Here is a 144179-nt window from a genome sequence, read left to right on the forward strand (position 1 = left end):
GCTCGGTCAGCAGATATATTCGTTCGTGTGGATTGTTTGAAAAGCAACAGGCTTTGAATGTAGTTGTTATAACGAGAACATTGAATATTTTTTTTTTTTGAAGCTTTGTGCTTTTTATCTTCATTTAAACCTCTTGATATAAAGCATGTTTTCAACTAGAATGACAATTGACCACGGCTGTTAAGTCTTATAAAACAATCAGCGAGAATACTTGAAAATCAATGAGAGTAAGGTTAGCTAAAAATAAAGATGACTGTGCATTACAATGTCAAATTTGAGCATTGAGATTTTCATTTTTGTTTTTACAAAAGAAATTCTCACAATAAATTAAGAAATTTATTTTCTTAGGAAAATCTCAAGAAAAATATTTAAATATATAATAATTAAGTGACATCTTTATATGAAACCCAGCCATTTCCCGCTGGCTGCCGGCTGGAAAATGGCTGGCTTGGTACCGCCCCGCTAGTGTGGTACTAGGCGGCCATTTGTCTGACCCTTAACTGGTCAAAAATAGCTGTAAAATATCTTCTTCTTTTTTTTTTTTTGCTTTTTTAATGGCGATCTAGCCATTTTGGGCCAGCTGCCGGACGGTAGCTAGCTGGCAATTTTTTTTAGTTTTTTGTTTCATACCTTTTTCATTTTTTTGCTCTCCTTACTAGTGAGGCCCTGCAAGGACGACACCATCCTGGCCATTTCTCGGCTAGTAGCTGGCCAAAAATGGCTAGAACATTTTTTTTTCTTACTTTTTTCCATTTGTTTTTTGCTGCCCAGCCATTTTGCTAGCTGGGCTGGTGACATCTGGCAAGGGTGGCGCCATCCTGGCCAAAAAATTGCTGACAATTATTTTTTGCTCCCCGACTATTTTCCAGCCAGTCACGGGCCAGAAAATGGTCGGTTAATTAGTGCCCCCGGAAAAGCAACACCATCCAGCCATTTTTTGGCCGAAAATGGTCGATTAATTTACTTTTTCATTTTTGGCTTCTCGACCAGTCACCAGCCAGAAATTGACCAGCACATTTTTTTTTCCTTTTTGTGCTCCATGACCATTTCCCAGCCAGTAACTGGCCTAAAATGGCTGGGCTGGTGCCCTGCCACCTGGCAAGGGCATCACCATCCCAGCCAGTAGATAGCGGGAAAATGCCAGCCTAAATTTTTTTAAAAAAAATTGGGATTCTCCGACTAGTTTTTGTTCACCCTTAGGCCGGGGAAATGGCCAAGGCATCGAGCAATACCATCCCGGCTGTTTCTCGGTCGGTGGCTGGCCGAGAAATGGGCAGCCTTATTTATTCTTTTTAAGTTTTAATAATAAAAAACCTGAATTTCATGTTCTTGTCAGCCAAACAAGTAAAACCACTCCCGTCATCCAAACAGGGGCCTAAGTGACATTCTGGAAATATGATATTTCTTTTGGGATCCAAAATCATGTTTGGATGCTGCTGGAAACGCGCCTCAAAAATCGCTTTCAGTATATATGGGTAGTGTGAGCCTCACATATTTGGAGATGGATATTGGACCCTTATCCGGCCCATTTTTTCAGCCCAGACGCAACTGCCAACAGTAAATGAAGGGGCAGTTTGTTAAACTGGGTGGAGACCTGTACGGATAATAAAGTGGGACCGACTGTTTTATCCAGCTGGTTTGGGAGGATAATGAGCGACAATAGGATATGGATTAATTTGTATTGGATATTTCTTTTCTAAATCTGAGATTGACCCAATAATTTTTCTTTTCTTTTTTTAAGTTTTGGATAATGATCAGAGTCAATTGGATCAAGCTAAATTGGAGTCAATGGGTCAGGTCTCATATCACTCCCACCCAAGGGAAAGACCTTTGATGGGGGGAAGCTGACGAGGAATGAATTGGGGATGGAGGTGAAAATAAAAATTGGTGTGGAGAAGAACTTTAACACTTTTCTCAGCTCGGCTCATCCCATCTCGCATTCCATTAGTAAAATTATTAAAATATTTTTATTATTTAATAAAAATTATATATATTCTTAATACTAAATTTTTGACTTTAAAACATAAAACAGTCCTTTTGGTTTTTTCACTTCTCTTTTTTTCGGTGGCCACAGTTCGGCTTCATCTTAAGGTCCTTTGTGTCGCTTTGCGTGACAACTTGATCCTCTCAATGGCTCGGCCTCTTCTTCTAACGAACGCAGCGGTAACATAAATGTGATGAGATGCATAAACAAAAATGAAAGCTAGAGCGAGGATAAAGATGGGGACGATAAATTTAAGACGGGGTGAGAGTAAAGGTCTAAAGTTCTCCATCATAAAAATGGATCAGGGATGAAAGTTGCTATTTTTAAGATGAGACAAAGGTAGAGACTTTATCACCAGCTCGGGTCCACCGCCATCCCTATACTATTGGATTCTTGATTAACAAAATCATATTTCTTTGATCTAAATAAACAAATAAAACATAAAGTGAAAGCGTACCCGAATTCATTGTTGTACTGGCACTACAAGAAAAACATGGATTAGCGACGGGCGCTATCCGTCGCTAAACAGTTTAGCGACGGATAGCACCCGTCGCATAATTAATCCTGGTCGCTAATTAGTGATAGAATATATCTGTCGCTATTTCCGTCATTAATTTGCAATGGATTAGCGACAGACATGATCTGTCATTAGTCTGTCGCTAAATAAACACTGTTTTGAATTTGCAACAGATTATATTTTGTCGCTAAAATAGCGATGGAATTAGCGACGAAATATAATTCATCGCAAACCATCAAAAATTCATTGCTAAATATTACCGACGGATATTATTCATCGCTAATCCATCGTAAAATTTAAAAAAAAAATAAATAAAAAAAGAGCCACGAGGCGTGTGCCTCATACTCCTTGAGGCACACGCCTCGAGGCGAGGCGTACACGCCTTGAATTTTTTAATCAAATGAGAGTCAAAGTCCTCATTTGACCAAAAATTAGGGTTTTTTACGCAGTTTTAACTAAGCTTCTAGTAAAAAATCGGGTATGATCCATAAGAAACTGGGTCTCAAACATAAGCCCAAGAAAAAAATTGGCTCGAGAGGCGCTGCCCCCGCCAGAGGCAGCCCCCCTTGGACCCCCACCCACTGACTGCGCATCAGGAACCACGCCGAGGGGAACCCCCGAACCCCCCTCATATAAGGAAAAAAACTCTGAATCAGGCTCTATAACTCATCACGTGTTTCCTAATGAGCATAACTTTGACCGAGTCTTATTATTGTTATATATATATATATATATATTTTAAAATTCAGTTGGTTAGCTATAGGTGAAAGAAAAGAAGGAGAACAACCCTCTATCTTCCCTTGGCTCTTCGATGATACTAACCTTGCTTTGGGTAGAGTTATTGGTCGATTCTAAAGTTTGTAGCTCAGCAAGTATCATAAAATCTAGACAATCAATACACCCATGTTGTGCTTTGGAAACTAATAATGCAAACCAAATTTGCTAGATGAACAAAAGTGCTAGTGACCTTCAAATCAGGTTGAGTATTAAAGAGATGAAGCATTGCAAGTTCAGCTGATACAGTTTTTCCACTTCTAGTAGGAGCTCCTAATAAAACATTGTTATCTGTGTGGTACAATATATGAAAAAACTGTAGGTTACAGACCAAAACTTATTAGCAACTTCAGAAATGGTTAGACTTGTATAGATAGCATAACAAGCCTTACAAAACCTGTTGTGAAAGATAAATATAAAGCACTGCAAGCACACCTGTGTTTGGATGGGGTTAAAATGTGAGAATCTGAACAATTCTTCAAAAATCTCATTTCTAACATCAGTTACAGGTAGAGGTTTCAAATCCAGGAGTTTTCTATGTGCAGTGTATGTCTGCAGTAACCATGAAGTACTTTTAGAAAGAATGACTTTAGTTGTCAACTACATCCTGTGATGGTGTAGTTGAAAAAGTCCCTTCTCCATTCCCTCCACCCCATGTTTACTGCAACTGATCACCCACCATTTATGTTGGGCCCCATAGCTGACAAAGAAGGTAGGTGATTAGGTGTTGCAGCACATTGCACCTGATCTCAATTCCTCAAATCCTATTAACTCTATTTGGGGGAGCTCCGCAATGCCCATCACTTGTATATATATAGGAGTTGTTTGCCCCCTTTTGTTCTCAATGCTTTTACTAAGCATTTCACCAATAAAAACCTTATTTTTTATATTTTGTTCTCTTGTATTAGCCCTTGTAGGCTTCTTGTATTGTCCTTAGAGGACTTGCGGTTGTGCACATAGTGATTGTGCTATGTATGCACTTAGTGGCACATGTCTTTTTGTCTTCCACTTGTTTCATTAAATCATAAGAGAGAGAGGTTGTTGTGTCCTACAGTTTCCAAGGCCTTCAAAATGCAACCTATAGAAAATTTGCCCTGAGTAAATACGTTGTAAGCTAACAACAACCAGGTAACAATTGATTGTTCTTTTTTTGAAACTCGCTGAAGTCAAAGAGGAATGGGGTTCACACACACCTAGTTGGCTGAAAGACTTACCAAAAGCCCATCTTTTTAACATGAAATGTTGTCATGAAACTTATTGATCCGCATGTATAACCTTGAAGCAGTAAAACCAATCACTGTAGAGCTTGAAAATTTGTATAGAAACTCCCTTACAAGCAAGCTACATAGTAACAGGATTGATCAAAATAATAAGAATCATAAAGCAAGATAGAAGTTGCATTAGTGCATGTTGAGAACCGATAATGAAGATCCCAAAGCTATGTCAAACTACATCAACACCTCCATTTTTATTAATTTAAATATATATGAGGAGCAACTCCATTTCAGCAATAACCTTGTTGAGTTGATGCTTAAATCAGTTGAACCAGTGAGGATTAAAAGAACTACCTCCATCATGAAGACCATAAAGCTGCAAGAAAGGCTACACAAGCAAGAATGTAGATTCTGCAACAGAGCATAATAATGTAATTGAGATAACTCTAATTGTTATACATGAAACCTATAGAAAACAACAACTAACAAGTTATCTAATGCCAATTTTTTTGTTTTGAGAAGAAGTTATCTGATGCCAAATGAAAGTAGAGTTATATAAAATAAAACGCCATTTTCTAAATCACACCATTTTAATCTTTGAACAAGCTCAAAAAGGATGAGAGAAGTGTGTCAATCCTCCCAAAAAAAAAAAGTAAAACCCCAATATTTAGAAAAAAAAATGGCTCACCCCAAACCGTGAAACAGAGAAATAGAATTTGCATGCTCAAGAGCCAAAAGAACCTTCTTTGATTTGTTTATTTGTGGTTAAGATGCATGGCTCACCCCAGTTTTCTCAGCACCATGCTTAAGAACAAAGTGTATTTTTTAAAATGGAAGGGGGATTTCCCCCATCTCTTTAAGCTTAAGCAAGAAAACACAATTCCAAGGGGGAACAACAAAAGGGATTAGCCTAATCTCATCCGGATCAACAAATTGAATCACAACGGTAAACAAATGAAGATAATTGAGAGAGCGGAAGAGAGAATGAAGGAAGAAAGAAAAAAAGAAAGACAGTACCTCCATTGGCGTGGCAAGGGAAAGAAAGGGGCATTGGCTCGCAAAGACGACGGCGTCGGCGAGCGATTGGGCGGTCGAGCAAACGTTGGGATCGGCTGCAGCCGCGGACGTCGATGATACACCAAAACAGGAAATGACCATGAAACCCACAACGAGGGTGACGTAAGCCATTGACAGACCACAACGCTCGCAAAAATCACGCATCTTTGTCACCATCTTGTCTCACAGACGCATCTGTTTCACTATCATAACGTGTAAACCTTAACCCACCAACACTACGTGAGGGAAGGGAGAAGGTGAATGCCCAGGAATCTGAAGCCTCGCAGAAAAGGGTAATTTGCCTCTTCGTACCTCCGATCAATCACCGACGTCGATGCAGAGAATGTCGACGACGACGTCGTCACCTCCATCCCTTCCCTCGCCCTCTCCACCATCGACCTAACCCTACTGTGAAAGGGGGTGACTGCGTACAGTGAAAGGGGGAAAAGTATGAAGGATGTGAAAAAAGTTTGCACCCTAGATGAGTAATAAATCAAAAATTAGCGACGGAAATAAGTCGTCGCAAATCTGACGCTAATTAGCGACAGAAAAATTATGTCGCTCATCCGTCGTTAAGTTGTGAGAGAGTTTACGATGGATATTTTTCATCGCAAATCCATCGCTAAACTCATAAATTAACGACGGATTCGCGACGGATTTTTTTCCGTCGCTAATTTCGCAAATATTTCGAATGTTAGCGACAGATAGTTTTCTCTCGCAAATCCATCGTAAATTTGTGACAGAAAAAATCCGTCGCAAATTTCTGTCGCTAAGTAGCATTTTTCTGGTAGTGTGGTAGGTCTTTTAAAACCTCTATAGATGACATTTTCTTCTTTTCTAAACCTAATGAGAGAGGGACAATTTTCTTTTTTGATGGAGAGGCAAAAGATAACAACCACTATATATGATTTTGGGGACCATAACCTAATTGTAACCACCCTATAGTTTTTTTCTAATTCAGATCATCATAAAATTGAAAATTGACATATAAGGGCACATAAGGTATCTACACATTATTATAACCATATTTTATAAGATGTCATATGACCCAACCGTATAAGATCACTTTATATGGGCCTTCACCTTAGATAATTTATAATGAATGATTAATTACATATGTAGGCTCATAAAATATCTAACAATCTCCTACTTGGGTCACATATGTTACCATATAATCATGCATTATACAATAACTTTATGAACTAAAAAACACTGTCTTACCAAATGACATCTCCAACAATCTGGTCTGTCGATCATGCCAACATAAAACCAAAGCGATCTTCATTATAATTATCGTAATTAGACCTATCAATGATAACGTATATTGATATAACCAATGACATAGATCAAGTATGGATGTAAATCATGAAAATTACATGTAATGTGATCTGAACATGCCTATTTCCAACTGATTTTGCCTTATTCTTTAGTGAGATCACAATAAATAAGTAAAGAATGAAACTGAAACATGCGCCTTATATTGAAGTAATAAAATGAAACTTTATTTTATCTCAGAACATCTGAATATAAACTTCCACTAAACCAACATATCATTAAATAATATAACACCCATTCGAGTGGTATGCTCATGAAAGACCTTGGGTGGTAAACCTTTGGTAAGCGGATCTGCAATCATGGAGTTTATGCCAATAGATTCAATAGATATTTGACCACTCTGCATTCTTTCTTTAGCAACAAGGAACTTAATGTCTATATGTTTTGACTTTGACGAGTTTCTGTTGTTGTTAAAATATAGTACTGCTGAATTATTATCATAAAACAACTTTAATGGGTTTTTATTGTTGCTTAAAATCCGTAGCCCAATGACAAAATTGTGTAACCATATTCCATGATTGGAAGCCCAATAACAGGCTACGAACTCTGTCACCATAGTGGAAGATGAAATGAGTGTGCTTAGCACTCCTCCAAGAGATAGCTCCTCCGACCAACAGATAAAAATAACCTGACGTTGATCTGTGACTATCTCAGCATCCAACAAAGTCAGAATCAGAATACCCAATGATCTCTAACTTATTTGACTTCTTGTATGTGAGTATATAATCCTTTGTTCTTTGCAAGTACTGCATAACCCGTTTGACTGCTTTTTAATTATCCATACCTAGGTTACTGAGATATCTACCTAACATCTCAACAATGTATGCTATATCTGGATGTGTATACACTTGAGCATACATAAGACTCCCTACATCTAATGCATAAGAATTTTTTTTTCATATCCTTAACTTCAAACTGATGTTTGGGGGCACTAAGCGAGACTAAACTTCTCTTCCTTAACAACAGGAGTGTCACCTGGTTTGCAATCCTTCATGCCAAATCTGTCAAGAATCCTTTCGATATAGCTCTTTTACGATAATCCAAAAATACCTCGAGAACGATCTCGATGTATCTGAATTTTTATTACAAAAGATGTGTAACCAAGATCTTTCATTTAAAATTTTTTTATCAGAAATTTCTTGGTTTCATGCAATAAGCCTATATAATTATTGGCAAGTAGTATGCCATCGACATATAAAACCAGAAAAATGTATTTACCCTCACTGAATTTATAGTATATGCATCCATCAACCATATTCATCTCAAAATCAAATGAGAGGACAACTTGATGAAATTTATGATATCATTGACGGGAAGTCTGCTTAAGTTCATAGGTGGATTTCTTTAATTTGCCAACTATTTTCTTTGCATCGACTGAGATAAAATATTTTGGTTGCACCATATATATTGTCCCTTCAATATCACTATTAAGGAATGCAGTCTTTACATCTATCTAATGTAGATCCAAATCAAAATATGTTGTAAGTGCTATCATTATTCTGAAAGAGTCTTTCATAGAAACTGAAAAGAAAGTCTATGTATAGTCAATGCCTTCCATTTGAGTAAACCCTATCGCAACAAGATGCGCTTATATCTTTGCGCATTACCCTTTGAATCTCTCTTGGTTTTAAATATACATTTGCAACCAATGAGTTTCACGCATTCAGGTAATGTGACAAGATCCCATACGTCATTGTCTTTTATGTATTTAAACTCTTCATGCATGACAACTCTTTATAGCATGATGGAAGTTGATAGGATTATCTTCCTTTAAGCCAATGTTATTCTCATGTTCTTGAAAAAAAATAATGTAATCATCTGATAATGCGCATCTCCTCTCTAATGAATTTTCGTAATGACACTTGTTCTTAAGTTAAGGTATATCTTGAGGTGTTTCTTGAAGTTGTTGAGTTTGTACTCCAAGAGTTAAAACTTGATTTTGGATAGGGAGATCTTGAACATTACCTTGTTCTGGATTTGTTTGAACAATGTCAGAAATTAAAATATGGTGTTTGTTCTTCTGTCGATAATGTCAATGTCAAAAATATGAATTTCTTGAAAACTGAACAATGTCAAAAATATGAATTTCACTTGTCGACAAATATCTGTTTTAAGACATTTGTTCTTCTGTCAACACTTATTTTTCTTATGTTTGTCTGTTTCTCTTTTATGCACTCAACACAAACTCGAAAGTTAATGAAATCAAGAATTTCACTTGCCACAAGACTTTTAATTCTTTGTTTAGAAATGTGATCTAAGCGCTTGTGCCATAATAAAGCAGAATTCTCATTGGCTAATTTTTGTTTTGTACTACGTGAACTTGAATATAAGGTTTCATGATATGAGACAATAATATTAAACAAATATAGGTTATTGACCATAGATAAAAAACTAGTTACAATAAGATTTGAATTAAGAAATAACTTAAACTGACTATTTTCAAATAAACAAGAATAACCAAATTTATCTAGTAGAGAAATAGAAACCAAATTCCTTCTAAATGATAGTATAATGTATGTTTCTTTCAAATCCAAATAACAACCAGTCTTTAATAATAACTTAAAAGTCTCTATTGCCTTAACTTGAACTAATTTGCCATCGCCTACATATAGATAAATTTTTCAACATCAATTGGCGTTCGACAACTTAGACAACCCTGCATAGATACACGTATGTCAGCGGTAGTACTCGAATCTATTCACCAAGTGTGTTTGAGTACAGAAATTAAATTAACCTCAAAACAAATCAAAGTAAGGAGGGTACCTTTTTTTTACGCCAAGCATGATATTTGGCATAATCCTTCTTCATGTGACCCTCTCTCTTGCAAAAGAAATAACTGAACTTTGGATCCTGATGTTTCTTTTGCGATGGAGGGTCCACTGCAAGTTCCTTATCCTTTTTTCTTTTCTTAAATTTGTCTTAATAGGTAACTGCCAAGTAAGCACTTTATGTCTTTTCTTGTTTCATCTATTCTTCTTCTTGTATAAAATATGAATGAGCTTTATTTAGAGTCCATTTATCCTTTTGGTAGTTATAACTGACCTTAAATTGATTGTATTATGCAGGAAGAGTTGTAAGAACTAAATGCATGAGTAAGTCCTCAGACAACTCTAACCTTAGTGCATTTAGTTTTGAAGCAAAATGAGACATTGCCATAATGTACTTTCTTATGTTTTATTTACCTTTATACCTCATCAAAATAAGACTTGAAAGGAGAGTGCTTGTCTCAGCCTTTTTGTTTTTAGCAAAACATTTTTCAATTTTCTCAAAAAACTTTTTGGCATTAACCTCTTCAGATATAGCGCCCTGAAGGTTTCCAGAATTGCATGTTTCATGATCATAAGACTCATGTGATTGGATCGATCTCACTTTTCATAGTTTATTTTATCCTTGGTAAAACTTCTATCTTTGAGAATAGTGGGTTGATCCTCTTGAAGTGCAAGATCCAAATTCATACACCCGAGAACAATCATAACGTTCTCTTTTCAGTTTGAGCAATTCTAAAAAGGGATTGAATTGATATTTGCAGATATTATAGAAGCAGAAGAATTTACTGAATCAAGAATAAAACAAACCACAATAAACTTACAGTTAATATACATATTCACATGTATTGACATTAATTAACATATTTAAATTATGGTGAACCCCGTCACAAGATACCGAGCACAATATTGACATTTAGTCTTTGAACAAAAATGTCAACTTGTAAGTGATACTCTTATTACAGTAATCAAACATAGACAATTAATCATGTCAAACAACAAGTCTTTCTTTGGACCGACTCATTACTCACATAAAAACTTGATAATCATATCATATTTATTACTGAAAGTATATTTGAGCTCGGCCAAATAGTAATCCTCCTTTAGGTCGATCACTATTCGCATGAATTTCAAATATACAAACATCTTAATATTTTAAACAAGTCAATCTTTACAATAAAGGTTATTTTGGTAATATGTTATTTCAATCAACTCATTTTAGAATATTAGACCTTTATTCTGAAAAGAATATTATAGTTCAAATATAATATGTGGTTACATGCATATTAAAAAAAAATAAAGCTATAATCTAAATAGCTAGGGTCAAAAATATATTTGAAATCAACCCTCTAAAGGAACTTGAAATGCATGCTTAATGGCCAAGACACAATAAAAGAAAAAGAAAAATTCTTAAATTTTTTGTATGAGTCCATAGCACATGCAAAGGGGTCTGTCCCATCAGATCGGGTCAAACCAAACCCGACCTGTGGGTTGAATTTGATCCGAGCGTCAGACCACACCTGACTCGAGTTGGTCCCCGCAAACCAGATGAGGACCGAACTAGGCCGACCGCTGAACCCTGGTCACCCGGTGGTGGCTGGGGTGAACCAAAGGCCCTAAACCACCATCGTCGAACGTTGCTCGATATCCATCGAGGGTGACCAGCAGAGGGCCAGCCCCCCCCCCCCCGGTCGTTCCAATCCAAAGGGAAAGGGTCGATTGGCCTCTCCTCAGTTCAGCAACCCCTCCCTGGTCGACTGAATCGAAAGAGAAAGGGTTGATCGGGCTCTCCTCCTTCCGGGCACATCCAAACGACACGAGGAGGGTCGTTTGACCCTCCTCTGCCTGCACCCTAATGCCAAATAGAAAAGGGGGCCAATCCGGCCCTCACCGAAACTGATGAGAGGCTGGGGAGGACCATCTGGTCCAACCCTCCTCCTCGTTTCTTGTGGAGGCACCCGACGGTGCTTGCGCCAAAGACTGAACGACATCCGATAAGCCAACCAATGTCGTTCGGTGGTCTGCGACCACTGAAGGGGCGCGCCACCTCTGTGGTTGGTCGTCGATCCCAGCAAAACCCCAAACTATATTGTCGGTTGCGGTGGAAAATTTTATATATATATATATATATTATTAACGGTCTCTAATGCTGACGTTTCAAGGAAAAAACCGAATTAGATGGAATTTTGACCCAACAAAAAAATAATGGCAAAATCAAATATTTCAACGATTTAATAAAAATAAGAGGCTCTGATACCAATTGTTGGATTCCTTATTAGAGAAATTATGTTTCTTGATTCTTAAATTTATTCATGCTAAATGATTCAAAAGATCATAAATACATAAATAAAACATAAAGCGAAAGAGTACTCGAATCTATTGTTGTATTGGTAGATCTTGATGGGTTAGATCTTTCAAAACTTATATAGGTAGTTTTTTTTTCTTCTCTAAATCTAATGAGAGATACATTTATTTCTTGATGAGAAGGCAAAAGAGAACAATCATTGTATATGATTTTAGATGTTATAATATAATTGTAACAATTCTCCAATCTTTTTTTCAATTCAGCTCATCATAAAATAAAAAATTAACATATAAAAGTATGTATTATTATAACTATACTCAACCATAGAATATCATTTTATACTAGCTTTCATTTTAAACCATTCATAATATATAAGGGATTAATTATATATTTAAGCCCACATAAAAATATCTAAAGTATATAGCTTTTAACGAAAAAAGAATAAATAAATATCATAAAATTAAAACCTTTTGAAGTGCTTTAGCTTTTAGGAAACTCTCCTTGATTTTCCTGTTGCTTTCTTTATGCTTTGTCGCCGTGCTAAGCTGACGTGCTGATGGGGATGCCCATCCCTATCAGCCGTTTTACAGAGAAAGGTGGGGCTCGACCTGAATTACGTCGAGGCTCAAATCCGACAAATTTATCCAAAACCAAAATGACTTTCTTTGCCATCTTCTTCTTCGTTATCCTTACTCTTCTCTCTTCTCTGTATTTTTGTCCTTTGCTTTGTCTGTTTTATTACCAAACTTTTGGTGTGCTCCCAGACCAACCCCCTTCTTACATCAAGAAGAAAAAATTTCATTTAGGGGCCAACACTATCATCTTAATTTCAAAAATAGGCTTTGTGTTTCTGAATTTCTTAATGCTTGCTCTTACTTTTTTATGAAACTCGCTGAACTGATACTTTTATTATCAAGTTAAATCAAAAGTTAAATCATAATAATAACTTTGACAATCAAATGTTTAAAATATTTACCCTTTTATTTTCTTACGAGGATGAATCACTATTCTTAATGGGGCGTTTGAATCCCAGACATAGTGACAAATATCACAAAATTTATGAAATTTTTGCGAGAAATTGCTTGAAAGTTTAAAATGACAATTTCTGGTGAGATTTTCAAAAATATTGCAACCATTAAAATAATTTTTATTAATATTTTCTTATAAAAAATATTTTTCTATTTTTTAATTTATTTTTTATTGTCGATATTTTGCCAAAAAAATGTGAGATTTATGAATTTTTTTAATTTCTCACGAGTATTTGAAAAGCAAGATTTTGTCTGCAGACAGTACAGGACAGGATGTGCTGTCCTGTACAGCATTATCCGCGATTCAAACGCTCCCAACAGAGCACTAATCAGTCAGGTCAGAGGCACCTCTGCCGGCAAAACACAAGGTTTTGGGTTTATTTCTAGCCGTCCATTCTGTATGCTGAATATGGCCTTCGTTTAGAACATAGAAGGCGCTGGAAAAAAAAAAACTGTGGGACCCATTTAAGATACAAAGAACACAGTGATAGTGTTTGAGAGGTAGTTCATCCACAGGATGAACGATATATCATATAATCGGCCTGTATCAACCGAGAAAACGATAATTTTTAATAAATGTAAAAATTATTTAAAATTATTATTTTTATATTATTTTAATGGTTTCTGATTGACACAAAAATATTTTTTAATCCATTCAGAACGATTCACTTGAGAATCACCGGAAGCGTTGGCCAAACTATTCAGGCCGATACGATACTGACAACATTGATCATGGGCACCTCTGATGGGTTAACCGACCTGATCCACTCTCATTTTTAAATATGAAAGGACAATACAGGAAACCAAAAAAGAATAACTTATAATGGATGTTAACCTGAGGTCCCTATTTGACAGTTTTCAGAAAACCTATAATCATTTCAAGAATCTCAGAAAAGTAATGCTCCACTTTGAACTTAGTGGTAAAAGATTAGCCACTAAATGATTTTTTTTTTTTTTTAAACCAAACATAACAGTGTACTTTGCATGAGAACAGCAGGAGCTTTGTTTTCACAAGAATACTTTGATTATTAATTAGGCCATACTTATTAAGGGGCAAGGGTTTTTGCTGTCAGGACGGGCAGGCAGAGCCAGTGCGGCTTGGTTTCTGTTCCTGGGGGTGTTTTCTTCATGTAAATATATATATATAAAAGAGACCATACTTTGGTATAATAGAGCCTTTTACGTGGAAATTCCTCCGGGTGTGCAGGTGAGGTGCCTTTAACCGGTGTGCAAAACGTAAGGTTGTGCTTATACTCTGAATTTTAGCTCTGCCGACATTAATGAAAACCATTGCATTGTCCTGTTAGGATTAAGATACTGAGAATGGAGAGCACCAGGAAGGTCCTTTCCAAAGTGTGACCCACCCTTGTCCATCTTGCTGTGTCAATGTACATCCTCCCGCATCACGTGTGTGGACTAATAACTTTTCCAAGTCTGAGGATTTTGGCTGGTACCAAAGTCAACAATATCATCACTTGTACCAGATTGATGCATGTGTATGAGATATAACTATATATATATATATATATATATAGAGAGAGAGAGAGAGAAAAGTGAATATATTAGGCCATCTTTTTTCGCTCTGCCCGTTGGGCCCCAATAATTTAAAGTGTTTTATGATATATCTGAACCTGAATCATTAGATGTGTTTAACATGCTCGATTTAGTAGGAATAGACTCTTGAATTATATTTTTTTAACAAAAATATGTATTTTTATGAGCTGAGAAAAATTGATGCATTCATAACCATTGATTTTGAATAGCTGAAAAAACCTGTATACATCAGGTGATCCAAAAGTCGGTTCTCACTCAAAGGTTGTTAAATGTGATGAGGCGAAGCGAGGCGTTGAGCCTACGCTTCGCCTCTGAGGCGTACGCCTCAGGTACTGAGGCGTACGCCTCTCACAACTGGTATGGAAGTGAAGCGGTGGAAGGGGAGGCAGGGAGCGGCGGAGGAGCAGTTGGCCAGCACATGGCGGTGGATCCACCGGCACTTGGGGTTAGCACAGCCGGCGAATCGGGCGGAGGAGGAAGACTTGGGGATGAAGGAGGGGATTCTGGAGGTTGATGAGGGGCAATTTGCGCATCACAGCACGCCTCAGTACCTTGAGCGTGTGCCTCGCCTCTGAGGTGTACGCTTCAGGTACTGAGGCGTATGCCTCTCACAACACTGTTCTCACTAAATAAAACTTATAGATCACATCTATGGCTTTAGATGTGAGAAAAAACATACCTAAAATGTCATTTTTTGAAGGAGCCTAACGGTGCATAATGAGAAAACGGGCAGGAATATATATATATATATATATATATATATATATATATATATATATATATATATATATATATATATATATATATATATATATATATAGAGAGAGAGAGAGAGAGAGAGAGAGAGAGAGAGAGAGAGAGCTTACCCAAGTCTGAAGATTTTGGCTGGTACCAAACTCAATAATATCATCACTTATACGAGTGAGACCTGCAATGAATATATGAGAGAGAAAGAGACTGTTTCAAGAAAGACATGATCACCACAAGAAGATTAGAAAACCATGACGACTAAGTAAACAAAAAGGAATCACACACGATTCTAACGTGGTTTGGTGTAAAATCACCTATGCCCATGATACTCTACTCAACACTTTTAAGTGTGGAGTTTTCCATTATTTAAAGATATTACAGGATTGTCGACCACACATAGTCGATCTCATGGTTTTTTCATTTGTTTACATTTGATATTACATTTGGTACTTGTAACTGAATTATCCTCTTGTTTAGTATTATTGATAATCTCTAGATTATCGCTAGTCTTGATCTCTTTCACATTTGCCTCACATGTGTTCCCGTCTACATTGTTCCATTTGACTCTATCGTAATCATTTGCATGAGTCCCAGTATGCTCATCGGTTGCACATTTGTCTCTACCAGAATCTCATGTGAGAGTCCCATTATTGTGAGTCCCATTATCGTGGTTTTGCTTGTAACCACATTTGATCATATCGACACCTCTTATGAGAGTCATGTGCTCGATATTATCTCTATTATTAGCAGGTCGTTGGTGGAGCAGAGAGACCCAATTTGATTCGAAGATCAAGGAAGACAGTGTGCGATAGAGGTTTGGTAAAGAGATCGGCAAGCTGCTTAAATGATGGCACATAACGAGTAATAAGAGTTCCAAGAGAAACTTTCTCCTTGACAAAATGATAATTGATCTCAACATGCTTCATTCGAGAGTGAAAAGTAGGCTTGATGGTGGTCTGAAGGACCAAAATATTATCACAAAAGAGAACAAGCGGGTGACTGAGGAAAATGCCTAGGTCACAAAGAAGAAATGTAAGCCGCATTAGTTCTGCAGTGGTAGAGGCCATCGAGCGATATTCAACCTCAGAGCTCGATCGAGCAATAGTGGCTTGCTTCTTAGCACTCCAGAAAATGCCATTTATTCCAAGAAACGTGCATAATCTAGAGGTGAAGCGGCGAGTGATGAGACAGCTAGCCCAATCTGCGTAAGAAAACACATATAAAGATAATGACAGGTTGGAGAGAAGTTTGATGCTATGATCAATAGTACCATGAACGAACCGGAGGATCCGCTTAACCATTTGAAAATGATTGTTGGTGGGATGCTGCATAAACTGACTAACATAATTAACACTGAAGGAGAGGTCTAGACGAGTCATGGTAAGATATTGAAGGCCTCCAACAAGACTTTGATAAAATATGGCATCCCGAAAAGGTAAATCTCCTTTCGTTGTGCCACCAACATGAGCCACCATGGGAGTCAAAATAGGCTTGACAGCAACCATTTGAGCCCTATCCAAAAGTTCATAGGCATAGCGTGGTTGATTCAAGAAGAGACCCTCGACAGATCGATGTACTTCAATGCCCAAAAAATAATGCAGAAATCCAAGATCCTTTATAGCAAATTCTTGGCTCACTGTGTGGATGAATTTATGAAGAAACTAAGAATCATTGTTAATCAAAATAATGTCATCAACATAAAGGAGAACAATAGTAATCGTAGAGCCATTTTTTATAAATAAATAGTGATGAGTCAACAATGCTAGAAAAGAAGGGAGAGCATAAAGATGTTGAATCGATCATACCACTCCCAAGGGGCCTGCTTGAGGCCATAAAGCACTTTTTAAAGTTTGCAAACAAAATCAGGTTATAGAGAATTTGGAAAATTGGGAGGTTGTTCAAAAAACACTGTTTCATGCAAATGATCATGCAAAAAGGCATTATTAACATCCAACTGACGGATATCCCAACTGTGAGCCAAGGCAAGAGTGAGAACAATGCATATGGTGGCTGACTTAATGACTGGAGAAAAAGTTTTCAAAAAATCAATGTCTGGTAATTGATCAAAACCTTTGGCAACAAGATGAGCCTTGAGACGTTTGACAAATTCGTCACTGTTAAGCTTGGTTTTATAAACCCACTTACACTGGATAATATCCATGTCAGGCTGCTTAGGCACAAGTTCCCATGTGTTATTGAGATGAAGGATACACATTTCTTTAACCATGGCATCACGCCACTCGTCATGAGCAAGGAAAACCTTAAGACTCTTAGGTTCAAATGGCACAGAGAGCAATAAAATATTTGAGATTAGGTTTGACTATACCATCCCGCATACGGGTCACCATAGGATGGATTCGAGAATCCAGAGTGCTATCAAGTGTCGTGGGAGTAGTACCCGGGGGGGGAGGAAGGGTACGAGGAGGAGAGACACACGGCTGAGGATCCATCGTGGGGTGACTTGGCATATGGGTCACAGGGCATAACTAAATCCTCATGGCTAGAGTCACATGTCACATTATGAGGATCAAGAGAGTCAAACAGCATGTGATCTTTATGAGCAGACCACTCGCCCAGACTGGTGAACTCACTGGTTTTGTTGTTAGCGGAAAAACAAGAATCTGAGTTTGGAGTAGGGAACAACACTTTCATCAAAAATAATGTGTCGTGAAGTATAAACTCGCCCGATGGGAGGAAAGAGACATCGATAGCCCTTATGATGATCATTGTATCCCAAAAAAATACATGGTAGCATTTTTGGGTCAAATGTATTAGTTGCATAATCTCGGAGATAGGGAAAACATCGATGTTCAAAGACCCACAAACTCGAATAATCCAGTTTCTCTAGAAAAACTTTTTCATACAGGGTTTCCATAGATAAGGTTGGCGTAGGTAGCCGGTTGATGATCCATCTTGCCGTTAAGAAAGCTTTGACCCAGAATCGGATTGGCAAGTTAGCATGAAAGAGCATGGTTAACCTCAGTTTAGTGATGGACTGATGTTTCTATTCATCCATGTCATTTTGTTCTGAAGTTTTTGGGCAACTTTTATGGTGAACAATCCCGATGAACTTCAAATAAGTCCTAAGTTGATGACTCCCAAACTCACCCCCTTCATCGGTTTGGAATATCTTGACACGTTTTTCAAATTGAGTTTGAATATACTTATGAAATTCAATGAATTTATGGCAGAGTTCAGATTTGTACGGTAGAAAAAATATCCAAGAAAAATGGGAGTATTCGTTAATAAAAATTGCATAAAATCTAAACCCTTGATGAGAAGTAACAGGGGCGGGTCTCTATAAATCATAATAGATTTTTGTCAAATAACTCTATGCAATTCTCATTAAATGAAAGAAAAGGTAGTCTACTTATTTTTCCCATTTGGCAACTGACACATATAGTACATGTAGTTGATTTTGATGTTATTGAAATAAATTTATTTTTATCCAAAAAATCAACCACTTGTACATGCACATGCCCAAGTCTTTGATGCCAGACGTCCCAACTTGAGTGTCTAAAATGAGAGAAAAGGAAGGTCTGTTAATGATGGATCATGTTCATTGAATTGTCAAAGGCATACAGGTATCCCATTGTACTCCTTGTTATCACCTGTATGCTCGTCCTCTTGTCATTAATCACAAAATCATCAGATGAGAACTCAAATGAGCATGACATATTAGAAGTTAACTGACTGGCAAATATCAACTTCTTTTTTATCTCAGGGACAACCAAAACATTATTCAATGAAAGAGAGTGGTTACCACTATCGAGTTGTGTGGTCCCAACATGAGTAATATTTAGACTGGCACCATTGTTGACCATAACTTTTTCGGATCCATAATACTTGGATTAGGTGTTGAGATTTCCTGGGTTGGCAGTGATGTGCGAGGTAGCTCATATGTCAGGAAATCATTCTTGATCTTGGTCATCTGCTAGTTTTATGACAGCAAGAGCCTGTGGAATGTCATCAGCTTGATAGGCATGGTTAAAATGATGCCAATAGTTAATAGCACTATGATTCATTTTGTCGCAGATTTGGCATAACACTCATTTTTTCTTTCTTGGATTGTTTTTAGAATTTGGTGAATTAAAACCAGATTTTGGTTTGTTCTAATTGAATCGGCTACTACTCTGGTCGGCCTGGACAAAGCCTCATCCTTTTGAATTAAATTGTATCTTAGAGTTGAACCGATTTTTCTAATTGGTAAACTTTTGCCCCAAAAAAAAGCAAAGTTTTCATTGACACCTTCTTCATGAACGGTGTGCATAGTTTAGCGCCCTTGAAGCAAACTGACCACATCATCATACGATGGAATAGGCAGTTTTAGCATAGTTGTAATAAAAGCATCATGTTCATGACCCAACCCATTGAGAAGCCAAAAAACCATGTTTTCATCCTCTACGGGCTTGTCAATGCCAGTAAGTTCATCACAATTTTTTTTAAACCCATTGACATATTCATTTACTGAGAGATTTTTCTTCTGATAAGATTGCAGCTTTTGGGTTAAGAGAAATTCTCTTTCTTTAGAAACATGAGTGAAGGCCTTAATGAGAGTATTTCATACCTCACTTGATGTTTGGCGACCAACGATGAGACCCAACACTTTCTCGGAGAGAGTGCTTGTGATCCATCCTCGTAGCCACCTATCTGATTTCCTCCCAGCAACGAAATCTGGATTCGAGACTTCATCAATGGTTTGCGTTAGAATGGGAGTTTCTCCATCAACGAAGCCAATCATGTCTTGGCTCTCAATGAGCCCAAGTAACTGTGTTTTTCAAAAAAGAAAATTCAAGTGGTTGAGTTTGATGGTGACAAAATTTGCCACATTCAGATTGAAGGGATATGAGAACTTAATAGAGCAATCGTTGAATATTGACACCATTAAAAGAAGAATTTCAATAAATCAGGATGCAAGATGCTTTGATACCATAAACAAAAAGGAATCACACACGATTCTAACGTAGTTTGGTGTAAAATCACCTATGTCCATGATACTCCACTCAACACTTTTAAGTGTGGAGTTTTTCACTATTTAAAGATATTACAGGATTGTTGACCACACATAGTTGATCTCTTGTTTTTTTCATTTGTTTACATTTGGTACTTGTAACCGAATTATCCTCTTGTTTAGTATTATCGATTATCTCTAGATTATCGTGATAATCTCTAGATTATAGTTAGTCTTGATCTCTTCCACATTTGCCTTCCACGTGTTTCCTTCTAGAGTGTTTCATTTGACTCTATCGTAATCATCTGCAGGAGTCCTAGTATGCTCATCGGTTGCACATTTGTCCCATTATCGTGGTTTTGCTTGTAGCCACATTTGATCATATTGGCACCTCTTATGAGAGTCTCGTGCCCGATATTATCTCTGTTGCTAAAACCAAGTTCCATTGATTGATGAGGATGTTATTATCTCGACCGTACATCTGTATATTAAAATATACACCCCAAACGCACAAGTTAATTCAGAATGATACTTCTTAGTTATCGAATTAGAAAAGAACCAAATAGAAAACTGCAACTTGATCGTGGTATGGTCATCAAGCAATTTTGATGTCAACATTCATTGACTTGACCTTCCCACCACGTCTTCTTTATCCATTAATTTGGGGTCCCAAATGATGCCCAATATTTTTTGAGCAAACGGTGCGCGAAGCAGGTTATATGTCCCCCCCCCCCCCCCCGAACAGGGGAGTTAGCTACATCTCATGTTCGGGGGTCCCAAAGAGCACCACGTATGTAAGCATGTGCGTCTCGTATCCCCATGTTTGTCAGCATTAATTAGCATTGGAGTTTGATGCGATTGCAAAGACTTAAGTACCCTCTCCTTCATTGGTGCCAAAAAAAATGACGATTCTTGAAAATGAGTGGTTGTAAAGACTTAAGTGCTCCGAAGATGATTATTTAAGACCCAATCTCTGCACTGCAGGATTATCCGAGAAAGAAATCTCCCCTGGAGAAGGCCATGGACATCAACCCTCTCACTCTCTCTCTCTCTCTCCCTTCTCTTTCTGCTTATGTGCACATCCAGCAGAAGATCCTACATTGCTCCATCAAGCACCGACTGACCTGCACATTGACTATTGTGGAGCCTGATTCAGAGTTTTTACCCTTACAGGAGGAGGGTTTTGGGGCTCCTCCCAGCGTGGGTAGCATCATTTAACTAAATGAGTTGTAGATCCTGATTCAGAGTTTTTACCCTTACAGAAGAGGGGTCTGGGGGCTCCTCCCAACGTGGGTAGCATCATTCAACTTGAAGAGTTGTGGAGTCTGATTCAGAGTTTTTACCCTTACAGAAAGGGAGGTCTGAGGGCTCCTCCCAGCGTGGGTAGCATCATTCAACTTGATGAGTTGTGGAGTCTGATTCAGAGTTTTTGCCCTTATAGGAGGAGGGTTTGGGGGCTCCTCCCAGCGTGGATAGCATCGTTCAACTTGATTTTTTGTGAAGCTTGATTTAGAGTTTTTGCCCTTATAGGAGGAGGGTTTGGGGGCTCCTCCCAGCGTGGATAGCATCGTTCAACTTGATTCGTTGTGGAGCCTGATTTAGAGCTTTTGCCCTTACAGGAAGGGGGTCCGGGGGCTCCCCCCGGCACGGGTCCTGGGTGTCATGGTAAAAAAATGCACAGAGTATCGTGGTGAGAAAGACATATTTTTGTTCCAAGCAAGGTTGGAAGAAATCAATGGAAAACCCAACAAGGAGCATGCCAGAATCAAGATGTGGATGTCAAGCGAGAATGGTGTTGTGCAACTCAAATAACACAGAATAATAGGGGTCTGGTTTTTAGTTAAAATAGAGAATGAAATGACAATATAAATCACTGAAAATTTATAGAAATAAACTAGACTCAATAACGAAGACACCACTTTTTACAGATTTGGAATATGACCTCCGGTTAGGAAGATATGGTCCTGACAAGTTTGTCCTAATTCGGGTAGCGATTTACAACGATTTGCTTACTTTATAACACTACAAATCGCTATAGTGATTTGCGGAAGACACTACAAATCGCTATAGCGATTTGCGGAAGACACTACAAATCGCTATAGCGATTTGCGCTATAGCGATTTGTAGTGTCTTTCGCAAATCACTATAGTGATTTGTAGTGTCTTCCGCAAATCGTTATAGTGTTTCATTGGAGACCCGAAAATACTACAAATCGTTGTAGGAAAGCCCAATAATACTACAAATCGTTGTTGGAAAGCCCGGGATCCGCGTCGGGAGGAGCCCCCGGACCCCCCTCCTGTAAGGGCAAAAACTCTAAATCAGTCTCCACAACACATCAAGTTGAATGATGTTACCCACGTTGGGAGGAGCCCCCAAACCTCCTCCTATAAGGGAAAAAACTATGAATTTAGGCTCCACAACTCATCAAGTTGAACGATGATGTGCACAGAAGTAGAGAGAAGGGAGAGAGAGTGAGAGGGTTGATGTTCATGGCCTTCTCCAGGGGAAACTCTTTACCTCCCTTGATTTCTTCTCTAGAGAGAGAGAGAGGGTTTTACAGTGTTTTACGGATAAGGAAGAAGAAGAAGATGACGATGAAATGTTCAAACAGACATTTTTTATGGCTCAGGTTTGTTTGGTCGGATGACCATCGGATCGTCGGCTCACCATCGTTTTGCCGGATTACCATCGGCGAAACGATTAAGGTTTGTTTCGCTGGGTAGACTTTGAAGAGTCAACATCATCCTTGACTTTCTGGATGGAGGACATGTTTGTCCTTTTTTTGAACTGTTTGTTTTTTCTTTTTTGAATGAAAGGCATTTTTGTCATTTTCTCAAACCATCGCTTTATGAGAAGAATAGCAAGAAAGGGTACTTAAGTCTTTGCAACCACACCAGACTCCAATGTTAAGTGATGTCAACATACACGAGAATACGAGCCCCATGTGCTTGTATACGTGGTGCTCATTCAGACCCCCGAACACAGACGTGGGATTCAGTGAATCATCGGGGGCGAACATACACCACCCTCTCGTGCATCTGAACCTGATCACCCTCAATCTTTCAATGTACAGCATGTTAGAGTGGGGCCCAGCAGGTGAAAAATCAGGTGCAATATGATTGTACAAATATGTGTGCATTAAGCACCTGATCACCCTCCATTTTGGGGACAGGGCCTGTCAGGCATGGGACCCAAGACCTAAGAGAGGGCGATGAAGTCGGACTCACCCAACAGCAAATGGATGGTGATAAGGTGCAGTCGGCACACATTTGTTCAATGTGTCTGCAACTCACGCATGCAGTCATAAACGGGGGGGGGGGGGGGGGGGTCAGGTGCAATGTGATTGAACACTTTTAGCATGCTGCTGCAACTGATCACCCAACATCTTTGAGGCAAAGCCTGTCAGCTGTGGGACAGTGTAAAATCACATTGCACCTGATCTTCCCTCGTCACAAACACGCGGGCACATTTTTTTTTTTTTGCAGGTGTAAAGCCAAGTGGATTATATCTTGTAACCAAGGTGAACTTCGATGGTTGAAGAGCACGACCCCGTACGTTGAAACAGTGGTGTAGCTAGGATTCATGTGTGTGTGTGGGGGGGGGGGGGCAAAAAGGGGTGTAGCAAAAAAAAAATATTTGGTGTGATAGTCGGGGGGGGTTCGGGCCCGAATTTTTTTTTTGAGATAAAATAAAAAATGGCTACAATTATTAATAAAAATCTATTTCATATGGACAAATCAAACTATTTGCTGCAGTCAGGGCTGGGCTAGGACTGGACTGGGCTAAAAAAATGGATAAAAATCTATTTCATATGGAATCAGGGCTGGGCTAGGACTGGGCTTTAAAAAAAAAAAAATAACTGTTTGGTGAGGTAGGACTGGGCTACAGCCCAGTCCTGCCCCCCCCCCCAGCTCCGCCTCTGCGTTGAAACCAAACCTGGATCATGAAATTGATTAGAGTTTTATTTATAGGATCTACAAACGTTCCAGTTTCTTGGTTTGGTTTTCATTCACTAGGCTGTGATTGCCTTGCACTGTTGGCCTCATGATATTACGGATAGGGCTGCTGGTAAACGAACCAAACTGCTCATGGCTCACTCAGTTCGGCTTGCATAAAGCTCGTTTGTTACATTGAGCTAGTGGGCTCGATAGGGCTAGCCACAACCAGCTCATTTAGGATAAATGAGCCGAACATGAAAACTGGGTACTCGGTTCCAGCTCGTCTCGTGTGAACCCATGCAGTATATAGTATATACGATTTAACTGTAAAATAAAACAGAACAAAGCTAAAAAAACAAGCAGGACAAGCATGGCTTCAAGATGATTGTGATGATGAAGATGACGACGACCATGACTATTTGCTTCATACTAAACAATGGCTGAGATCAATGAATGTGGTTGCTACCTCTACGTTTCTAAACCAGAATTTTTCCATCCTAATTAGCTAAAAACTCAGAGCGAGAGAGAGAGAGGTGCCAAGAAAAATATTATTGCTTGGAGAACCTGTTTTCATGTATTTTGAAGTTGAACCTTACCAAATGCCCCCCCATTTGCTAACTGAAGTTTGTCTCAACAACAATCTTGGGCTGCTTATTATGTTGGGAAGCCTGTATATTTAACACTGAAATGCCAAACCGAGATATCCCGAGTTCAAGATTTGGGAGCAGCATTTGGATTTGCCAACCCCCTCTACTGTTTGGGAGCTGAAATTTGGCAACGGATCCGAATTCTCATCTTCTTACCATTTACCAGCTCTCAAACGGAAAATGTAAAATAAAAGGGCGTCAAAGGCAGGAAATGACAAAGTGTCTCACATTGAAGTTGCTGACCACAACCAGTAAGCCACATTTGGAAGATGGGAAAGATCTGGGGCTGCAAAAACCGTCCAAAACGCCGAAACAGTGGTGGGTGTTAGGCCCATCAACTACATGCTACCAAATAAGTGTCCAAATAAGTGTGTGCTCATGTGCACGCTCAAGAGCACCCCTGGATGGCAATCAAACAACAACAAGACCAGAAAAGACGGGACAAAAAACATGTAACAGGGATGTCTGTAACAAGTAGTGACATAGCTGCTCCCACAGCCTCCCCATGAAGCGCCGCTACGTGAGTCTAGTTTCACATGGTCATTAGATAGTGTTGAGGACAGACCACCAATACCATCAAATCCCAAACAGAAATCTTCCATTTATTTTGCCCTGAAAACACGAGCATGTAACAGCAATTGCCGCGTCCACTCCCCCTGCACAAGCCATTTCCTCAGAAGAAGCCATCGCCATCTCTCTCTCTCTCTCTCTCGTCATGGTCAAGAAGAAGAGCAAGGGGAAGCTCAAGCTCACCCCATTCCCCCCTTCACCCACCCCGGTCCCTCCACCACCTCTTCTCCCTCAATCTACTGTGGTGGACTCCTCACAGATGCCTCAGAGCTAGAATCTCCTGATCAGAGGTGGCGTGTGGTGGTGCTGATTTGCTGCAGACCCCGCACCAAGATTTGAGCTCTCTCAAATGACTTGATTTTGTTTTTGAATAATGATTTGGATCTGATTTAGACTCACAAATACTTTGTTTTTTTTTGTTGACCACTGATTTGATCTTTGACTAATAATATTGTCATAAAGAGAGAAAAAGGAGATATTTGGAGGGAGACAAATTCGGTTCTTAGATGAGAGAATTTGAGATCCTCTGTTGTCACATTCAATCCCCTTTTTGTGATTAAGGAGAAACCACCTCAGGATCAGAGAGAGTCCTATTACTTGGGGGGTCACTGTCCAGATGTAAACCCACACACCCCTTGCCCCTGAGAAGTCGCCAAGCTCTTAATGCAAACCACAACCCCCCTTCCACTGTGCCTCACATTCAATCATTTGCATCTAAAAACCCGAGGCGTTGAATATCAATCACGTTGAAGACCATTTAAAATCAACAGCATTAGGCAGCCAATTTTGAGTTTATTATTTTGATATAAAATAATAATCAAGTCACTGGTTGGGGGGCAAGTTTCTACTTTTTCCAAAATTGCAATCAAACCACAGGATAAATTCTTCCATATGCCTTTTTCAACGTCAATCTAATGCAAGATAAATTCTTTGTGATAAAAACCTCAAGGAAGTATTTAACATGGAAGAAAAAATTACCGAGGGAAAATTATCTCCAGCAATCAAACACCGATTTTTAAAAACATTGTTGCCACTCAAAGCCCATTAAGCTTCAGGACCGGCTGGCTTCATGTACGGTCAAAGAGAACTCAACATCATCGGCAGAACTGAGCTTAACCCAGTAAGAACCAAGCCGCCAAAAGAAAGGTACAGGTCAGACTAGGCCGATATCCACAGCTAACAATTCCATCAAAATGGTAACTTTTTTACAGAAAAGAAAAGGCGCCTAATGGAAGTTTATATACTTTCCATTGCTTCCTGAAGTTACGCCATGCATATATCTGTCATTAGCATTACAGAATTTCCTTGCGTTTGGCAGGAGCTGTTACTGCACGTCACCTTGTGTTGGGCGTTGCAAGTTCAAAACCCAATGGTACCTTGTATTAACCCCAGCATGCCTATCAAAAAAAAAAAAATCCTTGGCACAATATTACTATTTTATTACTCCAAGAGGATACAAAAACCATCTTTATAGGACAAAAGTGGAGACGTCACCTAATGAATATAGCACCGGTATATTTCTAGCAATATTCAAGCAGATCTCCCTCGAAATGCTACAGGTCAATTAACCACCCTCCAAAGAAAAAAAAACCTACACATGATCGTCCATTACAGAGCAACCATCTAGCCTTGCTCTTATTCCACGTTGGATTTATGGAAAAATGTATGGATTAGACTGACTGATTCGATTTAAAGGCGCCATACATTACCAACTTCCTTCTCGAAATTCAGGGAAAAAGGCTCATGTTTATGGTAATTAATTCCTAAATGAAGTCTTTCACAGACATAAAAAGGTTGAGGCATAGGGTGATGACCTAGTCTCATCCTCCCAAGCAAAAGAAATGAAATAGACAATTTGTTTTCCACTTGAAAACAGGTGCCCTGAAGGCACGATTAGAAGAGAGAAAAACTCTCACACGAAAAAAAAGATTTGCCTATGAGAGTTTCTTATATGAGAAGTTTTCCAAAAGAAAATTTTTCCCTTGTTTGTGTAAAATAAGAAAAACAGACTGAGAAAATGTGAAAAAATGAGAGAGATGAGGAGGGTGGCGATGATGGTGAGATGGATGGTGGCTATGATAAGAAAAAGGAAAAGTATGAAACTTAATATGAATCGTATTACTGTCAGGCTATGTCACATGGGTGCAGGTATGGGTGCGTGGGTGCGAAGCAATTTCAAAAAATTTGGACACAAGAACACGGCTATATATATATATATATAAAGATCGATTTCTTTTATTTTTTATACATCTTTTGTTAAAGTTGACCGAGTCCAAAATGTGAACAGACTCAGCCTCAGTGCATTGACTGAGTCCAACACTTGGTTGACTGTGTCTGCACCCATGTTGGGGCGTGTCAACGTGCCTTATAACCGAGTCCGTGTGACTTAGCTGCAAGGTCACCTGCATCAACAATACATTGTCTTTATTTAAGACCTTAACGGGCATGCACTCCACCTACCATCGTTCTGATAACCTTCTAGACCTCTGTTCTAGAGATTTTCTACATCATGTACAATTCCTATTATGTATTCCTTGTTATGGCTAATAAGAAAAATATTATTGGCAGTAGTTAACCACTTCAGGTACAAAGATTACTAATCTATAATTACAGCAAAAAGATGCATGACTAAAGCAGATACACAAGCAGAAACATGTTTAACTGTACACACTAATCCCAATCGAATGCAATTACAGATGCATTAGGTTCCTCTAGTCTGATAAAAAGCATACGCAGATCCCTTTTTATTTCGATGACTAGTAACACCCCCCCCCCCCAAGGAACAGAGCCCACTGGACCCCTTCTGGATAGTAAACTTTCGGCCACAGCCTAATACACAAACCAGGCAAGTCACAGGAAAATCCCAGTGAGAAACAAACATGCCTGGATACAAAAAGAGGATTGCAAGTCGACCTAAAAACCACATGGGAAATACCCTCCACATGTTATAAATCATCCTTGCAAGTCATATGTGATGGTGGTGCCTAGGCTTTGGCCCTCCTAGAACTAGGCATGACCGGGAGACTTAAAACTGTAATTATTTTAAATATATAAAAATAATAAACATTACAAAAAAATGAAATATTAAATATTTGAAAGGGAAAAATCCATTTAGAGACTTACCTTTCGCCTGATATTCCAAAAAACATCCCATGTTTCCTAAAAGTTTGAACTTTATATTTGTGAATACCTCAAATTTTTCAATATTTTGTAAAATTCCCTTTTTGCCGCTGGCCCCCATTTTCTGAGTAATTGAGTCGATTTTGAGATAAAATTTCAGCTATTTCTCGGATTCACTGGAATCAAAATCTATTTCCTATATCTAACTCGATTTTGGATCTGGATCTAGTGTCAAAACTCGATTCTTAAACTTTGTCCAATTTTCAAATTGAATTTACAAAAATACCAAAAATGATTCCCGAAAGGCTCAGACAGTTCATCCGGTATCCATGTTTTGATCCATTATCCTATATTTCTTTATTCGAGGTCCAAAAACTCGAATATTTCCTCAAAATCCGGATCTAAACCCGTTTTTTAAGAAATTTCTAAAGTTTAGCCCCGAATTCTCAGAAAACCCTTCTTTTGTAAATAATTTTAAATTTCACAAAAATATTTCAAAATCCTTTGTTTTCTCGTAGTTTTAGAGTTTTTATTTCAAAAACAAAAAAAAATACAGAAATTACAAAAAAAAAGAACAAAAAAAATAATAAAAGAAAAGAAAAACAAAAAAATTAGTTTTAGAAATCCCTTTTTGAAAATGGACTTTTTGCTAAAACCCCCTTTTTGAAAAAACCGTTTTGAAAGGAACAACTCTTTTTAAAAAAAATCAAAAATCTTTATACCTGTTCTGTATTTTTCATAACGGCCTCTCGGAGAGAGAGAGAGACCGCAGGGAAGGGAGGGGAGAAGGCTTCATTCGCCTCCACCCTTCGATCCTCCTCCTCCATGGATCACCCGTCCATTCCCAACCGTCTCTTCTCGATGCTTCTTCTCCTCCCTATATGAGCAAGCATCGAGAGGCAAAAGGGGGAGGGGAGCTTCTGCCTATCCATCATTCTCGACATCCATTTTCACGATCGAGATCTCGCATTTTTCGCATCTCTCCTCTCCTCCATTTTTCCTTCCTCTCTGAGGCTTCCTCTGCAACAGCTGAAAGGTGATCTCTCAAGGTGCCTCATCTACCGTCGTTTGAAGGAGATCAAGATCCTCTGCAAATAAGGTAAGAACCTCTCGCTTTTTGTTTTCTGATTTTCTCTCAATTTTCTTGTTTCTCGTTTCTGCCCCATTTGAAGCACCATGGTAGCATTGATTTGCCTATAACAAACTGATCTGCCTCTGTGCAACAGTAAAGGAATGATCTCATTCCAACACATTTTAATCCCTCCTCATTTCCTTCAGTATTTTGTTATTCTATTTCGTATTGCATTCTAGGCTATGGTTTATTTTATGCTAGTTTCCTTCATTAATTTTAATTTCTGATTTATATTTGTTTTTTGTTTTCCTATTGATCATCGGCTTGCATTTCTCTTTCTCCCTTGGTTTTTCAAATTTTTTCTTTTTTTTTTACTTGTCGGCTATCCTTTGATTTTAAGATTTACAGTCTTTCTTTCTGTTTGAGTGTCTGCTAATGCTTCATGCTCCAATGGCTCATGAGCGCACCCCTGCTGAATCCATCATGAACAGGGTCAGATTCATAATAAAATTGGGTTTAAGAAGTTCCATTGGGGATACGGTAAATCATCTAGAAGTCTAATGTTAACATGTGGTCTCTTGAATGATAAGAAGCTAACTGGCACATTGTAAAAGGTAGTTGTGAGCGGGAAGCTCAGAGCACAACCTGCAAAATCAATGAAGTTCAAGAACGGTTACATGATCTCCTCCGGACAACCTACTAACGAACACATTGATTCAGCTGTCAGGCATGTTTTGCTAAAACAGGGTGTGCTTGGAATCAAGGTTAGGATCATGTTAGGTTGAGATCCAAAGGGCAAGCAAGGCCCAACAACTCCACTCCCTGACCTTGCTACCACTCAAGGAGGATGACGAGCTTGCACGGCCTGTGGTGATGGAATTGGAGCTCAATGTTAGGGTATGAATGTCTCTGCCTGCACGATCAAATTTTAGTCATGGTGTTCTGCAGATTTTACTATATATCATGAGGATTGGGATAAATATTTCTGTTATATTTTTCTTTTCCCTTTTTTTCCTTCTTCCTTTTCCTTTTTAGTAATTCTGAATTAATGTTGTATCGTTGCATTTTGTATGCCACGTCGATTTTTACATTTACTTTGGTTGTTCCTCTGCAGCAGCAGCAGCATCATTTTTAAAATTCATAAATCTAAAAACATTTTGATTTTCCATCAGCATTCCTCTTTTCTCGTTCGGATATTACCTTAGATGGTGGGGCTAATCTGGATTATTGTTTGAAAAGTCATGCTCAGAATTGCTATAATGAATTTTGCATATCATGCTCAGCATTTCAATTTTTGGTCATTAAGCAAGTCTGTTGGCAGCAAAATCTGATAAGCCTAGTACATCAATCTTCAGTGATTCTTTAACTAGCATGTCTGCGAAGTAATTAGTTATCAGTCAAGAGGAATTGAACATTTTATTTTGGAATCAGATTTCATATGTCTAAGTCTTATCCCTTCATGACAAGTATTCCAGACAAGCTTATATTCCAGAAATTCACCAGGATATCACCCCAGGTTTATGGTTAATGTTGTATGAGCTCATCAAGAATCAAGTTGTCCAAAAGACATTGGGGTAGAGAGTCCTTAGTAGATCTCCGTAATCTCTATCATCTGCAGGCCCCCCTTGTAAAAATCGTCTCAGGATCCCAAGTTAACTGTAGCATATGTGAGGTGGTGAGCTAAAGTCAGATGCCCCGGTGGAGTCCAAATCAAAACAAGGCTGAGCCAGAAGAACCAGTACTATAGAGATACTGATTTTGATCAGTTACTCTAATTTTTGAAACATCCCTTTGAAGAAATTACAGCCTCATTCCAGTTTTGAGTTTGGTCAAGATTGCATTCTTTGCAGCTAGCCTAGCCTCAATAAGAGAAAGACTGGCTAGCTAATTTCGGCATTGAGATGAGGCCTAAAAGTTTCAATCAGAGCACTCAATTTCCCAGAAAAAATCTGCAAGAATGGAGATGGCAAATTACCTAATGCGGGATCACATCTTTGTTCAGAGTAAGGATGGTGGTTGACAACAAAAATAGAAACTGCATGGCGCGCGGAGATTGGTAGGTCATGTGATGTAACCATTTATTGTACCCCTTCATACCTCTGCAGCAGTGCTTGGCACTGCTGTAGGCACATATATGACTACAGTGCCAGTGCTGGCACTGCTGTTCCAATCCACCACTTCCCATCCTCAACCCCTTTTGACATGCATCTCATGTGCATTTTAGCATTTTAAAACCATCCTCTCTTGATCTCATGTGATATTGCCATCCTCTTTTGTATTTACACTAACTCACCTTTTGCATATATATGAAAAATGTCATTTTTATCTTAGTTTAAGAATTGTAACTTCAATTTTAATTTTAGAGTTGTAATAATTAGATATTAATAAAAAATTTACATTTTTTGTATTAGATTAAAATGTATGTGCATATAGACCTCATAATTGCCTGTTTCATATTATTTTCCTCTTATTTCTCAAAAATCCACCATGGTGAAACACGAATGACACGTGCACCATTCTAATAAAAGGTAATTAAATCCTAAGTTGATTTGCATTTATGGTTATAGTTAAAATGCGGACAAAACTTAGAGTTTTCATCTTTTATGGAATAACATTGTATCCACACTGGATCTCTTTCAAAAATCATTATATTTTTCTAGATATTTTCTTTCTTTATCAGAGTTTAACTTGAAATTAACTCAAAACATATATCAATGACCATAGTCAGGATATATTAAGAGTTAATTGCATTTTAAACTCTATAAAAACACCAAAATGTGTTTTATTCTTCATCTGAATTTAAATATAAATTATTTTATAATACATTTTATGACCATAACCAAAGATGTATTATATTTTCAATTTTATTTCAATTCACTTAAAAAATGAAATATGCTTTTCAATATCCAATTTTCAAAATTATTTAATTCATTCATCATTTAGGATAGAATTACATCATATTTTTTAAATTGTTTCAAATTTTCTTCAAAAATCCAAATGATTTTGAGATAATTCTTCAAATATCTTCTTTATTTCTCAAATCAATCTTCAATTCTTATTCAAATTCATTTGCATATTCTCAATTCTATCTTATTTTTCAAAATTTAATCAATTTCAAAGTTCAATTTAACTTTGAAATTTCAAATTCATCTCTAAAATTTAAAATTCAATTTCCAATTCAAATCAAATTTCAAAGTTCAATTCAACTTTGAAATTCCATATTCATTTTCAAAATTCAATTTCAACTCAATATTCCAGATTGAATTTCAAAGTTCAATTCAACTTTGAAATCCCAGATGTATCACTTGATTTCAAAAATTCAAGTTTTAAATTAAGTTTATTCTTTATTCTTCACTTCAAATTCCCAAATCTCCAAATTCTTTCTGGAATCTTCTCAATTTTAACCTTCAAAATTCAATTTCACTTTGAAATCAAGAATCGAAGTTTTTGAGGTTAGCTCTAAAATCAATTTTTCTCTGAATTCAAGATTAAATTCAAAAATCAAAATCAAGATTTTCTAAATCAAAATCCATCTCTTCAAAATTCCATTTGGATTTCTGAAATCCAACTCTATCTTCAAGTCCCATTTGAATTTTCAAAATCCAATTCCATCTTAGATTCCAGATTTAAAACCCAATTCTATATTGGTGTTCGGATTTCGGATTTCGGATCCAAATTCCATCTTAGATTCTAGATTTCAAATCTCATTCTATCTTGGATTCCAGATCCAATTCCATCTTAGATTCCAGATTTCAAAATCCAAATTTCATCTAGGATTCTAGATTTCGGATCAAATTCTATTTAAGATTCCAGATTTCAAAATCAATTTCATCTAGGATTTCAGATTTCAAATCCAATTTCATCTCGAATTCAGATTTTCAAATCCAATCCCATTTTCCAATTTGATTTCCAATTTCAAACTCAATTCAATTTCCAAATAAAATTCTCATTTCAAGTTCTGAATTCAAAACTCAAAACCAAAGATCCCTTTTTAAAATCGATCCAAATTCAAAGTTCACCTGGACTTTAAATTTTCATTCTTACTTCAAAATTCTAATTTCGAATTTCAATTCTCCTTTTCTCTTCATCCAAGATTTATTTTCCAAACTCTGATTATTCCAAGACTTAAAATTTCAAAATCTCTTCTTGAAGATCCATTATTCAAAGTTTTAAGTTAAATTCAAAATCTAACTTTTTCAAACCAATTTCAACCATTTGAATCATTTCTTCAAGTATCTTCAAATGTATTTCAAAATCACTTAAAAAATCTCAAATCTCTGCATTTGCATTGCACAAACATGATTCTTTGTGCATTCTTAGATTTAGAATAAATTCTTAAATAATATTTAGGCAAAACAAAAAAATGATTTGATTACCCCTAGTAAAGGCATCAAGAATGGTCGAACCTCGTACCGACGAGCCAATCCCGTCTCTCCAATTTTTCTACAAATATTTCAAAACGAAATCAAGTAATTTCAAAACATTTTTCAAAATTTAGGTCAAGTGAAACCTTTGCAAAAATGTTTATCTCTCTTTTTTCTTTTATTCTCCATTCTTTTTCTGTCTTTTATTTCCCCTTCAAAAAAGAAATATAGGCTAGAGGAAAAGAGACACGAGAGGAAAAAATTTGCAATGATCACATTATTCCCGTGGATCTTACCTATGAAATCAACATAAGGTCTACAGGTCTCCATTTGAGGGGTCCTGAAAAGTCTTTCCAAAAAATGAGATCTCATAAAACATGGGACTGTTTTGGAATCAGGCACAAGGTAGCCTCCTTAATAGAATTCTTCCATTTAAAAGATATGCATCTAAAATGTAATAATATTTTGAAAATATGAAAACAAAATATGAATGGCAGGTACCCCAACGCTGCTAGGTGCTAGGCCTGCACCCAGATCAACTAGGTAAGCACCTAGGAGTAATTTCAATTACCTATGCTCATCAAGAAAGAATGAACCACCAACTACAACCACAACATGAAAACTAAACGTTTGGAGACGGCTAATAAGGACATAAGAGATTATCCAATACTTCCGAGCAAACCAGAAAAGAGAAAAAGAATGACAAATAGCAAACTTGTCATTAATTACAAAATCCAAACACAGCATTGAGAATCCAATCAAGAATCACAGTATGTTTGATTGATGGAACGACTAAGGAGTGGGCAACAGCCAGGAGCCTAAAAGTTGGGTACTTTGTGGTGCTGATAAAGCAGTGGCAACCTCCAATGCAGCAGTGGGATTTGATCCTGGGCCTTCAGCTTTACACTGGACCCTGCTGACCACATGGGTATCCACAGCGCGTATTGAGAAAGATGTGGTAATGGTGGTGAAGGAGTTGTAGTGGTAATGATGGAGATAGTTAAGAAATGTGGTGGTAATGGTGAGCAATGGGTGGTGAAAAGGAGGTGGTGGTAACGGTGAAAAATGGGTGGTGAAAAGGAGGTGGTGGTGCTGGTAATGGTAGTGGAAGTGATGGTAATAGCAAAAAAGAATGACACAATGAGAGAAGATAAGTAGAAATAGAAAAAAAAAAATAGGTCCACCTTTTGTTTTAAAAAAAATGCCTGAATTTTTATTTTTACTTGTCCAAATTACCATTAGCTCTAGTGGAAAAGTTGTATTTCTACTTTTCTAGTGATATCTTGCCTGCCAGTGCCAGCTGAAGCTTAGAGTTATTTTTGAGCTGAAGCTTAGAGTTATTTTAGAGAAAGAATTTACATCAAACCAATGTTGTCCGTATCGGTCTAAATTGCCCGATGGGTATCGTATTGCAAGAAAATCGATACGAAAACAGACTTGAATCGGCTAATTTTCAAATAAAACAAAAAAATAGTTTTTTAATATTATCTTATTATTTTTCTCACATGTAAAGTTGGCCGATTTAGATCGACTGAATCGGTATCTACTGATTCACCTGAATCGTTTGGAAAACGATTCATGGCCCAATACGATTCTTACAACATTGCATCGATCCTTTAAGAGCCCATATTTGAGGCAGGTAAAGAGTTGAATCATTGTTTAGAGAGAGAGAGAGAGAGAGTTCTGCTTTTGGTAGGAATAGAATAACATGGGACCAGCTTCTGTGACAAATATCGCGAGAATTATGAAAATCTTGTGATAATATCGCAAGAAATTGCCTGAAAGTTTAAAACAGTAATTTCTAGCAAGATTTTCAAAATATCGCGAGATTTATGAAAAAACATAAATAACACGATTTAAATTGATTTAATCCAAACAGTGATTTTTAGTAAATAAGAAGTGATAAATCCATCTAAAAGTTTAGATTAAGCAAAAAATATCTTTAGCTATGATTTTTTAAAGTATTTTGGATGATTAAGAGATAAAACTGTCTAGGAGCTACTAATTTTCCTTTTTTTCTCTATAATGTACATTATGATATATTAATGCAATTGGATATGGTTGTGCCAAGATTTGAATAGCTTTTTATAATTCCACATACATGTCCATCTCAGCATAGTTTGGAAACTAAATGAGGATTCACACACACACAAAAGCAGTTTTCTGCTTTGGGTGCAAACGGGTTGGGTGCAGGCCAGATTATGGTCGGTTCAAATCAATGTTGTCAGAATTGTGCGAATCGGCGGGTTCGTATATCGTATCCGCAGGAAATCGATTACTAACCTGAATCGGCTATTTTTAATAAATGTAAAAAATGCTTAAAATTTATAATTATAATATTATTTTAATGGTTTTAACATGTGTCAGGTTCTGATTTACACGGAATATTTTTAATTCTTTTTTAGCCAGATTCAGAACGATTCACTTGAGAATTGGTATCGGATAATTCACCTGAATCGTTGGCCAAACGATTCGATACAATTTTGACAACATTGGTTCAAATCCTAATATGCGTTTTAAGCAACAAGTCTAATCTCAAACCTGATCTGAACCAGATTCGGTGCTATAGAATTTATTCTGGGTCTAAAGTTTGTATAGTAATGTTAGATCCAATAAAAAAAACTGAGTTTAAAACATGGGTTTGAAGCAAATGAATTGGATTATATCTGGAGACATAGATCCAACAGAAACCAGTTATCTGAACCCACAAAAAGTCCAAACAGAAATCAGCAATCTGAACCCACAGAAAGTACAATCATATAAGCATGAACCCAGTCCAAATAGACATTCAAATAATATTATAAGATAAAAAATCTGAGTAATGCAACAGATTCAAAGTGGATCCAACCGGGCCTAATCCATTTGTACCACTATTTCCTATGCATTTTTTTTCTCTTGGCTGGCCAAGGGAAAAACCCTTCCTTATCTACAACACATTAGCAAACCTCCGGTTGCTGCAACCCCTAAGGTCCTCCTTGCCCATTAGAGAGTATGCCCATCTTCAACTTTGTGTCAAGGCAATGTTGTCAGTTTCGGAATCGGACCTGTATCGTTTGGCCAACGATTCAGGTGAATCGGCAGATACGATTCAGGCCGATACACACTGATACTGACAACAGTGTCAAGGGATGTCTCCTGTAGGTAGGGGTGTCAACGGGTTGGGTTAAACCGGACCAAAGCCCATAGGGTCCAGGTATGGTGACAAATAAGAAAACCCAATTAAGACCTGGGTCCAGACCCGATGGTCCAATTAATACATGGACCTGGGTATAGTTTGTGAAATTTTATACCAGACCCATGCCGGACCCGAGTTCCTATTAAGGCCCTCAAATTTTCAATGTAAAAATGATACAAAAATATTATTTTACCAGGTATGGTACTGGACTGGTTCATGTAGTTCTTATCGGGTCTGGGTCTGGGTCTGGGTATGGGTATGGTTTATCTTATAGTATATCAGATTAGACCCGATTCTGGTTCAAGTCTGGTTCCACCTAGGTCTGAACGAAACCCTACCTGTAGGTTTCAAACTTCAACCTGGTGATATTCACAAGCCGCTGCTGGCAGATGAGCAGAGCAATTGTGGGCTGTATATTGATTTGAATAAGAAAGGTGGGCCAAGTGACCGACCCATAGGCTACCTGCCCTAATTCCAACCACAACCTTTCAATTTTTCTCAGAGAGGAAAAATGAGGGTTCAGTTTCAGCCACACCAGCCTGATTACTTGGCCAAGCAAGTCAATGGGGATCACAATTCACCCAGACTTATGCCACACCCAATAAGATCCAGGCCTTAAGGTGAGATTCCCCCCAACACCCCTCAACAGGCATAATCGTACGAGGTGTGACGGGATTGTTACTATGTATTGCAATAGGATAGCCTGAATTACCAGATGGGGCAAACTGTTACCATCATGTAGTGTTTTGGAATGTCACCGAAATCAAACCTCAGGTAGCTATTGCAATGCTCAACCGAGTGATAGGACAATGCTTGTTCCAATGTAAGATGATGTACAAGCTCAATCGGACCTTGGTTGAGGATGCTATGCCAGATCCAGATAAGGAGTTCATAACCACTGAACTCATTGCCAAACCAGAAAACAAAAGTGAAGGGGAAGGGCATACGGCTACCAATATCTCAGGAACAGGTTTACTTTTAACAAATATCCCTTGGGCCAACATAAAGAAGGGACCAAATGAAGATTCGGAAATAGTGTAGCTCACAAGCTGACAAGAATCCAGTAACTATATGCAACCCACTACAATTATAACAAAACAGACTCACGCATAAAAATAAATGGCAATCACCAAATAAACACGGCATCACGAAAATTCTATTTGAGAATAATAATCATATCCGAATTAATGTAGAAGCCAAAGTCATAGGAACTACATCAAAATGCCAACTCTAGCCAAAAATGAAAAATCAACAGTTAACAGTATTCCTGTACTCATAAAGACCAACTCGTGAGCACATAAAAGGAATGCACGACTCACGAACACATACAAGCTAAACAAGAGAAGTCATCCCTACACGAACGTGATCACAAAGAGCATAATGGAACCCATCTCACTTCTCTTTCAAACCCCGCATTATCTCAACTCACCGACCGAGTAGACGAAAACAAGACGATGTATTTAAGTCTCAATCACCCTTCTTCCTAAAAGAACAGCCTTCCGTGAGCCTCGCCCGGCCTCCGGTCGGCTGACACAAGACTGTCTGGCAATTGCCGCAGACGACGACCGTCTGCGAGTGGCTGAACACAGTCGTTCTGCAATTACAACCCAAACATCAAAACCCACATCACATGATCACCAAAAGAAGACCACGATCCCAAATCAACCAAGAAAAAACTAACTTACATATTGAAGCATCCTTGACATTTGACATCCTACAACACCCAAAAAAACGGATCTAAATCAATAAAAACCACAAACAAAGACTCTTCTTCCCTTCCGCCTCGTTAAACCCTAAAAATTCTTTAACGTGTTTGGATGCAACCACTTATCCAGATGAACTGGAGAAGGAGGGGTCTTTCTATTATAGATGATAATGCAATTTGCCAGCTTGTCCCGTTTACCTGGATAAGTGGGTGCACCCAAACACCTAAGAACAATCAGAAAAGTCGAACCAAGTCCAAATCGTTACCATGAAGAAGGAGTTCGGGGATTGAACAAGGCGCTTGAGCTTATGCTTCCTCTTCTCCAAATCCGCCGGAGGGTGGAGCAAATCGATATCGTTCGAGAGCACCTAAGGAGCGGGAAAACGTAGTGAGAAGAAACGAGGAAATTAAGTAAAGATCGAGATAACAAATCGAAGAGCGCAAAGAAAGACTGAATCTAGAAATCTAGAGAGAGAAAGAGAGAACAAACCATGTTGGAGGCGATATCGGAGAAACGCTAGTGAAGACTTTCTTCTGCCGCAATTCTCAGGAGGAAGAAGAGATAGAGAAGGACATCAACGAGGGTTTTTTGGGGCTATTTATAGGGAGAAGAGGGATGGCTCTCGTCCGTCCGATGAAGCTCGTTTTGATCTGGGCCGTTCGCTCGCGTCACTCTTCATTAGGGAGCTCGATTGTGTTGTGGCGGTGGTCGTCCATGTATTTTAGGGCTTCCGATGGATCGGGGATGAAATCGGTATCGGACCCGTATTTGGATATTATCCAGATCTGCCGACCGGAGTGAAATTAGGTCCTGGTCTTGACCAAATGAATAGCAAAGAGATTATCTGAGGGCAGTTTAGGGGGCCAAATGGATCCACGACTATACGCAGTGCAATAAGTGCGTTGGTAGTACGGTGACCTTTTAAGGGGCCAAAGCTACACATATTCTTGAATCATTTGAGATCCATATTATTTTAATTTGGATATTTTCTTATTTTGAATCATTGTAATGAATATCGAATCTTTATAATTGATACATATCTCATTTTATTAGTTTAAAAAAATTAAGATTTGATTTCTTGATTAGATGTTTATCTATAGAAAATCTGAGTCACTTGAGATTGTAATATCTCATCTATATATAGATGAAATGAGCTAACATTGAAGATCAAAGTTGAGATTGGTATGAGATAATTTTTTGTTATATCCAGTTATTTCTGATTTCTTAGATAAAACTAGATATTGGTAGTTTTAGGTAGCAGTAGTTGGTAGTTCGATAGATTTTCTTGTAATTTACAATGCTGGAAATTGATCATGCAATGGCTCACACAAATGCTGATCTAAACATGCATATACTCAGTTGCCTTGTTCACTACTTAAACAGACTGCAAAGTACCCATTTGACCCCGATGGAACCAATTTGGACTTGATACGTATTCATTGGATCTAAAAGCATTTACAGTTGAATAGTTTTACTTTGGAATAAATATTTCAAGAATATCCATTTGAAGTTGTTTTGCACCAACCACCATGGAGCAACAAAGTCCAGATACTCTCTTTAATTGGATAATCAACAAAATAGATCATTACACCACCAGCTTCATTAGAGTAATACTTGATAAATCCACACTTGGAGATTGCTTCCCTTTCATCGTGCACAAAAGTCGAACAAAAATGAAAGAAGTAAGAAGAACCAGACTTGAGGCAAATGTTCTCCAACTCAAAAAAAAAATGATGAATGAGCCAAGCCACACATATCAGTGTCAATATTATTAATTGGATTATTTAAGATCCATATTATTTTAGTTTGAATAGTTTCTTATGTTGGGGTCATTGTAATGAATATTGGATCTCAATAATTGATCCACATCTCATTATAGTAGTTTAAGAAAATTAGAATTTGTTTTCTTGGTTAGGTGTCTATGTAGATAAGAAACCAGAGTCACTTGGGATTGTAATATCTCATTTATATATAGATGAGATGACATTGAAGATAAAGTTGAGATTGATTGATATGAGATAATTTCTTGTTACTTATTTCTCCTTTTTTTTAGTTTTTCCTATTTTCTTAGATAAAGCTAGAAATTTGCAGTTTTAGGTAGCAATAGTTGGTAGTTTGATATATTTTCTTGTAAATCGGGCAATCTATTTACATCACTTTCCGTTTGGAAACTGGTAATCCAGGGCAATTTATGCATTTGAAAAGGTAGCAGCTGCCAAATCTTGGATTTGACAACTACCACTTCTAGGAGGTGGTAGTTACTAAATCCATTCATTAGTACAAATATAAAGGAAAGAGAACCTCACTTCCCATCTCAAATGCATAAACTCCCGCCCCAGCTAGTAGTTTCCAAGCAGTACCAAATTGCAACTGCAAATGACCCAGCAAACTACCCAAATATACTCCTAGCATAATTACATCAATCACTAAAATTAATCTCAACTTGTGCAGTCAAACAATTAAGATTTAAAGAACCTCAATAAATAGCCATAAAAAAAAGGAAAAGTAGAGTCCCCATGGTTCAAGTCAAGACGGGCAAGTTAAAATAGGTTGCAGACCAAGTCAATCAAACCGAACCTAAGGCCTAGAGGGGCGAAACATAAGACTCCATGGAACAGACTTTTAAAGCTGCAAACCAAGAGTATAATCCAATCAAATAGAAGTAGAATTCACGCAGTATTCTTGTTGACACACACACACACACACAGAGGTCTTGCTTGCTCAAATACCCACAAAACCAAAAGTGAAACTCTTCTTTTTTGCCTGTCCAAATGCCTAACCCAAAATTGAAACTCCAACATTTGGTGGACTCATTAATGAATAATATTCATACAATAAAACAATGTCATACCCTAAAGCACAAAAAGGAAAAAAGCAACTACCTTAGTCTTGACTCTTGACATACTGGGGTTGTTATGGCTTCATGGGCACAACCCAAGAAATGCTGCAAAGTGAGAAATGAATCTGAACTGGCATAGATTTCACAGTTTACTCTGAACATGCTATTCTACCAACAATTTGTGATGGATGCCCCCCCCCCCCAGTAAATGAGCATTTACCTGATGGTTTGAGCCCATAAAATTGAAGAGGATATTAGGATTTTACAAGTTCAAAGACTGCACTTGTATCATGTCGCAAGATGATAAATAACAACCCCCTTATAGTTTGCTTGCTTGATAGCCTGAACGAAAAGCTGACTACTACTCATGTTTTAAGACATCAAAAGACCTACCCAACCACCACCACCACCATCATCATCATCATGGCAGTAATGTTGTCCTCATCACAAATTCAGTAGTCAGCCGTGGAGATAATCAGTGTTGCCATCTAATTGAAGCATAATCTTAGTCAAGCTCAAGACTCTTCTTCATAGCTTCATAAACAAGGTATGTTATGCTAGCAGAAGGCACCACTTTGAGCAAATTAGGAAAGAGTCCTTTGTAAAACCCTGAAACACCTTCATGCTTTAGGGTCCTCCAGAAAACATCAGACATTCCCTCGTAGCCAGCAGTTGCAGTAGAACGCTGTGCTTGCATTCTGAAAATAAATGCAAACATTACCAAATAAACAATGGCACTTGGGCCTTATTTTGATGTGCAAAAGTTCTTAAGTATGACCCAGTTAACCGGCTAGGAATTTGTCAACATTAAATATGTATTACTGTCCCAGCTGTTTCATGAATATGGTTGACGAGACTATCCTGGAGAAAATGTTGATTCAGACTACAACATAAAGGAAAAACAAGTGTTCCAAAACATACCCTCTATAAATCCCTGATAGTGGCAACAAGTGCTTTTTGTGTGGAAAGAGGTTACAATAGGAGATCATAGTTGGCAAACTCGTGACTCGGGCTCGGATCACCCAACCCTTGACTCGCGAGTCAGCAGGTTCACTCAGTGACTTGGACGAGTTAGGACTATATTTTATAGTGTAAGCACATGAATAAGACATGGAAATAACTAAACTTCAAGCTGTAATATGTCAACAGTTAAGTTACAGAAACATATAACTATACATGATTGTTAACAGTTTTCATTGATCAGTATTAGATTCTTCATAACAAGTGCCTTTGTGTAAGAATTGTGCATTAAAATCATAAAATGCATGATAAAAAGTTTATAATTGGCATTAGGATCAGTAACCTGAATCGATGACCTATTTGGGGTCCGATCCAAGTTGACTCAGGTGATTCCCAAGTTGACTCACCGGGTTTGCCATCTATGTAGGAGTTGAAGAGGAGTGACGGCAGTGGTGGACATGGTAAATAGTTGAGGCTGTACCAGGAGTGAACAAAATGGTGCTAGAAGGGATGCCAGGAGTAGGATAATGGTCATGGCATGCACGCTACCCTTTGTGGAGGAGATAGTAAAAGCAATACGCACCAGAGGTAACAGTGGTCTCAATGGTTGTGAGCATGACAAGTGGGAGGTTACATTAGGGTTGTAGGATAGTAATGGTGATGGAGATAACATGTCCATATATGCAAACAAGCAGGCACAAACCCAAATTTCTATAGCAACTATTTTGATTGAACCGCAAAATACCAGCTTGTAAACCCAAGAAATTCAATGATTCAATTCATCGCAGCATGGGCGAAGTCCAGGGAAGTTGGGGACTCTAGAATTGATCTGACTCAGTTGAACTCATACTTGACTATCCAAATACAAATAATGCAGACCCTAAGAAACAGCACTTCCAGTTCAGCATACCTTGTCCTAATAACCTGCAGGGGATATACACATGTTGCTCCAAGGGATCCTGAAATTGTCCCACATCCAAGTTGTACGAGAGGGCCAGGCTCTACAGAACAAAGATTCAGATAACAATTACTCAAAACACTGTAAAGATAGAAAAAAATCAAAAGCAATCTGCTTTCATGTGCAAAGTGAACGATGAGGGCTAAAAATTTATCATTACTAGTACTACATTTTCCCTCAAACTACACAGATCAGGTAGTGTGTGATTTTGTGCATAATAATCATATGCCTGCTAGCTGAAAGCAAGGCTCATTGAACACATAACAGTTCATCACATCCGACAATCTGTTCTTTGAACTTGTATCACATAATTACTGATTACCAATATAAAGAAATAGCGCTTCCTCAAATGAATAAAGGAATTTTATAGAAAATGATATAAATCTAATAGCACTTACCACTATCATTCAAAATATATGTTTTTGACATATCTTTCAAAGTCTCATATGCAGCCAGATCAATGCCTGCATAAGGAATCATCCCAAGGAGAGATGGAAAGAGACCTCTGTAAAAAGCACGTGGTCCTTCCTGAATCCATATATCTTTCGACAATGCTCTTAACTTTGGAACTTTTCCACCTTCACAAGCATAGGTTTGTAATCGAGTTTTTACAAGATCCATTGGGTATATTGCAGTCTGTGCGATTGCACCAGCTACTCCACCAGCAAAAAGCCGCCCAGAGGTACCTATATCAGCTTTATTCTCCCCTCTTGCATTGACAATGAAATTCTTGAGCATTTCATAAGTATAGAACTTTATGGCACTTTCAGGTGCCACCTTCATCACATTAATGCCATTCCCCCGGAAAAACCCCAAAAAACGACCTTCCTTCCAGATATCTTTTAATGCTGGCATAATCCGGGCACTTGTTGTTTGTACTTGCAACACCACTTTTAGGCGATCCAGAGGAGCAGTCGCAGTCCGAGATGTTGCACCTGCTACTCCGCCTGCTATCAAATATTTGCTTGCATGTACATGTTTACTGATGCCCTCTGGTATGACTGCTTGTTCCCCAATATCCACAAGGCAAACTCTTTCCCAGTAGTGGTAAATGTTTTCAATTGTTGCTTCATGGGGATAAAGAAGAAGGAAATCCCTCCATTCTTCAAAAGTAATTATTCCGTTATTATCCTTATCCACATGCTCTACAAATCGAGCTAGCTCCTCATCATCAATTTCAATTCCTGCAAAATGGAAACTGGGATAGCTTATAATGAATGACATCAAGTGTTGAAATGCACCAGTTGGAAAGATTCAGTCCGAAAAGAGAGCAGAAACACTAGGCATGGTTCAAAAATTATGAGAAAATGAATCAAAATCAAAAGTCAAGATGTGAAAAGGAAGATAAACTTAAGAAGCAAGGCTCTTGATCCTAGCCATCTACACCATAGTTCACACTTCACATAAAGTTGCAAACAAGTGAAATGCTCACCAGATATAAGATGTTCCTTGGAAGTATGTCAAGCATAAAAATAAGCTAAAACACTCTAAAGAATGGCATTGTCACATGTCTATAGACAATATGGAGAAAATTAACATATTGATAAACCAGCATAAACTAAAAGATGAGTTCTCTTGTAAGTTCCTGATTGAAATGCCAGATATCAATCTTCCATTTGTTTTTGAAATCCTAGATCAGTTATGCATGGGGTTTTGCATCCTCCATCAGATTTTTTTCTAGAAGCAATAAAAACAAATTTTATTTAATTTCAAAAAACAAAAAAGTGACGAGAGGTCACCGCTGAACACACACAAAGAGAGTTTTTAAGAAAGAGCTGAATTCTCGATTCCAGTTGAATGAATCCACAATAGCTCGCAGCCAAGATATTTGTCTTAGCACACACTAATATGTCCTTTTGAACCGATTGACGTATAGCTGCATGGTCCCCCAACCATCAACCTTGGTTGCTAATCTCAAACCATACACAAACCTCAAACAAAGAACAGAAATATCAAAATTTCTCGTACACAATGCAAGACACACAACAAAGACAAATAGGATGAGAAGACCTAAAGCTCATAGATGAAAAAACACATATCATTATAGGTAAAAGACTTTATATATCAAATATTCAAACTATACACCATTGAGATGCTAAAAAATATTCCTTTTTAAAAGCTGGTAGGACCTTTCAAATTAATCTATGACTACCAAGCCAACGATTTTTGTTGTGTGTATAATCTATATTAATAGTGCATTAGCTACTTTATGAAACAGCTATCCTTAACGTGTAATCTATATTCCTTATCACATAATCAGAGCATTTTGATGCATATCATCATATAAAATTAACTATCTCAACAGGCATAAAACATTTGTGAACTTGCCTTACTCAACTCTGAACAAAAAGCTGACAGCATTTACATCCAAACTCAAAGTAATTTGTTTCAAAACTATGTAGAAGCATTAGTTTTGTTCCTCTGTCAATAGACACTTTGATAATTAGCATTCAGTAATCCAAAAAAACTTGAAATGCCACAATTTGTTGTCACGTTAGCATTTTCCAAAGTTTCCTAATTTTGTGATAGATCGTGAAACCACCATAGCATAATGTTGCGAAATCCCTTGTTTTTCAGGATCCTAAGCTCAAAAATATTCTTTCAAAATATTTGATTTTGCTTTGATAGTTCATTTTTTGGCAAAATTCTTTAAGTACTGGATTTCTAACCAAGATTTTAGTGAATATTGTTAGAAATACAGGGTGTTTTGAAATCCACAAAATTCTGATTATTTCTCATCATACCTTTTTATAGGCAAGTTTATCGTCTGATCACTTCATGAAGTGGGGAATCTATCTATTAGTTCTTTTAAATTGCCTATAAAAAATGATATGACTCCATCAAAGCCCACTACATGCTTTCAGCCTGGTCCCAATTTTCATTAGAATCATCAAAGCAATGCAGCCCCCTGATACAAATGAAAAGTCACAAACCCATCCGATGGGTCAACCAAATATTGAGCCAAAACCTCCATTAATTGGGCCAATTCCCATTAACAACTAGCATCCATCAGTATATTACATCACCTCTTCCATAAGTTTCAAGCCAACCATCTATTCACAATTACCTATATGCTGTTATATCTAAAGGCTTTAAAAATGATGGCAGTCAACCTCCACATAATGGATAGAGATGTCTTAAGACATCAAATTTTTTTCTAAGAAAATGACAAAAATGGTGAATATTCGCATAAACAGAATTAATTTAGAAGGTGCTCCTTTGTGACAATAAGGCCATTAGATATTTCCCTAGCAAATCTTAAACCAAGGTTGTGATCATGGTTGCCAGTTGAGGAAGCGGGAGCGGGAAGCGATACGGGAAGCGGGAGCGGGAAGCGAGGCACTTTCAAAATTTTAGGAAGCGGGGAAGCGTGGGACTACTTAGGACCGATTCGGGAAGCGTCTCGGAAGCGACCTAGGAAGCATCTCGGAAGCGACCTAGGAAGCGTCTCGGAAGCGACCTAGGAAGCGTCTCGGAAGCGAGGGGGAAGCGAAAAAAATAAAAATAAAAAATAAAAAATACAAAAAATTGAAAAAAAACAAGGGAAGCGAGGGGGAAGCGTGGGGGAAGCGAGGGGGAAGCGTGGGGGAAGCGCGCTTCCCATTAAAGGGAAGTGCGTCCCCCATTAAAGGGAAACGCGTCCCCCATTAAAGGGAAGCGCGCTTCCCAAAAAAGGGGGACGCTTCCCCCCACGCTTCGGAAGCGCGACGTTTCGCGCTTCCGGTAACCCTGGTTGTGATGCATTTCATTTGTTTCTGAAAATCACAAAAAATACATGCTGATTAGAGAAGAAACTCAAGCACCACTCTTTAAAAACACTTCTATTAAGGCACGATTGACTGCAGGGAGAACTTCTCCAGCAGAAGAGTTACCCCACTTTTGAGGTGAGCCCCACAGGCCAATCAAACACAAGAGAAGTTCTCCCGATTTTTAGTAGAACCTCCTCCAAAAGGTGTGTGTGTGTGTGTGTGTGTGTGTGTGTGTGGCCCCCTCCCCATGACCCCCCCCCCTCAGAATTTTACAACCGATTTTTAGGGCTCTCGACCTTAGGTACCCCCTGCCTCATGCAGCCAAATGACTTCACACTACCTGCCTCTCGACTTCACTCTGTCAGATGACTCCACACTGTAAAGCTCAAGTCTCTGGCAACCATCCTCGCTTCCGTCTAGTCACCCTTTGGAAGATCTCTCTCTCTCTCTCTCTCTCTCTCTCTCTCTCTCTCTCTCTCTCTCTCTCTCTCTCTCTCTCTCTCTCTCTCTCTCTCTCTCTCTCTCATGTGATAGGGTTCCAAGGAACCCGAGCATCGTTGGCTCTCACTCGTTCTCTCTCTCTGTTTCTTCCTCTGTAATAGGGTTTGAAACAAGAAGAAATGAGGGAGAGAGGTTTTGTCACTCAATCTTGTAATAAAATAGTGGAAGTGGTAAAAACAATGTCACTAAGGGCTTACACGATTGCAATCACAAAAGTGCACAAGCACAAGGCAATGCCACTAAGGGCTAACAAGATCACACTCACAATGTGAAAAGCACAAGTCCACTAAGGGACAACACAAATAGCCAACAAAGGGCAAACACGAGTAAAAAATATAGGTTTTACTGAGGAAATGCTTGAGTAAAAGGCATAGAAGAATAGGGGGGAACACACACCTATATATACAACATAAAGAAGATGGAGACCATTGGGAGCTCCCAATGACTCGTTAGAAATATGACTCGTTAGAAATATGACTCGTAAGAATCCCAACGACTGAACTCATGGTGACCAAATCCTCTAATTCAAGTCATGAATTAGTCAAAGTGCTTGTATAGATATCAAATTCAATTATTCAAGCAAACCTCTATAGCTCTTTGTAGTTGTTTTTATATTCTTACAGACATTTGGAGACTATGTTTACTCAAAAACATGGTTTCAGACAAATTATATATTGTTTTTCTTTTAAAATCAAAAGTTAACAAAACCCGGTCCGAGTCACCGAGTTGACCCGCCGAGTCACGAGTCAATAAAGAACGAGTCGAGTTCCAAGTCACGAGTTTTAAAACCTTAGTTGAGATTCTATCATTGGGATTTTCTCTCCAATCAACATCAGTATAAACAAATAAATCCATAGAGGAAGAAGAAAAAAGACTTTAGTGATGGTATTCTTGATGTATCTGATAATTCTTAATACAGCACTCATGTGCATGGTGGTTGGAGCATGCTGAAAATGACTGACAGAATGAATTGCATGAGTTATATCTGGTTTGGTGATGGATAAGTAAGTGAGTACCCCCATCAGCTGACGATAGGGTGTAGGATCTTTAAGGAGAGTCTCATCATCAAGCCTTAACTTAACATTGATTACTTTTGGGGTTTCTACTTTCTTGTCATCTAAAATTTCAGACTTAATGCAAATGTTAGTAGCAAGCTCATAACTATAGCATAACATACATCCATGCATCATATTCTCGTGGTTAAGGCAACCCAAGCTAATGCTTCATGTATCGTACCATCACGGTACCAGTATTTTGGTCAAGACACAACTACCACCACGAAAAATGGTATACAACCAAATGAACAATGTACCCTCTAGGTATTGACACCCTAGGCCAAAGCTCATTGTACCCTTTAAGTTGCTAAGCTCCGCACACATTTTTGTTTCGACCCTGATTATCACCATAGGGAAACCACTCTCCTAACAATTATGGGCACCTACGGCCTGCCCAGGGTGTTTAATAATCCATTTGATTGTATATTTTTAACCCTGAAGGACACCATGACACTTGCACCAGAGTTCGAGATCCTTCATCAAGGCCATCCCTCTCCTTGAGACCCAAAGTTTGGGACACCTCGTCCCCTCCCTGTGGTCAACGTAGTGCACTACTAGGCATACTTCAGTAGCTCCACCTATACCTCGAGTATCGAAGTACTTTGTCCTCTAATCCACCGTGATTGGTGACAGTTCATACTTGACCAAACAACGTTAAACGCCCTACCATAGGGTTGGTGCTCGTGCTCGTCCATACTTGACAAGCTAGCTCCAGTGAGCTAAAACAATCATTGGATTTAGCTTGTTCTTTAAATATTAATTCTTTATGCATCATATAGTACCCTCCCGATACCACAGGCCAACGCCCACACAAGCACACTCAGGGTCAACACCCAAAATGTGACATACATGCTTATGTCATATGCAATCCTCTACGTATTGCCAACCTTGCAATACAAAACTCAAAAATTCGTGCTCACATAAGCATCATAGTTACGTATAACCACGCTTGCAATACGAACATTAAACATCAATTCACATACATACTCAAACTATGTAATGTCATACTTGCACTACGAGCATAACAACAAACTTCCATGAATACATATTGCCCCACTTACAATATACAGAAACAATTTGCATCACACACATTCACATCTACGTATTGCCGAATCATCAATACGTTAACTGAAATGAAAGAACATAAACACATCCATATGCATCACACCATACATGCATGCTTGCGTACCACCTGTGCATCTTAACACAGACCGAGTACTTCCTTGGACCACCGAACTCATATTAATGCATCAAACCCAAAAAAACTCAACAATCATAGGTCCCCTAAACTGTTCCACGGTTGATTCCCTTGAATCCTAGGCTTCACATCCCTTACCCGAGCTCAAACCACTAAGAAAACATACTCTAGTAAGACATGAGTCGACCTTCCTGAGCATAGGAGTTGAGTCTCCCCTAACAGGAGTTAGCACGAATCAACTTTCCCTCAGCAGGAGTCGACCCACTCCTAGCAGAAGTCAGCTCTCCCTTAATAGGAGTCGACTCTCGGGTCCAACCAGAACAAAACAATAGCAGGGAGTCGACTCCTGAACTGCAAGAGTCGACTCCTGAACTCCAGGAGTCGACCCCTGAACTCCAGGAGTCGACCCCTGACAACACTGCAGTCGGTTTCCCACCTTTGGAACATTGAAAACTCAGAGTTCTACGCATCTACCTCGAACGAAAATCAACCCCAACTCTCTTAGGGGTGTCTCGAATCGATCTAACACAATTTCCCCAGATTTTCCACAAAGATTAAAATCAACCATCACTTGAAATAAAGTCCCACACATAAGAGATCTAAAAGTCAAATCCAAACACACTGAATAACAAGCATGCTAGCACTAAAAAATCTAAGCATGAACTCTTATGAAACATGCCATATTCTCAAATATCAAAATCATCTAAACATGGTTTAATATGCTAAAATCCCAACTAGGTAGGAATTCACTGATTTCTCATAGTCATGCTAAAATCAAAGAAATAAAGCATGATTTCCTATTCCAAACACACACTTTCCTATGTTCATGTTGCATACTAACAAGCAAAATGTGGAGTACTGGATCATACCTTGATAAATCACCCAAAAACAATGAACAATCTACGCCAATCTGAGGTCCACAAGGTTACAGTTCAAGCATTGTCCAAACAACACCTCAATTCCACCAAAAATGCCAAATCACCAGCCCTATTACTCCAATGTCTGAAATGCCTCCTCCGGTCTAGCTGCACCAATGAGAGAGAAAAGTGGTGAGGAAGGTGAGGGTGAGGGTGTGTGGTTGAGGGAAGAGGAGAGCATACGAGGGGGGGGGGGTTAAAATATCTCAAAAAAGAGATAAAGTGTGTGATAAGCACAACACCACCAATGTGCACAAATGCACAAGAACACTTAGAACAAATGTACACGAAGGTACAATAAAGAAACTCAAATGCACAAAGGCATACAAAATATAAAGAATTTTATTGAGAAGAATGGAGAACAAAAGCTCCAAGAAGTGAGTTTTACAAAGGGGGAACTCCCCTATTTATAAGAGGAAAAGGAGCCTTGGAGGGGCTCCACTAGCTGTTGGAGCCCCTCCAACTGTTAGAATTCTAACCGTTGGAGAGGCTCAACAGCTAGTGTTGAGCCCCCTCCAAGTTGACTTTGAGTCAACAAAAAGAAAGAAATAAAAAATGAAAAGAAAAAAGAAAAAGTAAAAATACAAAAAATATTACAACATATTCATAATTATGAATATGCGCAAAAGGAAGGGAAATGACTAAAATACCCTTGCGGGTTTTACAAGAAAAAAAAGGAAACATATATATTTACATATATATATAAAGATAGATACATATACATATATACATCATGTATATATGTATATGTATCTCTCTTTATATATATGTAAATATTTATATAAGAGAGATACATTTTAACACCCTCCCTCAAACTTAGGGCACAATGACCGAAAGTTTGCTAAGGAGAAAGTTGAATCTTAGAGAGCAAAGCGCCTTGGTGAAGAAATCTGCCAACTGATATTCTGAAGTCACATAAGGAAGATCGATGAGTTTTTGTAGATATGCCTCTCTGACATAATGGCAGTCCATCTCAATATGCTTTGTCCGCTCATGAAAAGTGTGATTCTTAGCAATATAGATTGCACTCTTATTATCACAACACAACTTTGTGGGTTCTTGAATTGGAATTCCCATGTCTTGCAGCAACTGATGAATCCAGACAATCTCCATAGTTGTAGAAACCATGGCTCGATATTCTGCTTCGGTGGACGATAGAGACACCTTCTGTTGTTTCTTACATCTCCATGAGATCAGGGATTCACCTAAAAAAATGCAAAAGCCTGTAGTGGAGTGACGATTATTTGGATCGTCTCCCCAATCAGAGTCAGTATATGCAATTAAATTTAACTCAGAAGATGAGGAAAGGAAAACTCCCTTGTTTAAAGTTCCCTTTATGTATCTGACAACTCGGAGAACGGCACTCATATGAACGGATGTAGGAGCTTGCTGAAATTGGCTTGCAGTATGCACGGCATGAGAGATGTCCGGCCTTGTGATGCTAAGATACATTAGAGATCCCACAAGTTGTCGGTAGGGGGTAGGATCCTCAAAAGGTTTCTCATCATCGATCTTCATTTTTTATCCCACAATTTCAGGGGTCTCACAGATTTTATCATCAGTAATACCTGATCTGTCAAGAATCTCACAAGCAAGTTTAGTTTGAGACAAAAAATAGCCTCTATGAGAGTAGGCTACCTCGATACCAAGAAAGTAAGTCAGATACCCCAAGTCTGACATTTCAAACCTTTCTTTTAAAGTGGTTTTAATGTTTTTGATGCTATTTATGTCACTACCTGTTATCAACATATCATCAACATACAACAGTAAAATCACAATTCCTGCATCAGACTTTTTGACGAACAGAGCAGTGTCAGTGTAGCATGAGGTAAAACCATTTTGAACCATCACATCATTAAATCGATCATACCAAGCCTTAGGGGCTTGTTTTAAACCATAAAGCGCTTTTTGCAAACGAAGGACTTTCCCCTTTGGTACGTTCATACCAGGGAGAGCATCCATGTAGACTTCTTCATTAAGGTCCCCGTTTAGAAAGGCATTTTTAACATCCATTTGGTAAATATTCTATTTTTTAATAGATGCAATGGTGATCAAACACCTTACAGTAATCATTCGTGCAACAGAAGCAAAGGTTTCTTCGTAATCGATGTCGTATTCTTGACTATATCATTTTGCAACAAGACGGGCTTTATATCTTTCGAGAGTGTCATCACTCTTGGTTTTGACTTTAAAAACCCATCTACATCCTATCGTTTTCTTTCCTTTTGGAAAACATTGAAAAACCCACGTTTTGGCTTTGTTGAGGGCTCTAAGTTCGTTGTCCATGGCATTCCTCCACTCTATCATTTCCTTAGCTTCTTTAAAATTTCTAGGTTCTTGATATGAGTGAATGGCACTAAGACATGCCCTATGCTTTGGAGAAAAAGACTCATAGGATATAAATCTAGAAGGATTTTTCCTAGATCTTTCAGTTCTTCGAGAGTGGTTGAAAGATTCACTAAGGTCACTATATTTCTCTATTGCACTTCTAAAAGTGCTTTTATCTCTATGTGTATAGGTAATTGGTTCATTTATCATTTCTTCTTCATCATGAATGGTTTGAGGAATACTTTCACTTATATCCTCATTCTCATTCAATTCATCATCGCTAAAAAAATCTTCATTTCTAGATAATAGTTCAAACAAGAAAGAGTAATCGGCATTATCTTCATGAGTTTTGTGTTCTTCAAAACCACTTATGTTTTCTAAAAAGGTTACATTTCTTGAAACATATAGTTTATCATTTTTAATATCATAACACCTAAAACCTTTTTGTGTTTCCGAATATCCCAAAAACGCACAAGGAATAGCTTTGTGAGATAATTTATCATTCTTATCGGTGAGAACAAAACATTTACAACCAAAAATTCTTAACCTATTGTAATCGGGTTCTTTTTTATACAAGATTTCATATGGAGATATTTGATTCAAGTTTTTGGATGGAAGTCGGTTTATAAGATAAACCGATGCAAGAGCCGCTTCGGCCCAAAATCTTTTTGGAATTTTTTGAGAAATGAGTAAAGTTCTTGTAGTTTCAATTATGTGTCTATGTTTTTGTTCGGCCAACCCATTTTGTTGAGGAGTTTTGGGACAAGACCTTTGATGAACAATCCCATTATTTTCAATATAACTTTTGAAATCATTTGAGAGATATTCTCCCCCGGAATCGGTTCTAAGAATTTGTAATTTACTATTGAATTAATTTTGTATTAACATGTTAAAAACCTTAAAAGTAGAGAAAACCTCATGTTTATGTTTGAGGAAGTATATCCAACTATACCTTGAGAAATCATCCTCATAAATAACATAATACGAAAAACCTCCCTTAGACACAACGGGTGTCGGTCCCCAAACATCCGAATGCACAATTTCAAAAGGCTTAGTTGAAAACATAGTTCTTTGTTCAAAAGGTAAGCTTCTCATTTTACCAAGAATACAATCATTACAATTGAAATTGTCTTTACATAAAGTTTTAGCAAAATGTAAATAAGAAAGCTTGACAATATTTGGATGCCCAAGGTGTTTATGCCAAACATTTATATCTTTATGTTGGGCAACATTACAAAAAAAGGTTTTTGGAATTTGAAGAAATTCCATGAGATAAAGATCTCTCTTCCTAGAGCATTCCCCAATCAACTTCCCGGACCGACGATCCTGTATCCAACATTTATTTGATGAGAATTTGATATCACACCCATGATCCGATAATTGAGAGACGGAAAGTAAATTTAAATTTAGTTTTGGTATAAATCTAACTTTAGGAATAGAAAAACCTTGTTTTTCAAAATCACCAATTCCTTTTATTTCAAGAGAAGCCCCATCCGCGATAGAGAGACAAATTTTTTTAGTATTTAGAAAGTGCAAAAACATTTGGAGTCATATGAAAGGATGCACCCGAGTCTAAGAGCCAAAGAGTCTTACCGGGAGGAGAGAAGGTGGTCATGGCGGCTCCGGAAACGGATCCCTTGAGGAGTGGTTGAAGAGCTTCCATGATTTGATTGAGAGACAAAGTAGCATGGTTGGAAGTTGATGGACCTTCCTCCTTGGTTGATTGGAAAGTAGTAGACATAGCCACCATCTTCTTCCATTTAGGGCATACCGGTTTAATGTGACCCGGTTCTTTGCAAAAATGGCATATGATCTTACTATAATCTCTTCTTCCATAATGCCCACCATTTTCTCTTCCTCCTTGATTTTTGTTAAAATGAGGGGGTTTATAGGTTTTAACATTATTCCCCGGTCTTGAGACGGCATAAGCACCCTCATCCTCATCTTTAGAGGGAACGGCCAACACACTTAGATTGGTTTTATTAATTCCCAATCTAGTTTCTTCTCCACTTAATTTGGTAAGCACATCTTCCAATGGAGGAGAAGAGAAAGAAGACAAGAGAGAGGATCTAGTTTGTTCAAACTCGGGTCTAAGCCCATTTAAAAAGTTAAAGAAATGATCCTCTTCTAATTGTTTGGCCCTCAATTCAATAGCCTCACCACTCCATTTAGGTTCTTGGAGAGCAAGCTCATCCCAAATAGTGGATAACTCGGAGAAATACTCTCTAACGGACATTTCTCCTTGTTGAAGGGTTAAAGCCTTCTTTTGGAGATAGTATTTATGGGACAAATCTCTTGAAGTATACATTCTTTCAAGATATTCCCATACTTGATATGCCTTTTTGAACTTTAGAATGTTGGCATTAATTTTGGTCTCAACCGAAGAGAAGAACCATGAGAGTATTTTGTAATTTTTCAGTTCTCACTCTTCATGCTTCTTATTGTAATCTTCAAAAGCCTTTTCTCTTTCTTCTCCCTCAAGAACCTTGATCTCCCCTCTCTCAAGAATAGTAATTTTAGGTTCGGGTTCGGGAATAGTTCCTTGAACATATCCGCAAAGACCCTTTCCTTTTATATGGGCCTCCATATTCCCGGCCCATACATGATAATTCGTTCCATTTAATTTGAAGCCAAGAGAGAAGTGTGAATCCTTTTCGCCCATTAGAGAGGATACAAAGAGAAATAAATGCGTACCACAATACGAAATGAGTCACTTCTTGATGTAGGAAGCTTCTAAAATATAGAATGAAGGACCAAGTCTTCACTCCAATCACCACAACTTAATGGCATGCTTTACGAGGTACTCCAATGAAGAGAGAAAAAAGCACGATCTTCTTTTCCTTTAAGCCTAGCTCTGATACCATGTGAAAATATCTCAAAAAAAAAGATAAAGTGTGCGATAAGCACAACACCACCAATGTGCACAAATGCACAAGAACACTTAGAACAAATGTACACGAAGGTACAATAAAGAAACTCAAATGCACAAAGGCATACAAAATATAAAGAATTTTATTAAGAAGAATGGAGAACAAAAGCTCCAAGAAGTGAGTTTTACAAAGGGGGAACTCCCCTATTTATAAGAGGAAAAGGAGCCTTGGAGGGGCTCCACTAGCTGTTGGAGCCCCTCCAACGGTTAGAATTCTAACTGTTGGAGAGGCTCAACAGCTAGTGTTGAGCCCCCTCCAAGTTGACTTTGAGTCAACAAAAAGAAAGAAATAAAAAATGAAAAGAAAAAAGAAAAATACAAAAAATATTACAACATATTCATAATTATGAATATGCGCAAAAGGAAGGGAAATGACTAAAATACCCTTGCGGATTTTACAAGAAAAAAAGGAAACATATATATTTACATATATATATAAAGATAGATACATATACATATATACATCATGTATATATGTATATGTATCTCTCTTTATATATATATATATATATATATATATATATATATATATATATATATATATATATGTAAATATTTACATAAGAGAGATACATTTTAACAGGGATGACATGCATTAGTGGGGGAAAAGAGAAAGTTAAGGGGAAATAACCCCATTAAAAACAAGATTGGGAGGGGGTTAACGTGGCTAGGAGTGAGAGAGAGTGTGGGGGGGCACATGGCAGCAACAAAAATAGAGGACTTCACAAACTGCCCCTAAAAACAAACTAAATACCAAACATGCTCCCTCCATACCAAAAATGCCCTTGGGCTGAAACCAAATAACAAGTATGCATCTTCCCTAAAAAACAAGGTCGTTACAAGTATTTAAATTTGTATCCCTAATGCCAAAAGTATTCATGGTCTTTCTCCAAAATACAGGGCATGTCCCTTGCCCAAAAAGCCATCAACATTCTCAAAAAAACTATTATGTCCCTAAATTGCAACGAGTTCAATCCAACCCCAAATTCAACTATTTTAAGATCTAGTTTTCATGATGACCCAATATTCATCAATATTAAACACCAATCTCAATGCAAAGGCTCTTATTTAATTGAATAATCAAATTTATAAAGGGCATTACACTTAGCATAAATATCAGCAACAAGCTTCATTTCAGAAAGGATATGCCCTCTGAGAGAGTAAAAACCTCAATACCTAAGAATATCTTAAAAAACCCAAATCAGACATCAAAATTTTCTTTTAAAACATTTTTAATATCATTAACTCCTTGTTTGTCACTTCCAATTATTATCATGTCATCTACATACAGTAGAAGTATAACAACCTTAGAACATGAAACTTTGACAAAAAAAAGTGTTAGTATAGCAATAATGAAAACCTAGATGAGACATAACATTACTAAACCTATCATACCAGCCCTTAAAAGCATGTTTAAGACCATACAAAGCCTTCTTAAGTCTAAGAATTTTACCTTTTTCAACACCAAATCCTGGCAAAGAATCCATATAAACCTCCTCATTCAATTATCTATTGCGAAACACATTTTAACATCAAGTTGGTATATGGGCCATTTTTTAATAGAGGCAATGACTATGAGAGTCCTAACACTAATCATCCTAGTTATTGGTGTAAAGGTTTTCTCATAGACAATTCTGTATTCTTGGAAATATCCTTTGCCCAGTAACTTAGCTTTATATCTTTCTAGGATCACATCACTCTTGATTTTGACCTTAAAAACTCATCTACAACCTATGAATTAAGGGTAATGAAACTACTTCCCAAGTCATGGCTTTCTTAAGGACATCCAATTCTACATTCATGGCTTCAACCCAATGTGATTTTTTTTTGCTTTATTATAATGTGATGGTTCATAATAGGATTGTAGAGCTATTAAATATGCCCTTCAGTTTGGTGACAAAGTGTCATAAGATACAAACCTACTTGGTGGGGGTAGAGACACAACTTGATCTTCTAAGAGAGGTTTATTTTACAGTAGAATTGTATGTGTATTTTTTTAATGCACTTGGAAGATTTGTTTGATCACGTCGGGTATATATTTGTATAAGTTTATCAACAACATCAACATTACTTAATGGTGATTTGGCATTCTCATCATTAGAATGCTCATTATCATTACCAACTAAGGTTTCTTCAAATATATATATATATATATATATATATATATATATATATATATATATACACAAATATGTACAAATAACAATATACATATATATGTATGTACATATGTATATATATACAAAAAGATATATTAATCTTAACAAAGGTTCCAATACTTTTGATTTGCAAAGATGTACCATCGACGGTAGAAGCACACGATAATTTTGAGTTAGTGCATATATCGGATAGAACATTCTCATGTGGTGTCACATGAAAAGAAGCTCCTGAATCAAGAATCCAAGAGCACATACCTGGAGGAAAGGATGAAGCTATAGCGGCACCTGAAGTTGATGGAGATTTAAGTAATTGTTAAAGTACCTCCGATAGTTGAGAAATAGAGAATGATTCTTTAAAGACTCCTCTTTTAATTGATCCCTCCTTTGGTGTGAATTCTTCAACGGAAGCCACTTTGGACTCAAAAGTACCATTAAGCTTTGGACAATTTGGTATTATATTTCTCGGCTCATACAGTAGTGACAAGTGACTTTTCTACCTCCCTTATAATTATTATTTTCATTATAGTTATTTTACCTCCCAAAGTGTGGAGACCTATAAAACTTCACATGGTTGTTAGGTTTAGATGCCACCAACACTTCATTTCCTCCTTTAATCATACCAAGACGAGTTTCTTCTTGGCATACTTCGACAACCACATCTTCTAAAGAAATAGATTTAGATCTATGAGGAAGAGAAGATCTAACTTGTTCAAACTCGGAGCGAAGCCCATATAAGAATTCGAAAAATTATTTTCTTTCCATTTGTTGGCGATTAAGTTCCACATCTTCAATGGCAACCCACTTAGGCTAAAAAAATATGAATTCATTCCATAAAGGAGATAAAACACTAAAAAATCTTAAACACTCAAGTCTCCTTACTTGGTTGTCCTAATTTTTTTTTTCAAGTAGTATTGTCTTGCAAGATCTTTTTGGGTATGCATACCCTTTATAAAGAGTCATGCCTCGTTAACATTACGAAATTTAGTAATGTTGGCATATATTTTAAGTTCAATATTATTCATAAACTATGCAAGAATTTTTGCATGGATACTCTCTAATCTTATACCCGAGATTGATGATCTTCAATAGCCTTGATTCTAGCATCTCCATCTAGATCCTTCTCTTGACCTCCTAGTTTGGTGAGCTTGAGTTGAGGCTCTGGGATGGTGCCCATCACATATCCCCAAAGCTTATTTCCCTTAAGGTTATTCTCCATAGCGGATGACCACATCATGTAGTTGGAGCCATTTAGTTTGAAGGAGAGATCAATTTTATGATCATGCTCCATTTTAAATGAGAGAAGAGAGAGAGAAGAATGTGGAAAAAGTTTTCTCCAACACTTGATCATAATCACAAAACTTGTTCTCGAAATATTCTTGACAAAGGAATTTCTCGAGAGATTTTCAAAAAATAAGATTTTCTTGAGAAAAAATAAAAAAAATCTCAGCAAGTAAATATATATATATGGATATATTTGAAAGGAGAGAAAGAGTAATTATTTTTGTGTTATAAGAGAGAGAGAGAGAGATTATTTTGGATAAGATGAGAAGGATATAGGTTTTTTTATAAGAAATGCTAGGGGGTGACGCCCCCATCCATATCACTAATAAATAAATGAGATAAAGTACAAAAGATCTTCCTAATCGATTTAAGGGAAGTTTATAGAGTTTGTGGGTGTAGAATAGTCCCACATCAAAGAGAAGAAAGAGGGAAGTCTCCCACACATTATATAAAAAGGATGGTCCTCCCACCATTACATATAAATGTGTTCTACCCAGAGTTACCAGTCGAGGAAGCGGGAGCGGGAAGCGAAGCACTTTCAAAAATTTAGGAAGCGGGGGACCACTTAGAAGAAAATTATGAACCGTCTCGGAAGCGAACCGGAAGCGACCTAGGAAGCGAACCGGAAGCGAGGGGAAGTGAAAAAAATGAAAAAAATGGGGAAGCGTGGAGGAAGTGCGCTTCCCAAAAAAAGGGGATGCTTCCCCACGCATTTTGGAAGTGCGACGTTTCGCGCTTCCGAAGCGCGTATCTAGGAAACGTGCTTCCCCTTACTCCTAGGCGCTTCCGGTAACTCTGGTTCTACCCAAAAGCACATTGGTGGCAGCTTTTTGTAATAAAAAGAGGTAGAAAAAGGGAGACCTGTCACATGTTATAAAAATGTATGCCTCTCCATTCACCTCATATGCCTGCCTCACATCATGTGGGGTAGGCATTTTTTTAATCGCTCATTTGAAAAAAGGATCTAAAAAGTTTCAGTTCCAAGCGTATTTATCACTATTTCTTTTAAAAGTTTGCGACAAATACACAAGATATTCGATTTAAGTGGTATTTTCAACATATCACATTTTTTTCTCATTTTGTGAATATTTCACATTTTTTTCCATGAGATATTAAAAAAATGCCGAGATTTGTGACTACTCACTTGACAAGGTGCTTGTCAAAAGTTTCAATTTTAGAGTTCAAAACAACTGTGTTTAAGGCATCTTTGGCAGTTTTGATGTTGGTATTCTATGTCACATGGGTGCGGGTGCGGGTGCGGGTGCGGGTGCGGGGATTTGGCACTTCCAAAAAACCCGGGTGCGGGGGTGCGGCAGGGGCAAAAATGTAATATATATATATAAGGGGGTCGGGGGGTTCCCCCGACGCGGGTTTTTTCAAATTTCATTTTATATACAGTTGCACGCACCCATCTCGTCAGGAGAACAGTGAATACTAATAGCCAGCAAGGCTACCACTATCATTATCATTTATTATGGAGAGCGAAAATCCTTTACAAAAAAGAAGGATCAGCAAGGCTACCACCATCATTATCATTTATTATGGAGAGAGAAAATCATTTACGAAAAAGAAGGATTAGGAGCAGCAACTGCTGTCAGCAGTTGTCTATCATTTATTATGGAGAGAGAAAATCCTTTACGAAAAAGAAGGATTAGGAGCAGCAGCTGCTGTCAGCAGAATTTTTTTTTTTAAAATTTCGCAGCCCATTTCATAGGGCAAATTTTTTTTCAAAAAAAAAATCAAAAAAAAATGGACCTAAATGATCCTGGGTACGGTCAACGCACCCAGGATCGAGTTGACCGCACCCGCGTCGAGTCGCATCGACGCGGGTGCGGCACCCTACTAGCTGAATCCCCGTGGCATAGTTGGTATTAGTGTCTAGCGTAATAAATTGGACCTATGGAAATATCCAAGCAACTTTAAATCTAAAGCATTTTGTACATATATATATATATATCTTTTTAGAAATCTCAATGTTGTACCCGATAACTGCACCATAACAATGTGAGATAGGTCAATCGTAAAAGGAAATAATTATTGTATGATAAGCGCCACGTAATGCAATATGTGCAAGAATGCTAACAAACGAATTTAGTTTCTTAAGAGAAATGTCTTTGTGGATCTTCTGAATAACTGGCCTTCTGGTGGGTTGGTGAAATGCTAGCTTGATTTTAATTGTTCTAAATCTAATTTCTTTCCTGCCTCTATGGGAGGAAGAGTTAGCAAGAGATGAATGAAGGAAGAAAACAACAAAACATCTTTGTGTCAAATTTGCCTTGAAGCTAACCATTGACAAAGCATATGAGATCATATACTTGAGATTTACAGCATGATGATATCTGTCATGGAAATGCTCTTTCTTTGTTTTCCCTTTTTGACCTGCAGATGTTGACAAGGTAGCGCCAATTAGCAACCAAGCTTTCTTCTTCTTCCAAAGAATAGACATTATTTGGTGCAGCTGATACTAGATCCTCAAAATTAGGAAAAGGATGGGTGTGGCTGAAGAGATTTGCGAGAGAGAATGGGTGAAGATAAAGAATAGGGAGAATTTTCTAGGAGATAGATGGAATTGAGAGAGAAAAGTGGTTAGAGTGGATGGAAGGGAATCTCTGCATTTATATTCTAAGTGTAGGAGCCAATCTCCAGCTAGGAATTTCCCTAACTAGAGCCCAAATCCTCACTAGTAAACTAGAGAGCAGTGTTATCAAAAATGCGCCTTGAGGCGCAAAAGGCACGCCTCGCCTTGAGGCGCGGCCCTCTGTGCCTCAAGGCGCAAAAAAAAAATTACAACAAGATTTTTGTAGGTTAATCTCATATATTTTCCAGTTATTTCAGTTATGTAATCAGTTTCTTAGTATATTACTATATTTTAACTTTTGTTGGTTAATCTCATATATTTTTTAGTTATTTCAGTCATGTAATTAGTTTCTTAATATATTTTAACTTTTGTTGGTTAATCTCATATATCTTTCAATTATGTAATCAGTTTTTTAGTTACTTTTATATGTTAATCTCATATTTTTTAGAATAATCTCATATATTTTAACTTTTGTAGGTTAATCTCATATATTTTTCAGTTATTTCAGTTATGTAATCAGTTTCTTGGTTAATCTCATATATTTTCCAGTTATGTAATCAGTTTTTAGTTACTTTTATATGTTAATCTCATATTTTTTAGAATAATCTCATATATTTTTCAGTTATTTCAGTTATGTAATCAGTTTCTTAGTATATTTTCACTTTTGTTGGTTAATCTCATATATTTTCCAGTTATGTAATCAGTTTTTTAGTTACTTTTATATGTTAATCTCATATTTTTTAGAATAATCTCATATATTTTAACTTTTGTTGGTTAATCTCATATTTTCCAGTTATGTAAACGGTTTCTTAGTATATTTTTTCTTTTATTGGTTAATCTCATATATTTTCCAGGTATGTAATCATTTTTTTAGTTACTTTTATATGTTAATCTCATATTTTTTAGAATAATCTCATATATTTTAACTTTTGTAGGTTAATCTCATATATTTTCCAGTTATTTCAGTTATGTAATCAGTTTCTTAGTATATTTTAACTTTTTTTGGTTAATCTCATATATTTTCCAGTTATATAATCAGTTTTTAGTTACTTTTATATGTTAATCTCATATTTTTAGTACTTATTTGAGATTTTCTATTTCTTATTGGTTGTTATTTCATCAATAAAGCATTTTTAAATTTATTTGTATTTTTAGATATTTTTTATAATTTTTTTAAAGTTTTCAAAAAAAATTGAGCCTTACGCTTTTCGCCTCGCCTCAGTTTTTTGTGGAGCGCCTCGTTACGCCTCAACGCTTTTCACAACACTGCTAGAGAGGCTAAAAACCCAAAGAGAGTTCTATTGTATTAGCCAAAAGATGCTACAATGAGCTAATAAGCTTCTATTTATAGGCTCCATGGGTATACAAAAATGACAATCTTGCCCATGAGTACAAGTATGTACGGCTAACTCAAGTACATAGATCCAATTCAAGTAACAAAAGTAGATTCCCATACTAAGAACACAAAAACTTGAACCCAAAAGAGCATAATTGATCCAATGTAGACTTGTATTAATCCACCACACTTCCCTTGCCCTGTCCTCAAGGCATGAAGTCTGGAAATCAATGGAGCAGCTGGTCTTCAATTCTTTATATAGCTTTTGGGTTATCTTCAAGTGATTATCCTTGTGTGTTCTCGGTTCTTCATACTTGAGTTCCCATTTTATTTTCATAGTAACTAAGCTAGTATTTGTTGCATGTCTAACATTAGGCTGTTCTTCAGGCCCCATTCCATAGTGAAAATCCATGGAAAGAGTGTAAGTGGATTCTTGCTCCCAAGGTGAGAATCCCCGAAAAGTTTTGGAGTAGGCTTGTTTCTTGATATGGGTTGCCTCCTTTTGCATAAGGGCTTCGCATAGTAGTCACTTGTACTACTTGCAACATGTTAAATTCATGTTGATTGGAGCATTTTTCAAGTCGATAGGTTGCTCAGGGTCTATGTCACATGGGTGTGGGTGTGGGTGTGGGGTGTTAAAATATGTACATATAAATATATATCTATACATATACTTATATATATAGATATGTATATATATAAGTATATATATATATATACATATATGTATATATATACGTATTTTCTTTTTTTCTGTACACCCAAAAACCTGATAGGAGTATTTTGGTAAAATCTATGTACTTTTTACTTTTAAGGTTTTTCATTTTTCTTTCTTTTTATCTTTTCTTTTTCCTTTTTTTCTTTTTTATTTTTCATTAATGTAGGACCACAAGGGGCCCCACCCATCTAGTCGTTGGGGCCACAACAGTCATATTTATGACCGTTGGGGCTCCCAATGACTAGAAGGGAGCCCCCTTGTGGTCCCTCTCTCTTGCATTTGTTCCTCTATAAATAGAGGGCTTTCCCTCTTGCAATGTTATGGGTTTTTCAACCCACTTCTCTTCTTTTTCAATAATATTTGCTTTTGCCGTTTAGGCACTTTACCCTTTAGTGGGTTACGTATGCACTTTAAGTGCTTGTGTTCTTGGCTCCTCGTCTAAAGAGTGCTTTGCATTTTTGGGCTTCCGCTAGTTTCATTACATGGTATCAGAGCAAGGTTGGTGATCTTGTCTCCCTTCTAGTAAGTGATTTGGAAAGTGTGTCTCTCTATCCTTTGAAGATACCAAAGGTTATTCTTGGCATCCATAGAGCACGAATCACAAGTGGAGCTCTCTTTTAAGCTCAATGGATCCAATTATCTTATGTGGGCCTCCGCTATGCTAAACCACTTAAGAGGTAAGAAACTTTGGGGTTTTGTTATAGGAACTACTCCCGAACCTTCTCTTGTGCTCACTAAAATTGAAATTGGGGTTGAAAAAGCTTTAGATGGTGATGAGCGCATCAAAGCTATCAATGATCACCAATCCAAAGTAGAGGATTGGGAAAGTAACCATGCCAAGTTTGGCATGGTTCATGAACAATGTTGACCTCAAGAATTGTGCCAACATTGCTAAGTTTAGAAAAGCCAATGAGGCATGGTTCTTTCTTAAGGGTATGTATACCCAAAAAGTTCTAGCTAGACAATTTTTTTGTCAAGAAAAAATTAGGTCTAATAGACAAGCGGATATGAGTGTCCGCGATTACTTTAGTATTATAACCCCTCTTTAGGATGAACTTGCTCTTCTTGAGCCCAAGTGGATGGCTCCGGGAGATATTGAGCTAAGAAGAGAACAAATTGAAAAAGAGCATTTCTTTCAATTTCTTCATGGGCTTCGGCCGGAATTTGAACAAGTTAGGGCATCTCTTCTTCATAGAAGTAAAGCTTTACCTATTGAAGATGCTCTTGCCGAAGTATGTCAAGAGGAAACTCGTCTTGGCATAAGTATTAAGAGTGATGAAATTTTGGCCGTTACTAGGCCCGGATCAAATGTAAAAACATATAGACCTCCCCATTTTTCCAAAAATAATGGGTATAGAAAGGGAGTGATTTGTCACTATTGTAATGAACCGGGACATATTAAGCCGGTTTGTCCAAAGCTCAAAGGAAATGTGGTCGCGGTTGGAGAAAATTCTCCAAAGAATGAAGAAGAAAATGCCAATGGAGGATAAATCAAAGAAACTCTTGGTCATATTTCCAAAATTCTCCAACATCTTCTCAAGACTTCTTCACCATCAACATCAGAGCCGTCATAGCCTATTCTTCATCACCTCCAGGTATGTGGATACTAGACTCCGGTGCTTATTTCATATGATATCTCATAAAAACTCTCTTTCTAATGTTTTTTTCGAACCCATATCTTCTTATATTTCAACGGTCGATGAGACATCTTTAAAATTGAAAGTATTAGAACATTTGATTTAAAATCCTCTCAAAAAATTTTTGTTCCCAAAGTAAGAGTTGTTCCAAAAGTTAACCTAAACCTTTTTTCCGTTTCTAAAATTACCGGTCATGGATGCCAAGTCTTTTTCTCACCTAAAGATTGCATCGTGCAGGATCTCCAGTCAGGGAAGCTGATTGGGCAAGGCCATAGGAGGTGCGATCTTTATTTTATGGATTTTTTTACTCTTCCATCCAACTCATTTTGTAATCTTGTAAATGACAAAAGTATTGAAGTTTAGCATAAGAGACTTGGCCATCCGAATTTTTTAAAGATGTCTCTTTTTCCTTTTTTAGACAATACTTGTAAAGACAAACACATGACTTATAAAGATTGCATTTTGGGGAAATCTAAAGCTATTCCATTTCCTCAAAGAAATTATGTTCTCACTCGATCGTTTGAGCTTGTTCATTCTGATGTATGGGAACCATTCTTTGTTGTATCCAAAGGAGGTTTTTCATATTACATAGTTTTCGTTGACGACTTCACTCGATTCACGTGGATTTACTTCCTAAATCGCAAATCTGAGGTTTTCTCTTTTTCAAAGAATTTCATGCAATAGTTAAAAATAAATTTTTAGTAAACCTATCCATTCTTAGATCCGATTCAGGAGGCGAATATATGTCCAATGACTTTCAAAACTACTTAAAAAAAACGGAATTTGTCATCAACGTTCTTGTCCAAACACTCCGCAACAAAATGGTTTTGCGAAAAGAAAGTATAGACACATAATAGAGACTACAAGAACTTTATTAGTTTCAAAGAATATTCCAAATCTTTTTAGGCCGAAGTGGTTCTAACCTCAGCATATCTAATCAATAGAACCCCTTCATCCTCTTTGAAAAATCTTTCTCTGTTTGAAAAACTTTACAATATGTCTTCCGATTATAAAAGACTAAGAATTTTTTGATGTAAATGTTTTGTCCTATCTCACAAAAACGATAAACTTTCTTCAAAGGCAATTGAATGTATTTTCTTAAGATACGGCGAAAAACAAAAAGGCTACCGATGTTTTGACCTATTCAATAACAAACTTTATATCGCAAAAGATGTCACTTTCTTAGAAGAAGAAAATGGTTTTTCGCATAACCTAAATGAAAATATTGATTATTCCTTTTTGTTTGACTTGTTGCCTCAAGAAAAAATTATAGATTATCATGTTGAAAAATTTGAAGCTAATAAAACTCTCATCGAGGATCATTTTGAACCTCCAGATGATGGGCAACATGACCTACATGAAAACTTAGAAGAAAATATACCAAGTCACACACAAGTTTATTCTAGAAGGAATGAAAGTAATCCTCTTTGTGCACTTGAGAAATTCTCTCAAAACGAGTCAATAGAAGAATCCTCTCAAAGAAGATCAAATCGTATTTCTAAAATACCAAATAGATTTGTATCTTATGATTCTTTTTCTCCAAATTTTTGAGCATGTTTGTTAGCTCTTCACTCTTTCCATGAACCATCTCATTATAGCGATGCTAAACAATATGCTCATTGGAATGAAGCAATGGAACTTGAACTTAATGCACTTAAAAAGGCACAAACTTGAAAAATTATTGATCCTCCTAATGACAAGAAACCTATTTGATGTAGATGGGTTTTCAAAGTAAAAACTAAGAGTGATGGTTCTTTAGAAAGATTTAAGGCTCGATTAGTAGCCAAAGGATATGCCCAATAATATGGGGTGGATTATGATGAGACATTTGCCCATGTTGCTCGAATGACTAGTGTTCGAGCCCTTATTGCAATAGATTCTATTAAAAAATAAATTATTTTTCAACTTGACATTAAGAATGCCTTTTTTAAATGGAAATCTGAGTGAATAAGTTTATATGGAACCACCTCTTAGAATAAATTTAAATGGTAAAATTTTGAAATTAAAAAAGGCGTTATATGGTCTTAAGCAAGACCCTAAGGCTTGGTATGACAAGTTTAGTAATGTATTAATCAATTTTGGATTTATTTCTTATTATACTGACACTGCTCTTTTTGTTAAGAAAACAGACGACTCCATTATTATTCTACTTCTGTATGTTGATGATATGATCATCACTGGAAGTGACAAAAAGAGAGTAAATGATGTTAAGTCCATGTTAAAGAAAACTTTTGATATGTTTGACCTTGGATTTTTGAGATATTTTTTAGGTATTAAAGTGGCATACTCTCCGCGAGGATATATTCTATCTCAAATGAAATTAGCAGCAGACATCTGTACCAAGTCAGGAGTATCTAATGAAAAGAAAGTTGAAACTACTGAAGTTATTAATGCAAAGTTGAGACTTGAGGATGGCGTTCTACTTGAGGATCCCACCTCCTATCGTCAATTGATTGGATCCCTTACTTACTTATCCATCACCCATCCTGATATAGCTCATGTGGTTCATGCTGCAAGCCAGTTTAAGCACGTGCCTACTACAATTCACATGGCGGTCGTGATGCGAATTGTGTGATACATCAAGAATACCATCTCCAAAGGGATTTTCTTATCCTCCTCTTCATCTTTTGAATTAAGTGCTTTTACTAATGCTAACTGGAGAGGAAATCTCAATGATCGAATCTCAACTACTGGGTTTTGCATTTTTCTAGGTGAATCTCTCATTTCGTGGAAATATAAAAAGCAACAAAATGTTTCACTATCATCTACTAAAGCTGAATATCGGGCCATGACAATGACAACTATAGAAATCGTATGGCTTAGAAGTCTCCTCTGTGACATGGGCATTATCATTACATCTTCCACCAAGATGTGTTGTGATAACAAAAGCGTGATCTACATTGCAAGCAATCATACATTTCACGAGCAGACCAAGCATATTGAAATAGATTGTCATTATGTTCGAGACGAATATCTCAGAGGAACTATCACATTACCATATGTTACTTCAAAATATTAGTTGGCTGACTTCTTCACCAAAGCGCTTTCAACTTTGCACTTTTTGTTTCTTTTTAGCAAACTTTCGGTCTTCTCCCCGTAAAGTTTGAGAAGGCATGTTAAAATATGTACATATAAATATATATCTATACATATACTTATATATATACATATGTGTATATATAAGTATATATACATATATGTATATATACACGTATTTTCTTTTTTTCTATACACCCAAAAACCCGATAGGGGTATTTTGGTAAAATTCATGTACTTTTTAATTTTTAGGTTTTTCATTTTTCTTTCTTTTTATCTTTTCTTTTTTTCTTTTTTTCTTTTTTTCTTTTTTATTTTTCATTAATGTAGGACCACAAGGGGCCCCACCCATCTAGTCGTTAGGGCTCCAACGGTCATATTTATGACCGTTGGGGCTCCCAACGACTAGAAGGGTCCCCCCTTGTGGTCCCTCTCTCTTGCATTTGTTCCTCTATAAATAGAGGGATTTCCCTCTTGTAATGTTATGGGTTTTTCAACCCACTTCTCTTCTTCTTCAATAATATTTGCTTTTGCAGTTTAGGCACTTTATCCTTTAGTGGGTTACATATGCACTTTAAGTGCTTGTGTTCTTGGCTCCTCGTCTAAAGAGTGCTTTGCATTGTTGGGCTTCCGCTAGTTTCATTACACGGGGGTGCGGAGGTGCGGCTATTAAAATACATGTAATCAATATATATATATATATTCATCCACATACCCGATAAGGGGTATTTCTGTAAATCAGCCCAATAGGGGCATTGTAGTCTTTTTTTTACTTTTTTTCCTTTTTCTTTTCTTTTTCCTTTTTCTCTTTTTTCTTTTTTTTTCTTTTTTGTTTTTTGTGCATTAAATGCACACTCATTGGGGGTCCCAACAAAGAGTCGTTGGGCCCCCAACGGTCACAATTGTGACCGTTGGGAGCCCAACGACACCCTGTTGGGACTCCCAATGGTGCCTCTCTCTCTCCCTTCTCTAACTCTCTCTCACTCCTCTCTTGCCTATAAATAAGTGGGGTCTCCCCCCTTTGTAAGGGTGGCTTCTTCAAGCCTTCTTGTGCCTTTATAAGATTTTATGCTTTCAAACCATTGTCGGCTTTTGTGTATGTCCTCTTTTGGACTTGTTCTTTGGTTTCTACGTGTGAATGTACATTGTAGGACATATATTTCTTTTTCGCATATTTCCTTACATGGTATCAGAGCCTTGGTTATGCTCTTGATTCTTATAGCTAGTTGACTAGTTATACCTTGTTTTTCTCTCTCTTTTGGTTTGTCCTCCATTCTTGAGTCTATGATGGAAGGAGAACAAAAGATTGATCTCTCATTTAAGCTTAATGGTACCAACTACATGATGTGGGCCGCCGCCATGGAGAACAACCTCAAGGGTAAAAAGCTTTGGGGATATGTTATGGGCACCATTAGGGATCCTCAACTTCAACTTACAAAGATGGATGGTGATCAAGAAAAAGCTCTAGAAGGAAATGCTCGCATGAAGGATATTGAAGATCACCAATCTAAGATCGGAGATTGGAAAAGTAAGCATGCAAAAATTCTTGCATGGTTCATGAACAACGTAGAGCTCAAAATTTGCACCAACATTGTTAAATTCCGCCTAGCAAATGAAGCATGGTTCTTTATGAAAGGTATGTATACTCAAAAGGACCTTGCTCGTCAATTCTTTCTCCAAGAAAAAATCTGTACCATTAAGCAAGGTGAAATGAGTGTAAGAGATTACTATAACACTCTTGGACCTTTATGGGATGAACTATCCCTACTAGAACCAAAATGGGGGTCTAGTGAAGATGTGAAAATGAGAAGAGAACAAATGGAAAAAGAACACTTTTTCCAATTTTTACATGGGCTTAGGGCTGAATATGAACAAGTTAGATCCTTCCTTCTTCATAGATCTAAACCTCTTCCATTGGAAGATGCCATAGCCGAAATATGACAAGAAAAAACGCGTCTTGGCATGATTAAAGGAGGAGATGAAGTTCTAGCCGTGTCTAAACCCGGCAATCATATGAAAGCTTATAAGCCTCCACACTTTGGGAGACAAAATAACTATAATGGCAATTATAGAAAAGTCATTTGCCATCATTGCCAAGAACCGGGTCATATAAGACCTAATTGTCCTAAGATAAATGAACCTCCAAAAGGTAAGGTTGCAATTATTGAAGAAGCCATACAAAAGAAGAAGGAGCCAATGAAAGGGAAGGAGTCCTTTTCCCTTGCTCAACTATCTGAAGCACTTCAAATTCTACTCAAATCGCCATCAACTTCGGGAGCCGCCATTGCCTCTTCTTCTCCTCCAAGTATGTCTTCTTGGATTCTTGATTCTGGAGCATCCTTTCATATGACCCCTATTGAAAATGGACTATCTAATTTATGTAACAACTCCAAAAATTCTTTTGTTTCCACCGCCGATGGTACATCTTTACAAGTTAAAAGTTTTGGAACCTTAGACTTTTCAAAAGATTTCTTTGTGCCAAACGTAAGGGTTGTACCTCAACTTAATTTAAACCTCTTGTCTGTCTCTCAAATATGTGATCATGGATGTGAAATTTCCTTCTCAACAAAGGATTGCTCTATACAGGATCTCGAGTCCGGAAAGCGGATTGGGCAAGGCCATAGGAGGGGAGATCTCTACTACATGAACAACTTGAAACTTCCCACTAACTCATTTTGTAATCATGTCCAAGATAAAAATATTGAAACTTGGCAAAGACTTGGACATCCAAGTTTCTCAAAAATGTATTCCTTTCCCTTTGGAAAGAAATTTTGTAATGAGAAACATTTTGTTTGCAAGAATTGTATTTTTGGAAAAATGAAATCCACTCCTTTTCCAAATAGAACATTTATGTCCAAAAGACCTTTTGAATTAGTCCATTCGGATGTTTGGGGTCCTTCTTCGGTCATATCAAAAGGAAGATACTCCTATTATGTTACTTTCATTGATGACTACACTCGATATGTGTGGATCTATTTTCTCAATCTAAAATCTGAAGTCTTTAATTTCTTCAAAAAATTTCATATGATTGTCAAAAATCAATTTTCAAGTAATATCTCCACTCTTCGATCCGATTCCAGTGGAGAATATCTATCAAATGAATTTCAAGAATACTTGGAAACAAATGGCATTTGTCATCAAAGGTCATGTCCTAGGACTCCTCAACAAAACGGTCTAGCCGAAAGAAAGCATAGACACATTTTGGAAACCACTAGGACTCTTCTCATTTCCAAAGAAATTCCAAAGTGTTATTGGGCCGAAGCCGCCTTAACTTCCACCTATTTGATAAATAGAATGATATCCTCATCCCTACAAAATATATCTCCATATGAAAAACTATTTGAAAGAACACCCGATTTTAATAGATTAAGAATTTTTTGGTGTAAATGTTTTGTCCTTACACATAAAAGAGATAAGTTATTTCCTAAAGCTATTGAACGTGTGTTCTTAGGATACGGAGAAAATCAAAAAGGTTTTAGATGCTTCGACCTAAAAAGCAACAAACTATATGTATCCAAAGACGTTACTTTTTTAGAAAATGAAAACGGCTTTGAGAAAAATAAAGATATTGATGAAAGCGAATATGCTTTCTTATTTGATCTTCTCTCTCAAGAAGATGTGACTCCTCACAAAGAGGAAGATCCTAATGATTTAGAGGATATTCCTCTTAATAATATTGAAAATGAAAGTAATGATTTTGAAAATAGGTCAATTCAAACCTATGTTAGGCGTGGTCAACAAGTTCCCATAAGTGCTCTAGAAAAATATTCTCAAGATTCCAACATAGAAGAAACCTCTTGAAGGAGATCCAGCCGAATCTCCAATCCTCCTAATAGGTTTGTTTCCTATGAGTCCCTAACACCTAAGTATAGGGCATGTCTAACTGCATTACACTCTTATCATGAACCGTCACACTATAATGAAGCCAAAAACATTCCAGCCATGAAACTAGAACTTAGTGCCCTTGAAAAGGCTAAAACTTGGGAAATAACCACATTACCCACTGAAAAGAAATCTATTGGATGTAGATGGGTCTTCAAAATTAAAACTAAAAGTGATGGGACATTAGAACGTTATAAAGCGAGGTTGGTAGCCAAAGGATATGTTCAAGAATACGGTATAGACTATGAAGAAACCTTCGCTCTCGTAGCCAGAATGACTAGTGTTAGGACTCTTATTGCGGTTGCGTCTGTTAAAAACTGGCCTATCTACCAATTAGATGTTAAGAACGCATTTCTTAATGGTGAGTGAAGCGAAATGGTTTATATGGATCCTCCACCAGGAGTATCTATTGGTGAAAATAAAATTCTCAAACTTAAAAAGGCACTGTATGGTTTAAAGCAAGCTCCAAAGGCTTGGCATGACAGATTTAGCAATGTAATGACTAGCTTAAATTTTCGTTCATGTTACGTTGTTTGTGAAAAGTGCAGGGACTTCAGTAGTTATTTTACTACTATATGTTGATGATATGATCATCACTGGAAGTGATGAGCAAGGAATCCATGATATTAAGAAAGTTTTAAAAGAAAATTTTGACATGTCTGACCTTGGTTTCTTAAGATATTTTTTAGGTATTGAAGTAGCATACTTTCCCCGAGGGTATATTCTCTCTCAGATGAAACTTGCTGCTGACATTTGTTCCAAGTCTGGAATTTCGGATGATAAGAAGACAGAAACCCCTGAGGTTATCAATGCAAAGTTAAGGTTGGAAGATGGAACACTTCTCGAGAATCCTACTCCCTACCGTCAACTTGTTGGGTCTCTGACATACTTATCCATCACTCGGCCAGACATAGCTCATGCAGTTCACTCCATCAGTCAGTTTCAACATGCACCTACAATTGTGCACATGAGTGCAGTCTTAAGAATACTCAGATACATTAAAGACACCATAACTAAGGGAGTTTTCCATTCTTCTTCATCATCTCTTGATTTAATTGCTTATACTGATGCTGATTGGTGAGAAAATCCCAATGATAGAGTCTCAACTACTGGTTTTTGTGTTTTCTTAGGTGACTATGATTTCTTAGAAATGCAAGAAGCAGCACAAAGTGTCATTGTCCTCAACAGAAGCGGAGTATCGTGCAATGGCCACCACAACCATGGAGCTTGTATGGCTTAGAAGTCTCCTCAGTGATATGGGCATAATCATCTCTACTCCTTTGAAGATGTGTTGTGATAACAAGAGCGTCATTTATATTGTAAGCAATCACACCTTTCATGAGCGTACTAAACACATAGAGATGGACTGTCACTATGTTCGAGTTGAATACCTAAAAGGAACCATAGCACTGCCCTATGTCACATCCGAGTACCAGTTGGCGAACTTCTTCACTAAAGCCCTTGTTGCTCCTCGTTTCATGTTTCTTCTCTGTTAAAATGTAAAACTGTACATATATGTACATATAATAATATTATATTATTATATATATATATAAATACATTTTTCATTTCTTTCTTTTCTGTAATTTTTTTCCTTTATTTTTATTTTTTGTCTTTATGTCATCTAGTTCAGTTTGAACTAGAATGACTGTTGCTAGTCAAGTCCTGTCCAGACTTGACTAGCAATAGAGTTGTTAGACTGTGCCCAACAGCTCTATTGAGTCCTCTTTCAGCTGTGTATATAAAGGGGTGCAGCCCCTCTTGTATTTTACTCCAATGCTTCTTAAGCAATTGGTTTTTCATATCAATAAAGAATACATTTTTATTTTTATTTTTGTTTCCAGTTATACCCTTTTTAAGGGTTATGCTTTAGTGTCATTCTTGACACTTGCCCTTGTTAATCTAAGCTCGTGTTTCGAAGATCCCCATTTCATTTCATGGTATCAGAGCCGCGGAAGTACTAAATCTTGAGGAAAAGCTGCCTCGGTTTTCGTGCCCGTTTGCAAAAGTGTTCGCCACTTGAAGAGAAGTGTTTTATCACTTCATTGGAGAAGATTTCACATCTTGTTGTATTGTTTTTTTTTCTTTCTTTTTCATTTTCCTTCTTGTTTCTCTTCTATCCCTATTCTTTCTCTCCTTGTAATCGATGGATGACAATGATAAAGTCACCATCATGCCTATGAAACTAAGGCGATACGAACTATGTAACATGGTCTTCAATCATGAAACACCATATATGGGGAAAAGGCTTATGGGGGATTGTGGATGGTTCCGATTCGGAACCTAAGCTATCTTTTACTAAAAAGGAGGGAGATAAAGAGGTCCCTTTATCAGAAGAAGAGAAAATCAAGGTTATTGCCTCATACGAGAAGAAATGGAAAGAATGGAGAATATTTCATGCGAAGATAATGTCATGGCTTATCAATAGCGTTGACATTAAAAAATGATCAAGTCTTGCCAAATTTGATCATGCCGATAAGGCATGGGAATACCTTAAGAATATGTATTCCCTTAAAGATATTGCACACGTGTGCAACCTCCAAGAAAAAGTTCGAATGATGACACAAGGAGACAAAACTATTCGTGAATATTACAATGGGTTGTCCGAACTTTGGGAAGAACTTTCCCTTTTAGAACCAAAGTGGCATTGTGCCGAAGACATCGAGCTTCGTCAGAAACAACTCGATGCTGAACATTTTTACCAGTTTATCACTAGATTAAGGCCGGAATTTGAAACCAGTAAATCGGCCCTACTTCACCGGGGAAAAAATCCTTCTATTGTTGAAACTATTGAAGAGTTAACAATGGAAGAAAATCGTCTCCGGAAAGGTTCTTTAAAAATTGAAGATGATTCCGTTTTAGCCGTGTCTAGACCAGGGAATCATGTTCGATCATATAGGCCTCCTCACTTTAACCGACAAAATGGTGACTATGATAAGAAGAAAGTTATTTGTCATCACTGTCATGAACCGGGACACTACAGGCCACAATGTCCCAAACTTAAGGAGCTAAGAGAAAAAAGAGCTGCAATTGCTGGATCGGAACCTAAAGATCAGGGTGCACCAGTTTCCCTGGCCCAACTAATGGAGATTCTTCAGCCTCTCATCAAAGGTGCCTCTTCCTCATCTGAAGCTTCAACCGGCGCAGCAGCCTCATCTTTTTCTGATCTAGGTAAAATTTCTTGGCTTCTTGACTCTGGTGCATCTTTTCATATGACCCCAAATAATCAAAGTCTCTCCAAATGTGTTAAAAATAAAACAAGTGTGTCAAAGGTCTTTACTCCTGATGGGACTTCTCTTGAAATAGAAGGAATAGGAAATTTTGAAAAAATTTATAAAACAAAAATTTTTTTTATTCCAGAAATTAGACATGTTCCCAAATTAAATTTAAATCTTTTATCTGTATCTCAAATTTCTGATTATGGGTGTAATATTTCTTTTTCTTCTCATGGTTGTTGGGTACAGGATCGCCAGTCAGGCAAGCTGATTGGGGAAGGCCATAGAGAAGGAAGACTCTATTACATGGATTTTTTGGAAATGCCGAAGAAAGCTTTTTGTTATAATATTCAAAAAATAGAGTTGGAACTGTGGCATAAGAGACTTGGTCACCCACATATAGCCAAAATCCAACATTTTCCAAATATAGGGAAATTTTGTAACTCTGAATCATTTGATTGTAAAGATTGTATTCTCGGCAAAATGAAAAGATTACCATTTCAGAACAGAACCTTTTTCTCTTCAAGACCACTTGAATTAATACACTCGGATGTTTGGGGTCATGCACCAGTAATTTCTAAAGGAGGATTTGTTTACTATGTTATTTTTGTCGATGATTTCTCTCGACATACGTGGATGTACTTTCTCAAACATAAGTCTGAAGTATTTTCATACTTTCAAACTTTTCATAATATGGTTAAAAACAAGTTTCAAAATGATATTACTATTTTTCGCACAGATTCAGGGGGAGAGTTTTTATCCACAGATTTTCAAAATTATCTTAAATTGCATGGCATCACACATCAAAGATCTTGTCCTTATACACCTCAACAAAATGGACTGGCAGAACGAAAACATCGCCATATTATAGAAACCACTAGGACTTTATTAATAGCAAATCAAGTCCCAAAAGACTTTTGGGCAGAAGATGCCTTAACTGCCACCTATCTCATTAATAGGAGGCCATCTTCTTCGTTACAAAATATCACTCCCATTGAAAAACTTATGAACATTTCTTCAGACTACTCTAGACTAAGAATATTTGGGTGCAAATGTTTCATATTTACTGACAAAAATGATAAACTTTCCCCTCGTGCGATTCCTTGTGCCTTTTTAGGATATGCTGAAAACCAGAAAGGTTATAGATGTTTTGACTTCAAAAATAATAAACTATATGTGTCTAGAAATGTTTTCTTTCTTGAAAAGGAGAGCTTCTTTGATTTTAGAAAATTAAAAAACGTCACCGAGTACTCCTTTTTGCTAGATCTAACATCAACATCTGATGAATATGACCTTGACTGTAACTTTGATGATGATCAAAGAATTATTGATCTTAATGTTGAAAATGAAGAAGTTCATAGAGATACTAGTATTCAATATTCCAAGCGACAAGAGTCTAATCCTCCATGTGCACTTGAGAAATATTCTAACATTCCAACTAGACAATCATCCCGAATCTCGAGGCCTCCAGGAAAGTTTGTATCATACGAGTCTTTTTCACCCACATATAGGGCAGTTATTGCATTAATTCACTCATATGAAGAACCATCCACATATTTTCAAGCAAAAAATGATATCAAATGGATAGAAGCCATGAAAGTTGAATTAGATGCACTTAAAAAGGCTTCTACATGGAATATTCAAGATCTTCCTCCAGGGAAGAAAACTATAGGATGTCGATGGGTTTATAAAATTAAAACCAAGAGTGATGGTACTCTTGAAAGATATAAAGCCCGTTTAGTAGCCAAAGGTTATGCCCAAGAATATGGGATTGATTATGAAGAAACCTTTGCTCCGGTGGCTCGTATGACTACTGTCTGAACCTTAATTGCCTTAGCTTCTATCAAAAAATGGTCTATTTTTCAAATGGATGTCAAAAATGCTTTTTTAAATGGAAAGCTAGTTGAAGAAGTATATATGGAACCCCCTCCTGGTCTAAGTATTCCTAAGGGTAAAGTCCTTCGCTTAGAAAAAGCTCTTTATGGACTTAAACAAGCACCAAAAGCTTGGTATGATAGGTTTAGTCGTGTTATGATTGATATTGGTTTTCAATTCTGTTTAACTGACACTGCTTTGTTTATTAAGAATTTTGATGCAGAGATCATTGTGCTTCTTCTCTATGTGGATGATATGATCATCACCGGAAGCGATAAACAGGGAGTTGAAACAATCAAAACACTTCTTAAATCTCATTTTGAAATGACTGATTTGGGCTTGTTGAGATATTTTTTAGGCATTGAAGTTGCTTATTCTCCTAGAGGATATTTATTATCTCAGACTAAATTTGCTTTTGATATTGTTTTCAGGTCTGGTATTACTGATGATAAGAAAGTTGACACTCCTGAAGTTGTTAATGTTAAAATGAAGATTGGTGATGGAGAACTTCTTGCAGACCCTACTCCTTACAGACAGCTTGTCGGGGCACTTTCCTATTTATCCATTACCAGACCAGATATAGCACATGTTGTTCATACAACAAGTCAATTTCAACATGCTCCTACTTCTGTTCATATGGGAGCAGTCATGCGTATTATCAGATACATCAATTCCTCTCTTTCACGAGGACTTTTCTTATCTTCCTCCTCTTCTCTTGATTTAATTGCATATACTGATGCTGATTGGGGAGGTGATCTCAATAACAGACACTCAACCACTGGCTTTTGTGTCTTTTTAGGGGAATCATTAATCTCGTGGAGGTGTAAAAAGCAGCAGAAGGTATCTCTCTCATCCACTGAAACTGAATACAGAGCCATGGCAACCACGACCATGGAAGTAGTTTGGCTCCAACGACTGCTTGCTGACATGGGAACTGAAGCAACAAAGGCTTCACAAATGTGTTGTGACAACAAAAGTGCGATCTACATTGCCAGTAACAGAACATTCCACGAGCGCACCAAACACATCGAAATGGATTGTCACTACGTCAGAGAGGAATATCTACACGGGATAATTGATCTGCCATATGTCACTTCAGAATATCAGTTAGCAGACTTCTTTACAAAGCCTCTCGCTGCTCCCCGATTTCACTTTCTCTTAGACAAACTTTCGCTCATTGTACCGTAAGTTTGAGGAGGAGTGTTAAAATGTAAAACTGTACATATATGTATATATAATAATATTATATTATTATATATATATAAATACATTTTTCATTTCTTTCTTTTCTGTAATTTTTTTCCTTTATTTTTATTTTTTGTGTTTATGTCATCTAGTTCAGTTTGAACTAGAATGACTGTTGCTAGTCAAGTCCTGTCCAGACTTGACTAGCAATAAAGCTGTTGGACTGACACAGTCCAACAGCTCTTAATAGAGTTGTTGGACTGACATATTCCAACAGCTCTAAATAGAGCTGTTGGACTGTGCCCAACAACTCTATTGAGTCCTCTTTCAGCTGTGTATATAAAGGGGTGCAGCCCCTCTTGTATTTTACTCCAATGCTTCTTAAGCAATTGGTTTTTCATATCAATAAAGAATACATTTTTATTTTTATTTTTGTTTCCAGTTATGCCCTTTTTAAGGGTTATGCTTTAGTGTCATTCTTGACACTTGCCCTTGTTAATCTAAGCTCGTGTTTCGAAGATCCCCATTTCATTTCATTCTCAACAAGCTTTCGGTTGTATCCCTGTAAACTTGAGGGAGGGTGTTAAAATACATGTAATCAATATATCTATATATATAAGTATATATATATATATATATAAATATTCATCCACATACCCGATAAGGGGTATTTCTGTAAATCAGCTCAATAGGGGCATTGTAGTCTTTTTTTTTTACTTTTTTTACTTTTTCTTTTCTTTTTCCTTTTTCTCTTTTTTCTTTTTTTTTCTTTTTTGTTTTTTGTGCATTAAATGCACACTCATTGGGGGTCCCAACAAAGAGTCGTTGGGCCCCCAACGGTCACAATTGTGACCGTTGGGAGCCCAACGACACCTTGTTGGGACTCCCAATGGTGCCTCTCTCTCTCCCTTCTCTAATTCTCTCTCACTCCTCTCTTGCCTATAAATAAGTGGGGTCTCCCCCCTTTGTAAGGGTGGCTTCTTCAAGCCTTCTTGTGCCTTTATAAGATTTTATGCTTTCAAGCCATTGTTGGCTTTTGTGTATGTCCTCTTTTGGACTTGTTCTTTGGTTTCTATGTGTGAATGTCCATTGTAGGACATATATTTCTTTTCTGCATATTTCCTTACAACGGCATATATATATATATATATATATAAAGTCCAAAAGTTGGACATAAATGACCCTAGGTGTGGTCAACGCACCCAGGGTTAGGTTAACCACACTCGGTGCCGCACACGCACGCGCACCCACGTCGCATCGTGTCGACGCGGGTGCGGCACCCAGTTGGCCAAGTTCCTATGACATAGATCAGGGTCCTTCTAGGTGGCTTGAATTTCTACCTCTTCATCTTCTATTTGGAACCTCATTCTCATGTTTTTGAAGTCCCATGAGATCAAACCAAGATTTTGGAGCCATTGGACACATTGGTTCTAATAGGAATCCCATACAAACTCACTTTGCATTTATAGCCTTGTATGTCAAGAGATATCTTGGCAAAGTCCTTCACAATGAATGTTTCCCTATTTCCCACCAATACTTCAAATTTAACTTGTGGTGAGATTTTAATTCCTACTCGAGTTGTGGTTGTCAATAAGGATATCCATGGGATGATTGTGGATCTTTCCAACTACGAGCATAGTGCATAAATTGGGTATATTGGTCAAATCATAATAAGAGATTCCTGGCATGTAGTCCAGATATCTCCCATATTCATTCTCCTTTACCTCTTCTTTTTATTTTTTTCCTCTACTTCCTCTGATACTAGGTACATATACATTTTTTTTACATTTGTGACCTCGACGCCATACTTCGTCACAATGATGGCAAATGCCTTTTCTTCATCTATCAATTGCTCACTAGTCAATTTTCTTATATTCATGTTTACATCTTTGACTTTATCTTGCGGGAATTTTTGAGCTGGTTTAGTTGTCTCCCAAACTGATTTAGAGTTGACAAAGTCCTCGTCCATAAGTACTTTGTCCAAAATTGATGGCTGACACATCTTTGTAGTAGGCATAGTCCAGTTTCATCTTACCAGTTGTGCCACTTGGAAGCACTCAAGCAATGGGATAGGATTGGAGGTTTCAACTTCAATTTGAACATCCGGTTTCAACCTAGCAATGAAAATCCCTATTAAGGCGGTTTGTGGCCAGCCCACCACAAGATTATGTTAAGTTATATATATAATTAATTAATAATATAATTTAGGTTGCCCACCAGGGCATTTTGGTCATTTTGTACATGTTGGAAAATAGTTTTTTCTTTATTTTCTTTTTTTTATTTGTTGTATTTTATCTCTTTGTGTAAGTGCATTCTTGTAAAATGCCTCCATATAGTTGTTGGGAGCCTCCCAAGGTCTATTTGGAGGCTCCCTCTTGGCCTCTTCTTGTCTATAAATAAGGGCTTAAGGCTCCTTGTATTTGCAAGCTTCTTTGAAGCTCCTTGATGAATAAATTCATTATTTTTAAGTGTTGTATCTCTTTTGATATTGTATGCACTCTTGTGTTTGTGTAAGCCTTAGTGCTTTTTGGATTGTCCCATAGTGGATTTGTGCATGTGCACTTTGTGATTGTGTTCTTGATAAGCCCTTAGTGGTTTTTGTACTTTAGACCATTTATGGGTGAGGTTGAGTGAGGTGTCTGAAGACTCATTTTTTATTTACATGGTACGAAAGTGAGGGGTGTTCTTGGACCTTTGAAGTATGATCATCACATGATCGTGGTGCCCAAGAGGTTGTCTTGTCTACATCTTTCTCTCTCTTATAATCTTTCAAGTTAAATAGAGCTACATGATGTAGGCTTTGGTACGTGTTCTAAACATCCTTACAACAACAACTACGCCTTCATCCCAAAACAATTGGGGTCGGCGATATGAACCAAAAAAAATCATTCTGGGTCTTTCACATAAATCCTTTTCCTCCAATCATTTATATCCAATGCCATTCTAAAAATCCTTATATATATATATGTATATATATATATATATGTGTGTGTGTGTGTGTGTGTTATTTTTTAGGTTTATAACTTTAAAAAGGTATTTATATATTTTAGAAAATTTTGTTTAAAATATTATGATTATTTATTAATCATGTAAAATGTGTTTTCTTTAAAAATTAAATTGGAACTAGAGTTTGTGTTTTGATATTAACTCATAAGTAGCATATTGTTGAGCTCTTAATGATAAATCTGTTAAATTATGTATTCAAACCATGTAACCTATTATATATATTTTATATATATAAGGTAATACATATACATATATTAATATATATGTATATGTATCTACTTATTATATATATAAAATATACATATTTTCTAATAATAGTTGTAGGGGTGGTTTGGTCTTTTTACGCATATTCAATTTCTTGAATATGATTGTAATTTATTTTTGCAATTTCTTTTTCTTTTTCTTTTTCTTTTTCTTTTAAATCTTTTTATTTCTTTTTAGTACAATGTACTTTACCTTGGGGGGGGGCAACACACTAGTCGTTGGACCCCTCCAACAGTCACATTTGTGACTGTTGGAGGGGCTCCAACGACTATGTGTGGAGCCCCTCCCAAGGCTCTCTCTTGCCCTATAAATAAGGGCCTCTTCCCTTGTATTTGTAAGGCTTTGGGATTATAGCCCAAGTTTGTTTCAGTGGAACTTATGACTTTTGGGTTCGTATTTGTGCATTTGTGAGTTTGTGTTATGCATTGTGTGCACAAGTGTTTCAAGTGTTCTTGTTGGGCATTTGTATACGCATTTATTTCCAAAAATATTGTAATATTGTTCGTAGTATCTTGTTGGAGATACTTTCACATGGTATCAGAGCCTCGTTTGAAGGAGAATCGTGTGTTTCGTCTCTTTTGAAGTGCCTCAAAAAACGTGCCTACAAGCTATTGGAGTTTGGAGTGGATCATCTCCTTCGAACAATATTTTAAAAGCCTCTTTTGTCAAGAAAGAGTTGAAAAACCTTTGAGGTATGTATTGTTTTTCATAATATCTCCTCTCTAATGGGTGAAAAAGACTCACATTTCTCTCTTGGGTTCAAACTCAATGAGTCTAACTATCATGTTTGGGCCGGAAACATGGAATCTCACATCAAAGGAAAAGGGCTTTGGGGCTATGTCCAAGGCTCGATTCCCAAAGCGGAACCCAATATAACTTTAATAGGAGGAGAGATAAAAAATCTTGAAGGAGATAAAAGAACCAAGGCCCTTGAAGAATATATGAAAAAGCATGAAAAATGGGAAATAAGGAATTTTAAAATCCTCTCTTGGATATTTTCATCCGTAGAAACGAGAATCAATGCAAATATCATAAAGTTCAAGAAGGCTTCTCAAGCATGGGAATATCTTGAGAAGATGTATACCTCTAGGGATTTATCCCATAAATACTATCTCCAAAAGAGGGCGTTAACACTTCAACAAGGAGAAATGTCTATTAGAGAGTACTTTGCTGAGCTCTCTTGTATTTGGGACGAGCTTGCTATGCTCGAACCCAAATGGAGTGTTGAACAGAGTTACCGAAAGCGCCTAGGTAAAAGGAGAAGCGCAAAACGTCGCGCTTTCGAAGCATGCAGGGAAGCGCCACTTTTAAATGGAAAGCGCGCTTCCCATCACGCTTCCCCCGCGCTTCCCCAATTTTTCAATTTTTTTGTTTTTTTTTTATTTTTTATTTTTTTCGCTTCCCCCTCGCTTCCTATGTTGCTTCCGGTTCGTTTCTTAGGTCGCTTCCGAGACGATTCCTGACTCGTTCCTAAGTGGTTCCACGCTTCCCGCTTCCTAAAATTTTGAAAGTGCCTCGCTTCTCGCTTCCCGTATCGCTTCCCGCTCCCGCTTCCTCAACTGGCAACCATGGTGGTGAAGCCATAGAGCTTCGTCACAAACAATTGGAAGAAGATAGATTTTTTAATTTTTTGAATGGGCTTAAGCCCGAATTCGAACAAATTTGATCTTCTCTTTTATCCGCTTTTTCTTCTCCCCCTCTTGAAGATGTATTAACTAAGTTAAGTGGGGAAGAAACTCGGATGTGCATAAGCAAGAATACTCCAAGTGTATTAGCCACAAATAATGAAGATAATGAAAGTGTAAATGTCGTTTCAAGACCGGGAAACAACTTAAAGACATACAAGCCTCCTCATTTCAAAAACAAAAATCCAAGTGGACAAGAAGGAAGGAGGGAAAGGAAGGAGGGACTATAGCAAGCTTACTTGCTACTTTTGTAAGGAACCAGGGCACATCAAACCCATGTGTCCAAAGTTAAAAAAGCTTCTTGCCATGGCCACTACATCTCAAGAAGGCCCATCATCCTTAAATGAAGCCCTCTCTCTTCAACAAATCGTAGATGCTCTTCAACCCCTTCTAAAAGGGGTCACTTCCGGTGCGGCCATGTCAACCTCCTCTCCCCCCTTAAGAGTTCTTGGCTTTTGGATTCGGGTGCTTCCTTTCATATGACTCCAAGTTTTAATTCTTTTTCCGAGTATACAAAAAATCTCCTTTCATCCTTTGTTTCAACCGCGGATGGAACGTCTATTGAAGTAAAAGGAATGGTAACTTTAAAAAACAATGATTCTTTATTCTAAAAATTAGATTTATACCCAAATTAAACTTAAATTTACTTTATGTTTCTCAACTCTCTAATCATGGGTGTGACATAAAATTCTCATCTAACAAATGTTGGATACAGGATCGCCAGTCCGGGAGATTGATTGAGGAAGGCTCTAGGAAGGGTGATCTTTACTATGACGATTCCCTTCAAGTTCCAAAGAATTATTTTTGTAATGTTGTCCAAAAAATATTAATGTATGGCACAAAAGACTTGGACATCCAAATATTGTAAAAAATTCTCATTTGCCTTTTGTCAAAAGTTTATGCAAAAGTGATTTCACTTGTAATGATTGTATACTTGAGAAAATGAAAAAATTACCTTTCTTTCAAAGATCTATGTTTACAACTAGACTGTTTGAAATTGTTCATTCTGATGTATGGGGTCCGGCACCAGTTTTATCAAAAGGTGGATTTGCTTATTATGTTATTTTTATTGACGATTATACGAGATATTGTTGGATTTATTTTCTTAAACACAAATATAAAGTTTTTTCAACTTTTAAAACGTATCATATGATGATTAAGAATCAGTTTAATGGGAATCTCAAAATTTTTTGAACTGACTCAGGTGGAGAATACCTTTCAAATGATTTCAAAAACTACCTTGAAAATTATGGTATTCTCCACCAAAGTTCTTGTCCCAAAACCCCTCAACAAAACGAGTTAGCTGAAAGAAAGCATAGACATATAATAGAGACAACCCGAACTTTGTTGGTCTCTCAAAACATCCCAAAAGGTTTTTGGGTTGAAGCTGCTCTTGATCTGTTTATCTGATAAATCGGCTACCCTCTAAAAACTTGAACAATATCTCGCCTTTTAAAAAACTCTATACTAAAGAACTTGACTATAGTCGATTAAGAATATTTGGTTGTAAATGCTTTGTTCTTACTGATAAGAACGATAAGCTCTCACCTAAAGTGATTCCCTGTGCTTTTCTTGGATATTCTGAAACCCATAAGGGGTTTTGTTGTTATGATATCAAGAATGATAAGTTGAATGTCTCCAGAAATGTGAGTTTTTTGGAAAATGTTAATGGTTTTGAAAAAGGTGAATCCTGTGAAGATAACATAGATTATTCTTTCCTATTTGAAATGTTAGCTCATGATGATGACAATAAGGATAGTGATGATGGTTTTACTCCTAATAACATCAATGAAAATGAAGATAGTTCCCCTCCTCTTCCCTTGGTACCTCAACATAGTAATGAAGAAGATTTAAGAGAGCCTAATAACATATATCCATAGAGATAGAAGTAATTTCAGGAGTGCTATTGAAAAATACAGTGAACCTAGTAGTTCTAGTTCAACAAATGATGATCTACAAACTGAGAGAAGTAGAAGAGTACCCTCTAGGTTTGTCTCATTTGATTCTTTTTCACCCAGATATAGGGCTTGTCTTAGCGCTATTTACTCTTACTTTGAACCAAGAAATTTGGAGGAAACTAAAAAATGTATAGAATGGCAAGAAGCTATGCAAAATGAACTCACTGCTCTTAGAAAAGCAGAGACATGAGAATTCCAAACTCTACCTATTGGAAAGAAAACCATAGGTTGTCGTTGGGTATTTAAGGTTAAGACTAAGAGCGATAGATCTCTGGAGAGATACAAAGCTCGATTAGTTGATAAAGGGTATAGTCAAGAATATGGGATTGACTATGAAGAAACTTTTACGCCCGTTGCTTGAATGGTAACTGTCTGATGTCTCATCTTTGTTGCTTCTATCAACAAATGGAACATCCATCAAATGGATGTTAAGAATGCTTTTTTTGAATGGTGATTTGAATGAAGAGGTTTACATGGATGATTCAGCTGGAATGGAGACTCCCAAAGGGAAGGTGTTTCGCCTTAGAAAAGCCCTTTATGGCTTAAAACAAGCCCCTAAGGCTTGGTATGATAGGTTTAACTCTGTAATGATAGAAAATGGTTTTTCATCTTGCTTTACTGATACTGCTTTATTTGTTAAGAAATCTAATGCAGAGATTGTTATTTTACTTTTATATGTGGATCATATGCTTATAACCAGAAGTGATTCTAAAGGGGTTAAAAGCATAAAATCAATTTTAAAGGATAAGTTTGAAATGTCTGACTTGGGTTTTCTAACTTATTTTTTGGGTATTGAAGTAGCTTACTCTCATAGAGGGTATTTTTTGTCTCAAACTAAGCTTGCGTCTGAGATTATTGACAAATCAGGTATTACTGATGATAAGGTTTGTGAAACTCCTGCTATAGTAGGAGCTAAAATGAAGATTGATGATGGTGTTCTTCTCTCTGATCCTACTCCCTACAGACAGCTTGTAGGATCGTTGATGTATCTGAGTATTACAAGACCAGATATCTCACATGCAGTTCATACGACAAGCCAGTTTCAGCATGCACCAACCTCCGTCCACATGAGTGCCATCTTGCGAGTCGTAAGATACATAAGGGGCACTCTAAATAAGGGAGTTTTTCTTTCCTCTTCAGATTTAAAGTTAATTGCTTATACTGACTCTGATTGGGGAGGTGACCCAAATAACTGTCACTCCACCACTGGTTTTTGTGTGTTCTTAGAAGACTCACTGATTTCGTGGAGATGTAAGAAGCAACAAAAAGTTTTCCTATCTTCGACTGAAGCTGAATATCGTGTCATGACAACTACTACCATGGAAATTGTATGGATTCATCATTTGCTAGAAGACATGGGAATCAAAATAAAAGGGCCTACCAAGCTGTGTTGTGACAACAAAAGTGCAATTTATATTGCCAAAAATCATACTTTTCATGAGCGGACTAAACAAATCGAGATGGACTGCCACTATGTTCGTGAAGCGTATCTCAAAGAAATCATTGATCTTCCATATGTCACGTCAGAATACCAGTTGACAGATTTCTTCACTAAAGCTTTGTGTGCTCCGCGCTTCAACTTCCTCCTTAGCAAACTCTCGGTCATCCTACACTAAGTTTGAGGGGGGGTGTTAAATTATGTATTCAAACCATGTAACCTATTATATATATTTTATATATAAGGTAATACATATACATATATTAATATATATGTATATGTATCTACTTATTATATATATAATATATATTTTTTCTAATAATAGTCGTAGGGGTAGTTTGGTCTGTTTATGCATATTCAATTTCTTGAATATGATTGTAATTTATTTTTGCAAATTTTTTTCTTTTTCTTTTAAATCTTTTTATTTCTTTTTAGTACAATGTACTTTACCTTGGGGGGGGGGGCAACACACTAGTCGTTGGACCCCTCCAACGGTCACATTTGTGATCGTTGGAGGGGCTCCAACGACTATGTGTGGAACCCCTCCCAAGGCTCTCTCTTGCCCTATAAATAAGGGCCTCTTCCCTTGTATTTGTAAGGCTCTGGGATTATAGCCCAAGCTTGTATTAGTGGAAGTTATGACTTTTGGGTTCGTATTTGTGCATTTGTGAGTTTGTGTTGTGCATTGTGTGCACAAGTGTTTCAAGTGTTCTTGTTGGGCGTTTGTATACGCATTTATTTCCAAGAATATTGTAATATTGTTCGTGGTATCTTGTTGGAGATACTTTCACAAAATCCTCCATTTTTTACTTTTCTACAAAAATATATATTTTCTATGCTCTCGTGTATATCCATTAGTAAATTTGTATACGTGTTCATTCAAAGTATATATATTTATTTGAAAAAAATTTAACACTTTTATGATTATTGATAATTTCATGCATATGTCAAGGCATGTTTTTTGAAATCTATAGAGTTTTTTTTTAATGAATTAATGCTTATTGCATACTTGTTTCTTCAATGAAAGATTTTATTTTTATCTCTTGTGTATGCCCTTAGTGGCACTTGTGGTTGTGCTCTTTGTAGCACTTGTGATTGTGCTCTTTGTAGCATTTGTGGTTATGTCCTTGTTAACACTTGTGTTTGTGTATTGCACTTCTTGTTAAAATATATGTAATCATATATACATATATATGTATTTATCTCATCATACCCGATAAAGGGTATTTTCGTAATTCTGCTCATTAGGGGCATTTTAGTCTTTTTTACATCTTTTTACATTTATTTTATTTTACATTTTCTTTTTTCTTTTTATTTTTTATTTATTGTAAAATGCATTTAATGCATTGCATTGGGGGTCCCAACGAGTCCCCTTTTGGGCCTCCCAATGTCCTCTCTCTCTCTCACTCTTTTCTCACTCTTTTGCAGCTTATGCCTCTTCGTAGGCTTATTGTGGTGTTCCTTAGTGGACCATTTTGTTATTCCCTATTGTGGGGTTGTGTTTGTCCAATGTTGGACCTTATGAATGCATTATGCATTCTTGTAATTCATTTCTGCATACTTTCTAACATGGTATCAGAGCACGGTTATAATCAAGCTAGTCTTTTGGTGCATCGGAAAGCGTGATATTCAAAAAATCAAAAAAGTGGTTAAATTTTTGTTACCTCTTTTCTTTCTTTACGTTTTGATGAAGCGTTTGTTATCTCTTATCTCTCTTTCTTCTACTTGGGATTACTTGGCATGTATTCTTACACTTTTCAAGTATTTAGCCCATGCATTACACATGAGAAAAACACTTATTTTTTTTCTACCATTAAATATATATATATACATATATATCTATATATAGTATGTTTTGAAAGGAAATGTATGTTTTTTTCTAAAATAGTATTTTAACCATCATTGAACTTATTTAAGGAAACTAGATATATGTAGTATGTTTTGAATCTTGAAGCCTTTTTTTTTAAATAACTCTAATATATATATATATATATATATATATATATACATACATATATATATATGTATATATATATGTATATATATATAACCATGAATTATTTATTCTAGATGTTTCGTCAATCATTGTCTTATCTTAATGATTTGATAATAATGCCTTATTTTATAAAATATAAACTTGTTTTTTACACACATATATATATATATGATAATCGTCAAAATACAATTTGTATTTCATCCTTGATAGATATGCATATTCATGTTTGAAATTCTTGATTCGTTACATGCTTAAAAATGTAAAATTTTATATAATCATTTGCATATATGCTTAAACTTGATTGAAAGCATGCTTATTTTATGAGACATATGACTTTAATTATTGCATGAGTGCTTTTTCTATGAGAATGTATGCACTTAGTCTCTCATATTGTTTCTTTTATCTATGGATATGCCTTGGTTCCTTGTTAAAACTCTCTTGTGTCATCTTTTGAAAATATGTATTTTTGTATTACAATTGATAGCATTAAGATGTTCTTAATGTTTGAGAATGGTTCTAGATTTTTCATCTCTAGATTGTCGTGAATACATTTTGATAACTGTTTTGTAATGCTTTTTAAGCATTCTTTTACATAAATAAAACTGTTTATTCATGTGTGTTGTTCATCTTTTACCCTTTTTATGAGTTTTGCTTAAAGTGTCTTTTAGACACCTCCTTTTGAGTGTTCGAAGAACATTTGTGGAAGATCACCTTGCTTCATTACAAGATAACTCAATGTTTTCTAAAATATGATTGCATTATGATAAATGATTTCATAACCTTCTTTTGGCTTCATCCCTTAGTGGGTGGGTGTACTCGCACTTTATGTGCATGTTTATTGGTTCATTATTGAACCTATTGCATTCAAAATCATCTTCTTGTGTGGGCTCTATCCCACTTTAATGAGATATTTTCTCTATTTTATATGCCTTTTTTAGCATGTTGTATTATGCGAGCTTTCCTGAGCTTCCTCTTCTTACATTATATAGAAATTTCATATGCATTATTTGCTTAATGTTTCATGATAAGTTTTTTTTGGTATAAATTGATAATGATTAAGCATAATTCGTGTTTATGCAAAATTGTTGTTATGAGGCATATTGTTGTGATTGATTATATTGGACCTTTAATTCGATTTTTAATCGGTCCTCTTTGTAAAAACTTTTATTTGAAAAATGATTCCCTTAAGTGTTTATTGCCTTTTTATGGCATTTATATTTGTCCATCACATGTTATTTAATACATCATTTGTTTGACCTTATTATTGTTATATTAGAGATGTTTGTTGAAGTGAGTTATGTGCACCTCGTGTTATGTCATTTTAGATTGTCAACTTGTAGTTTGACTCTAAAATGACTTGTTATGTGATCTCTAATTATGAGTGTGTCACTCATTTATTTTGGCCATTGATTTTATTATGGATGCTCTTAATTATGTATACATGTGATGGATGTCTAAAGTTTGAAATCATAAGTGTTTTAAGATATATTGAAATTGATAATTTGTTAAATGTTTGTCATTACAAGTCTTATTGCCTCAAAAGTCTTCTTCTGTTATAACTCTTATCTAAGTGTCATCATATGTAGACAAAATTTTTATTACACCTTTGTGTGTTGGTAGCCCTTTGTTGACCTCGATCTCTTGGTCTAGTAGCTGAACACACTTGTCTTGAGTGTTTTTATATGTAGACAAGGCACGTTGATTCACACCATGATGTGTGATTTTAGTCCATGTTGGCATTTGTGTCCGTGTTCTAGTCGCTGAGATATATGCCCATGGTTGGTTTCTTTCACTCATTTCAAGTGTCATTTTATGTAGACAAGAGATGTATTTGTTTTAGCCCATGGTTGGCTTGATACTCTTGTTCTAGTAGCTGAACATACTTGATTTTGAGTATCTTTTTACGAAGATAAGAGATGCTTTTGGTCCATATTGGTGTGTATTTTCTTATTCTTGTCGTTGATACACTCATTTCAAGTATTATTACATGTAGACAAGAGGTGTTTATACGCACTTTTGTGTGTGTCTTTTGGCATTTAATGGCATTATGATTAAGTTCTTGTTCTAGTAGCTTATACACTTGATTTGTGGGTTTTGAAGAACTAATGAGTTAGTTGCTTGTAGTGGATGAACTATTGTTGAAATTTGTGAAATTTCATTCATATTTTGTCTTTTAAAGATACAAGTGAATTGTATCATTAATATAATATTTTAAAATCAAGTTGATTTTTTGGCATTTAATCTACATATTAAGTGCTTGTGGTTTTGACCACCTTTGTATTTGATATGCAAAATGAGTTTTTGTAATTGCAATCATTTTAGTGAGATGTTCCTAAATGTGTAAGGTTCTCTACTAAAATAACACTCATTATCTTGACTCTTGGGTGGATGTTTTTTAGATCATGTCCTTGCAAGTTCACATATGGCATTTGTTTGGCATAGAATTTCTTCTCTCTAAGATGTGAGAGAAATCATTAACTCATCTTTTGTTGATAAAATGTCTCCTTATTGGTGATCAATGTGTGTTAAACATGATTTCTTTCATATGCTCTTGTACACTTCCCTTGGGAGCAATTTGTTCTTATGTGAACATTGTCTTTTTAGATATATTTCTAATACATGAAATTTTTTACTTTATCTTAACACAAATCTCATATTTTGTGTGTCTTTGTGCACTTGTGAGTGTTCTCCGTGCACACGCTCCTTACTTCCAAATATTGATAAAACCCTTTATAAGAATGATTCTGGGAGCCTTAGTGCTCACCTATTCTAAGAAATTCAATCTTTTGCATTTGTGGGTGCCCCCTTTGTAGCTTTGGGTACTTTTATTCAAGTGTTCTTGGTGTGTCTTTGCACACGTATTCTTTTGTGGTGTTGGTGCTTGAAGTGCACATCTTTGAAGGCATTTTTATATGGTTCTTGGAGATATTTTTGGTCAAATGTTCTTAGTGTGGCCTTTGTGCACTTATCTTTCTTCAAGAACTTAGTGTGTTTTATCAATGTTTAAGGTTAATTCGTGTTTTGCATAAATACTCAATCAAAATGCATAAATTATCTTTGGAATCATTGTTCTTCTTAATCAATGTTATGATCTATTATCTATTATTTGATATATCTTATTTGATTAAGATACAAAGGTATTTTTTACTTTGAGTTCTTTTGGCTTGTTCCACAGGATCTTCAAAATGGGATGAATGAAGCATCTATGATACATCGTGAAAGAAGCTTGGGGATGATCATTAAAGACAGTTAAAGGCTGACAAATGCAAAGTTCTTTCATGTGCTATAATGTTGGTGACTTTCATTGAAGATTTTTTGAAGACTGGAACCCTCCTTTTGTATCTTCAAACTTCTCGTTATCCCCATGCAAAGTTTGATGGGGGGTGTTAAAATATATGTAATCATATATACATATATATGTATATGTATACATATATATGTATTTATCTCATCATACCCGATAAAGGGTATTTTTGTAATTCTGCCCATTAGGGGCATTTTAGTCTTTTTTACATCTTTTTACATGTATTTTATTTTACATTTTCTTTTTTCTTTTTCCTTTTATTTTTTATTTATTGTAAAATGCATTTAATGCATTGCATTGGGGATCCCAACCAAAGGAGTCACAAATGTGACCGTTGGGGGCCCAACGAGTCCCCTTTTGAGCCTCCCAATGTTCTCTCTCTCTCTCACTCCTTTGTGTATAAATAGAGGGGTATTCCCCCATGTAAGAAATGGCCTTTTAGGCCCTCGTTCAATAAAGCATATGCAACTTATGCCTCTTCGTAGGCTTATTGTGGTTGTTAAAATATGTAATCTCATATAATATCTCATATGTAATCTCATAGATATGTAATGTTTTATCTCCTTTCTAGTTAGGATTTTTTGTTTAATTAATTCTAGTTAAAATACAACTAGAATTAGCCAAACCAGTCCATCATTGGACTGATTTGGCCTTTACCTTTTTGACTAATCAAAAAGGTACCTTTTTGACCAAGTCAAAAAGGTAAATCCAAAAAGAGTTGTTGGACTCCCCAACAGCTCTATTAGAGCCGTTGGAGAGTCCAACAGCTCTCTTAAGGCTTCTCTCTACCTCTCTATAAATATGGGGCTATTCCCCTTGTAAAAACTTACTCTTGTTTTGGGTTTTTATCTCAAATCAATAAAATTGTTTATTTTTCATTTTTATACCCATTTCGGGTTGTGTGTATTCTTAAGTTCTCTTTGTGAACCTTTGTGGTTCTTATGATGTATTTGTGAGAACTTGTTGAGAGACATTTGTTGTAGCGTATTTTTCACTTTCTTACATGATATCAGAGCAAGGTCGGTGGACGTGTATTGGGAAGCATGCCATGCAACTACTCTTCAAGAAAGTGAAGTCTCTTTGAAGGAGTGCTCGTGTGTAGCCTTGAAGGGCGTGGAAGGCTACTTATTTTCGATCTTTGTGGTTAAAATATTCCTCTTCCCACTTGCTTTTCTTCTTCCCCTCTCATTCCCAAGCTTGTAAAATGGATGACAATGATAATGTCACCATTAAGTCCATAAAACTCAACTATTCAAATTATGTAACATGGGCTTCAATCATGAAGCATCTTATTTGGGGAAAGGGTCTATGGGGCTTAGTTGATGGAACCGATAAGGAACCTAAACTAACGCTCACTAAAGAAGAAGGTGGAAGAGAAGTACCTCTTTTGGAGGTGGAAAAAACTAAGGCCATCTCCACATATGAAAAGGAATGGAAAGAATGGAGAATGGGTCACGCCAAGATCATGTCTTGGCTAATTTCTAGTGTAGACATAAAGAAGTGTTCAAGTCTCGCAAAATTTGAACATGCTAATGATGCGTGGGAATATCTTAAGAGAATGTATTCTCTTAAAGATATTGCTCATATATGTAACTTACAAGAAAAGGTTCGGAATATGGTTCAAGGAGAGAGAAGTATTAGAGAATACTACAATAGCTTATCCGAACTATGGGAAGAGTTGGCTCTTCTTGAACCAAAGTGGCATTGTCCACAAGACATTGAGCTTCGCCAAAATCAAGTAAATGCGGAGCATTTTTTTCAATTTATAAATGGGTTGAGATCCGAATTTGAATCAACCAAGTCCGCTCTTCTACATCGGGGAAATGTTCCCTCTATTGAAGATACCATTGAAGAGCTAAGTATGGAAGAAAATAGACTCAAGAAACGAGTCGACAAAAGCGATGATGATACAGTTTTAGCTGTATCTAGACCAGGTAATCACATTCGCACATACAAACCTCCACATATTGGGAGAATAAACAATGAAAGGCAAGGAGGCGATTTTGAAAGGAGAAAAGTTATTTGTTATTACTGTCATGAACCCGGACATGTTAAAACTTACTGTCCAAAGTTGAAAAAATCTTATGAGAAGAAGGTAGTTGTTGTTGAATCAAAAGAATCAAATGAGACACCCATTGGAAACATGTCCCTGTCTCAGCTGGTGGAGGCTCTACAACCTCTTCTTAAAGGAACTTCTCCCTCAGCTGGAGTTGCGATCTCTTCTGTTGGCACCTCTGATCCAGGTAAACCCCTATGGCTTCTTGACTCTGGTGCTTCTTTTCACATGACACCAAATTTAAAATTATTGTCGCATTGTTATGACTTAAGTGGATCGAGTGTTTTTACTGCGGATGGAACATCCCTTGAGATAAAAGGAATAGGAAATTTCGAAAATAACTCTCAAAACTCAAAAGAATTTTGTGTTCCAAAGATTAGATATATCCCCAAACTTAATCTAAATCTCTTATCTGTTTCTCAATTAACTGATCATGGGTGTAATGTTTCCTTCTCTTCTCATGCTTGTCAAGTACAGGATCACCAGTCAGGGAAGCTGATTGGGGAAGGCCATAGAGAAGGAGGCTTATATTACATGGATTTTTTGGAATTACCCAAGAAAACATTATGCTGCAATGTTCAAAAAGTAGGCTTGGATCTTTTACACCAAAGATTTGGTCACCCTTGTATATCCAAGCTTCAGTACTTTCCAAACATGGAAAAAATTTGTAATTTTGAAACTTTCACTTGTGAAAAATGTATTCTTGGAAAAATGAAACGACTAGCATTTCAAGAAAGAACTTTTGTCTCCACTCGACCACTTGAATTAATTCACTCTGATGTTTGGGGTCCTGCACCAGTTACGTCAAAAGGTGGGTTTTTATACTATGTAATGTTTGTGGATGACTTTACACGATATACCTGGATTTACTTTCTCAAACACAAATTTGAAGTGTTCTCTTTTTTTCAAATATTTCATAATATGGTCAAAAATCAATTTAAGAATGATATTTCAATATTTCGCACTGATTCAGGGGGAGAATTTTTATCAACTGAATTTAAAGAATATTTGAACTCACATGGAATTTCACACCAAAAATCTTGTCCCTATATCCCTCAACAAAATGGGTTAGCTGAGAGAAAACACAGACACATTATAGAAACAACTAGAACACTACTTATCACACATCAAGTTCCTAAAGTTTTTTGGGCCGAAGCTATTTTAACTGCTGTGTATCTTATTAATAGGATGCCCTCATCCTCAATAAAGAATATTTCTTCTACTGAAAAGCTTTATAAACAAAAACCTGATTATTCTAGACTGAGGGTGTTTGGGTGCAAGTGCTTTGTTTTTACAGATAAGAATGATAAATTATCTCCCCGTGCTATACCCTGTACTTTTTAGGATATGCAAATAATCAAAAAGGATACAGATGTTTTGACCCTAAAAACAACAAGTTATATGTTTCAAGGAATGTATCATTTCTAGAAAATGAAAGTTTTTTTGAAAACAAAAATTCTACTGAAATAGATGAGTATTCCTTCTTGTTGGATCTAGTTCCAAAGGATAGTGAAAGAGAAATTGATCTAGATGATCAGATGGATGTGATTGATTCTGATCCTCATAGAAATAGTCAAGATTGTATTCAATACTCTAGACGAGGAAATTTAGAAAGACAGTGTGCCCTGGATAAATACACAAGGGAACATGAATCTGCCTCTTCATCTAGAAAATCCACTAGGATCTCGAGGGTTCCTGCAAAGTTTGTGTCATATCAGTCTTTTTCACCAAAACATCAAGCCTTTATTGCTCTAATTCATTCCTATGAAGAACCTCCCAGTTATGATATAGCCAAGGATCAACCAGAATGGGTCAAGGCTATGAAAGTCGAATTAGAAGCCTTAGAAAAAGCAAATACTTGGACCATTCAAGACCATCCTCCAAACAACAAGAAACCTATTGGTTGTCGCTGGGTGTACAAGGTGAAAACCAAGAGTGATGGCACTCTTGAAAGATTCAAGGCCCGATTGGTGGCAAAAGGCTATTCTCAAGAATATGGAATAGACTATGAAGAGACCTTTGCCCCAGTAGCTAGAATGACCACTGTTAGAATCCTAATATCTCTTGCATCAATAAAGGGATGGCATATCTTTCAAATGGATATTAAAAATGTTTTTCTAAATGGAACTTTAGCTGAAGAAGTATACATGGACCCACCACCAGGAATGAATATACCTAAAGGGAAAACACTTCGCCTAAACAAGGCTTTATATGGTCTCAAGCAAGCTCCAAAAGCTTGGTATGATAAGTTTAGTAAGGTTATGCTTGATTTTGGTTTTCGATTTTATCTTAATGATACAGGTTTGTTTGTTAAGAATTCTGATGCAGGTATTATCATTCTTCTACTCTATGTTGACGACATGATCATCACTGGAAGTGATAAACAGGGAGTTTATGATATTAAAAAATTTCTCAAAACACATTTTGAAATGAGTGATTTGGGTTTTTTGAAATATTTTCTTGGTATAGAAGTTGCCTACTCACCTAGAGGTTACTTGTTAACTCAATCTAAGTTTGCATTAGATATTGTTGCCAAGTCAGGTATTTCAGATGAAAGACATGTTGATACTCCTGAGATTGTGAATGTCAAAATGAAGATTGATGATGGAGAGCCACTCGAGAATCCGACTCCGTATAGGCAACTTGTTGGGGCTCCATCGTATCTATCTATCACAAGACCTGACATTACACATGCGGTCCATACAGCTAGTCAATTTCAATATGCTCCAACTTCTGTTCATATGGGAGCAGTTTTGCGTATTATTAGATATATCAAAAATTCTATTTTTCGAGGATTATTTTTATCTGCTTCCTCTAACTTAGAATTGCTTGCTTATACTGATGCAGATTGGGGTGGTGATCCAAATGACTGCCACTCAACTACAGGTTTTTGTGTCTTTTTAGGAGAATCCTTGGTGTCTTGGCGATGTAAGAAGCAACAAAAGGTCTCTCTCTCATCAACTGAAGCTGAATATAGGGCAATGGCTACAACTACTATGGAATTAGTCTGGCTTCGACGTCTACTTTCCGATATGGGAGTTGAAAGTCCAAAAGCATCAAATATGTGTTGTGACAACAAGAGCTCTATCTATATTGCAAGCAATCGGACATTTCATGAACGCACCAAGCATATAGAAATGGATTGCCATTATATTCGAGAGGAATTTTTGCGTGGCACCATCAATCTTCCCTATGTTGCTTCAGAATATCAGCTGGCCGATTTCTTCACCAAGCCTCTCGCTGCTCCTGGGTTTCACTTTCTCTTAGGCAAACTTTCGGTTATCCAACCATAAGTTTGAGGGGGAGTGTTAAAATATGTAATCTCATATAATATCTCATATGTAATCTCATAGATATGTAATGTTTTATCTCCTTTCTAGTTAGGATTTTTTGTTTAATTAATTCTAGTTAAAATACAACTAGAATTAGCCAAACCAGTCCATCATTGGACTGATTTGGCCTTCAAAAAGGTACCTTTTTGACCAAGTCAAAAAGGTAAATCCAAAAAGAGTTGTTGGACTCTCCAACGACTCTACTCTATTAGAGTCGTTGGAGAGTCCAACAGCTCTCTTAAGGCTTCTCTCTATCTCTCTATAAATATGAGACTATTCCCCTTGTAAAGACTTACTCTTGTTTTGGGTTTTTATCTCAAATCAATAAAATTGTTTATTTTTCATTTTTATACCCATTTCGGGTTGTGTGTATTCTTAAGTTCTCTTTGTGAACCTTTGTGGTTCTTATGATGTATTTGTGAGAACTTGTTGAGAGACATTTGTTGTAGCGTATTTTTCACTTTCTTACAGTGGTGTCCCTTAGTGGACCATTTTGTTATTCCCCATTGTGGAGTTGTGTTTGTCCAATGTTGGACCTTATGAATGCATTATGCATTCTTGTAATTCATTTCCGCATACTTTCTAACACTTCTTGCATAGTCTTGATCAATAAAATACTATTTTTATTCTGTGTGTTTGCCCCTTTAGTGGGTGTTTGGGTGTGAGCCCATTTTGTGGCTTGTGAATGTTCTTTTGGTACTTTGGTGAAACTTTTTTAGTGTCCACTTTGTTGTTTTGGTACATATCTTTTAGAAGACCTTGTTTTCTTTCATTGGTGAACATCTTTGGAGACTTTCATTTTCTTGCATATTAATTCAAAGTATATTTTGGGTATATTAATGTTTTTATGATTATTTGTGCATACTCCTATAATATATTAAAAATTATGTTCTAAGTATATGGTTTTTTAAGGGCGCTAATTACTATGATTATATGTTTTCTATGCCTCTTCCTTTTTTAACAAATGAAATTTTCATCTTGAGCCTTTTATGGATGCCCTTTTGTGGGTTTTGTTGGTGTGCCCCTAATGGACACTAATTTTCTTGATTAAGAGTTCTTGTCATTTATAAAATATTAAATATTATAGTGGATTTTATGTAGCCTTAAAGTTATTAGATTATTGGATATGAATGAACTTTTAATCTCTTTGTGAGTATCCATGATTGATTGTGCCTAGGTATGCTCTTGGTATTGAGTATGGCTCGTTACGAATCTTAGTAAGTTTTGCCCCCCCCCCCCTCTTTATGTTGTATATCATTGTTGTCTCATAATAGACTTATAATCTAGATTGAGCCATCTCTCTATATAGCTCGTTTATATTGGTCATACTCATTCTTCATTGTTATTGATGTAACATTGATTATCTTTACTTATAAGGTTTATGAAAAATTATAAACTAATATCTTGTGTGCATATGATTGCACAAATCTTTACAAGGTTTTTACCTAACTTTATTGGACTTAATTTGAAACTTGCTTTTCAAATCGAATATTTGATATGAACTCACTTATTCGGAAATTGAATTATGTGAGTATGTATTGTCTTTTGTGGCATTTGGATTGTCCATCACAGAATTTTATATGATGCATCATTATCTTTGCATTGTTATTTGTTCAGAGATATTTGTTGAAGTAAGTTGTGTGTACATTGTTTTATGTCAATTTAGATTGTCAACTTGTGGTTTGACTCTAACTGACGGTTAATTGATTTCTAGATTTGTGAGTATGACTCATTTGTTGATTGGCCATTGTTATTGTTATGGATGCTTATAACTCTATTTATGTGATGGCAATCTATTGTTTGAAACTATGGTGTTTTTAAGGATTGTTAAATTAATATTCTTTTTTTGTGAAATTAGTGTACTTCCATTACAAACTTTCTTACCTCGAGTGACTTCTCTTTTTTTATGTATTCTATCTAAGTGTCATTATATGTAGACAAGAGATATTTGTTCACAACTTCGTTTGTATTTTTAGCTCATTATTGACATTGTGATTATACTCTTGATTTAGTCATTGATACACTTGTTTTTTGAGTGTCATTATATGTAGACAAGAAATGTTTATCCACACCTTCGTGTGTGATTTTAGCCCATTGTTGGCATTATGATCATGATCTTGTTCTAGTCGTTGATAGACTTGCTTTGAGTGTCATTATATATACACGAGATGTTTATACACACTTTCATGTGTGTCTTTGGCCCTTTAGTGGCTTTATGTTTATGGACTTGTTCTAGTCGATGATACACTTGATTTTTGAGGATTGGAGGTCTAGTGAAGGTCAAACTATTGTTGAGATTCACAAACATCATTCATTGTGTTATATGAGATTTTTTAAATCTCTACAAAATTTCTAAATTTTTACTACTCATTTATCCTTATATGGAAAACGGTTATTGAAATATTTTCATGCATTTTGCATCGAATATGCTTTAATTGCATAATTAAGGACACTTTAAATTTATTTCATGATAGGTTGCCTTGCGTGTTTTGCATATATATTACTATTTGCAAAATATTATTTCGTAAGATTTGTGAAATTTTAAATCTCTTATAAGTTATTTTCTCTTAGAAAAGTTTTTATTGGTCCATAAGTGACTCTTTTATTGGCTCTAAATTGTTGCATTATTCATTCATATATGCATTAGTTGTATGATTAATACTGCTTTTAAAACATAATGTTTGATTGATCCATGTTTGTCATATTTGTCTTATCTTAACCTTTATTGAATGATTTGAATTATTTATTATATCTTTCGTTGTGTAAAAATGACTTATTTTTAAAAGGAAATCTATTTATGAGTCAAATAGGATTTTTTATGATTTAAACACCTTTTTGTGAGTCATTTATTCATGATATTAATATTTCTCAACAAATCCTATTTCATGTCTTGAATGCATTAATGTGATTTTTCTTGATAAATATATGTATTGATTATCCTAAAAGTTAACTTTTTTATTTGTTGGCTGTTTCTTGAGTTTTTCACATCTTATGCATGACTATGAAGTTTTCTTAATAGGTTTTACTTCCTCATTTCATGCCTCCTTCCATAATATCAATATATTTTGAACAAATAATATTTTAAAATATTTTTTGTTTTTGTGATATAGATGTTCTTTTGTATAGTTGGGATATTTGGCTTGTTGATCTATTTACAGGTTCCCAAGTATTGAAGAGTCGTTTTTTAGCAAAGAAAGATTGAAGACTCTACGTACCTTTCAATGGAAGGAACCAATAAAGAAACATGATAAAGACCATGAAGACTTTTAAAGACATGGTTTCTTTTGTATTTGCAAACTTATGGTTACATCACCGTAAGTTTGAAGGGGTGTTAAGTTATATGTATATATAACTATAATTGATAATGTAATTTAGGTTGCCCACCAGTGGCATTTTGGTCATTTTGTACATGTCAGAAAATAGGTTTCTCTTTATTTTCTTCTTTTAATTTGTTGTATTTTATCTCTTTGTGTAAGGGCATTCTTGTAAAATGCCTCCATATAGTCATTGGGAGTACTCTCAACAGTCACAAATATGACCATTGAGAGCCTCCCAACATCTATTTGGGGGCTCCCTCTTGGCATTTTCTTGTCTATAAATAAGAGTTTAAGGCCCCTTGTACTTGCAAGCTTCTATGAAGCTCCTTGATGAATAAATTCATTATTTTTAAGTGTTTTCGCTCTTTTAATATTGCATGAACTCTTGTGCTTGTGTAAGCCTTAGTGCTTTTATTATCGTCCCATAGTGGACTTGTGTCGGTGCACTTTGTGATTGCATTCTTCATGAGCCCTTAGTGGTTTTTGTGCTTTGGGACATTTGTGGGTGTGATTTGTGTGTCTTGAGTGAGGTGTGTGAAGACTCCCCATTTCTTTACAGATTACTCAACCTCTCAAATTTTGCTTGATACTCTACTACACTCCCCGTTTCTTCGTATCTTGGAGGGTGGCACATCATGGTGTACATATGCAGATGGCCCAAAAGGTATCTCCAACGCCTTAGCAAAGCCTTCCCAAGTCGTAACACCAAGGTTATTCTCACACCACTGGTATCATCTCACGGCATCATCCTCCAAATGAATGGTGGCAAGGTTCACCCGCTCAGCATCGGGTGTATGTGCTAGGAGAAAATAGTGCTCCGCCTTGAACAACCAACTAGCAGGATCTTTGTCGAAAAACTTAGGGAACTCCAGCCATGTTTGTTGGGATGGTGACACCCTCCACGACACTCAATGAGCGTCTCCATGGCTGGAATTAGGACTTGGGCCCAATGAGGCTTCATCATGTACATGAAACAGCATAGGTCCCATGATTTAGAGCATGGGCATCAATGAAGCAAACTTCTCATGCAAAGCATGAGTAAACTTCTCATTCAGGGACTCAATTTGTGCATCTAATCCCAACACTTTACCCTCCATATTGGACCACTTAGCTGTCAAGAAACAACCAAAAAAGAAACAAATAACAAAAACGATCAAACAAAACACAAGAAGAACACAGATTTACGTGGAAAAACCTCTCCTCAAATCCGAGAGAGAGTAAAAAACCACGGCCGCCCAGAGAGAAATCTTATTACTCTTTTCCAACAGTTATAAGATGGGAAAAGAAAAGCGAGAATATAAACAAGGCAAGGGTGACAACCCTAACCCTAACCAAATCGGGTCTGATCCACTAGAAACCGGGTCCCAAACATAAGTCCAAAAAAAAATGGTGTGTGGGGGGGCTGCCCCCCTATAACCCTCCGCCAGGGGCGGCCCCCCCTGGACCCCTGCCCGCTGACCACGCAGCGGGACCCACGCCGGGGGGAGCCCCCGGACCCCCCTTCCTGCAAGGGCAAAAACAATGAATCAAGCTCCACAACTCATCAATCTCCCACTTGGAGACTGATACAAAGAAAAAATTCTCCAACTGTCTTTCTTCCCAAACTCTTATATGAATCTCTGGAACGACATCCCTCCCTCTGAAGGAGTCCAACTGAGGCAATGCACAGCCTCAGTTTCTCAGTGGTCACACCCTTTGTCAACATATCTGTTGGATTCTCGGCACCAAGGATCTTCTCTAATGACAATGTCCCATCATTTATCTTCTTTCTAATGTAATGATACTTTAATTGAATGTGTTTTGTCCTTGAATGAAATATTGGATTCTTTGCAAGGCACAAAGCCCTCTGACTGTCACTGAAGAGAACACTTTTGTCTTGTTCCTTTCCAATCTCCTTCAGAAAATTCTTCAACCACACCATCTCCTTTCCGGCCTCAGAAATAATAATATATTCAGCTTCTGTGGTTGAGAGGGCAACACATTTCTGAAGTCTTGACATCCAACTGATCGCGGTGTTACCAAATGTAAACACATATCCGGAAGTGCTCTTTCGTCCGTCCACGTCTCCACCAAGGTCTGCATCTACAAAACCTTGCAAGTTTGCACTTCTCCCACTGAAACAAATTGTCATACCTGATGTCCCCTTTAGATATCTCAATATCCACTTCACAGCTTCCCAATGCTCTGGCCTGAGATCCGCCATATAACGGCTCACAACTCCCACTACATAAGCAATATTCGGTCTGGTGCACACCATGGCATACATGATGAGACTACCAACGGTTGAGCCATATGGGACCTTAGCCATTTTCTCTTGTTCCTCGTCTGTCTTTGGTGATTGCTCCTTCGAGAGTTTGAAGTGACTTTCCAGCGGAGTACTCCTAGGCTTTGCATCTTGAACTCTAAACATTTTCAACACTTTTCCAATATATTTTTTATGTGATAGGTTTAGAGTTCCCTTCTCTCTATCCCGAGTGATCCGCATACCAAGAATCTGGTTTGTTGGGCCCAAGTCCTTTATCTCAAACTCTTTTGACAATTTTCGCTTAAGTATGTTTATTTTCTGCATGCTAGAACCTGCAACAAGCATGTCATCTACATACAAAAGCAAAATAATGTAAGACTCACCAAAGTTCTTGTAGTAACAACAATGGTCCAACTCGGATCTTCTGAATCCACAGTTACACATAAAAGTGTCAAACCTTTTATATCATTGCCTTGGAGTTTGCTTTAGGCCATATAGGTTTTTTTGCAGTTTACACGCCAAGTCTCCTTTACCCTGGCTTTTGAAGCTTTTAGGTTGCACCATATAAATCTCCTCCTCCAAATCTCTATGGAGAAAAGCAGTTTTTACATCCAACTGCTCTAGGTTTAAGTTTTCTGCAGCCACAATACCAAGAATTGTCCTTATGGTGTCAACTTCACCACGGGAGAGAATATCTCAGTGTAGTCAATCCCCTCCTTTTGCAAGAATCCCTTGACTACCAATCTTGCCTTGTACCTCTTGTTGCCATCAGACTCATCTTTCACTCTGTACACCCATTTGTTCAGCAATGTTTTCTTCCCCTTCAGTAATTTGGTTATCACCCAAGTCTCATTCTTTTACAAAGACTTGATTTCATCTTGCATTGCTAACTCTCACTTAACCGAATCTTTCATCTGCATTGCCTCAAAAAAAAAATCTGGCTCGCCAGAGTCAGCCAACAGTAAGTAGTGTAAAGATGAGGAATACTGAGTCAAAGGTTTAGGTACTCTAACAGATCTCCTCAACTCAGGTGCAGGAGTGGTTGGCTCTGTATTAGAGTCTACTTCGACTGTCTCGGAATTCTTAATAGGGGTATTTTTTGAGATTTCCTCCAAGTCAATCTCTCTCGTCATATCTCCATGTTTCTCTATCCCCTCTGATTCTACATTGGACCTGTCTTTGTAAAACACATTCTTATTAAACGTTACATCATTAATTCTTATTACTTTCCGGTTTTCTTCATTCCAGAAACGATAACCAAAGTAATTAGAGCCATATCCAATGAAGTAACATTTTCGGGCCTTAGCATCTAGCTTATCCCTATTCTCAGAATCAATGTGTACATAAGAAACACAACCAAAAATTCTTAAATGAGATAGATTTACCTTCTTCTTCGTCCATTCTTCTTCTGGCAGTTTCATATCCAATGGGACTGAGGGACCCCGGTTGATCAGATAGGCTGCAGTATTGATAGCATCAACCCAAAATGCCTTGGGCAAACCTGCGTGCAGTCTCATGCTCTTCGCACGCTCAGTGAGAGTTTTATTCATCCTCTTAGCAACTCCATTCTGTTGTGGTCGGTTCGGAACAGTCCGACTCATTTTAATTCCGTTCCCCGCACAAAATGCTTTAAACTCTGCATTGTCATACTCCCCTCCATTGTCAGACCGTAGGCCCTTCACTTTCAGCCCGGTCTCATTTTCTATCTCTATTTTCTACTTCTTAAAAGTGGCAAAAACATTAGATTTATTCTTCAAAAAGTAAACCCATACTTTTCTGGTGGAATCATCAATGAAGGTCACATAGTATCGTGAGCCTCCAAGGGAACAAACAGGGACTGGTCCCCAAACATCAGTGTGTACTAACTCCAATTTCTCTGCCCTCAGTTCTCTTCCGATCTTCGAGAAACTGACCTGTTTTTGTTTGCCTAACACGCAATCCTCACATAAACCAGTGTGTACAAACTTCAAGTCAGGCAATAGTCCCTTTGATGCTAACACCTTCGGCCCTTTCTTGCTCATGTGTCCGAGTCTACAATGTCACAACTTAGTATCTGCTTTCGAACTCACCGAAGCAACAATATCTCGGTCGTTATCAGTCATGTACAAGGTCCCCAATTTTTTTCCTTTTGCAACAACCAAGATTCCTTTCACAATTTTCCAAAAACCATGTCCAAATACCGTTTTATACCCGACGATATCAAACTGACCTATTGAGATCAGATTTCTCTTTAAACCAGGTATATAACAAACATTATGCAATGTCCATTTGGACCCACAAGCAGTCCTAATATGCACATCACCCCTCCCCATAATATCTAATCGTTCATCATCAGCTAAATAAACCTTACTGAGTTTTTTGGCCACGAAGTTGTGCATAAGCTCTTTGCACGGAGTGGAGTGAAAAGAGGCACCTGAGTCTAAAATCCACGACTCGATCGAACTGTCCACGCTCAAGATCAAAACGTCCTCAAAACATGGAGTTTTTTCAACTGTTGCATTCACAGACTGAGCGTTGTCCTGGTTCTTCTTCTTAGGGGCTTTGCAATCCCGCTTTAGATGACCCTTCTTATCGCAGTTCCAACACACAAGGTCACCACGAGGTCTCCACTTACTCCTTCCCTTTGACCTTGACTTATCAAGGTTTGAACTCTGGACCCGTTGGAAGTTCCTCCCTCTGCCTTCGAAACTCAAGGCAGCGCCTGAGGATTCTCCCGACTCCTTTCTCTGAATATCCTCACTGAGAATCATATCTCGGATTTCTAAGAGTTTCAACTTCTTCTGGCCAGACGAACTGCTCACCGCAGTTACCGTCGCACCCCAACTCTCGGGTAAAAAGGAGAGTAGAATAAGGGCTTTTACCTCATCATCGAAATCGATGTTCACCGAACTCAACTGACTCGTGATGGTGTTGAACTCATTGATATGATTTGTCATAGAGGCACCCTCAACCATCTTCAGATTAAACAGCCGCCGCATCGAGGGGTCGGGCCCGACCCTTAAGAGGCGCAGGGGGAGGGGAATACCCCCCCCCCCTCCCTAGAATTCTTTTTACAGAATTTGTGGGTTAGTGTCCTCTCTCATCCGAGCTCCGGCAAGCCACCGGCGACCCTTTGCCACCGCCTCTCGACCCGCCCTTTTCTCTCCCGTTTCCCGACCACCTGACGTCGGCTCTCCCTCTCGTTCGTCGTATTCCGACAGCCGATGCCAACACCCCCTGTGCTCCATCTCCCAACGCCAGCGACTCCCCTTTTTCCGACCACCTCTCAGGTAATATCTCTCTCTCCCTCTCGTTGTCTTCTTCTTCTTCTCCGTGTTTGCGCAGAGGAGGGGTCGAGCCCCTCCCTGATGCCCCATTTTCGCAGGGGAGGGGCTGAGCCCCTCCCTGCTGCCCTGTTTCCATAGGGGAGGGGTCGAACCCCTCCCTGCCTTCCCGTTTCTTCTGTACGCAGGGGAGGGGCCGAGACCTCCCCTCTGCGTCTCTTCCCCCTCCCCTCTTCGTCCTCTTCTTCATTGTCGGCAGACAGGGCTTGCCAGCGCTCCTTATTGCAGGATAGGCAGGGGCTCAACCCCCCCTTTCCTGCACCCTTTACTAGAAGAGGAGGGGCTCGGCCCCTCCTGGCGCCTCTTATTCCGCAGAGGAAGGGCTCGACCCCTCCTCGTGTTCGGCAAGGGGCTTCGCCTCCCCTTGCTGCTTGTTTGCCCAGCATGGCAGGGGCATCGCCCCTGCCACACGTGGGTCTTCGGCAAGGGCGATGCCCTCTGCTGATTGGGGTTTTTCAGCAAGGGCGATGCCCCTACCCCTGAGCACCCTTAGGTAGGCAGGGGCGAGGCCCCTGCCTCTTCTCCCTATCACAGGCAGGTAGGACAAGGCCCTGCCTCCCTATATCTCATTTGATAGGGGCTTCGCCCTTTCCACTCAGTTTTTCTAGCATACGCAGGGCCCCTGCCCCTTCCTATTTTTTTGAATTTGTATTCAGTTTTCAGATTCACTTTTCTTTTCACTTTTTCAGATATAATGGCGAGTTCTAGTGGTATGGTTGGTTCAAGTTCTAACTCTAAATTAGAAGTTTTTCAACCACTTTGGAGGCTTGTGACAAAAGGAATAAAAGCTAGTAGTGGTGGTAGGAATGTGTAGTTTCTTTATAATCTATGTAAGACTGCTTTCACGGGTTCTTATACGCGTGTGAAAGCACATCTTTTGCATATTTGTGGTCTATGAATTAGGTCATCTTCTAAGGTTGACAAAGATTTGTTAAAGCAATTAAAGAAAGAACAAGAGGAAGCTGAAAAGAAGAAAATTGCATAGATGAGAAGCGATTCGATTAATCTGCCTTTTGTTATTGCTAGTGATGAACAATAAGAGCTTTTGAAGAAAAGAAAGATAGAAGGCATTAAAACAATACAAGGGTCATTCAAAAACATGGCAAGAGCATAAATTGATAAAAAGATTGGTTGATTCTTTTACTAAAGCTCAATTTCTTTTAATGTAGCTAGAAGTCCATACTGGAAAGATATGATTATATCTTTGGCTAATTATAATTTGAGTGGTTATGTACCTCCTAGTTCAAAAAAACTAAGAACAGTTATTCTTGCAGAGGAAAAAAAATAGAATTGAAGACTTGTTAGAGACCCAAAAATTTGCATGGAAACGACATAGAGTGTCTATTGTTTTTTATGGGTGGACTGATATACAAAGGCGACCACTGATAAACTTCATTGCTTACTCACTTAATGGGTCAATCTTTTTGAAAATTGTTGATGCATCTGAGGAGTATAAAGATGATGAATATTTAAAGAGATTATTTGTCGAAGTGATAAAAAAAGTGGGTGAAGAAAGTGTGATGCAAATCATCACTGACAACGCTCCAGTTTGCATGAATGAATTTGGCAAGTGAAGATACATATTCACATATTTTTTGGACTCCTTCTGCAGCACACAGTTTAAATTTGGCACTTAAGAGTATATACAATCCATCAAAAGATGATGCACATGCATGTGATGCATGTGAAATGTGTTTATGTATTGAGGAAATAGAGCATGATGTTTGAAATATTAGAAATTTTATTGTAAACCATCATCATGCCCTTTCTATATTTAATAGGCATTTTAATCTCAAGTTACTGAAAGTTGTTGAAACTCGTTTTGCTTTTCTCATTGTTATGATGAAAAAAATTAAGCAACTCAAGAATGAATTGATGATGGTGGTGGCTGATCAAGATTGGGATTTTTATCATATTGAAGATGATGTTAAGGCTCAAGTTATCAAAAAATGCATCTCTGATGATTTTTTGTGGGATAAAATTACATATTTTGTTGAATTTACAGAGCCTATTTGAAAAATGTTGAGAGAAATTGACAGAGATGTACTCATGCTTCATAGAATTTATGAAATGTGGGACAGTATGATTGAAAAAGTTCAAAGTATCATTTTCAAACATGAGAAGAAAGATGTTGCACGTGATGATTCAGAATTTTACAATCATGTACATTCAGTTTTAGTGAGAATTGTTAAAATATTATGTCTCTTTTAACTGTAAACTGAAATACCCATTAGGGGTATTTCAGTCATTTTACTCAATAGGTGTCAGCCGCCCTAATGGGCTAACATTTTTACTTTTTCTTTTTTTATTTACTTTTGCCTTTTACACCTTTTTCTTTTTACACTTTTTTTCTTTTTGACTGTTGTGAAAGGAACAGCTCCATATAGTTGTTGGAGCTGCCCCAACAGTCACAAATGTGACCATTGGGTGCAGCTCCAACAATCATATTGAGCTGCACCCTGTGGCTTCTTTTTGCATTATAAATAGGCCTTAGTGGCCCTTGTAAAGACATCCTTTTTTGTGAGTGCATATGCAATAACAATGCTTTTGTAAAGCCCCTCTTGGGAACTTATGAATTAAAGTTCATTTTGTTTCATGCTTTTGTGAATGTGTATCTGTGCCTTCGTGCACTTGTGAGTGTTCTCCTTTGTGCCTTTGTGCACTCTTTGTATTTCTTGTAATGTGGTGTTACACACAATCTCTTTTTGTAGAGATTTTCACATGGTATCAGAGCAAAGTTGTTTGGAGAAAGAAATTGGTGTGATTCTTCTCAATATCAAGTGCCTCGAAAAATGTGCCTTCAACTTTTTGGTGATTGGAGTGGAGACACTTCTTCATTCAATATTTTAGAAGATTACTACAACAAGAAAGATTTAAAATCTTATTGTGGTACGTATTCTTTTCTTTCTTCTTTACTCTCCAATGGGTGAGAAAGACTCCCATTTTTCTCTTGGTTTCAAGCTAAATGGCTCAAATTATGACGTGTGGGCCGGAAATATGGAAGTTCACATCAAAGGGAAAGGGCTTTGGGGTTACATTCAAGGCTCGATTCCGGAACCACAGCCTAAAATTACTTTGGTTAAAGAAGGGGAAATCAAAATCCTTAAGGGAGATGAAAGAACTAATGCTCTTGAGGAATATAGTAGGAAACATGAGGAATGGAAAATGAAGAATTTCAAGATCTTGTCTTGGATTTTCTCTTCCGTTGAGACAAGGATTAATGCTAACATTATAAAGTTTAAAAAGGCTTCTCAAGCGTGTGAGTATCTTGAGAAGATGTATACTTCTAGGGACTTGTCCCATAAGTATTATCTTCAAAAGAGAGTGTTAACTCTTGTTCAAGGTGATATGTCTATAAGAGAGTATTTTGCGGAACTCTCTTCAATTTGGGATGAGCTTGCCATGCTTGAACCCAAGTGGAGTGGAGAAACCATAGAGCTTCGTCATAAGCAATTAGAAGAAGACCGATTCTTCAATTTTTTGAATGGGCTAAGGCCCGAGTTTGAGCAAATAAGATTTTTTCTCCTATCCTCTTTTACCTCTCCCTCTCTTGAAGATGTCTTAACTAAATTAAGTGGAGAGGAAACCCGTATGGGCATTAGCGAGCAAAATCCTAGTGTGCTTGCAATGTCCACAAATCAAGAAGAATGTGATGGTGTTAATGTCGTTTCTAGACCCGGTAACAATTTAAGAACATATAGACCTCCTCATTTTAAGAATCAAAATCAAGGAGGAACAAGAGATTATAGCAAAATCTCGTGTCACTTTTGCAAAGAACCGGGTCATATCAAACCGGTTTGCCCAAAATAGAAGAAACTTCTAGCAATGACAACTACAACTCAACCATCCAAAGAGGAATCTTCAAAAGAAGCTCTATCTCTCAATCAAATTATGGAGGCTCTTCAACTTCTTCTAAAGGGAGCTATTTCCGGTGCCGCCGTATCCACCTCTTCTCCTCAATGTAAAACTTCTTGGCTCTTAGATTCGGGTGCATCCTTTCATATGACCCCAAACATTTAATCTCTTTCCGAGTATTATAAAAATGTGTCACCTTCTTTTGTTTCGACCGCGGATGGTACTTCTCTCGAAATTAAGGGAATTGAAAATTTTAAAACCAAAAACTTATTTATTCCAAAAATTAGACTTATACCAAAATTAAATTTAAACTTGTTTTTCGTTTCTCAACTCACGGACCTTGGGTGTAATATTCAATTCTCATCTAATAAATGTTTAATACAGGATCACCGGTCTGGGAGATTGATTGGGAAAGGCTCTAGGAAAGGAGACTTGTACTAATGTGGACTTTCTTCAAATTCCTAAAAACACCTTTATAATGTGGCCCAACATAAAGACATAAATGTTGGGCACAAGAGACTTGGTCATCCTAACATTACCAAGTTATCCTATCTACATTTTGTTAAAGATCTTTGTAAAAATACTTTCTTTTGTAATGATTGTATTCTTGGAAAGATGAGAAGTAAACCTTTTGAACCAAGAACTATGTTTAGTACTAAACCTTTTGAAATTATTCACTCAGATGTTTGGGGACTGGCACCTGTCATATCCAAAGGTGGTTTTGCTTACTATGTGATTTTTGTGGATGATTTCTCACAATATTGTTGGATATATTTTCTCAAACATAAGCATGAAGTTTTTTCATATTTTAAAGCATATCATATGATGATCAAAAATCAATTTAATAGTAATTTAAAGATATTTAGGACCGATTCCAGAGGTGAATATCTCTCTAATGAGTTTAAGAAATATTCTGAGGATTGTGGCATTGTCCATCAAAGATCGTGTCCTAAGACCCAACAACAAAATGGTTTGGCCGAAAGAAAGCATAGGCATATCATTGAAACCACTAGAACCCTTCTCATTTCCCAAAATATTCCTAAAAAATTTTGGGCCGAAGCGGCTCTTGCTTCCGTCTATCTTATCAACCGACTTTCATCCAAAAATTTAGATAAAATTTCTCCCTTTGAGATTCTATATGAAAAAGAACTCGATTATAATAGGTTGAGAGTTTTTTGTTGTAAGTGCTTTGTTCTTACCGATAAAAATGATAAACTCTCACCAAAAGCCATTCTTTGTGCTTTCCTTGGCTATTCGAAAACTCAAAAAGGATTTCGATGTTATGACTCTAAGAATGATAAATTATATGTTTCAAGGAATGTAACTTTTTTGGAAAACGATAGTGGTTTTGAAAAAAATGAATCTCATTTAAAAAATGCCGATTACTCCTTTCTTTTTGACCTTTTATCTAAGGATGATGATATCTCTAGTGATTATGAATCAACATATAATAGTGAAAATGAAATGGTTGTGATCAACAATAACTTTAACCCTTCTGCCCCTCAAGAAGAAAATGTATCTAGAGAACCCATCACTTATTCTCATAGAGATAGAAGCAACTTTAGGAGTGCTATTGAACTATATAGTGAACCTAGTGAGACTATTTCCACTCATGATTCTCATCCTAGGAGAACTGAAAGAACTAGAAGGACTCCCTCTAGATTCGTATCTTTTGATTCTTTCTCTCCTAAATATCGAGCTTGTTTGAGTGTCATTCACTCTTATTTTGAATGGAGAGAAGCCATGAAAAGTGAACTCAAAGCTCTTAAGAAAGCTAACACTTGGGAATTTCAATCTCTTCCCAATGGCAAGAAAACTATAGGATGTCGATGGGTGTTCAAGGTCAAGACTAAGAGTGATGGTTCTCTTGAAAGGTATAAGGCTCGTCTTGTAGCTAAAGGGTACAGTCAAGAATATGGGATTGACTATGAAGAGACATTTGCTCCAGTAGCTCGTATGGTTACTGTCAGATGTCTTATCACCATTGCTTCAATTCGAAAATGGAATATTTACCAAATGGATATCAAAAATGCCTTTTTAAATGGAGATCTTAATGAAGAAGTTTACATGGATGCTCCACCTGGTATGGAAATCCCTAAAAATAAAGTTCTTCGTCTTCGTAAAGCTCTTTATGAACTGAAACAAGCACCCAAGGCATGGCACGATAGGTTTAACAATGTAATGACTGAAAATGGTTTCACTTCATGCTATACTGACACTGCATTGTTTGTTAAGAAATCGGATGCAGGGATTGTTATATTATTGTTATATGTTGATGATATCAAAGGAATCAAGAGCATTAAATCTATTTTGACTTCAAGATTTAAAATGTCAGACTTAGGATTTCTGACATATTTTTTGGGAATTGAGGTTGTCTATTCTCAGAGAGGCTATTTTTTGTCTCAAACTAAACTTGTTTGTGAGATTCTTGATAGATCAGGAATCACAGATGACAAGGTCTGTGAAACTCCTAAAATAGTAGGTTCAAAGATGAAGATTGATGATGGGATTCTCTTAAAAGATCTCACACCTTACCGGCAACTGGTTGGATCCCTAATGTATCTCAGCATTACCAGGCCTGATATTTCTCATGCAGTACATGTTGCTAGTCAATTTCAACATGCACCTACTACAGTCCATATGAGCGCCATCCTTCGCATCATTAGATACATAAAGGATACAGTAAACAAGGGAGTATTTCTATCTTCTACGTCTGAATTACGTTTAATTGCTTATAATGACTCTGATTGGGGAGGTGACACAAATAACTGTCACTCCACCACTGGTTTCTGTATTTTTTTTAGGTGAATCATTAATCTCTTGGAGATGCAAGAAGCAGCAAAAAGTATGGCTTTCATCCACCGAAGCTGAATATAGAGTCATGGCATCTACTACCATGGAGATTGTTTGGATTCGCAACTTGTTGGAAGATATGAATATTCAAGTTCAAGGGCCCACAAAATTATGTTGTGATAATAAAAGTGCAATCTACATTGCCAAAAATCACACATTTCATGAGCGTACGAAGCATATCGAGATGGACTGCCACTATGTTCATGAAGAATATTTAAGAAAAACCATTGACCTTCCTTATGTTACATCAGAATATCAACTGGCAGACTTCTTCACTAAGGTGTTGTGTTCTCCAAGATTTAACTTCCTTCTTGGCAAACTTTCGGTCGTGACACCCTAAGTTTGAGGGGGAGTGTTAAAATATTATGTCTCTTTTAACTGTAAACTGAAATACCCATCAGGGGTATTTCAGTCCTTTTACTCAATATGTGTCAGCCACCCTAATGGGCTAACATTTTTACTTTTTCTTTTTTTATTTACTTTTGCCTGTTACACCTTTTTCTTTTTACACTTTTTCTTTTTGAAGAATAGGATGGGTGTAGATCAAGAGGTTTGAGAGAGAGAATCGGCGAAAATGAAAGAATAGGAAGAATTAGCTAGGAGATAGATGGAGTTGATAGATAAAAGTGGTTAGAGAGGAGGGAGAAGAGGTTAGAGCGGATGGAAGGTAATCTCTACACCTAGAGGAATATTCCAAGTGTAAGAGTCAAACTCCAGCAAGGAATTTCCCTAACTAGAGCCCAAACCCTCGCTAGTAAACTAGAGAGGCTGAATACTCAAGAGAGTTCTATTACATTAGCCAAAAGATGCTACAATGAGCTAATTGGCCTCTATTTATAGGCATTATGGCCTATACAAATTGACAATCTTGCCCATGAGTAAAAGTATGTATGCCCAACCCAAGTAATAGACCCAATTCAAGTAACAAAAGTACATCCCATACTAAGAACATGAAACTAACCCAAGGGAGCCTATCCGATATATTAACCATGACAAACATTGTTATCTAAAATGGCAGCCCCATCATTAAGTTGTTGCCCACATGACAACCGAAATTATCAAAGAGAGGTTTCTGGGGTTTCTCATAAAGTCTGTTGTCAGTGCTGAAAAGCTTTACAAGATTCCTGGTGTCCATGGTTTCTTAAAGGGAATATTCCAGATTCACAATCAGAAGATCTGTTAAGCAGCTGTATTATGATCCAGCAAAATTTTCAATCTTTTCAGTTTTAGTCAATTAGCTCATGCTGCTGCTATTATTTTATTTTCTGCTAGTAACGACACCAAGTGTAACAACATTAGCAATACTAATATGAATTCATACAACATACAAATCACCAACATTCAATTTATTCATGAAGCATTGCAAACAGAAAATCAAGAAGAAAATACCAGAAGGAATCTAAATTTCATCCTATGCAACATACTGCAAGAAGAGACCAACGATAGGAATTTCGTATGTGCAACATACCTGCCCTAACAAGCGCATCCCATAGCTCTTCTGGCAAAATGCAGCCATTATGTTCAACATCAATGGCTTGAAAAATGCGGTAAAGCTCAAGCTCTTTATCATCCATGTAGTGCTTAAATTCCTGGTAATTGACACGCCCATCCCTATCAGCATCACATACCTTGAAAAGATCCCTTGCATACTTATACTCAGCAGGTATCTGAAGCGCCCTAAGGCCCGATTCTATCTGTGAGTAGTCAAGGTATCCGCTATTTGAGGCATCAAAGAAGTTAAAGAGACTCGAAATTCTGAGCTCCCTCTCCTCCTTAGTCTCCCTCGATGCCAAGAGTACGTGTTCCATGGACACCGGACCAGACTTCCGCACCGGATTGCAACATCCTGGCTTCCGTTCACTGCCGGATTTCGTCGCACCAGACAAACGATTCGACATAGATTTCTTCTCCGCTTTTGAGAATCCGACATGCTCCACCGCCTGTCCAGCACCTGACATTCTCAACAATTACCAAACTAATCTACAGAATCAGCATCTATGAAACAACTAAATCCATTAAATCTTCAACCAGAAGAAACCAAACATCCGAAACCAGAGCCCGTCTGGAAAGAAAAAGAATCCCCTCAGGAAGCAAGAAAACTCCAGGCTAAATCAAAAGCAAAATAGAAAACCACAAATTGACAAGGCTATATCTTCAACTCAGGATAACAACACCAGCGCCCAAACCAGAACGCAAAAACTGAACAATTCCATACAGAAGTGAAAAGTTTTTCAGGCCGAAATTCTCTGAGATCTCATCCCGATGGCGCGGAATCCAAATACATAAACAAACCCGATCGGAAAAAGGAAACACAAAAAAAGGGGCGATCTACGCCAATTTTCCCTTCAACTCTTCAAATTCTCCAAATTACGCACAGAACAACGAGAATCCGGCACGAACTAATCCGAACCCCGTCCTCAAAAGTATCAAACCCGCCGGAAAACCGGAATCCGGCATTGAAATCCTGCGCATGAGAATCAAATGAAGCTACATGCAAGTAGAAATTAGGTCAAAATTACCAGTCGCCAGAAAATCGCGTACCCGCCTGCCGCCAGAAATTCTAACTAGAATCACGCTATTCCGTCATTTTCCGAGCCGGAATCTGCCGGAGCGCGCCGGGGATCGTGGATCATCGGGCGATTCGGATAGCGATATCGAAGAAAGAAATGCCATGAGAGAGAGAGAGAGAGAGAGGCTCTTAGCTGCTCGTCATCTTCCCCTCCACACCAAACAAAGGATTTATATAAAACGCATATTCTTCGTAATATATCTGGCGTAGCGTGACTCCTGCGATCGGCCATCTCTTTTTCCTTCCCCATGTTTTTTTAATTTATATTTCAACTTTTTGGGCTTTTTTATTTTAAGTAACTTTTTGGGCTTTTCAAAACGGTGGTTCTGTGACCAACGAATGAGCTTGAAAAGCAAGCCCTGAAGTATTAATTGCCTCTTCAGGAGTCTGGATTCAATTGTTTGGCGGTGGTTACCCATGTGGTCAGTGTCAAGCTGAAGGCCCAGGATCAAATCCCACTGGTGCGTAGGGCTGCCGTTGTTTTATTATGGTTGGGACATCTACAGCTGGGTTGTCATGTCCTCAACCAGGAATTTTACCTCGAAAGAAGATGGGCTCATTAAGTGACTTGGTTCTCGGTGAGGGCTTTTCTTCATCATAAAAAAGAACATTTTGAAAATTATTTTTAGAATCGTCAGTTTCTAGAAATCTCTATTTTAATTTCCCACCTATAGAGGTGGTCATTCTAATTCTCAACATTTGAGTTCAACCATTGCAGCTGTTTGGCTAAGAAGCAGTAACCAACGACGGAGGTGGGTTCCCCCAACTCTCTCTCTCTCTCTCTCTCTCTCTCTCTCTCTCTCTCTCTCTCTCTCTCTCTCTCTCTCTCTCTCTCTCTCTCCATGTCTTAATGTCTTAGAACCTTTAGAATGTGAGGGTAGAATTCTCAGTGGAAGGGCATAAAAAAAAAACAGAGAAACTCCTTTAAAGTAAGAATTCCTTTTCTAGGAATTCTTGGTTTTGAGAAATGTCGTTTAGTTAAGATTCTTCCCAATTGCATCTAAACACACAATAACTCTTAAATACACTTTAAACTTTTACTACTAATTAATATGTTCACCAAAGTTTTTTCATTTGCTAAATGAAATATATTTGCTACAATCAATTGTACATGTACAAGGTTTTTGTCTCAATTTGCCATGTGGATGCGTTTATCATAGACAATTTGTTATTTGCTTTGTCTTTTGGACCAAAAGTATATACTTAAAGCATTTACAGTTGAGAATTTTTGGATCCATGGAAGAACTCATTGGCAATTGAGGATCTAATAATCCATTCATACCAATGTTGTCAGAATCAGTGTGTATCGGCCCATACATATAGTATCAGCAGAAAATTGTTAGGCATCACTCATGAATCATTTATTTCTTAATAATTATAAAAAGTACTGAGAATGCATGATAATGCATTTATGATTCATACAAAAATCGTGCATTTATGTGTCTTTTATTGGTTTACATTCAATGTTTATGATGTTTAAGGAATAAAGAAGCTAGTACAATTTAGAATTAAAACTAGGAATCTATTGCCATTTTGTAGTATTGGAGCGGATGTTGAGGTGATTCGAATCATAATCTAGTCTAAATTACATTAATTGGATCTTTGATCCAATACTAAACACTCCAACCCAAATCCACTTTTCAATCTCCTCTTTTCAAAATGGCACCAATTTGCAAATGTAATTTTCAAGTAGTTAGGTACATTTTTTAATATTGTAGAAATTATTGAGCCTATAAATATCCAAGAGGGGGGGGGGGGACGTGAACCTCATCTCACCCTTATTTTCACACACATCACTCCTTCACCTCTTCTTCTTCTCCCATGCCAACCATCTAAAAACTTCTTCCTTCCTCCCTCCTCCTTCTCTTTCTAATTTCTCAAGGATCTAAGCATGAAGATCCAATCCGGAGTGATTGTGTAGTGCTTTAAAAGGTATTGATCACTCTCTTCTCAATCAAGGCTAAATGAATTCGTCGAATCGAAAAATCCCGTGAGTTCACTCCCTTCTTCAGCCATTGACACACATTTGTGTGTTTCTCTTTTACTTTTTTAATTTGATTTTTTATTCTTATTTTTGTGAATTGCATCAATTCAAATTCTGTATTTTCAGTTTTGTTCTTTCTTTTAGGCCTAAATTTTGATTTGAAAATCTAAAAATCTAGATCTCAATTGATGTTTTTGGATTTATGTGTGTTTAATCTACAAAACGGCTATTGAATTGCAATTTCGATTTCTTGTTCTTGTTAATTTTTGTTTTAGATCTTAGATTAGCATTTTACTTCTAATTGTGCAATTCCTTTTATTCTTCTTTCATTTGTTTTTTCAATTTAAATTTCGAAAAAAAAAAGAGATCTCATTTGGAATTGGCGCAAGTCCATTTCCAAATCTCCAAATGATTCTCAAGTTAGATCTAGTTTTAATTTTGTAATTTTCAACATTCTTTCTTTCTTTTTCCTCTTTAAAATGGATTAGATCAGATCAAATCAATTGATTCGTGTTTGATCTAATTTTTCTTTGCATTTTTAGTAGATCATAAAAAGAGAATGATGATCCATACTCAATTGACGCAAATTTAATTGTATATGTGATCAATTCATTCCACAAATTGTAAATCTAATTTCTGAAGTTTAATTCTTGTTTCATTGTTTGAATTCTATAATTAGTTAGATTAGATTTTAGATTTTTTTCTTGAATTTTGATTTATTCATTCTTTTATCCAATCAAATGAATCAAAGTGTGAAAAACGATAATTCTGGAATTCTGTTTTGTTGATTTTCCATTTTAATTTAATTTTAGTATAGTTTGAGTTTATGAAATTCAAATTGAGTTCCATGAATTGGATATGATTCTTGCATAAATTTATTTTCATTTTAGAGAAATTCAGCAAGTTTGGATTCAGTTTCACGGACTGCCACAGAAATTTTTGGTGACCTGTCTAGAAAACTCTGTTTCTATTGTTCTGTTTTGTTTTAGATTTCAGCTGCATTTTGTTTTTAGGATATCTGAAGCTCTTGAACTCTGAATTTGAATCAGTAAAGTGAATTGGATTCTTGGATGAATCTAGTTTCAATCTGAAAAATTTTCATCTATTTCTAATTCACTTTGCTATGTTGACATAGCCGAATATGAGAAACTTTCAAAAAAATTGATAGTAGATTTTTATTTTTTCTAGTTGATGATAACAATAGCATAGCTGAAGTTTTGCACGAAATTTTTCAATTTCGTAAATTGGATACAGTTTGTATATGTGTTAGAAAGCTCTCAGCAAAATTTTTGCAAGAACTGAATCTGATTCATATGTTGTTCTGCTAAATTACAGAAACTTGTTCTGACAGGAAGTTCTCTAATTGAATAGTACCAAATTATAATTTCGTGTGCTAACTTTTTATTATAGAATTTTGCATTTTCTTGTGTTTGTTTCCATTTTTTTTAGGATTGATGCCATATACAGGGTGTTGAAGTGGATTTGGACTTTCCGTGAAGGAGTGAAAGCAAAAGCTCCATTCTATATTTTATTTTGTTTTTCAATTCATAGTTAAGTAGGGGCTCAAGGCCACATTCAAGACTTGTAATTAATTTTCATTCAGCTCTTGGGTTGTAATAAGTCTTTAATTGCATTTTATTTTTACATTTCTAGTTAATTATAATTTTTTTAAGACAATAAAACATACATTTGTTTAGAATACAAAGTTTCTCAATCTGTTCCATGAGTTCGATCTGGATCTCACCCTAGTGAGAATCGATTTTTATTATTTGGTGGTTTTTTTTACAATTTATTTTTCATAAAAATATATCTTTAAAATATATTTCATAAAGATAAAATCAAATTTTTGGCATCGTTGTCAGGGGACAGTGATTGAAAAATGAGTATTCGCTTTATTGTCTCTTGATTGTTCACCTATTTTCTAGGATTGTTAGTTTTCCTTTTTGCAATTTAATTAGGATTGCTAGTTTACTTTTCTTGCACTTTTATTAGGATTGTGAGTTTGTTTTTAATTAGGATTTTTTTTTAAAATCACGTTGCTTGCTATCTATAGACCCAGTTTACTTTTTTTGCCCGACCAACCTAGTAGGTTATCCATTTCATAGGTAACCATGCATGATTGGTACCGTGCATGTAGTTTGATTTATGCAAATTAACTCTTTCAGTGCAAGTGTGTGGTTGAGTGTTTAATGTCTTTTTGTTCTTCTATAATTAGATGCTTTGTGGTTTGGTTGGTTTGATCACGCTTGCATGTTAGACTTAAGTAGAAGGCCACTTTATGATTGTTGTTACACCGGTCTCTACATAAGATGTATGCAAGGGCGACGCTCACAAGATTCCAAGCTTGTTTTACCCATAGAAGACCCCGAGTCCCTAATTAGGAAAGCCCACATATGAGGTCACATGGCTGAAGATAAACAACTTACTTATCCCCTTAGGGAATACTTTATTCTAAATGTTTACAAACCTGTCTCTTGCATCACGAGACCTGATGCGAGAGCAAATCAATTTAAGATTAAGGTCAACATCATACAAATGCTACCATCTTTCTACGGCCTTAATAATGAGGATCCTTATTGCCATCTTGATGAATTCCTTGAATTTTGATTAACAGTGTGAATTCAAAATTTTGATGATGATGCCTTAAGGCTTATATTCTTTCATTTCTCATTGAAAGATAAGGCGAAGCATTGGTTGAAGTCCATTGACTTGATTCGAATTACTACATAAGAACAACTTAAGAAAGAATTTTTAAAGAATTACTTTCTCATTGGCAAAATGAATAAGTATAGGAAAACAATCACTAGCTTCCTACAGTTTAAAGGAGAGAAATTTCATGAAACTTGAGAAAGGCTCATGGACCTCTTGAGAAGATGCCCCCATCACTAAGTGCCTAAATGGCAGTTAGTGCATTATTTTTATGATGGTCTTACTGCGAAGAACCATCAAATGGTGAATGTTGCTTGTGAGGGGGGGGGGGTACATTCATACTAAAAAATAAAGATGAAGCATTGATGCTATTTGAAACATTGAGCGATAATTCCATGCACCATGCCTCGTCTTTAAGGTTTGATAGGTCCACCTCAGATCCTAGTGGTCCTAAAAGGGGAGGGATTTTTCAAGTTGGGTTCAATCAAGAATTGCAAATCAAAGTGGACCAGTTGGCTCGAAAAGTGAACCAACTACTAGCCAACCCAACTTCAAGAAATCAAGTAAAGTGTGTGAGCTATGTGCTAGCCCTGCACACTATGTTTCTAACTGACCGACAATACCGTTCTATCCTGAGTTTGTTCAGGATCAGGTGAATGTTGCACAAGGTTTCACCAGACCGATGCATGATACATATGAATCTGCCTATAATGCAGAATGGTGAAACCACTCCAACTTTGCGTGAAGAAATCCACAAGACCCACCCCATATCTCTTCCCAGACACAGGTCAGACCGGGTAGCTTTCAATAAGATTACCCAAAGCCCATATTTCCATAAACTCCTTCCTAGCTTAGCGTGCCTTCTCCCCCAAAACCCACATCTAGTCAACTATTTCAAGAGAAGCTTTCATAAGCCTTTTCAGATATAAAGGCTAATCTCAACTCTCATGCATAGTCGATAGCGAAACTAGAAACTCAATTGGGCTAGTTGTCCAAGGCGTTAAGTAGGCGTACTGAGAGGAGCCTACTTAGTCAGCTTGTTTCCAACCTGAGGGGTAAAGAACCCATGCACAATAGCCTGCACAACACAAAGTCACATAATGAGCAGACTAACTCTGTTATGACCCTTCAAAGTGAGAAGAAATTCCACTCCATTCAAGAAAAGACTGAAGAACCCAAATAAAGACTTAATGACCAGCCAATCTCTCTCCTACCAGGCCCAAGGAAAGCGGCTAGGGCCTATGACCTGCCTCTTCTTCTTTATATATTCCTAAAGCTTCATTTTTTCAGGCTTTAGAAAAATCAAATACTTTTGGCAAGCAGAGAGCAAGAATGCAAGAAATGCTTGAGATATTCAAGCATGTTCACATAAACCTCCGCCTGCTAGATGTCATTAAACAAGTGCCCACATATGCAGTGTTTCTTAAAGAATTTTGCACACAGAAAAGAAAATCTAGATCTATGCCCAAGAAGATCTTCCTCACTGAACAAGTGAGCTCGGTGTTTCGGCACCAAGCACCACCTAAACTTAAAGATCCAAGGGCACCAATCATCTCTTATATCATTAAGAATATGACCAACGAGCGTGCCTTGCTCGATCTTGGGTATAGTGTAAACATATTGTCAGGCTTCTTATATGACATTTTTAATATTGGGGATCTAAAACCCACCATGACTATTTTACAGTTAACAGACAGATCTATCAAACTTCCTAGGAGAATCTTGAAAGATGTATCAGTCAAGGTCGATAACTTTTATTTTCTTATAAATTTCCTTGTTCTGGATATGGAAAGCACTAATGTCGCTCACCAGACCCCCATCATTCTTGGCAGACCATTTTTGGCCACTGCCAATGCATGTATTAACTGTCATACCAGGAAGATGGATGTTTCTTTTAGAAACAAGTGCTTAAGGTTGAACATATTCGATATTGCTACGAGAACTATAGGACATGATGAATGCTTTCATGTGAATGACATCAAACGAAAGCACTCTGATTCACAGTTGGATATGTGCATGAATAAAAGTTTGATTTATGGTGCTTCATCATTAGAGTTGCGTCTGCACGATGATTTACAATTAAGTGTAGATGCTAAGTGCATTCATAGTAGGAATAAAAGTTATCACAGGGTGAAAAAGGGTCGAGTTTAAGGCAATATAGTGGATAAGGCAAAAGATGAAACCATTTACTTCATACCTCCCTATTGAGCATAACCTCGAGTCCATTGATCTCCTGGATGATGAAGGGTAACCAAAGATTCATTTGGCTTATGACGTAAAACTTAGCGCTTGTTGGGAGACAACCCATCTTAGTGTTATAATTTTAGTAGCTTTTCTGCTTATTTGTTTCTTCCATCTTTCTTCATGATCATAAATGATAGATCATTCATACATGTCATAATGAGTTACAGAAATATGATAGTTTGGAGCTTTGCAACAAGATATATCTTATCAAGGGAGCTCCAACATTTATATACGGTTGTATCTTTTCTTCACTCGCTGCCATATGTTCTTTATGTGGATTCATGCATTCTTATGGTTTCATGCTAGCATGTGGGAGTATCACTGAGGACAGTGACATTCAAGCATGGAGGAAAGTATGATATACCTAAAAATTTCTGTCCATGTATATTTTTTTTTAAAAAACTCATAAAAAATGGGCATATTTAAAGCAAAAGTTTAACAATATATGATGGGTTTTTTCATATTTTTGACATTTTTGAGATGAATTTTAAGCCCCATATAGATTTTTTTTTCTGAAATTGATTTAGATAACAAAGTTATTTATGTGACATTTGAATAAAATATTTATTTATAACTGTTAAAGTTTATTATGATTTACACGAATACAAATGCATTGAATTTTTTAAAAATAAGCAAATATTAGCAAAAAAAAGAAAAGTAAGAGCATACAAATAGTATTTTGACACTTCCAGTTATAGAGCATTTAAAAGCAAGGTTCAGGCACAAGTTGAAGTGCTTGCACTCATATGATTAAATTCCTAAACATTGGGACTAGACACGAGTTAAAGTGTTTGTACTCAAACGAATAAGGTAGCTAGGAATATCAAAACTCTTTATGCAATTATCACATAAGGTCTTTTGGATTCAAGTAATTAAACTCGAGAGGTGTTATATACCTGGTGCCCTAAAATCATCTAGTTTGTGAGCCATTGACCCAAAACTCGCTACAAGGATCCATTAGAAAGCCCAATTAGTAGAGACATTGCTAAAGCAGAGAGAAAAACTATATGTAACTATGAAAATTTAAGATGTAGTGACCCGAGTGATTAAGTATGAGAGACACTCTATGTCTAGTGCCCTAAGGTTGTCTGGCCGGAGATTCACTGGCCCAAAGCTCGTTACATGGGTCGTGAAATCTGAAAATTGACATAGAGCTCAATGAAATAAAAATAAAAGAGCTTAAAGAAAAGAAAAACATTTCTTTGATTTTTTTACAAAACAATGTAAAAGCATTTGTATAATGATAAATAGAGGATGACATGAGTAAACAATTTTTTCTAAAAATAAAATATACATAATCTAAAAGTCTAAAGAGATAGAAAGGAATTTTTGTATTGTGGAGGCATGGATAATTAAATAAATGAAAAACAATGTGAATATCTGAAATATATTTGTTAAAAATAGCTTTTACTTGCTTGATAATTTTAGAAAAGTGTAAAGTTAGGCATGATAGAGATGTTTGTGGGTATCATCACTGAAAACTTTCATGAAACCTTACTCATCCACTAGGGTAATCCAAGGGTTTAAAGGGCTTGCTGCACATGATAAATGCAACTGTGATTTCTACAAAAGTGAGTTAGGCATTATACTTTAATTTTGTTGAATGAAGCTTTGTTTTTTATAGTCTGGGGAGTAGCGTTTGCTCGAGGACTAGCAAATAGTAAGCATAGGAGAATTTGATAATGCATGATAATGTATTCATAATTCATACAAAAATCAGGCATTTATGTGTCTTTTATTGGTTTACATTCCATATTTATGATGTTCCAGGAATTAAGAAGCTATGGTTCGATTCCTGCACAATTTGGAGTTAAAACGAGGAATCTATGGCTATTTTATGGCATTAGAACATATATCGATGTGATTCAGATCCTAATCCAGTCTAAATCACATTGATTGGATATTCAATTCAATACTAATGTGATAAAAAAATATTTCAACCCAAATCCACTTTTTAATCTCCTCTTTTCAAAATGGTGGCAATTTACAAATACAATTTTTAAGTAGAGTAAACACTCTAAATTTTTTCCATTCATTTTTGGACATCCCCCTTTCACATATGCCAACCCTATAGATTAGTGTAAGAGTCTAACCCTAGGTCTATTCGAGTTTAGGTGTCATTCTACTTCTTTTTTACGTGAAAGGCACCCGCACATCTGATGAGATTCGAATTGGGAACAAAGTGATCTGCACATTTTGCCACTCAGGTGACCCGGGCGGTGTTCATGACAAACCTCATAGTGAAATAAATTTCGCATAAGCTTAATTCTAAATTTATTCATATTTTTTTTCATGACTAAGAACCCTTGCCCAAGCAAGGAAAAACCCTGAGTGGGGCCCCACCACCACCCTGCATTACGTTACCCGTGCCTCTGAAAGCTACGAACACACCCCTGTGCCAGCGGGGTTTGATCCGGGGTCTTCAACTCAACACCTTCACAACTACCCCCACTAGCTGTGGGGGCAACCCTGCGGTGGTAATTTATTCATAATTTAAATTCACTTATTGTTTTCTGAGTTTTTCTTGATAAACACATGCACAAATTCTCACAAAAAATCAAAAGCTGGTAAATTGCTGGTTTCAAACGCTTGTTACTGTGATTAAAACGTAACGTCAGAGTTATGACGCAGGCAGCCTGATAGGCCCAAGACTTGGAAAATCTAGTCCACGCAATTCACATGAACAATGTGCCAACAAAAACATTAATTCTAACCTGTTGTCATAAGTTCACACCATAGTGACAAAAGTTAAAAACGGCAAAATCTCGGGAGAGTTAAAAACTCGAGAGATTTTTAATTTTTTCATAAATCTTGGGTTGTTTTGGCAAAATTTCAGCAATAAAAAATAAATTAAAAATATAAAAAAATAATTTTATATAAATAAAACACATTTAAAAATAAAAATCTTGCGATAAATATCGGCTAAAATGGTAAATATCATGATATTAGTCACGGTTTGAAAATCTGGCTAGAAATTGCCGTTTTAAACTTCAGGCAATTTCTTGCGGTATCATGGCAAGATCTTTATAAATCTCACGATATTTGTTACAGAGGTTCACGCCATATAAATTTCACATTTTTTAAAGCAGCTTGACTTGCTTGGGGTGAGGGGGTAAGCTGTCCGAACAGCAATCGTAAGTACGGCAGGAGAGCCATCTATGATCCTGAGGTAATTTCTTCGAGTGAAAAAAGAAAGAAACAAAGTGAAAATACATCTCCTCCATGGGATGATATGATATCCACTTGGACGTGTTCGGATGACGAAGTAAACTCTAAATTTATTTTTGCTTTAGAATATGGTTTTTGTTAAACTTGGTTTACCAGAGAAACTTTCTTTATTAGTGTTTGGCTGAACAAAAAAAAAAACGAAAATTAGGTTAAAGATTTTTAAAATTCAAAAAAGAAAAATAATGGCTGGCAGGTAGAAAAATTGGTCTATTTGGTATCGCCCATGACAGACAATTCTAAGTCATCCATTAATTTCTTTGACTTGTGGCTGGACAACTATGGAAGAAAAAAGCTTTTGATTTCCAATCAATTTCTAGTCAGTCTTTGTTGGGTGATACTATTCCTGCCATTTTCTGGCTACTGACCAATTGAAAATGGCCGGACTAGAGTTACATGAAAAAAGGGGTTCAAGATGAAAGGGACGAGGGGGACTAGCGGACTTGGGAGAATACTTTTTCAACAAATCTGATTGAAAAACTCAAAGAAAAGAGGGTGTTTTTGTATAACAGAATTGAAAACTCAATTTTGCCCCCAAACCGGTTTACCTAAAACTTGGTCTTCAAACCCTTCAGTCGCTATCCCGACGGTGTCTGTCTCGACGGTCTTCAAACCCTTCAAAGAAAAGAGGCTGTACTTACGGTCGCTGTCTCGACGGTGTTTGCATCACTCATCCCAATCACACCCTTCAGATCTAACGCGTGATTCATAAGTTTGCGCCACCGTCCATGCCCCCATACAACAACAACAAACAACAACAACAACTACGCCTTCATCCCAAAACAATTGGGGTCAGCGATATGAACCAAAAAAGAAATTCATTTTGGGTCTTCCACATGAATCCTTTTCCTCCAATCATTTCTATCCAACGCCATGTCCTCGGTGAGGTTCAAAGCATTCATATCCTTTCCTATCATCTCCATCCAAGTCTTCCTAGGCCTACCCCGACCTCTTTTAACTAATATATTTTCCCATTTCTCCAACCTTCTAACTGGAGCATCATTAGGCCTTCGCCGAATATGTCCAAACCACCGTAAACGATTCTCTCGCATCTTATTTTCAATGGGTGCAACACCTACCTTCTTACGTATCTCTTCGTTCCGAATCTTATCTTTTATTGTATTTCCACACATCCATCTAAGCATCCGCATCTCAGCTACACTCATTTTTTGAATATGATGTCTCTTGGCAGCCCAACATTCCGTACCATATAGTAAAGCGGGTCTAATAGTTGAGTCAAATAAATAATCTTATCAATAGTCAACAAATCGGTGGAAAAGTGAAGCTTCTCATCGATAGTCAGCCGCCATAGTGACAAAGGGCAATTTATTTGCCATCAAATTCTCCATAGGCTTTCAAAATTTTCAAAATCTGAGCTTCTCTCAAAAAATTCTACCAACACAAGTATTGAAATGTAAAACATTCAAGTTGAAGTTCAAAATAATAAAAATGAACATTTGTTTCTTAGACAATAAAATTGTGATAAATAATAATGTCATGATATTTTGAATAGGAAATTCACTGTATTATCGGAACGCCAAGATTTTTTTTTGGCGATTTTAACTTTTTACCTAGGTTTTGTTTTTATTTTAACAACTAAAGAGAGAGACCAAAAAAATTCAACATTACCACTCATGAAGATCAACAAAATGTTGAGAACTGAACAAGAGCAAAGTCAAAACAAATAAAGAAAGCAGAATCGAAAAAGAACATCAGACAGATAAAACGGTCTCACGCCGGAGCCGCTTGCCCAAATTGCAGAGAGAGAGAGAGAGAGAGAGAGAGAGATCGGCAGCATTTGATGTTATCCTATATGCCAGAAAATGGGCAGTGTTTTAACTCTGGCATTGCCCCTGTGGCCTGCTAGCTTCAAACTCGTTGGTCAAGTCATGATTGCTAGGTACGCCCCCAAAGGGGTTTGGCCTAGTGGGATGGGGGCCCAGGCCGCTAGGCAGGTGGTCTAGGTTTTAATCTCATGAGCGTCATCTTCTGCCCAAACCAAAGCGTGGCGACTCTTTGAAGGCAAGAGGTAAGCCCACAAATTTTATGAGCAGGCAGAGCCAGAATGGCTAGGTCTCTGATCCTGGAGGCGGTTTCTCTATATAAATACAATAAAAAAAAGGTCACTGATAGGCAGTGTAGCATCCAATGCCCTGGTCTCCCACACCTAAAACAGTTGCTTGGCCTACTCCTTAGAAGACTAACAAGTAGCAACAGTTACAGGCATGCCATCGCCTTCAAAAAATGAACTTCCGAACAGCCATAGGATGAGCACCCTTTGTTTTGCATCTAGCTCTCGTTCTTGCCTGATGATCAATGTTCGCAAAACGTGCATTACTCCATTACATTATGATTCTCACCTTCATTACCAAATGCTACAGCACCATCAAACTCAATCTCTTGCTCTGAAAGCCAGATGAACCAAGTTCCTACATAATTCCTTGTTTTCCAGTCAGATCATATACCCACTGGAAGAATTTGCATGCTCTTTCATCCTTAAAACCTAAAGAAACCACATCCAATGCGAAGACCTGATCGCGCTTGCTTAACCTGCCATACCTACAATGCTTGTGCTGACAGCGTAAAACTCCGAGCCTAAGACCCCTGCTCCTGGGGCTTATGCTGGGCATCGGCTTGCACAGCCCCATGCGAATAGAACCTTAACTGCCTGTCTAACAGTCATGACCCCACAACTACGCCAACCCCTTTGGGGCGCAAACAGAGCGTTAATTACCAAGTCTACTCAGGGAATCAGGAGCACATAGATGTTATGCCTACAAACCAACCCCTTGTTCAGGTTATGGTTAAGTTGGTTTTCCGCTTGCTAGCTAGCGTGCCATGCATTTGGCATGTTCAATTGTTTATATCCTTTTAATTCCTGTAAACTAGCTGTGGGCCTGCCTCCACTTTCTCAGCCAGCAACTGCGCTCGTTAAACCCTTGCACTATCAAATACTGGACTATGACATCTCTCTCTCTCTCTCTCAATCTTAACTGACATCTTCATGATTAATGATCGTGCGTATTCTTCCGTGGCTTCTAGTTTCAACTCTCAATCATCTCATGCAATAAGCATGAGTACAGAACAGACCCATCTGTATATATAAACTCGTCCCACCATCGCCACTTAGCACCGCCATCAACTTTATCATGATCATCATAGACATGGAGATCAGGAACGCATTTAGAAGGTGGATGGTGACCTGCTTGGTGTTGCTGCTTCTGGGCAGCAGCTGGTCCACACAGGCTAGCAGCTCAGGGACGGGGTACGCCGCATGCCTCAACCAGTGCGTCCAGGACGTAGTCGCATGCCTGGTGTCCTGCCCTTTGCAGGGGATTGATCAGGTGCCCGCCTGAGTGGAGAGCTGCGTGGGAGCCGTCTCTACGTGCCTTCACGGGTGCCATGTTGCGTCCTAGCATGGCTACTGATCAACATGCCAAGTGTCATAACTGCTGTCCATGATGCCCCCCAAAAGTGAACTTGTAGTTTAGATTTTAAAACTTCAATAAATCTGATCTCTTTATACGAAGGACAGCTCATTTTCATGGTTTGTGATTTTAAGGCTCTCTCTCTCTCTCTCTCCCAATTGACCGAACCTCTCTCTCTCTCTCTCTGAAACCCTCATCCTCCGCTGAAACCCACACCCTTGGCCACTGAAACCCCGATACCCACCAACCTCCTCTGCCACTCAAACCCTCGTTACCCACCGATACCCTCCCCCTCCGCCACTGCAACCCTCGCTACCTGCCAAATGCCTCCCCTTGTTCGTCCCTGAACCACCTAAACCTTACTCCTCCTCTGGTCTGCTGCTCATCGACTGCGCCTCCGCCGTTCCTTTCATCTCCTGCCCCCCCCCCCCTTGCTGACTTTGATTCTGTCCAACGGGGGCTTTTCATAAGCTCCAACAGGAGGTTCCTCTCCACTCATCGCCCCCTGAGCTTTCTCATAGATGGGCCGCAGAAGCTAGAGTCTCTCTCTATTTCGGGGTTCCGTCGACCTTTTTCAAGGATTTTGGGGTTTCGATGACTTTTCGTCAAGGATTCTGACCTCCACCGACAATTCCAACGGCCACCATCACGCTCCCGGGCCCCGGAGGCGCCATCTCCCACCCAGACGGTAGAACCGTTTGCTTGATCTCCCTTCGGACGGACCTCCCCCTCGCCCCTCGTCCCAACAACCGAGGTCTCGGTCTTTCGACGCCGTCGCCCACCATGCCACATCCACTCTTTAAGTGCCATCGCCTTGTATCTCCTCACGGTATCCCACTGGCCACAACCACAGAGACTCTACATGTAAGGTTTTTTTTCTATCTCGACCTCTCTTTCTCTCTCTGCCCCCTCTCTCTCATCTCTTCTGAGATGGGTTTCACGTGAATTTCCTGCCTGGCTCAATGCCTTCCCCTTCCCCTTTCTTATGGGGTTTATGCCCCTCATTCTCTCTGCGGTCCAACCAGCTGGCCCTTTCCTCAATCCAAGAGGCTTTGAACGAATGGGAGCTCACTTTTGCCTTGCGTCGTCGAGGCGTCCTTATTGCTCTCCCATTCCGTCTATCGTTCCGCTTGTTTCTTTCTTTTTTGGAGGTGTTGGATTCTTATCTGGCCTCCGGTTCGCTGTTTCCTCGAGACATCCGTCGCTTCATGTGGGCTGTCAGGGTTGAAGCACTTCAGTCTTGCTCTGTTGGTGCTTGTCTCCGAGCCCCATTTTTCTATCATTGCTTTCCGCTTTCGGGCAGCTCCCACGGTTGGCAAGAGGTTTCGCCTTCCAGGCAGCGGTCTTTCTCAAGGAGCTTTTCTGGTTCGCGTCTACTCCAGGCACAACCGGGTGACTGGTGGTGTGCCGCTTGTCTGGCGCTCAATTTTCGTAAGCGTCGCACCTGCCTTCATTGTGCCTCACCATTGCGTTCCAGGCGCCACCCGGTATGCAGGGGCTCTGGTGTTATCGACCACCCTCCTCCTTGCGATCGGGTTTCGTCCAAGGTTAAGAGCTCGCGACGCAAGGCCTCTTTCTCGACTTGGGTGAGGATCGCCAAATTGCAGGATCCCTCCCCTTCCGCCCTGGTTATCAAGATCGAGTCATTTTGGGTGCCAACGCTTTCGGCGCTGTCGTGTCCGATGTCGTTCACGAGTAAGCGATTTTTGCTTGGTTCGAGTCGTGTCCGACGCGATGATCTTCTAGCACATTTCGCCCCTCCTTGTTCATGCGACACCTTGCATGTCCCAACGCCCTCGTGTGATGCTTCTAGATGTTTGGGGTCTCCTTTCAATGTTTTTTGCAAGTCTGGGAGGTCGCCCAGGTGCTCAGTAGGTTTCGAGGGTGTTTTGATTTCCCCTAGCAGGCATTTTTTATCCTTCTCTAACCCTTTTTCTGCTACCCGAGGCATCTTTGAGGCCAGAGGAATGGTGGGCTGCCCCTTCACTTTCCCTCACCCTCGTGCTTGTTGTTCTTGCCTTGGGAGGGTGCGTGGGTTTAGCGTTGCTCGAAGCTCAATGCTGTCTTTGGCCTTGGTGGCGTCATCTTCGCTCGTTGCTAGGCTCTCGTGCCAAGTTGAGATCTCTGAGGGGTCGTGGACTGCTATCCGCTCGCCTTTTAAGGCTTTATCACCCGTGGGTATTGTTTTCCATGGTGGTCCTCAGCTTCGTGTGTCGGCTTATCTGTTGCAGCTTATTATCCAGCCTATCTTGGGGCCTGCATGCAGCTTTTATCCGCCCCTTTCAGTTTCCATGCGGCTTTCTCTTACCGTCGCCTATCATTTGGTGGACACGATAGCCGATATTGATTGTTGCCTTTGAGGGGCGCCCCATGTTGCTTGGGAAGCTGGGGCTCGTCTGGGGGTGGTGTTCGCGACTCTCTTCCTTTTGTTTCCCCCCTATCGATGACCTTTCTCGAGGCGTCAGGCTCAATTGCGGTGGGGCTGGTGGTGTTATCAGGTCTATTATGCTTCGATCGCCCCCTCACTGGTTTTTGGGGGATCTAAGACTGTTTGGTTGGTGTGATGCATCCTTGCCTTTAGTCTTGGTGGTCTCTACCTCAGTGGAGTCGAGGGCTTTGGCGTCTTAGTGGCTTCTAGGGCTATGGGCTTTGGCGTCTCTCCTACTCTCGAGGTTTGCTCTGGTTGGGTGTGCTTGTCTCGATCATCGACTTAGTTCTCAACGTGTGTAGTATCTGTGGGGGTATCTTATCTGCGCCTGCTTGGTGATTTGGCGCCGCCTAGGATACACTGCTTGCTCGAAGAGGGTGCCTCGTTTGTGGTGTCAGCTATCGGTGATAGTTGCTGCACCTCTCTGTTATGTCGAATTTCATGCAGTTTCATCCCTCCATCCCCTTTCTTTGCAGCTGTCGGACCCCACTCATCTTCTACCGTGCTACATCCATTTGGGGAGTCAGGTTTCATTGGGCGAGAGGTCCCTCCCATTCAACCACGTCTCCGGTAGTCAATCTGTATTCCCAATGCAGCCACCTATCTTCCTTCATGGGTTGTTTAGTGGACGTAGCAGCTTGGTGTCTTCATCTCTCGCTCTCTCAGTCGCAGTTGCACAATATCTCTATCCTGATGAGGGAGTCGTTCGCTAATATCATTGAGGATTTGCCTTTGGTGGACGTTGGTGCCTCCGGTTCTCCCTCAGTCTCCTCGCCGTCCTCGTTTGCGACCGGGGGGAGTTCTCCGTCGAGGTGGGAGGGCGCTTCCCTTAGGGGTAGGCAACGATCTTCGAAGGTCTCTGCATCTCAGTTTGGGGTATCTTCAAGGCGTTCTGTGCGGATCCGCTCTCCGCGGGGTTTTCCTGATTTTCTGACATGAAGATTCTTTGCTGGAATATTAGGGGCTTGAATTGCCCTCAAAAGCGCCTGTTCCTTGCTAGTTGGATCCGACAGGAAAATCCTGACCTTGTCGATATTTGTGAAACCAAGATGGCAGAGGTTCAACGCTCGGTAGTCTCTGAGATCTGGCGTGGCGCAATTTCTTTCTTTAAGCCATTGTTGCTCTTTGCGGGCGGTATCCTCGTCCTTGGGAGGCCGTCTCATGGAGTCTACCAGCTTGATGAAGGCACGTTTTCTCTATCCGTCGCCATTCCTCTTCCGGCTAAGCCGATGCCAGTAGTGGTCACCATGGTGTATGGTCCGCACCGCCTGAGCCGTCGGGAGGATTTTTGGGAAGACATGAATAGGATCCTTCTGTCTTTCGGAGACCAACACCTTATCATAGGCGATTTCAATTGCCTGTTGTCCTCCTCTGACTCGAGTAATCCTATCTCATGCTCGGCTTCTATGCTTGGGTTCCAAAATTTCATTCAATAAAACCAATTGTATTTTGTTCTGCATCGTGGTGAAGCTTTCTCTTGGTCTAATCGTCGATCTCGCCTGTGCTACCGCTTGCTTGACCTTGTGCTCGTCTCCTCGGATTTGCTGGCCTCTCTAAATGACCTCTCTGTTTGTCTTCTCCCTCCATCTGTCTCTGACCATAGTCAGTTGGTCATTCAATGGAGGCATGAATTTTCTCACCACATCAAATTCTGATTTGAGCAATGGTGGATCACAGAGCCAAACTTTAAGTATGTAGTGCGTCTATCTTGGTGTGCCCAGTGCGCCGCAGCTAGGGCTGCTACTCGTTGTGTGGTTAAGTGTCGCCGCTTGTCTCGAGCAATTAAAGCATGGCTTATCTCAGGGCATATCAGTAAATTTCAATATCTAGAGGATTGGGAGCATGAGCTGTCGTCGATCCACCAGTCTCTTTCAGACTCGGACTCCCTGTCGAACTCCGGTATTGCCAGCCTAAATGCTAGATCCGCAGAGTTGACTATGCTATTACGGTCGTAGCACATGAAAGAGGAGATTCGTTGGAGGCAACGGTCCCGTGCTATTTGGTTTAAAGCAGGTGACGAAAATACTCACTTTTTTCATTCTATTGCCTCTCATAGGCATCAAAGGCATGCCATTTCTTCCATCTGCATTGAAGGTGTCTACCATTCGGGAGATCAGGTCCTATCAGCGATGACTGATTTCTTCATCAAGCTTTATGCCGGAAATCCCTTGGTCGGTGGGTATGGACTTCATTCGATGCATCGACCGCGCGTTATCCAAGTCTTTGCAGGTGTCCTTTTTTGAAGAGAAAATCTTTGCAGCAGTAACAACTTTGTTCGGATGGAAAGCCTCTGGTTTTGATGGTTATCCTGTGGACTTCTATCACACCTTTTGGACATGTGTTAAGGGTGATATTCTGAGTATGTTCGCTGAGTTTCACCGCAACAGTCGGTTACCATCTATCTATCACTTGACCATTGTATCTCTTATTTCGAAAGACGCTACGTCGGTGGACATAGCGCAGTACCATCCTATCTCTGTCTTAGGGGAAATCTACCGGATCATCGCCAAGGTATTGGCTACCAGGATGCGCTCTGTCGCTAATCAAATTTTTTAAGATGCTCAATTTGCCTTCATTCCCCATAGACGACTGCAACATTCATTTATTCTGGCCACAGAGGTGGTTCACTCTCTGAAGTCCAGCGGGAGGCCTTTCTTTACTCTTAAACTTGACTTCCACAAAGCGTATGACTCGGTGCACTGGCCTTTCCTCTTTCATTTGTTGGAGAACTTTGGATTTGGTCGACGCTTTTCTAATTGGGTGCGTGAGCTGGTCACTAATGCACAATCCCAAGTTTAGATTAATGAAGCAGTTCAAGGTTGGGCGTGGTATTCGGCAAGGATGCCCCTTGTCCCCTCTGCTTTTTAACATCATTTTTGAAGGCATTGTGGTCTTGCTCAAGAGGGCCATGGGGTGTGGTTTTATTAAGCCACTCGGAGTTCAGGGGTTCCATAGCAATATTCTTACTTACGCCAATGACATGATTGTTTTCGGCGTTGGATCTATCCAACAAATGTTAAGAGTCAAGCTCATCATCCTCTTTTTCCTATCGATGTCGGGCCTCTCGCTAAACAATGATAAGTGCTGCATGTCCATGATCAATGTTCCTCCATCAATGCAGGCCATCGGTTAGAAGATCTTTCAGTGTGCCACTTCGGATAAGTTTTTCTCCTACCTTGGTCTGCCGCTTCAGCTCTCACGGATTCCACCAGTTGCTTGGAACACCACTCTACAAAAGGTTCAGACTAAGATCTCGACCTGACAAGCCTCCTACCTTTCGATTGCAGACACACTTACCCTCATCAAGCATGTTTTAAATGCGATGCCAGAATTTCTTATGTCTATGTTCCTTATGCCTATGGGGATCAATAAGAAGATCTCTGGGTTATTGACTAGGTTTCTGTGGTCTGGGCAAGGTAACAATAAAAAGCGTCACCTTGTGGGTTGGGACACTATAAGGCTGCCGCAGAATAGAGGGGGGTTGGGGATTTCAGACTCTAGGTTAAGAAGTATTGTTCTGGTTGTTAAGCAAAGTTGGCTTGCGCACCAACCAGAGTCCCCTTGTGCAAATCTTCTTCAGACTAAATATGGATCAGTGGAGTCTTTGTTTGGGGGTCAGCGTGTGATTAGGTCGCCCCTCTCACATCTGCGTAGATCGTGGATTCAAGCTTGGTCTGCTGTGTGGGGTGGTGAGGGCGACAACGTCGCTCAAAGCCAGTTCCTTTGTAGAGCGATCACCCAGAACAGCTCCTTCCGCACTAGAGACACCTACCTTTCTCTCCTTTCGACAGGTGTGAATCGGTTCCATATGAGGATTATCTGGGGCAAAGGTCCTCCTTCGAGAGCGCGCTTCCTTACTTGGCTTATTTTGCAAGATTGGGTGCAGACGGATAGCTTCCTCAAGTCTATAGGTTTCTGTATTGTGAGTAAATATGCTCTCTGCGAGGGGGTCGAAGAATCTGCGCTGCACCTATTCTGAGAATGTCAGGCTTTTTAGAATATCTTTAAGGTTACCTGGAATAAGCCGATAGTGTGCGTGCATCAGGAGTCTTTGGCTATGGACCTCTTGTGGGGACCCCAGTCAGTTCGTAGATGTAAAAATTGGCAGATCATTTAGAGAACTTGGTTGCTTTCTTCCTGGTGGGCTGTTTGGATGTCGCACAACAATGCTATTTTCAGGCAGATCCCGATTAATTTCAACAAGTTAGTAAATTATATTCTGGCGGATGTATACGCCTCGTTATGCATCTGTCTTTCTGATCTTCAGTGCCACTTGCCGCTAAGGCCTCCCCCGGATCCGAACTGATCGCCTCTGTTTCTGATTTATATTTTGTGCTCTCTTTTTTGGCTTATGTGTTCTTTGTCGGTCTGGGTCCTGTGTGTTTTGTTTGCCGGTTTCAATGTCTGTTGAACCTGTCATAATGTTGATATCTTTGATTCGTCTCTCTCTCTCTCTCTCTCTATATATATATATATATATATAAGTGCTATTAGAGAAACTACTTTGACCTAATAGAAGCTTTAGAATTTCAAAATTTTTAAACCTTTTTTTTTGTTGATCAAACCCTATAGACATAATCTATAAGAAACATTATTTAGTAGAAAACAAGTTTTGGACCATGTGATTACAACATGAATGTATGTTTTTTAAGACCCTTAAAAATCAATACCTCACAATGTATCAAAATTTCATTACTTAAAAAATCTTATTTTTATGTCCACAAAAACATAATCAAAAGGATGATTCCGATCAAATAAACTGTGTTGTGTACATCCATAAGGTTTAATTGAAAAGATACAACCTGCCACCATGATTTCTAATAGGTGGATTAGGTACTCTTAGAGCACAACACTCTCTCTCTCTCTCTCTCTCTCTATATATATATATATATAAGTTACTAGAATATGTAAAAACAACAAAATATGTAAACTGGTATGCACCAAGATTTTCATAGTTTTTTTTTATTTTTATTTTTTAAATTTCATGGTATGAATGCGATCTAAATGCTTGGTTTTATAGTAAAATACTCTTGAATCAACCAATTACGATGTATAAGAAGGATCTTTTAAGGCTTGAAATTAATAATTCAGAATTTTTATAAATATTCAAGCATAAAAAATCACATTTCTTGATCTGATTAAAGCAATCCAATAGTCTATTCAAAGCAAATGGACCACCCTGAATGCATTTGCAGGGTTATATTTGCAAAAAACCTATGAGAACCTTGGTTCATACCAGTTCCCATAACTTACTGTTTTACATATTTCAGTTTTCCATATATATAATTCTGTGCACCCGAGTGTATTGTTTAGGCAATACACTCCAAGCTTCTGACCGTTGGATGGGGTCTTTTTCACTTGATATGAGCCATTGTCTTGTGATATGAGATAGCCCCACTAATCGACCCTGATTACTCAGCGAGGATACAAGAATCCTCTCTCCACTGCTCAACTGATCTTCTGGCTAATGGTAATGTAATGATTGATCTCCCACAACCCTTTTGGCTTCAAGATGGATGATGCTTTAAGTACTCATAATCACATTCAAATCACTCAAAGTGAGCCTTCCTTGTAGCGTCAAGTGTAATATTGCTTTTATGGCTTATTGAATTTTTTAAAATTGAGGGTGAATGCTATGCTGACGATTTGATTATTTATAGTAAAGATCACACTAGGATGTTTTGCATTTCAATTTTGATTGATTTTAGCATCTACTTGAGTTTTGGGATTTGTGGAGAGCTGGTCTTTTGACTCAAACACTACAAGGATGAAGGTCAATAGCAGCGACTCTTTAACGGAGACAAAACATCTTGCCGCTATTGATCAAGAAATAACTGCAAGATTTTTATCCTTGCTAATTGATAGGTAACAGCAGGGGCATAAATATATCGTCGTTATTACTCTACTGCAGATACGAATGGCGCCTCTATAGCTTCATTAATAACGATGATACTTATGTTTCCACGAATGTCTTGCCCCTACACACATCTCGCCGTTAAAGATCCATGTATAACGGCAAAATTTTTTTGGCCGTTCGATATTGCGTTAAAATACATTAATGAATATATTTAACGACCATGAGATCTTGTCGTTATTGATCAATAATGGCAAGATCTAACTCTCACTGTTATAAAGTTACTATATAATGACAAGATTTTTTTATTGTTAGATATTGCGTTAAAACACTAAGTGATATATTTAATGATGAGATCTGTCGTTATAGGATTGCTATATAATGGTGACAATTATGTTGTCATTATAGAGTGAGGTCAAGCCCCCATTTGACTAACATTTGGGGAAATTTTTCAAAAAGGGGCTTCGACGAGGGCCTTCCTCTCTTTCTCGTCTCTCCCTGCCATGGTGACAAATATCACAAGATTTACAAAAATCTCACAAAAAAAACTCTAAAAGTTTTAAATGGCTAAATCTTGTGATATATCACTGACAAATTTATATTGATTTTATGGTTTTTTTTCACAGTTCTTTCAAAAAGCAAAAAACAAGTGTTACTTGTTTTGCTTTACCGAAGGATTGAAAGTTGAAACCCTACTGACTACCGAGCTTCTCTACAAGCGGCGAGCGGACACCACTGACCGGATCAGTGTGTCTCTCTCTTTGTCTCTCGCTCCCTCTTCTCTTCTCCTCCTCATTTCTCTCTCTCTTTGTCTCTCGCTCCCTCTTCTCTCCTCCTCCTCATTTCTCTCTCTCTCCCTCTCTCTCTCCTTCTTCCTTGATTCACTCAGTCACCAGTTTCGACGATGGATGACTCATTGACGGTGGGTAAGAGACTCAGAGAGAGGGTTTCGGCTCGTAGTGACCCATCAAATAATTTTTGTTTGTTTGCTGTGGACTGCAAAAGGGGGTTTTACAGAAAGAGGGGTTTTGGCCACCGACATCAACAATTTTGGGGTTTCGGCAACACATTTAGCAAATTTTTCTGGTAATTAGAGCATGTAAAATGTTCTGATTGGTGTTCATTGTGTGACTTGTTTTGTATTCCGTGTGTGACTCTTTTTTTGTTTGATGTTTGTATGTTTAATGTTCTATGACAAGGGTATTCAAGTTCTATACTGTAAATGGTGATCATTTACTTTTGATGGATACGAGGGTTTCATAGAGAACTCATCACTTTCATTGATTTCATAGCTAGCAACTATGGCTAGGTGAGAAAAAATTAAGATAAATTGCATAAGCCTCCAAATGCTAGGCCTCCTCAAATCTAGGACACAAGTAATAAAGTTTACATGTGCACATTATTAGTAAAACATGCATTGCTACTTGTGTCATCAACACTTGAATAGAAAAGATAAGATACTAACAAATTCAAAATACATTTAGTAGGAACAGGAAATTTCATTGGTGTATTCCAATGCAATTTACAAAAGATAAGATATTGAAAATGGCTCTCTTAGATTATACTCTTTATAATATGCATGCCTTCATCGAATATGTTCATACCAATATGCTAGAAAAAAACTATCTACAATGTGAGTAATGAATCTGATATGCATCTGGTGGCTTGGTCATGTGTTTTGGATTGGAGTAGCTTTAGGTGAATGGATATGTAACTTTGCTTTTCAAATAATATTTTTCTTAAGTTCTTTACCATCAAGGGGCATATCTTCTTGTTTATCTAATTGGTGATTGTTCATTTTCTGGGATAACTAAAGAAATGTTGCCAAATGCTTTGTCAAATTCTTGATTTAACTGCAGTGCACTATGTGCTAGGACTAAAACAAAATGAAAAAACTTGAATATCAATACAGAAAAATAGTTTTCATTCCTCAATAACTATTCAGTGTCATGGGTGATAGAAGTCAGACACATTGGCATATACATCATTATGTTAATGCTTTTAAATATTAATATTATTATTTTGTAATAATATTTTAATAAAATACATTTTATATATTAACATTTAAAAACTATCCAATACCTTATACATGATAATTATTAACTCATTATGATAGAACTACATTATAAGAAATATAACTAAATTCCAAGAATCACGAGAAACTGATATTGCCAGAAACACCATAATCCAAGCTTAACATTTTTCTAATATTGTAGGGCATTTTTGTTACTGCAGCATGTCTCCATCACAAGTGAAAAAGGGAAACTCTGTGTTACCAGAAAGTCCTAATTGGTTGGAGGACTTATGGGTAGACCCATAAATTGATATAAGTGAAATTGAACATATACCTTTGCGTAATGTAAGTACATGTGTTATTGCTTTGTTTTTTTGTATTCTTTTTCTCTCTTGACAACGAGTTCAAAAATGTATATAGCCATTGTTTATATTTCATAATTATGTGTTAACTACATGAACTTGATGTTGTCGTTCATTTGATTTAATGTTGTTCTTGTATGATAGTGAAGAGGTGCTCCCTTACTTTTGTATGATTCAGTCCATTACAATGTAGTCTGATCTAATATTATTTGCATGAAATTACAAATATTGACATATCGTTCACAATGAGAGGGTGAGTGTTCTTCCTTCCCATGGATCAGTTCATCACCTGCCAGCCAAGGTGAACATCAAGATAAGATCAACCTCAGATCAGAGGTGGGTCATATTTTAAGGAAAGAAGATGTGCTCCTCTACACCATAAGCCACTACAACTCTAGAGTCATCTACGTAAATATTAATTCAGTATTTTTTAGTATAATTAAAAATTTACTACTGTCATTCCTATTAATATTTATTTCTTACTACAAATTAGCAACTATAAAATCTTCTCATCACAAACGTGGGAAGAACAAATGTGTAGCCCACCATAAGCTAATCATACAATGAAAGACTTTAATAACTATCTAGTAGGTCCTAGACGACGAAAAGATGGTGTTGCGTGAAGCATATTATATAAGTATATTGCCTACCAATATTTTGATAAACAAATTAATTCATAAAAGGAGTGTTATTAATTATATTTTGATAATTTGGTGCAAGAAGGGTTTGATTTAGACAAAGATATACCTGAACATCAATGGTGCATAGAGAAGCAACTTCAACTATCATACTCAAGGTGTGAGAAGGTTTCCAAAAGCATTATCAGATGTTTTAAAACCACGACATAGTAGAATAACATCCTCCCGAAGGAGTCAACTCTGAAGAGTGAAAAAGGATTTACAAGTTTTTCACTGGAGACTATTGAACAATAAATATTGTATATATATTTATAAGTAAATAAATGTTTAAATTTTTAGATTTTTGTCTACTAATTAATCTTTCTTTGGTTAACAATGGTTGTTAAAGAAAAATTCAGTGAATAGAGCAAAAGAGACGGTTCAACATATTAGTGGATCATCTTCGTACCTCTAGAGGTATCATACGAGGGTAAGTTTCTTATTCTCTAAGTTTAATTTTTTTATATAGTATAGTGATAAATATGTTTTATATAATAGATTCTTAATTTGTTACTTGCAAATTAAAATAGATGGGAAGGAACCGACGATGAGTACATTCTATAAAGAGCCGCACACCCATTTAGATCACACAACATTTATCTTTAGCGAAGCAGAAGAGACCTATGTAAGTAACTCACATTTTGTAGTGCCACATTCATTCATTCTATTTTGCACATTATCATTAGTTACTAATAATTAATTATTAACGATATGCACACAAAGCTGCAATCTGTGAAGATTGAAAATTCAACATCTTCTTCACAAGGAGACTCCCTGATGATGCAGCAAGACATCTTTGCTAAGGTCCTCAAGGAGCGGTACAAACAAGTGAGGGGGATTGGTGCCTTTTTTCCTCTATTTGAACCATCCTACTCCAGTAAGGCCCAAATTTTGCAGCTATCTTCTCAGCTGACGTGACACATATGAAATAATTAAGAGAGAAAATGGAGCGACAAGAAGAAGCAACTAGACACGAAATGGAGTGAGAGAGAGAGAAGCAACTAGGAAGCTTAGAGAGAAGACACAAGCCTTCATGGATGCGCATAGACAGAACCCCCCATCCTAAATTTCTAAACTCTTTGCTATAATTATTTTAATTAATGTTTTAATTTATAAACTCTTTGCTATAATTGCTATAATTAAATTTTGATTTATGTGATTATTAAAAGTGTATGTTTGTTGCAGGCTTGGAGAGGATGCATGGAGTGTAAGGGGTTTGTATTTGAAGTGTGTTTGTTACAAGCTTGGAGATGTAGTGAGTTTGTATTTAAAATGTGTCTGTTGCAGGCTTGAAGATGTAGTGGGTTTGTATTTGAAGTGTGTTTGTTACAGGATTAGAGAGGATGTAGGAAGGGGGTTTGTATTTTTGAAGTGTATGTTTGAAGTGTATTTGAAGTTTTTGTTAAATGTATGTGTAACGCCCCAGATTCTCAAAACAAAGCTAAGATAAAATTTTCATGATTTTTCTTTCTTTCTTTGCAGCGGAACTTAGAAAAGCTTTTAGCAGCGGAATCAGACGATAATGAGTCATCAGTTTTAGAAAACTCCGAGCACATTACGGTATGTGGCCAAGCAACTCATTGACCACCAAAGTGTTATATTTTATCGAAAACCACATGTTTATTACAATATCACTGCTTAGAAAAGCAATATAGGTTCAATAAAAGGAAGCTGTACAACTTTGTCTAGAGAAACCCTAGAACTCGATGCCGCCTTGCTCCGCATATCGCAACGCAGGTTCAACACCTAAAATCTTCATTAAACGGGGTTAGAATCACTGATGGTCTGGTAAGCAAGCAATCACATATCGATTCAACTCGAGTAAATGCGTTGACCACTCAGGGTCGCAGTTCGCAATAACGATGCTCAAGTCTCCACGACTTAGCGTATATCGCAAGAGCCTCCTTAGGGCTTTGAGTTGAACATCCACTCAAGTCGTCATGACTTAGCGCAAGCCTCTTCCAGGCTGAATGCCATGCTCAAGTCTTTATACTTGGCACATCCGTATCCCACACATCTAAGGACAGCTCCTCAAGCTTCACTTAGTCGTGCAGATACAACATGGGTCTTTGCCCTGTCGGTCCAGTCGTATACCGATCATGACATCTTCATAAAGGTTATGCATGACTGTCTCAACAACGTCCATTCACTCATACATTCAAGCATCACTGAACCTAAGCTAATGCTTTGTTTCGATAATTAACCCCTCCCCCTGGGCTTAAGGGAGGTATATCTGAGCACCAACACGACGATCTGAGGGTTGATTATTCTATGTATTTTTAGATACCCCAAAGGCCTGTTGACCCCATCCCTCTAGTAGGACAGTATAATCATACCAGAAGAAGTCCCTACTAGGTATTCAAATGCATTCTGCTACTGCAGTAGTTGGGTTCAATCCTTAGAATTTAAGGATAACCATGACCTTCATACCTCTGAGTGACGGAGGCCATCATGAACTCTATCAGGTTCGAGGGTAATATAAGTGACTCAAGGCTGCACCATCACCGTCTTCTTCGGTGAGAGATTTTGAAGGGGTTTGCCGGTCTGACAAGCTACTTAATGCAGGCCTATAGGGCAATCGTTGATGAGTATGTACCCGACCTCATTCAGTGTGCCCCTAACACAATCATCAACCGCGAGGTCTTTTCATTTTATTCATATGCATGCTTGACTCTGCTCTCGGCACTGCGGCCTTCACGAGCATCTCACCTCTTCCGGGTGGACAACATACTCTGGCTCTGTATATTAGTCTCTCAATGAGCATGTATATGACACGATCACAATGGATCAATTGCTCGGCTTATTTTTATGCAACGAGCTCACAACCTAGTCAAGGCGCAACCACTACTCTGGCATAGCGGCCCTTACGAGCAAGTTGCTGTGATCATGCAAAATTTTTCCTCTCGTTTCCCTCTTTTCCTTCTCTTTGCCTTTTTAGCCTCTATTCCCTTT

The 144179-nt window shown here is 37.6% G+C and overlaps 3 protein-coding genes and 1 non-coding gene across 5 annotated transcripts; 1 reads left to right on the forward strand and 3 right to left on the reverse strand.

Moving 5' to 3' along the window:
- Positions 1 to 38264: 38264 nt before the first annotated feature.
- LOC149840346 (small ribosomal subunit protein eS27y-like) lies at positions 38265 to 39399 on the reverse strand. The gene is made up of 4 exons (XM_090004406.1): positions 39315 to 39399; positions 39091 to 39192; positions 38805 to 38833; positions 38265 to 38713 (listed from the first exon to the last, which is right to left on the reverse strand). The coding sequence occupies exons 1-4, from the start codon at positions 39315 to 39317 to the stop codon at positions 38587 to 38589; spliced, it is 261 nt and encodes an 86-aa protein (XP_089860532.1). The 5' UTR covers positions 39318 to 39399; the 3' UTR covers positions 38265 to 38586.
- Positions 39400 to 41611: 2212 nt separating this feature from the next.
- LOC149840347 (calcium-dependent mitochondrial ATP-magnesium/phosphate carrier protein 2-like) lies at positions 41612 to 116511 on the reverse strand. Of its 2 annotated transcripts, none has more exons than XM_090003108.1 (5): positions 116335 to 116511; positions 115262 to 116257; positions 43981 to 44766; positions 43535 to 43625; positions 41612 to 42362 (listed from the first exon to the last, which is right to left on the reverse strand). In XM_090003108.1, exons 2-5 carry the CDS (start codon positions 115749 to 115751, stop codon positions 42170 to 42172), a joined length of 1560 nt encoding a protein of 519 aa, XP_089859234.1. In that variant the 5' UTR covers positions 115752 to 116257; positions 116335 to 116511; the 3' UTR covers positions 41612 to 42169. The 2 variants fall into 2 exon arrangements, with proteins under 2 accessions (XP_089859234.1, XP_089859235.1); XM_090003109.1 differs by having other exon boundaries at positions 115262 to 115733; positions 116313 to 116511.
- A 4620-nt stretch (positions 116512 to 121131) lies between these two features.
- Positions 121132 to 121237, reverse strand: LOC149840348 (small nucleolar RNA R71). Its single transcript, XR_016431711.1, has one exon. It is a non-coding gene; the product is annotated as a small nucleolar RNA R71 (small nucleolar RNA).
- Positions 121238 to 134501: 13264 nt separating this feature from the next.
- Positions 134502 to 134986, forward strand: LOC149840349 (uncharacterized). Its single transcript, XM_090005052.1, has 2 exons — positions 134502 to 134831; positions 134906 to 134986. The coding sequence occupies exons 1-2, from the start codon at positions 134502 to 134504 to the stop codon at positions 134984 to 134986; spliced, it is 411 nt and encodes a 136-aa protein (XP_089861178.1).
- Positions 134987 to 144179: the final 9193 nt, after the last annotated feature.

Source organism: Nuphar pumila, chromosome 4 (genome assembly GCF_984573655.1).
Source record: "Nuphar pumila chromosome 4, dmNupPumi1.hap1.1, whole genome shotgun sequence".
Lineage (NCBI taxonomy): Eukaryota > Viridiplantae > Streptophyta > Magnoliopsida > Nymphaeales > Nymphaeaceae > Nuphar > Nuphar pumila.

What these genes read in the sequence shown, in the direction of transcription:
- LOC149840347 (XM_090003108.1), bottom strand. Translation starts at nt 115,751, where the DNA reads ATGTCAGGTGCTGGACAGGCGGTGGAGCATGTCGGATTCTCAAAAGCG. An exon ending in ATATATTTTGAATGATAGTG is followed by an intron (nt 43,626 to 43,980) that starts GTAAGTGCTATT and finishes TTTGTTCTGTAG; the next exon opens with AGCCTGGCCCTCTCGTACAA. An exon ending in CTGCAGGTTATTAGGACAAG is followed by an intron (nt 42,363 to 43,534) that starts GTATGCTGAACT and finishes ATTTATTTTCAG; the next exon opens with AATGCAAGCACAGCGTTCTA.
- LOC149840346 (XM_090004406.1), bottom strand. An exon ending in CCCCGAACTCCTTCTTCATG is followed by an intron (nt 38,834 to 39,090) that starts GTAACGATTTGG and finishes TGGGTGTTGTAG; the next exon opens with GATGTCAAATGTCAAGGATG. An exon ending in TGTCAAGGATGCTTCAATAT is followed by an intron (nt 38,714 to 38,804) that starts GTAAGTTAGTTT and finishes TTGTAATTGCAG; the next exon opens with AACGACTGTGTTCAGCCACT.
- LOC149840349 (XM_090005052.1), top strand. Translation starts at nt 134,502, where the DNA reads ATGGACTTCATTCGATGCATCGACCGCGCGTTATCCAAGTCTTTGCAG. An exon ending in TCTACCGGATCATCGCCAAG is followed by an intron (nt 134,832 to 134,905) that starts GTATTGGCTACC and finishes CATTCCCCATAG; the next exon opens with ACGACTGCAACATTCATTTA.